The sequence below is a fragment of the Schistocerca nitens genome, chromosome 2 (genome assembly GCF_023898315.1).
Source record: "Schistocerca nitens isolate TAMUIC-IGC-003100 chromosome 2, iqSchNite1.1, whole genome shotgun sequence".
NCBI lineage: Eukaryota > Metazoa > Arthropoda > Insecta > Orthoptera > Acrididae > Schistocerca > Schistocerca nitens.
Genome location: NC_064615.1, coordinates 70,394,180 through 70,538,358, shown reverse-complemented (window position 1 = coordinate 70,538,358; position 144,179 = coordinate 70,394,180). Strand labels below are relative to the sequence as shown.

At 42.0% G+C, this 144,179-nt stretch overlaps 2 protein-coding genes and 1 non-coding gene across 4 annotated transcripts; 2 read left to right on the top strand and 1 right to left on the bottom strand.

Annotated features, from left to right (window-relative positions):
- Positions 1 to 8,515: 8,515 nt before the first annotated feature.
- Positions 8,516 to 57,632, top strand: LOC126235723 (chromatin complexes subunit BAP18). The gene is made up of 4 exons (XM_049944494.1): positions 8,516 to 8,788; positions 31,427 to 31,518; positions 43,968 to 44,066; positions 57,281 to 57,632. The coding sequence occupies exons 1-4, from the start codon at positions 8,771 to 8,773 to the stop codon at positions 57,510 to 57,512; spliced, it is 441 nt and encodes a 146-aa protein (XP_049800451.1). The 5' UTR covers positions 8,516 to 8,770; the 3' UTR covers positions 57,513 to 57,632.
- Positions 57,633 to 71,146: 13,514 nt separating this feature from the next.
- LOC126235722 (chitin deacetylase 1) lies at positions 71,147 to 115,752 on the bottom strand. Of its 2 annotated transcripts, none has more exons than XM_049944493.1 (8): positions 115,533 to 115,752; positions 105,336 to 105,474; positions 99,125 to 99,237; positions 97,991 to 98,140; positions 88,079 to 88,194; positions 85,297 to 85,533; positions 75,033 to 75,602; positions 71,147 to 72,147 (listed from the first exon to the last, which is right to left on the bottom strand). In XM_049944493.1, the coding sequence occupies exons 1-8, from the start codon at positions 115,582 to 115,584 to the stop codon at positions 71,914 to 71,916; spliced, it is 1,611 nt and encodes a 536-aa protein (XP_049800450.1). In that variant the 5' UTR covers positions 115,585 to 115,752; the 3' UTR covers positions 71,147 to 71,913. The 2 variants fall into 2 exon arrangements, with proteins under 2 accessions (XP_049800450.1, XP_049800449.1); XM_049944492.1 differs by lacking the exon at positions 99,125 to 99,237 and adding an exon at positions 100,614 to 100,744 and having other exon boundaries at positions 115,533 to 115,748.
- A 9,451-nt stretch (positions 115,753 to 125,203) lies between these two features.
- On the top strand, positions 125,204 to 125,278 carry Trnat-ugu (transfer RNA threonine (anticodon UGU)). Its single transcript has one exon. It is a non-coding gene; the product is annotated as a tRNA-Thr (tRNA).
- The last annotated feature ends 18,901 nt before the right edge of the window (positions 125,279 to 144,179 follow it).

Below are 144,179 nucleotides of genomic sequence, written 5' to 3'. Positions count from 1 at the left end.
ATATTGCTCCAGAAGTTGGATCATTACAGAATACGGGGAGTAGCTCACACCTCTTACTTTAGCAACAGGCAGCAAAAGGTCATTATTCACAATGTTAATAACAGCTGCGATGTGGGGTCTGAGTGGGGTACTGTAAAGTGGGGGGTGCCCAAGGGATCAGTGTTAGGGCGACTCCTGTTCCTTATTTATATAAATGTTATGTCCTCTAGTAATACGGGTAACTCTAAAATATTTCTGTTTGCTGATGCCACTAGCTTGGTAGTAAAGGATGTTGTGTGTAACATTTGCTCGGTTTCAAATAGTGCAGTTCATCACATAAGTTCATGGCATGTAGAAAATAAACTAAATGCTGAACCACAGTAAGACTCAGTTTTTACAGTTTCTAACACACAATTCAATAAAACCTGGCGTTTCAATTTATGATTAGTGAAACTGAACAGTTCAAATTTCTAGGTGTTTGGATAGATAGTAAGCTGTAATGGAAAGCCCACGTTCAGGATCTTGTTCAAAGACTTAATTCTGCCATTTTTACTAAGCGAATGGTATCAGAAGTGAGTGATTGTTCGATACGAAAATCAGTCTACTTCGCTTATTTTCATTTGCTTATTTCGTATGGTATTATATTTTGGGGTAACTCTTCCCATTCAAAAAGGAAACAGATGGTTCGGGCAATAAGTGGTGTGATTTCACGAACCTCTTGTCGACACCTGTTCACGAGTCTGGGTATTTTGACATTGGTCGCTCAATATATATATTACTTACTGTAATTTCTAGTTAACAATATTAGATTATTCTCAAGAATAAGCAGCTTTCACTCGGTTCATACTCGGCAGAAATCAAACCTGCATTTGGATCGGACTTCCTTAACTCTTGTGCTAAAAGGTGTGACATATACCACTGCATCCATTTTCAATAAGTTGCACCTCGAATTCAAAAATCTTAGCAGTAATCCACGCGCATTCAAATCGAAACTGAAGTGTTTCCTCATGGGTCACTCCTTCTATTCTGTCGAGAAGTTCCTTGAAAAATTAAGCTGATTCTTATCGTATTGTTGATTGCGTTTACATAAACTTATGCACTGGCTTTTTTCAGGTTCATAAAGATTTATTTTTATCTGTTATTACTCTTTTGTTGTAAATTCATGTACTGACACGTTCCCTGACCTTGGAGACTTGCTCCTCGATTTGGTCCTACAGAACTTGACGTGTAAATAAATAAAAAATAAGGAAGATGTGACTTATCTACTGTTACGCAGTCCATACATCCATTTCAGTTTTGTAACACTAATGAGGTACACCAAATAATTGGGCGATTGCAGACCATTTCTGAAGAGACCATAACTTTGTTTTCCACAGGTTACTTTTATGTCTGAAAATAAGTAGCTATTGAAAACAGCAACCAGTCACATTATCAGATAGATAGACTGCTATTATGAAAACGTCCCCTCTCACCTAGGTGGTAGCACGTATCAGTTCTTCCGCAGTCTAACATAACAGTCGCGACACTTGGCCTCGATTTTGTTGCCTTCTATGCCAGCAGCGCGCCAAGCGGCCAGTAAGTTAAACTGTTGAGTTCGGCGCGATCGTGAAAGAGAAAGCGAAAAGTAGTTGTTTATTTTGGTTTGTACTGTGTTTTTTTACAAATGGAAACGTAGCGTAGCGCAATAAATTGCAGCAACAACAAGAATAATATACCACATATGTCTTTTTTAGGTTTCCTAAGGACCCTGAAAGGGATATAACAGAATGTTGTTAAACTGTGTCGTCAGGATTCGCTTGCAAACTAGATGTATATTGATGATTAATGTTTCCTTCTATTAGCAGAAAATGGATAGTGAATAGCAGACGAGAACATATTATGAAAAAAGACCTGGTTTACCTTTATAATAATGTTAAGTTTTGGCCACTACACGTCGAGCAAAACCAGTTCATGAATGCAGACGATAATAAACTCGTGTGGAATGCAGTTAACCACATTGTTTGAGATCCCAGATAAACCACCTCAACTGGTGCCGAAGAGAAAAATGCCACAATCCGTCTAAAGCTGTAAAACACTCCTACGGCACTGAAGCAGCCAGTTTAACTCTCCATATATCAGTGCCAAATTCATCTGAATAGTCAACACAGACCTGCTTCGACGATGAAGTGGTAAAATGAAGTGCAATTATTCGTGTCTAGGAAAAGTGTGTGGAATAATAGAATGTGCAGATCGCTAGACTTCGTGGAAAACTGTTATGGGACAAGGAAAGTACCTATCATTTTATGTACAGACAGCAAAGGAAACCATCAGAAAGCTCAAGTGAAGAAGGATAAACAAATTTTGACGACTATAGGATCGTGGTATTTAAAAAAAGGTGTCCTTGACTTGTTAAGCCAGATAAGCGTGCCATCTGCAAGATGGAAAGACAAAAATATGCTGTTTGCTCTAAATTTATTATATTACAGCACCCAGACATACAGGTTTTGTCAAAATGTTTTGTTACCATCATTGCATACATTACAGAGTATGTGGAAGGTATATAAATAAAATATGGGATAAGTGACAATATGTTCCACCTTTTAACGCAGAAGGTACAACATTTCTCCGATATTGATAAACTAGTGCAAATGTCATTGGATGAAAAGTCTCTAGTGGCAAATTTAACATATAACAGCACTTCTGACAGTGTTATTGGTTTGAGGACTTAACAGTATGTTTCGCCTACTATTTGGCAGTTGCTTGTCCCACTTATAATAATAGAAAGACGAAGGTCGTACTTGTGGCAAAAGGCGTCACTGACTAAAAGACAGGAGACTTACAGAACTACAAATGCGGCGTCGATCCCTTTTGCGTGTAGAGATACAAGTCTGTGCTTCTTATGTGTGAATCTATGTGTTTATATTCCGTTGATATCAGCTTGGTAAGCTGCACTTCTATCCAACTTCAAAAGTGTTTTTTCATGAATGTGTTGTAACTTGCGCCTGTTGTCATGATTTTTATCCCTACTTGTGCTTATTTTAGAATCATTTTTAGAAACATCTAAGTCTTCTGATATTACAGAAACTCTTGGAGGCAAAAATATAATTCAAGTATTTCGTAAACCACCGAGCGAGGTGGCGCAGTGGTAGCACACTGGACTCGCATTCGGGACGACGACGGTTCAATCCCGTCTCCAGCCATCTTGATTTAGGTTTTCCGTGATTTCCCTCAATCGTTTCAGGCAAATGCCGGGATGATTCCTTTGAAAGGGCACGGCCGATTTTCTTCCCAATCGTTCCCTTAACCCGAGCTTGCGCTCCATCTCTAATGACCTCGTGGTCGACGGGACGTTAAACACTAACCTAACCTAACCTAATTTCGTAAACCACATATGAATGGGATGAAAAACAAACATTCAGCTTACGACGCACCTGAATTTCTCCTTTCTCGCTGCTTCGAGCCCTTACGTCGCTCTAGCTGTTAAACGCTAACAACTTTTACAGCAGTGAGTGTTAGATTAGATTAGATTAGATTTACTTTCATTCCAATTGATCTGTAGTGAGGAGGTCCTCCAGGAAGTAGATCATGTCAGAAAAACAATACTACATGACAAATACTTACAACTAAAACAAATAAGCTAATGTACCATTCCACAGGTCCCAAGTGGAATGATCATCATTTTTTAATTAACACTATATGAAAGAGTCATTTTACAAATACTAATGCACTGAATTCAAAATAAAAAAGTTTTTTAATTATTTATAACGTAATAAACGTGTAATACAACTACTAAAATATTTATTTACAATGAACACATTACTGCACTGAAATGGTGCAGACGTTAGATTGTACTTACACACAGACACACACACACACTCAAATCAGTTGGTTTTACTGTGAAATTCATCAACGGAGTAGAAGGAGTTGACCACCAATAAATCCTTTAGGCTTCTCTTAAACTGAATTTCATTGGTTGTTAACCTTTTTATGGCTGCTGGCAAGTTATTGAAAATGTGTGTTCCTGACTAATGCACACCTTTTTGTACAAGACTAAGTGACTTTAATTCCTTGTGAAGATTATTCTTATTTCTAGTATTGATTCCATGAATTGAGCTGTTGGTTTGAAAAAGTGATGTATATTTAATGACGAATTTCATTAAGGAATAAATATATTGGGAAGCAGTAGTTAGTATCCCTAGTTCCCTAAACAGGCTTCTGCAGGATGTTCTTGAGTTCACACAACATATAACTCTTGCTGCACGTTTTTGTGCCTGGAAAACTTTAGCTTGGCTTGATGAATTACCCCAAAAAATAATCCCATATGACATTATGGAATGAAAGTAAGCGTAGTATGCCACCTATTTCATTTTTTTATCCCCTATGTCTGACACAATTTGCATTGCAAGTAGAGATTTGTTAAGACGCTTCAGCAGTTCTGTGGTGTGCTCCTCCCAGTTGAATTTATTATCAAGCTGTAATCCCAAGAACTTAACACTGTCCACTTCTTCTATCTGCTTGTCATCGTATGTTAGGCATATACTCGTGGGACACCCCTTACAAGTTCTGAACTGCATGTAGTGTGTTTTTTCGAAGTTTAGTGACAAAGAATTGGCTAGGAACCAGTGATTAATGTCAACAAATGTTTTATTAGCTGATCTTTCTACAATTACACTTGATTTGCTATTTATTGCAATGTTTGTATCATCAGCAAACAAAACGAGCTTGGCATCTGGTAATGTTATTGATGAAAGGTCATTGATATACATAAGAAAAGGTAAGGGCCCCAAAATGGAACCTTGTGGGACCCAACATGTAATTAGTTCCCAGTTGGATGATGCCTGATAGCTTGATACATGTCTCTTTCCTAATAACACCCTTTGTTTCCTGCCAGAGATGTAAGATTTGAACCATTTTGCAGCATTTCCTGTTACACTATAATATTCTAATTTATTTAAAAGGATATTGAGATTTACACAGTCAAATGCCTTTGACAGATCACAAAAAATACCAGTTGCCTGCAATTTTTTGTCTAATGAATTAAGCACATTTTCACTGCGAGTGCAGATAGCCTTCTCAATATCAGAACCCTTTAGAAATCCAAACTGTGACTTTGACAGTATGTTATTCGAGATAAGATGGTTATAAAGCCGATTGTACATTACGTTTCCTAAAATTTTTGAGAATGCTGGCAACAGTGAAATTGGACAGAAATTTGATGCTATTTCTTTAACTCCCTTCTTAAACAGAGGCTTAACTTCAGCATATTTCAAACATTCAGGAAATATTCCACTGATAAACGACTGGTCACACAGATAGCTTAATGTTACTTAGCTCAGAATCACATTCTTTAATTAACTTAGTTGATATTTCATGATACCCATTAGGTGTTTTTGATTTTAAAGATTTTATGATGGACATTATTTCTGCTGGGGTAGTGAGGGTCAAATTCATATTATGGAAGTTACTTGAAATGTCTGGTATGAGGTATTCCATAGCAGCATCTACCGAACGTGACAACCCCATCTTTTCAGTAACGGTTATAAAATGTTTGTTAAAAAGTTCTGCAACACTATACACATCTGTCACTAATGTATCATTTACTCTTAATGCTATTTGTTCCTCTTCATGTCTGGTTCTACTGGTCTCCTCCTCCGCTATATCCCATATAGTCTTTATTTTGTTATCTGATATGACTATCTTTTCCTTGTAATATAATTGTTTTAATGTCCATATTACAGTCTTTAATATTTTGCAGTATTTCTTTTAATGTGCTATGGCATCAACATCGGAACTGTTTTGGATTGACAGATACAGTTTTCTTTTTGTTTCACAACGTACCCCTGTTCCTTGAGTAATCCATGGCTTCTTTGTGGACTTTGCTCTAACCTTGGTAACTTTTGGGGGAAAACAGTGTTCTAATAATGTAAGCACTTTATTAGCAAAAGTTTTATATTTTTCATTCATGCCATGAGCACTGTAAACATCAGTCCAGTGAATGTATCTGAGGAGTGTCCTAAAATAATCACTTTTTGGCTTATTGATTACCCTCTTGAGCTCAGATTTAACAGATTTTATATCCTGTTCAGTACTAACATTTAATGGAAGGAACTGCATGTCATAGTCTGAGAGGCCATTGACTATTGGTTTTGTAATATAATTTTGTTCATTGGACCTTTCTATAAAGATATTATCAATTGCTGTTTGTGAGCAATTGGCTACCCTAGTGGGGAACTTTACAGTGGGAACTAAGTTGAATGATAGTGTTACCAACTAAAGTAATTTCTTATTGGGAGAGTCTGTAAGGAAATCTACATTGAAATCACAAGGAACCACTACTTCTTTGTTTTTGGTTGTAAAATGGGCCAGTACAGCTTCAAGGTGGTTTACGAACAGATTAAAGTTACCTACTGGTGCTCGATATACACTTAATATTATGAAGGATTTTTTGTGAAATTCTACTTCTGTTGCACTTGCTTCCATATGCTGTTCTAGGCAAAATTTATGAATGTCTATGTTCTTAAATTTATGACAGTTCCTAATGAATGTGGCAACTTCTCCTTTCTCCATTTCTGATCTACAAAAGTGAGATGCTAACCTAAACCCTGTAACACTTAAAAGTTCAATACCAGTGGTCACATGATGTTCAGAGAGGCGGATTATGTCAGCTGGGTTTGAAGACTCTAATTCATCTATGCAGATAGTTAATTCATTAATTTTATTTCTCAGTCTTCGAATATTTTGATGCAATAAAGATAGCTGACATTTCGCTTTGACTGAGTTAAAATTGGGTAGAGTTAAAATATCTGCTGACTGTTGAAAATTCTTAACCAATAGCTGTAATAATCTAGAATTTTTTTTTTGTTTCTTTCTCAAACTGAAGGTTTGTCTCAGTTCTAACCTTTCTTAAAATTTGGTTTCTTTCTGTCCTTCATACCCTAAAAAGTGTCTTTCTGAACCCTATAACCACTGGTATTTTACCACTCATGATAGTGCCTCCCCCCTTTAATTTTCCTGCTATTTTCCCAGCCAGTTTACCCTTCCTCTTCCTGTTGAGGTGAAGGCCATGCCTAATATAATCCCACCTATTGAGAGAATCAACAGGAACCACACCAATGTGTTACCCTGCACCTGGTATAAGCAGATGTTCCAGCTCCAAATTAGCTCTCTTGACAGAAGAGTTCAAATGAGGTCGGTCATGGCGCCCAAGAATAGATACAAACTCAACACTAGTATTCTTTGATGCTGATGCAATCTTTGCCAGGTCACACTCTATACTGTACCCAGGATCTCTGTCAATACTATTACCTGCCCCACCCACTATAACTATGGTGTCTTCCTTAATGAAATCTTTGCAAAATGATCCTAAATCCTCTGTCACCTGCTGCAGACCAGTACTAGGTGTAAAAAAGTTTCTTTCTCTTTACTGATTTCCCTACATTCTTACTTTTCAATTTGCTGCTGAAAGTTTGTTGTGTCTGTCTACACCTGCATCTGCTTGCCCCTCACCAGCTTCTAACTGAAGCAACATGTCAAATCTATTTTCCACATTCACCACAGAGCTGTCAGAAAAAGTTCTAGACCTGTTCCTCCTGTTGCCTTTTGCCACTTACCACCTCTCTTTATCCTTCTCCCTTCTTAACCTGTCAAGATCTCCCCTGGCCTTGTCTAACTCAGCCTGAAGGGTGGCAATTTTCCAATCCTGTTCTAGTATCTTCCTATCTCTACTACAAATCCTACAAAACCACTGATGAGTCTCATTTACTTCCCCTATTCCCACGCCACTACAGTCACCCACATGGAAAAAACTACAACACCCATCACACCAAAGCCTCAAAGTAACAATTCTACGGCAAGTCAAGAACTTTTCACTCATGATAAACGTAATAGTTTATTAAGAATAAGTCAGTTAAATTACAGATAAACACGAAAATATGGTTCCACAAATTTTCCCTATACGCATCTATGTGTAAACAAAAACAACAGGGCAAAGTTTCTTAAACAACAACTTAAACTTTACGCTACATTCCGGAAATGGTAGTTAAATAATGAAGAGGTTAAATTGCTGGAGAGAGCAAAGAACAACTCAACGAAATTCTATAGATTTGCTGGGCAAAACGTAAACAGAAAATACGACTGTACGATCTTTTCGAGTTTTCTGCTATATTACGTAAAGAGAAATGAAACCTTTAATGGTACACTTAAGAGGCACACTAATAGACCTATTTACCACATAATCAGTACTAAACTATATGTTTTATAATCTAAAATGACTTATCTTTACGAGAACACCAAAACACGGGCTAGTCATGGGGCTGCACGGCAGTGTCGCGACTGTTAGACTGTATGCCCTAAACAGTATGTATGACGAAGAAAAAAAATGTCACCTTGTTATGTGTGTCAATACATTTATTTGTGACGACTAAAGAGTTTGTGTGCTAGAAGTCAATAAAAAAAAACAGTTACGTTAGACTGTGGCTCTACCCTATACAACCACGATAGTCATAGACGTCGTTGACGGTCGATACTGCGCATGGGCACGTCATAGTGACGTCACAGAGTGGAGGTGAATCTAGCGTCTCCTACCAGACGTCGTTTTGTTTACCAATTGCATCTTTGGCCGAAGTATATGTTGCCGATGTTGTAATTAATTACGATGTGATTTTCTCGTGTGCGATTAAATACGTGAGGGATTATATGATTTGGAACTGCATTTTAGGGAATTAAACGGGCTATTTTATGACAGCACTCAAGAATAGTAATAACTTGTGGTGTGAAGTGTAGATACTATTCTGTGTTGCCGCTCATATTTAAAATGAATTCAGCTACGAAGGTAATGTTTTCATGATTTGTGTGTAAGACAAATCTTTTATATTAACATGTTTTGGTTTAAGGGATAATATTACCCAAAGCTGTTACGGATAAAAGAAAGAAAATTAAAGTCCTTGGAGATTTTGATATTAATTTTATGGAACATTCAGATAAAAGAAATGATTTGGAATTGTTGAACGCATATCATCCGAGTTCTGTTTCTAATTTTCCCACAAGAATTGTACAGGAAAGCAATACACTGACTTTTTAATAGGTTTTCATAAAATACATAAATTTTTACCGGTAATGAATTGCCTCGCTGTCAATAGGCACAGTAAATAACATAACTGACTTCAATAAAGTGATGTCATAGAAAACATAATTTAGAATCATAATTATCTTTTTAATGCAGTTTAATTATATTTCACTGCATTGCTATTAAGTTAAACATACAAGGGCCTACCTGACTTCTTTCCACATCCCAGAATCCACTGTCTGTGGTATTCATGGAATATGGTTATTGTATTGTATATTTATTGGTCCTTTGAATCATACATTGTACAGGGGTGCATAATGTCATAAGGACAAGTTAAATAGTTGCAATGAAGTTTAACAGAAAACTGTTGTATGGTTTCCAGTATATAGCAATGTAAGTTCAACATATGGGAATAACATTACACAAATAAATTTTACACATACACATTTCTTACTTTCAGCCTTGATTATTAGATACAATATGTAATAGACCACATATAATACGCAGATAAATCTACATGTAGACCTAAACATTTCTTATTTTGACCTTAACTGTATAAACTATTTAATTTTTTTGCATATTTCATTGCAGATAAATATTCATCAACACTATAGTACCAATTCTGTAGCAAGTAGTCACTCACTGCAGTTTTGAATTTATGTATGCCACTTATTGCTTTAATTTTTTTAGGTAGTTTGTTATACAGTTTTTCTCCTGCTTGAAAGGGTCCTTTTTGTTTTAGTGTTGTATGTGGAAACTGCATATGTAAATCATGATACTCCTTGTGTTGTATAAATGAATATTTTGGTTTTTTGGAGCAATCTTGCTGTCTTCATCTAAGATTTTCCTTATACACATTATTGTTTCTGAAATATATAGGCATGGTAATGGAAGAATATGAAGCTTTTAAAATGAGGGTTTGCGTGAAGATGGAGGTGCTGTGCCTTCCATCGCTCTTATAATTCTTTTTTGCGCAATAAAACAGCTTTTGCTGGGTGATGAATTTCTCCAGCAAATTAAACCATATCTTAGTAGCGATTCTGCTTGGCCATATTACACATTTTTTATGACTAGCTTTGATGTGCATCCAGCAAGAATTTTTATACTATAACAAATGGTATTTAATTTACTAAATTACGTAAACATGACAACAAACACAAAAATAGATCGAAAAACCCTCAAAAACGTATTCCTCCAAAAGAATAATGAAACTAATGGGACAAGCGGAGGAAATTGGGGGTTTTTAGGTGGGGACAAACTAAAAATAAACACATGTCACTAAACCAAATGACAAAAACGATAAAACAAAACAACCACAACCTTCCCAAAATCAACTAAAAACAATATCCACTGGAATCGAAACTTTCCTTGACCTATATGGGTCAACAGAAACTACTGATACCAAATCATGAAACCCAAAACTACAACCATGTCCACAATCATCACTACCTCAAAAAACACAACAAACCAACAAAACTGGAGTCGGACACTTCCCTTGACCTATATATGTCAACAGAAAATACCGATACCAAATCATGAAACCCAAAACTACAACTGCCAAACCAACAAAATAGGAATCGAACACTTCCCTTGACCTATATAGGTCAACAGCAACTACTGATACCACACTATAAGTCTCAAAAGTTTCACCACAAAAAAAAAAAAAAAAAAAAAAAAAAAAAAAAAAAAAAAAAAAAAAACACCCACCTAGATAATCAATATTGGAATCGAACACTTCCCTTGACCTGTTATCCTTACGACATCTCCACATATAGCCGTCCCTGATCCGAGTCGCCGGGAACTTTAGTAAGTCTCATTTCTTCACGACACATTGGAACACTTCACGACTTCAGCCAACAGGCCGAATAGCTGAAGAAATTTTATTAGAGACAACGCACTGCCCCCATCATCACAAACAAACTAAAACTGTTGACATTGTCAGTCATATCCATACCTACCAAAGATAAACAAAGCGATTTACCAAAATTCACACACGATGAACAGAAAAAAAAAACACTACAATAACGTCGACATAACAAAACCAAAATGGTTAACTCACTGAAAAATATTCCACTGAAAGCACAGTCACCACCAATACCATACAAGTGCAATGCTACCATGCAAAAGATCCCCATCCGCTACATAATGTTCTAACCATAGGCACACCACCAGAGTGAACCACCGACCACAACAATACGCCACCTATAAACATGCCACACACGCAAACTAAACCAAAAAAAATGACCTAACACACAAGGAAGAAGGATTTTGTTTCTGTGAAGGAAAATGGTTCTGGGATTCATAAACAAAAAGAACTAGTGTTGGGAAACCTGCGTGAATCATATCAGACATTCAAAGATGAACACCCAGGGCTGGAAATAGAATTATCGAAGTTCTGCCAGTTGCGACCCAAGAACTATGTACCCATAGTATGTATGTTTGCATTATTCACCAAAATGTGAAGCTCATGTTGGAACATTCCAGATTAAAAGAGTTGACACATACTGCAAGTTGTCAACTTAGCACCTATAGACACTGTCGTACTCGGAGCATTTGTAATCCCACACTGTCAGAATGCTGTATGTCCACTAGTGAAAACTACCCATGCACACATTCTATCATGACACATGCGCAACAGTTGCTTGATGAAAATGTGATTGAAGAAATAACATATAAACTGTGGACATGTACAGGTAGAATAACTCTCCAGGCAAGTGTATCATCTATGGAAGACTTCTTGGAAAACCTTGAAGACAAATTAAAAAAACTTCTGTGTGTTCCTTCATAGCAAAAGCTTCTATTGTGTTCCTTCATAACCATCCAAAAGTTGGAATTTCTACAACATCTGAAAGAGACACTTGATGACAATGAATACATTGTAGTATGTGATTTTGCTGAAAATTGTGTGTTTGTAGCAGGATGAGGTACAGGGGTTTCATTGGAACAATGCACAGCCCATCATTCATTCATGTGTTGTTTATTATAGACATCCAGGAAACTGTGCAGTTGATCACATTTCCTTTGTTATAATATCAGAATGCCTTAAACATGACACAGCGAGTGTTCATCTTTTACATCTTCACTTGGTTAGCTTCATGAGATCCCATTTCCATAGAACACCCAAGTGCATGTACTACTTCTGGATGGTGCTGTAGCCCTGTATAAGAAGCACAAGAATTTTGCCAACATAACTTTTCATCAGGCTAATTTCAACATTTCTGCAGCATGGCATTTCTTTGCCACATCACGTGGCAAAGGACTATGTGATGGTATTGCTGGTATCAAGAGTTTTGCTGCCTGTGCCAGTCTGCAGCAGTGCATATACAAGTCTCATACAGTGACACACAGACGGTTGCTTGAATGGTGCTCAAAGAACATTGCAGTGTGTCATTTCCATTGTACAACTAACAGTGAGAACAGCAAAAGGGCTAATGTATTTCCTTTCACCAAAAGATGCAGAAAAAGTGTTATATTTTGTTTCATTGGTTCATGGGCATTGCATCGGACAGTGTTGTAGAAGCTGCACAGTGTTTCAATGACACAGTTGCTCATCACCTTCAGGTGCTCACTGATGTGCTGCTGCAATGGCTCACCAATATATATGATGAATAGCTAGAAAAGTGCATGTACCAAGAGGTGAGGCTATAAAATGATTGTAGATGAATCATTGAGCATGAGGACATCCAGTGCTCTCTGCGAGAGAAACGGACCGTAGTCTTTGCATTCACAGCATGGGAAAAGTGCGGCTGCAAATTGTGGACCTTTGCATGCATGGACACTGTATTGGCATCCAGTTTAAGTGTGCAGACTACGATTCTCTGTCTGTGTTGACTCGGATTCGTTCGTCTGTGGCTGTTGATGCCTTAGTGCTACCAACGCTGGTTCCCATGCCTTGCCGAGTTGAAATCCTGTGTCTCTGTTGATCAGGTCGTTACTCATGCATATTTCAACTGCTTCTTTAGTAATGGAGTCCCAATATGTGGAAGTGGATGAAAGGATCATTGGCTCTCTGTAGTTTGTGCTGTGTCCCATACCAAGACAGTGTTAAGCCACAGCAGACTTTTTTGGCTGACCTAATCTAATGTGACGTCTTGTGTTCAGTGCATCTATCCTTGACAGTGCAACAAGTCTGGCCAGTGTATGATTTCCCACACTGGCAAGGGACTTTATACATCCCTGGTCTCTTTAGACATATATTATCTTTAACAGAACCCAGCATAGTTTGCACTCAAGCTGAAGGGTGTGCCAATCTTAAAGGACACGCCGCCAGCATAGGGTAGAATAACAATCCTTGTGGAGTTCTCCTTTCCTTCTGGTTGTTCTTGAGCATTAGTGCTTACAGGTTGAAATGCATTATGGATCTGTGTATCGGAGTGCCTGTTTTGTACGAACATAGAGCAAAGATGACTAAGCTCTGCTGATAAGCTCCCTGCATCTGAAATAATTCTGGCCCTTTGAATAAGAGTCTGTAACACACCACTGGATAGAGGTGGGTGATGGTGGCTCGCACCTCATAGGTATTGGTCAGTGTGAGTTGGTTTACGAAGCATGCTGTGACCCAAGGAACCATCTTGTTTTGAGCAGAGCAAGACATCTAAGAGTGGGAGGTCTCTATTTTTCTCTGCTTCCATGGTGAAGCAAATCCTTTGATGGATGGAGTTAAGGTGTTCCAGAACTGCAGGAAGCATTGCCACTCTGTGTGTCTAAACTACAAAGATGTCATTCACATATCTCCAGAAACATTTAGGTTTTCAGCACCACTGCAGGACTCAGTGTATTCTAGTCTCTAGAAGGATCCTACTGATGCAGTACAATATAAGACATCTGCGCTCCTAAAATCCAGCCACTTTTGTAATTATCTTAAAAAGAGCTTAAGAGTACAAGCACCAGTTCCACCACAACTGTATAGGCTGCCTAAGATCCATGAGGAAAGGGTTCCGCTTCACCCCATCATGAGCAATGTAGGAGCCCCAACATAGTACCTAGTAAAACATCTGGCTTCTCTTCTGAGCCCTTTGGCAGGAAGATGTGAACATCACATTCGAAACTAGGCAGATTTTATACAGTGGCTGAAGACCTTACATCTCAAACCAACTGACATATTAGTGAGTTTCGATGGGGTCTCCTGGTTCAAACGAGTACCTCTGGTGGATTCATTACACCTTACAAGAACTAAGTTGGAGGAGGATATCTTACATCTATTCACACATGTGCTTAGCTTAGCTTACTTTTTATTTAATGAAAAATATTTTGAGCAACCTGACAGTGTTGCTATGGGTAGCCCTTTGTCTCCCATAGTGGCTAATCTTTTTGTGGAAGACTGAGGAAAAAGCACTTCTGTCAGTGGTGTTGAAACCTAAACATTTCTGGAGATATGTAGTTTGGCCACATAGAGCAGCAATGCTTCCTGCATTTCTGAAACACATTAACTCCATCCATCCAAGCATTTACTTCACCATGGAAGTGGAGAAACATGGAGACCTCGCATTCTAATATGTCTAGGTTTGCAGAAAAGTAGACGGTTCCTTGGGACACGGTGTCTTTCGTAAACCAACTCACACTGACCTTCATCTATGAGCTGCCATCACCCATCTCAATGCAGTGGTGTGTTATGGACTCTCATTCATAGGGCTAGAGTTATTTCAGATGCAGGGAGCTTGTCGGCAGAGCTTAGTTATTTTGTACAAAACGGGTACCCTGATAAATGGATCCATAATGCATTTCAACCTCCACGCATTAATGCTCAAGAACAGCCAGAAGAAATGGAAAACTCCATGAAGATGGTTTTTCTCCCCTGTGTTGGTTGTATGTCCATTAAGATTGGCAGGCTGTTCAAGAAACACCAAATAAAATGTGTCTTCCAGCACCAGTGCAGACTATGCTGGGTTCTGTTAAGACAACCTAAGTCTAAGGAGACCAAGGATGTGTAAAATCCCATGCCAGTGTGGGAAATCATACATTGGCCAGGCTCGTTGTCAAGGATAGATGAGCTGAACATAGGTGACACACCAGATTGGGTCAACCAGAAAATTCTGCTGTGGTTGGACACTCTTGGCATGGGACGCAGCATGAACTACAGAGAGGCAAAGATCTTTTCATCCACTTCCATGTACTAGTACTCCACATTAAAGAAACAGTCGAATACGTATAAGTAACGACCTGATCAATAGACACATGGTATTTCAACTCAGCAAGGCATGGGAACCAGCATTGGTGATACTAAGGCATCGTCGGCCACTGACGAATAGTCCCATATCAACACAGATAGGGAATTAAAGTCCTCACATGTGCAGGGCCATGATTTGCGGCCACGCTTTTTCCTGCATCACGGCTGCAAAGACTGTGGCTTGTTTCTCCAGCAGGGGGCTCTGGATGTCACCGTGCTCTACGATTCACCTACAATGACATTATAACTCCACCCCTCGGTTCTGCACTTTTCTAGTGAGTCAGCATATATATTGCTGAGCCATTGCAACAACATGACCTACAATGACATTATGACTCCACCCCTCGGCTCTGCGCTTTTCTAGTGAGTCAGCGTATATATTGCTGAGCCATTGCAACAACATGTCTGTAAGCACGTGAAGATGGCAAGCAGCTGGCTCACTGAAATATTGTGCAGCTTCTACAACATTATCTAACATGACACCCATGAACCAATGAAGCAGTTACCATGTCGGGAAAGACTCTGTTATATGTTGCTTTCCATTACTGAGGCATAGTTAGTCTAGATGATACTTTTGTCATATTTGTTTCTGTAAGTCTGAACCTGTTTACCATGCCGCCCATGCATGTGTTTGCCTGGAATGTCTGTATCATGTTTTGCGTCATTGAAGGTCATGTGATAGTTTGTGACCTGTTATGACTTGCTATAGGCCTGTTGACTGTACTAACATACTGTGCTGTTTTATAACACCACCTTTTTAACAATAAATGTGTTTTTCAGTGCTTTGTGTCATAATGTTGGAGGCTGAATACAATTTAGTTTGCATTAATGCAACACACTGCTGTACTAACATGAAGAAGCTAATACATTCTTTTCGTCCGTCGCAGATGTGACAGGGTTTGAGGTATTAAAGGTCAGAGGTCAAGGTCACTTACCTTATTTGTGTACATTATTTGAATTTGACAAAATTGCATATCGTTGAAAAGCTTGTTTCAAGACCTTTCCAAAATTATCGGGTTCACTTTTCTATCTTTATTAGAACAGAGGCTATAGCCATTTTTGTCAGCAGTATTTGTCAAATTTTCTGCACTTTTTTAGAACTCTGAGTGGCTGTTACTCTTGCCTTACTTGCATTAAAATTCTGTAATTTGGTATTTTTCATTCTCTTCTCATATGCAATGAACACACCAAATTTTATGAAAATCAAAGAGGGTAAAATTGAAAATAGTACTTTTCTGTGTTGATTTGACATGAAATGACTCAAAAAACACATTGAAATATTCTGATATTTCTGAAGGATTTAAAATGGATTTGTTGACTATCTCAATTTTGTAAATTTATGGACTGCCGGATGTTGCACCAAGTTCAGATTCCATGACTGACCATACTGCCTTTGATTTATTTGTAAGGTTCATAATGAATTTCTTGTGTGCAATTTCTTTTGCTGCCTTTACCACCCTTCTAAATATTACTTTATACCTTTTTGCATAATTTATGAAATCTAAATTCTTATTACTTTTCTATTTATTATGTAACCGTTATTTTCTGGCACTCGATACTGGAAATACGGAAGCGTCCGATCCCGCCCGTCTGCTTTGACCCATGATGTCACAAATATGGCGGAAACGACCATAAACCACGATTCCAATATGGCACATATAAAGTCGTTACGTACACATTATGAGGACGAAAATACATTGAAAAACACACACACATTCCACAAAAAGCCTAATGACACTAACGGGACAAGCGCGGGAAGTAGGGGGTTTTTGGGTTGGGACAAACTAAATATAAACAAATTTAGACACCTACCCCCATACAAAACCACGCAAAAAGACGAAAAAAACCGACATCACAAAACTCCCCAGATACCACTGAACACAATATCATCTGGAATCGGGCACTTCCCTTGACTTATATAGCTCAACAGCAGCTCCCGGTCCCATAAATTGGGATCGAACACTTCCATTGACCTATATAGCTCAAAAACATCTCCCGATACCAATACCAACATTCACAGCCACACATTGGGATCGAACACGTCCCTGGACCTGTTATCCTTACGACATCTCCACATACAGCCGTCCCTGGTCCGAGATGCTGGAACTTTAGGTAAGCCTCATTTCTTCAGACATACTGAACACTTCACGGCTTCATCAAAACATCCGAATAGTTGAAGAAATTTTATTAGAGACAACACACTATCCCCCATCACAGCCGACAACCGAAAACTGTTGACCCTGTCAGTCATATCCATACCTACCAAAGACATAAAAAAAGCAATTTACCAAAATTCACACACGACGCCACACTCGCAAACTAAACCAAAAACATCACCTAACACACCACCAGAGAGCACCACCGATCGCATCAAAACGACACCTACAAACACGCCACTCTCACAAACTAAATTCCGCGCCCTCGTGATGTCACACACCACAACAGCCTCACGTCATGGGTCAAAGCCGACGGGTGGGATCGGACGCTTCGATACTTTTATACCAGCTCTTATCCATTTCAGTTTGCTTGTCGTTTTTTTTTTGGGGGGGTGTGGGGGGATACTTTGTTAAACACATGCGACAAAAATAACTCTCAAGAAATCTTTTTTGGAACTTGTAGTACAATGACCCAATGGCCAGTCTACTTGTTTAAGCCTAAGGTTCTGAGGATTCCTTGAAGCTCTGCCTGGACATCAGGAATGGGATTACCTTGGCAAATTTTGTATGTGGTGTTGTTTGATATATATATATATATATATATATATATATATATATATATATATATATATATATATATATATATATATATTACTGTAGGGAAACATTCCACGTAGGAAAAATATATATATATAATCTCAAACAACACCACATACAAAATTTGCCAAGGTAATCCCATTCCTGATGTCCAGGCAGAGCTTCAAGGAATCCTCAGAACCTTAGGCCCCCTACAAAACCTTTCACCTGACTCCATCAACCTCCTGACCCCACCGATACCCCGCACCCCTACCTTCTACCTAAAATTCACAAACCCAATCATCCCGGCCGCCCCATTGTAGCTGGTTACCAAGCCCCCACAGAACGTATCTCCGCCTACGTAGATCAACACCTTCAACCCATTACATGCAGTCTCCCATCCTTCATCAAAGACACCAACCACTTCCTCGAACGCCTGGAATCCTTACCCAATCCGTTACCCCCAGAAACCATCCTTGTAACCATTGATGCCACTTCCTTATACACAAATATCCCGCACGTCCAGGGCCTCGCTGCGATGGAGCACTTCCTTTCACGCCGATCACCTGCCACCCTACCTAAAACCTCTTTCCTCATTACCTTAGCCAGCTTCATCCTGACCCACAACTTCTTCACTTTTGAAGGCCAGACATACCAACAATTAAAGGGAACAGCCATGGGTACCAGGATGGCCCCCTCATATGCCAACCTATTCATGGGTCGCTTAGAGGAAGCCTTCTTGGTTACCCAAGCCTGCCAACCCAAAGTTTGGTACAGATTTATTGATGACATCTTCATGATCTGGACTCACAGTGAAGAAGAACTCCAGAATTTCCTCTCCAACCTCAACTCCTTTGGTTCCATCACATTCACCTGGTCCTACTCCAAATCCCATGCCACTTTCCTTGATGTTGACCTCCACCTGTCCAATGGCCAGCTTCACACGTCCGTCCACATCAAACCCACCAACAAGAAACAACACCTCCATTACGACAGCTGCCACCCATGCCACATCAAACGGTCCCTTCCCTACAGCCTAGGTCTTCGTGGCAAACGAATCTGCTCCAGTCCGGAAGCCCTGAAGCATTACACCAACAACCTGACAACAGCTTTCGCATCCCGCAACTACCCTCCCGATCTGGTACAGAAGCAAATAACCAGAGCCACTTCCTCATCCTCTCAAACCCAGAACCTCCCACAGAAGAACCACAAAAGTGCCCCACTTGTGACAGGATACTTTCCGGGACTGGATCAGATTCTGAATGTGGCTCTCCAGCAGGGATACGACTTCCTCAAATCCTGCCCTGAAATGAGATCCATCCTTCATGAAATCCTCCCCACTCCACCAAGAGTGTCTTTCCGCCGTCCACCTAACCTTCGTAACCTCTTAGTTCATCCCTATGAAATCCCCAAACCACCTTCCCTACCCTCTGGCTCCTACCCTTGTAACCGCCCCCGGTGTAAAACCTGTCCCATGCACCCTCCCACCACCACCTACTCCAGTCCTGTAACCCGGAAGGTGTACACGATCAAAGGCAGAGCCACGTGTGAAAGCACCCACGTGATCTACCAACTAACCTGCCTACACTGTGATGCATTCTATGTGGGAATGACCAGCAACAAACTGTCCATTCGCATGAATGGGCACAGGCAGACAGTGTTTGTTGGTAATGAGGATCACCCTGTGGGTAAACATGCCTTGGTGCACGGCCAGCACATCTTGGCGCAGTGTTACACCGTCCTGGTTATCTGGATACTTCCCACTAACACCAACCTATCCGAACTCCGGAGATGGGAACTTGCTCTTCAATATATCCTCTCTTCCCGTTATCCACCAGGCCTCAATCTCCGCTAATTTCAAGTTGCCGCCACTCATTCCTCACCTGTCATTCAACAACATCTTTGCCTCTGCACTTCTGCCTCGACTGACATCTCTGCCCAAACTCTTTGTCTTTAAATATGTCTGCTTGTGTCTGTATATGTGTGGATGGGTATGTGTGTGTGTGCGAGTGTATACCCGTCCTTTTTTCCCCCTAAGGTAAGTCTTTCCGCTCCCGGGATTGGAATGACTCCTTACCCTCTCCCTTAAAACCCACATCCTTTTGTCTTTCCCTCTCCTTCCCTCTTTCCTGATGAGGCAACAGTTTGTTGCGAAAGCTTGAATTTTGTGTGTGTGTTTGTGTTTGTTTGTGTGTCTATCGACCTGCCAGCGCTTTCGTTCGGTAAGTCACATCATAGACACACACACACACACCCGTCCTTTTTCCCCCTAAGGTAAGTCTTTCCGCGCCCGGGATTGGAATGACTCCTTACCCTCTCCCTTAAAACCCACATCCTTTTGTCTTTCCCTCTCCTTCCCTCTTTCCTGATGAGGCAACAGTTTGTTGCGAAAGCTTGAATTTTGTGTGTGTGTTTGTGTTTGTTTGTGTGTCTATCGACCTGCCAGCGCTTTCGTTCGGTAAGTCACATCATAGACACACACACACACACCCGTCCTTTTTCCCCCTAAGGTAAGTCTTTCCGCGCCCGGGATTGGAATGACTCCTTACCCTCTCCCTTAAAACCCACATCCTTTTGTCTTTCCCTCTCCTTCCCTCTTTCCTGATGAGGCAACAGTTTGTTGCGAAAGCTTGAATTTTGTGTGTGTGTTTGTGTTTGTTTGTGTGTCTATCGACCTGCCAGCGCTTTCGTTCGGTAAGTCACATCATCTTTGTTATATATATATATATATATATATATATATATATATATATATATATATATATATATATATATATATATATATATATATATATATATAAACAAAGATGATGTGACTTACCAAATGAAAGTGCTGGCAGGTCGACAGACACACAAACAAACACAAACATACACACAAAATTCAAGCTTTCGCAACAAACTGTTGCCTCATCAGGAAAGAGGGAAGGAGAGGGAAAGACGAAAGGATGTGTGTTTTAAGGGAGAGGGTAAGGAGTCATTCCAATCCCGGGAGCGGAAAGACTTACCTTAGGGGGAAAAAAGGACGGGTATACACTCGCGCACACACACACATATCCATCCACACATATACAGACACAAATTAAATATGTCTGCCCGCGTCCGCACATGCACGGATGGACATGCGCATGTGCGTGAGCGCATCCCCCCCCCCTCCCAAGGCAAGTCCCTCCGCCCCCGGGACCGGAACGACTCCCCTCCCCCAAAACCCACATCCCCCCCCCTCCCCCCGACGAGGCAACAGTCCGCCGCGAAAGCCCGAAGTCCGTGTGCACGCCTGTGCCCGCCTGTGCGTCCATCGACGTGCCAGCGCTCTCGCCCGGCAAGTCACATCATCTTTGTTTTTATATCTAAAAACAAAGATGATGCGACCCACCAAACGAAAGCGCTGGCAGGTCGACAGACACACAAACAAACACAAACACACACACAAAATTCAAGCCTTCGCAACAAACCGCCGCCCCACCAGGAAAGAGGGAAGGAGAGGGAAAGACGAAAGGATGCGGGTTCCAAGGGAGAGGGCAAGGAGCCACCCCAATCCCGGGAGCGGAAAGACCCACCCTAGGGGGAAAAAAGGACGGGCACATACTCGCACACTCTCCTTACTGAAGCATTGTTTGATGGATGTTTTTCTAATGGCTGATCCATTTATTTTTGGTAGCTGCAAAAACAGTGCAGAATGATCAGAAATACCTAAATCAAGGCAGGATTTTTTTTATATCATCAAATGAATAATTTGTCACAACGTTATCTATACAGGTTGCAGACTTGACCTTATTGACAATTCCCCAATAGAGATGGGGATTAGTGTTCGTAGCAACTGTGGTTGTTAAAACTCATAAATCCACCAAGAAAACTAACAGTGTCTTTATGCTGGAAATAGCAGATAAGCAGTTGCTAGCATCCTAGCAAAGTTTATACTGATTGTGATGCTTGCTCTGGAAAAGTATGTGCTAAGTAAGTGGTTTAGGGATGGAAAAGTCCCACCCACTGTAGTTTACTAACAAAACTCAGAAAATGCAGAGGAAAGAGAGATTGTTTCAGTCTTGGTTCAAAACAGGATGCGGACATGTCAAGAGGCAAAAGCTGGCAGAAATTTACATGTCTGCAAAAAGGTAGATGTGCAAAGTGGACAACAAATTCCACAGTCACATGTTACTGAAACGTCTTATGTAAAATTATTTGTACATGTACATCTGTACTCTCCAAACCACCCTGAGTTGCATGACACAGGGTACGTCCAATTGCACCAGTTATTAGAATCTCTTCTGTTCCATTCATGTATGGAGCATGGGAAGACTGATACAAAGGTTTCAGTATGTCTTGTGAGAATAGTGCAAGTTGGGTTTCACATGGTCAGTGTTTTCGAAATCCATGCTGGTTGGCGTTGAGGTGGTCATCCTGTTCAAGATACCTCATTATGTTTGAGATCAGAATGTGTTCTAAGATTCTACAACAAATCGATGTCAAGGATATTGGACCATAGTTTTATGAATCACTTCTACTATCCTTCTTGTAGATAGGTGTGACCTGTCCCTTTTTCCAAAAACTGGGCTTTTTTTTTCTTTTTTCTGAGGGATCTACGATGGATGAAAGCTAGACGAGCGGCTAACTGAGCCACAAATTCGGTATAGAAACTGACAGGGATTGCATTGAGCCCCGGAGCTTTGTTCAATTTCAACAGTTTCAGCCGTTTCCCAACACCACTGACACTAATACGTATTTTGTTCATCTTTTCAGTGGTGCAAGGATTACACTAGGGCAATTCTCCTGGGTTTTCTTTTGTAAAGGAACATTTGAATACAGAGTTAAGCATTTCAGCTTTGGCTTTGCTACCCTAAATTTCATTTCCTGTCTTATTCACTAGGGACTGGACACTAACTTCGGTGTCACTAAAAGCCTTTACGTACAACCAGATTTTCTTTGGTTTATGTGAAAGATCACTGGACAATATTCTGCTATGATAGTCATTGAAGGCATCACATATTGCTCTCTTGACAGCCAAACGCGTTTCATTCAGCATCTCTCTAACTATAGCCCTACACTTTGTTTTACACCTATTATGCAGTAATCTCTATTTCCTTAGCAGTTTCTTTACACTGACTGTATAAGTGGGTTGAAGGCTTGTATCCAGTCATTTGTTGGCCAATATTGTGTGGCAGTAGAAGAAAGCAAAAGGAAAGATGAGTTTTAAATTTTCTGTTTAAAAAATCATTGACACAGGAGGATCATATAGATGTACTATCCGTTGATCATTGCACAGGCTGTCGTACAGAGGGTATAGAAAGAGGCATCCCTGGTAATGAGAAGCAACTGATACAGTTGAATACAGATAGGTTGCCAGTCTAGATTGAATCCCATTTAGTTTCAACAGTGGCCCCTTACTTAGCTTGCATTTATAATAAGTTCCAAGCAACTGGAAAAAGTGCAGGTAACCCCTGTACATAAGAAGGGTGAAAGAATGGACCCTCAAAATTACAGACCAATACTTTAACATCAGTTTGTTCCAAAATCATTGAGCATACTCTTAAAACAATCATGTAAATTGTCAGTATTGTGCTATATTTTTCACTGAGAAAGTGTGCTGTAATTGTTAAACTGATTCATTCTACATCATAGGAAGAAGTCACACTAATGATCCATGGAAGTTAGTTTCATAGTTTCATGTTCCATTGATCATTTTGCGTGATAAATCCTACTTCTGTGGATCCTATTTGTGTGGAAAGAAATCATTTTTCATCCACATCACAAATTAATTTGTAAATATGGCTACATGCTGATATTTAGAAGCTTTAAAAAAATATGGCTACATGCTGATATTTAGAAGGTTAAAAAAATATGCAGATGTTAGTGGGCCCCTAATTTCTACCCATCAACTTTTACACATTACAGTAGCAGAAATTCTTCTACATTACACAAGGAGATGTCAAGGAGAAACTTGTTCAGTTTGTTTTCAGATTCTACTTTGCTGTGTGTCAGACATTTTATATCACTGGGTAAGTGATCAGAAATTTTAGTTGTGGCATTGTGCACCTCTTTTTGTGCTAAAGACAATTTGAATTAATAAATGTCTCATTTTTCCTTCTGGTATTTTAATTATATGCATAATCATTCCTCTGGAACTGTAGTAAATTGTGTACAACAAAATTCATGAGGGAATGCAGTAAGCAGTAGTGAGAATGCCCAACTTCTTAAACAGATGTCCGGAAGATGATAGTGGGTGAGCACCACACATTATTCTTACAGCGCATTTTCGACCAATGAAGAGTTACCCAGATCATTACTCCACATTACATTATAGAAAGAATATATTCAAAATATGTCAATTTACTTGTTTGTTCCACCCCAAGATTTGCAATGATTCTAAGTGCAAATAACTGCCTTTCGATGTACTGCTGAAATTTCTATGGGAAATCAAACTGTACGATAAACTGAATAGTTCTGTGCTGGCCTTGAAGTGTTGGAAGATTCTGCAATTTCTCTCTAATGACCTGGTTATAAACAGTGTGTTAAGCCCTGTGAGGGCATGGTAAAGGTGTAATTTCTAACCAGCATGGTTCATTGTTTCGGTGATTTAATAGTACATCTAGCCATAGATTCTTATGAAATAAAAGGAAAGCTTTCATATGGGCGCTGTTTTTCTATTTCATTTTATTTACTGTTATGTCGTCTTACAGTGATTATTTATTTCAGTCACAGTTGCGATTTAATGTATCACCTATATATTAACTTATACACCTCTTACATATTCACTGAAATAAATAAAAAGCTATAACTTGCCAAAAGTTGCTGCATCTCTCCACAGACAGTACATGTCATTTAGTTTTGCGTCATTCATGACAATTGTAAAGCCACATGCCCCATATAGGACCAGTAAAGAAACATTTAGAGAAACATTTGTATGAATATCAACAGCTTAGATGGCAAGATAATACCAACTGAAGAAGGGATCGCTTAAAGATGAAAGGAATGTATTGAAGGCTACACAAAGGAAACATACATAAAGACAACATAATGGAAGCCAAAGATGATGCAAACAAAGATGAAATGGATGGTATGCTATTTTGAGAAGAATTTACAGAGAACTGAAAGACATAAGTTGAAACAATTCACCCTGAGTAGCTGACATTCCTCAGAATTATTGAGAACCTTGGGGGATAATTTATTAAGACTGTATGAAGGTGATAACATATGCCAGGAAAGTAAAACATCGCACATCAGTGTGTCTATCATTATGCTGAATATTGTATGTTCTTTGTACTGGTAGTATTTCACTTGTAGGTTTTAATTATTTTATATTCTCAAACATTGTATTGATTAGTGTGGTTGGTTGACAAACCATTTATACAATTTCTCTTGATTTGTAAATGAAAGCTTAGACTTCGAACAGTGATAATGTTCCATGTGAAGAGAAAAATTGAAGAATATGATTGAATACATCAGCTTTGACCACTGAAGCCATCGACTATTATGGCGACTAAAATGTCATACAGTGATGCATATTTTAAGGCAACTATGATGTCATACAATAATGCATGTTTTAACTATTTAAGCATAAAAATTCTTGGATGAGGATATTCTTACCATTAACGCCTTCAGACTTGAAAGTTTCATCCCACAACGGAATATAAAAAATGAAATCTTGAAAGTTGCGCTTAATTAGTAAAAGAGACAGTCATATACTTGTTAGCTTTGCTAAATCATAATAAAACTTCCAGGCTAATCTAGATCTATGGCTATGGTGAAGACTACTCACCACAACCACCAAAACAAGCTGGTTGTCATGATACATTTGTTGGTTTCACGGGGCAAAGTAGAATGCCAGTACTTTCAATACACATCAAGTAAAGTGTGTGTCTGGTTGTGATAACAGCATGGTGTCATTTTTTATGTCAGTGTATGAGATAGGGGAAGTGAGTTATCAGCATAAATAGAAAATGGAACTATCATATTGTAGTAACACTGTTCACGTTTACGTCGCACTTTACTTAGCGTAGACCGGAACTGTGTCCTAGGCATGCCCGATGTTAACTGACTGGGCACGGCCCGTGCTGCCTGAGTTGTTGTTGTTACGCCGGCAGAGGTCGCGTCTGAATTCTCGCGTGCCCTCTGGTGGACGGGACTCTACTTGCGGCAACTACCGTCCGTGACGCGCTGTGCCGATGTGCGCCTCCCGCGATCTTTCCGGTGGCTACTGCACTCCTCCTCCTTCAGGGGGTGAAGCCACTGTGATCCACTGCATCGGAAGGTGGAGCGTCGGGCAGGAGCGATGACCTCCACATCCATTGGAAGGCCGGAGTCGAGGGGATCTGCCAACCCTCGAGCCGGACCCTTCGAATACGGCTGGAAGTGACCCACACGAAGAGGCCCCCGTCGTCCCACCACCGGAGCCCGGCACAGAACGGGCGACAAGCTGTCGAACTCCGGATCCTGTTCCACCTCGGGAGGGGAAAGACCCAGTGGCGGGGACGATGGGGAAGGGACGACCACAGGTGAACCAGCTTCCTGAGAAACTGGGCCTGCAAGGGGGGCCGGCTCTCGCTGGGGCATCTCGAACGATGGCGATGCTGGTGCTGGAGCTACTGGAGGCTGCCAAGGCTGAGAACCATCGCAGTGCGGCAGAGTCACAGCGGGGAGAGGCGGTAACATCCCCTGGGAAACCAACACGGGTGCCGGCAATGGGCAAGTCGGTGTCTGAGAGGTTGGAGGGTGGGTGCCCAAACGTGGACGTAGCTGATTTTGGTGACGACGTACCGCCCGGTCCCCTGCCTGCATGGTATAGAGCTGGCGGCCATTTCGGCGCAGGACCACGACCACCGCCGGTATCCAACGTGGATTGCGACCAAACCCATGTGCCCAGACCGACATACCCAGTGGAAAGTAGGTACTCCGTTTTGCGAAGTCTGGCGAGGACCAGGCCGGAGGAGGTGCAGCAGAGTCCTAGGTTGGCGCCCATGGAGGAGATCTGCAGGGCTGCGGTCTCCCATTGGTGTGGTCCGGTATGCCGTCAGGAAAAACGTCAATGCCTCCTCCACAGGAAATTCGTGCACATACTTTTTCATCTGCGTCTTAAATGTGTGCACCATGTGCTCGGCTTCCCCATTCGATTGTGGATGGAAGGGGGGAGAGCAAACGTGCCGAATACCGAAGCGCCTACAAAAATCCTGGAAGGTCTGCGAAATAAACTGCAGTCCATTGTCCGAGACCAGGGTGATTGGCAGACCTTCCACAGAAAAGATTTTTGCTAGTGCCTGGATTGCAACTTTTGAAGTGGTTGAGGAGCAGCGAACCACATATGGGAATCGGGAATAAGCATCAATGACAATGAGCCAAAAGCTATTGAGAAATGGGCCCGCAAAATCGATGTGAACACGTTCCCATGCGTGGGTTGCCGGCGGCCATGAAGAGAATGCTGCCCTGGGAGATGCCTATTGGCTCGCACACTGGGAACAGGTGGCCACCAAGTGCTCAATTTCTCTGTCAATACCGGGCCAGTACACATGTCTGCGAGCCAAGGTTTTAGTACGGGAAACACCCCAGTGCCCCGCATGTAATATCGTGAGGACCTCCCTTCGTAAACTTGCAGGAACAACCACGCGAGGAGCTGTATCATCGGTAGCCAGAAGGAGAACTCCATTCAAGACCGAGAGGCGGTCTCGTAGAATGAAATAATTACGAAGAGGGTCCGAGGCCCGGCCTGGAGGGCGAGGGATGACCACCCCTGCTGAGTGAGGCGAACTACTTGCCGGAGAACCGGGTCAGCTGCCGTTTCCCTGGCGACTCGAGAACTAGTGATCGGGAAGCCATCAACCGCTTGGCGGGACGCCACATCCAAATGAAAACATAATCTCCTCTCGATTGAACGTAGGATCCGGGCCCACCGGAAGACGGGAAAGAGCGTCGGCGTTGGCATGCTGTCCGGTAGGGCGAAAATGAATGTCATAATGGTACTTAGAGAGGAACAAGGCCCAGTGCTGTAGTCTGTGGGCCGCCCTATCCGGAATCTGAGAGGCAGGGCCAAATAACGATATTAACGGCTTATGGTCAGTGATTAACTGAAACTTCGTGCCATACAAGAAAGGGTGAAACTTGGTAACAGCGTAGACAATGGCCAAAGCCTCTTTTTCCACCTGGGAGCAATGGGCCTGCGCGGGACTAAGAGTTTTCGACGCAAACGCCAGTGGTTGCTCGGAACCATCTGCGTTGCGATGGGCCAGGACCGCCCCCACCCCATACTGCGAAGCATCGATAGCCAGGACCAACGGCTTATGGGGGTCAAAAGTAGCCAAACAAGGCGCTGACGTGAGGAGGCCCTTCAATGAGGTGAACGCTCGCTCGCATGCAGACGACCAATCAAAAGGAACACCCTTGCACAGAAAGCAGTACAGTGGGCGGGCTATGGTTGAAGCCCTGGGAATGAGCCGGTGGTAATAGGCTATCTTGCCTAAAAAAGCTTGTAACTCTTTCAGCGAAGAGGGCCGAGTAAGGTCGACGATACCTTGAATCAAACTTCCTAGTGGCTGGACGCCGTGCCGAGAGATGGTGTAGCCCACATACTCAATGGACGGTTGGAAGAAGTTTGACTTATGCAGGTTGCAACGCAAGCCCACAGACCTGAATTTGAGAAAGAGGGTGTGAAGGTTGTGCAAGTCTTCCTTCGTGCTGCGGCCTGTGACAATTATGTCATCCAGGTAATTAATACAATGAGGGATTGTCGACGTGACGTGCTCAAGATAACGCTGGAATATCGCCGGGGCACTGGATATTCCGGAGGCCAACGGCTGGTATTGGTAAAGGCCAAACGGGGTGTTGACGACCGCCAGCCGATTGGAGTCCTCATCAAGTGGTATCTGATGATAAGCCTCCGAAAGATCGATTTTCGAAAAATATTGGCCTCCCGCCATGGCGGAGAACAATTCATCAGCACGAGGCAAAGGATAGGTGTCCACCACCAATTGGGAATTAATGGTGGCCTTGAAATCGCCACAAAGACGTAATTTTCCCGAGGGCTTCCTTACAATAACGAGGGGCGAAGCCCACTCACTAGAAGAAATGGGAAGAACGACCCCTAGGGCTGTCAGCCGGTCTAGCTCTTCCTTTACCTGAGGGCGGAGAGCCAAGGGGATCTGCCTCGCGCGTGGAAAACGCGGGCGAGCCGACGCCTTCAACGTTAAGTGAGCTTCAGAATCTGGAACACGCCCCAGGCCCTCCTCAAAGATATCGGGAAAGTCTGAGATCAAAGATTTCAATGATTGATAGGGAACGTCTTCGGAGACCAACTGTATGGTGCCAGCGATAGAAAAACCGAAAGCTTGAAAGGCATCCAGGGCAAAAAGGTTAGCGGAGCTCGCATCACTGACAACAATAAAAGGAATAGGCCAAGTGACTGATTTGGAAGTCATGTCGGTAGTGAATTGACCCAGTAGGGGAATGAACTGTTTACCATAACCGCATAGACGCCGGTAAACTGGCGCCAACGGGGGCGATCCAAGGTCGGAATAAGTTTGTGCAGTCAACAACGAAACTGCCGCACCCGTATCTACTTGCAGTTGTAACCGGCGTGACAGAACCAACACCTCGATAAAGAGTTTGCGTGCCGATGCGTCGGGAGCCTGGCCCGATGAAACTTCCTGAATGTCAACGTCCATGTCCTCTGTACCTGCTTCCTTCGATTCTTTTGAGGCTGAGCGGCAAACTTTAGCAATGTGACCTTTTTTATTACATTTGCGACAAACGGCCCAACGCTGGGGGCACTCTGACCGATCGTGATGTATATAGCACGACGCACAGGACGGCAACGGGGGCCGGCGGCCGGAATTCTGTTTACGCGCCGTGCGGAAGCGGCCGTAACAGCCGGATTGTACCGCTCGCACGTCGTCCACCCTGGACACAGTGGACGCAGACGCGCCGCCCTGAACCGCCGCGACGTCGCACCACGCTTCCAGCTGTTGACCCGCGGCGTGAGAGACTTCATACGATTGAGCAATGGACAGGACTTCCTCAAGGGAAGGGTCTTCTAACTGCAGGGCCCGTTGCCGGACCTCCCTATCAGGGGCCGAACGAACAATGACGTCGCATACCATAACGTGGGCATACGACTCTCGCGACTGCTCCGTGACAAAATGACACTTGCGACTAAGACCGTGCAGGGTAGCAGCCCACGCCCGGTAAGACTGATGGGGCTGTTTCTTGCATTGATAGAACTCGACCGTAGCTGCCACAACATGCGTGCGGCGGTGATAATATGAAGACAGCAATGAAAACAATGCGTCAAAAGACAAGGACGAGGGTTCCTGCAACGGCGCTAGCTGCCGCAAAACTTGATACAGCGAGGGAGATATCCAAGACAATAAGAGAGCACGACATACCTCCGCATCAGCAACATGAAACACCTGGAAATGCTGCCGAAGGCGATGTTCATATGCGTCCCAATCCTCCGCCGTCTCGTCATACGGGGGAAAGGGAGGAGGGAACAATGCTGGAGCAGACTGCGTGGAGAGCAACGTCGGCAGCACTTGTTTCATGGTGGCCATGAGCTCCGTCTGCTGCTCAACCAAAACCTGCACTAAATTCTCCATGCCGTGGAGAAGCTGCGAAACCGGATCAACGACGCAACACGCGAAAGAACGACCCTACTCGTCGCCAATTGTGTAGTAACACTGTTCACGTTTACGTCGTACTTTACTTAGCGTAGACCGGGACTGTGTCCTAGGCATGCCCGATGTTAACTGACTGGGCACGGCCCGTGCTGCCTGAGTTGTTGTTGTTGTTACGCCGGGAGAGGTCGCGTCTGAATTCTCGCTTGCCCTCTGGTGGACGGGACTCTACTTGCGGCAACTACCGTCCGTGACACGCCGTGCCGATGTGCGCCTCCCACGATCTTTCCAGTGGCTACTGCACATATTATTCTCCTTTGCAAAGATCCATTACAAATTTCTAAGAAACCAAAGTGTCTTGGGATTAATATTAAAACAATATAGAAAATAATTTATTGGCAAAGAAATGACTTTGCAAACATACCAAAAAGAGAACGGTGTCATTCTTGTGATTTTCTTACTTCTGGATGAGCATAACAAATTTTGCTGTCCATATAACTCAGCCTAATAACCATGAGCAGAATGAACCAGCCTTTTACTTCATAAAACTTGAAAGCAGGAGAGAGTTGCTGGCAGACCATTTGCGATGGTGGGTCCTGAGTCGTTTCAGGGTACCTAATTAAGTGATGGTGTTACCTAAAAAAGGCAATGATCCAGGATTGAGAACTGATGAGGCACTCAGTTTTAACCCATTAGTAAGTTAGGCAATAAGTAATTTGAAGATGCAGTGTTGTCACTGTAGACACACACTTTGTTTCCTGAAGTTATAATATCTGGCCAAACAGGTAAGCAATAATAGTTAACATTAAAAGCATCTAGTAATATAAGATGAGCATATTCATTTTGCAGAAACCAAGAATAATTTTTCTTTTGGGTTGACATTGTGTGTATTGTTATTGGTTTACTGTTGCAGGTTGGCGAGATATTTGCTGCAGCTGGTGCAGCATTCAATAAACTAGGTGAACTAACAATGCAGCTTCACCCCACAGCTGATTCTCCAGCTGGGTAAGATTATTTTACAGATGGGGAGTTCACTTCACTAATTGTTGACATGATAATTGGATACAATGGAGCTGTTGTTGTGATCTTCAGTCCAGAGACTGGTTTGATGCAGCTCTCCATCCATCTCTATCCTGTGCAAGCTTCTTTATCTCCAAGTAACTAGTGCAACCTAAATCCTTCTGAATCTGTTTAGTATATTCATGCTTTGGTCTCCCTCTACGATTTTTACCCTCCATGCTTCCCTCCAATACTAAATTGATGATCCCTTGATGCCCCGAAACGTGCCCTACCAACCGATCCCTTCTTCTAGTCAAGTTGTGCCACAAATTTCTCTTCTACCCAGTTCTTTTCAGAACCTAATCTTCAGCGTTCTTCTGTAGCACCACATTTCGAAAGCTTCTATTTTCTTCTTGTCTAAACTATTTATCATCCATGTTTCACTTCCATACATAGCTACACTCAATACAAATACTTTCAGAAACGACTTCCTGACACGTAAATCTATAATCAATGTTAACAAATTTCTCTTCTTCAGAAACGCTTTCCTTGCCATAGCCAGTCTACATTTTCTATCCTATCTCCTTCGACCTCCTTCTCCAGGTCCAGGGGTAAGAATAGGCCCGAGGTGTTCCTGCTTGTTGTAAGAGGAGACTAAAAGGAGTTTCACATGTTTCGGCCTTTATGTGATGGTCCCCTGTAGGGTTTGACCTCCGTTCTTCAAAATTTTCGTGATGTGAGAGCCAATTGTGTAAGGGCACCTTACATGGTGCATCGTGTCCATCGTGCATTGAGATCTTTAGCCCACTTTCTCGTCATCACATTTCAGTCCTGCTCAGTCTCCATCTCTTGGGCGAGGACACGTTCCTGGGTGTGTTTTCCACCATGCAGTATGCAGTGTCGCTTTCTACATCGACAATGACCATGGACTTCTTTGCACCTGATATCCAGCATGGTAGCCAGTCTGTTGTGGTGGGGCCACCATATATCCTGTTGGTTGTAGCCCCCTGACCACACAGGGATCGTTCTGCTGATGCCTGCACTGTTAACTCCCCACATATACCGAGGGATAGATGCCCATCCACCTGGGGCATCGGGACTCCCGGCAGTGGCCGTCCTACGCCCGAGGGGAGGGCCCCTGGTTGGGGCGGTTGGCATCAGGGCGGATGACACGTGATGAAAGTACGACCCCAAATCATTCCCCTCCCAGGCCACACCATGGGAGGAACGTCAGGCTAAGGATGGCAGCAGATCTTATTCGCCTCAGTACCTTGTATGTTCGAGAGCTGATGGGGAATCTTTCATGACGCTGAAGCCTCAGGTTTTTGTTGAACATTTAGAGGACAAGTTTGTGGAGGTGGAGGGATTGTCCAGAATGAGATCTGGGTCAGTCTTGATAAAAATAGCATCCTCTGCCCAGGCACGGATGTTACTCACTTGTGACAAGCTGGGGGATGTTTCTGTAACCATCACACCTCATAAGGGCTTAAATATGGTCCAGGGTATCATATTTCACAGGGACCTTCTTTTGCAGTCTGATGATAAATTGCATGCCAGTTTAGAGTGGTGAGGTGTACGTTTCGTCTGGCATGTCAACCGGGGTCCGAGGGATAATCTGGTTGCCACCGGTGCCTTCATCTTGGCCTTCGAGGGCGATACATTGCCCCAGAAGGTCAAGGTGGTGGTCTACCCCTGTGATGTAAAGCCCCATATCCCTCTCTTGATGCGGTGCTTTAAGTGCTGGAAGTTCAGCCATATGTCTTCCAACTGTACTTCCAGCATCACATGTCGAGATTGCATCTCATCCCAATACTCCATGTGCCCGCCTCACATCTGTGTCAGCTGTGGAGAGCACCGTTCGCCTTGCTCGCCAGACTGCAGGATTCTCCAGAAAGAAAGGAAAATCATGGAATACAAGACCCTGGACCGACTGACGTCCACTGAGGCAAAGAGAAAATTTGAACGCCTGCATCCTGTACGTATGACATCTTAAGCCGCCGCTACAACAGTCCTGGCACCATCAGCTCCGCTAACCCCAGTCACATCTCAGAGCCGGAAGACTACATCTGCCCTCTTGATGGTGGGGGCCATTTCCCTCCCTGTTGCTCCCGCACCACCTACTTCAGGAGGAGCACCCCCCAAACCATCAGGGACATCCGTCTCCACTTCTAAGCTGGAGAAGCATAAGTCTTCTTCGTCTTCTCTCGCTAGGAAGGGGTCCCTTGGGTCACTCCCTTCCCAGGTTTCTGCTAGTGGCAAAGATGACACCAGCCAGTGGCTGAAGAGCTCAAAAGCAGCTGGTCACAGGGCTTCATGCTTATCCTCAGTCCCAGAGACTGAGCCAGTGAATTCCTCCCAGACAGGGAAACCCAAGGAGCAGCAAGAGAAATCCAAGAAGAAGAACCCTAAGACCAAGGAAATTGCTGTGGCACCCACATCACCGCTACCTACGAGCTGTGTGTGTGAGAGTGGCGTGGAGATTCTGGTGTCTGATCAGGACCTAGATCTCACCAGATCCTCAGACACAATGGATATTGACTGTTCAGGCAGGTGGCAGCAGGCGACTCTGAGTCGTAACCGAGCGAGGTGGCGCCGTGGTTAGCACACTGGACTCGCATTCGGGAGGACGACGGTTCAATCCCGTCTGCGGCCATCCTGATTTAGGTTTTCCGTGATTTCCCTAAATCGCTTCAGGCAAATGCCGGGATGGTTCCTTTGAATGGGCATGGCCGATGTCCTTCCCCATCCTTCCCTCACTCGAGCTTGCACTCCGTCTCTAATGACCTCGTTGTCGACGGGACGTTAAACACTAATCTCTTCCTCCTTCTCTGAGGCGTAAACTGCCTCATTGAATGTTCCATTCTTTCCCAGTCTCACGATGACATCATCCTCCAGTGGAATTGTGGCGGTTTTTTCCACCGCTTGGCTGAGCTACAGCAACTGTTAAGCTTTACATCTGCTATGTGCATTGCCCTCCAGGAAACCTGGTTCCCGGCAATGCCCCCCAGCCTTTTGCACTCTCAAATAGTGGCTGGAAGGGAAAGTCCTCTCATTCACTACGCACCACAGTGAATTCGGTAACGCCCCATTTACAGAGTGGGAGCTCCTAAGTGCCCTTGCACATTGCCCCAACACAGCTCCTGGGCCTGATTGTATCCACAGCCAGATGATTAAACATCTCTCATCTGACTACAAGTGACAACCCTCGTTATCTTCAACTGGATCTGGTGCGATGGCATCTGTCCATCACAGTGGCGGGAGAGCACCATCATTCTAGTGCTCAAACCCGGTAAAAACCCTCTTGATGTGGATAACTATCGGCCCATCAGCCTCACCAACATTCTTTGTAAGCTGCTGGAACATATGGTGTGTCGGCGGTTGGGTTGGGTCCTGTAGTCGCGTGGCCTACTGTCTCCATGTCAGGGCAGCTTCCGCCAGGGTCGCTCTACTACTGACAATCTTGTGTCCCTTGAGTCTGCCATCCGAACAGCCTTTTCCAGACACCAAAACCTGGTTGCCGTCTTTTTTGACTTACGTAAAGCATACGACACTTTTGTGTTGGCAGAAGAGTCAACACCGTGTTACTCATGGAGGCCGAAATGCACGCGTTTTAGCTCACACACGCTGGCGTGAGGAGGGAAGGACTATACTGACGTGAGGTCTGGAACATGCCAAGGAATTAGAATTCAGAAAGTGGACGTAATTAGTTTGATATTTAACTTTAATCCATTAATGATGAACGTCGCTCTTGACGGTACATGATTCACAATATTATCTGTTCAGAATACATTCGTAGTAACTGAATATGGCGCCTTGCTAGGTCGTAGCAAATGACGTAGCTGAAGGCTATGCTAAACTGTCGTCTCTGCAAATGAGAGCCTATGTAGTCAGTGAACCATCACTAGCAAAGTCAGCTGTACAACTGGGGTGAGTGCTAGGGAGTCTCTCTAGACTAGACCTGACGTGTGGCGGCGCTCGGTCTGCAATCACTGATAGTGGCGACACGCGGGTCCGACGTATACTAACGGACCGCGGCCGATTTAAAGGCTACCACCTAGCAAGTGTGGTGTCTGGCGGTGACACCACAGACATGACCTGGCGACATCATATCCTTGCCACATTGTATGAGTGAGGTCCGGGGCCCGCTCCCGATTTTTATCCAAAACTTCCTGTCGCTCCGTACTTTCTGTGTCCAAGTTGGTGCCCTCCTTGGTTCCATCCATATCCAGGAGAATGGAGTCCCGCAGGGCTCTGTATTGATTGTCTCTCTATTTTTAGTGGCCATTAACAGTCTAGCAGCAGCTGTTGGGCCTTGCGTCTCACCTTCTCTGTATGCAGACGTCTTCTGCATTTCATGCAGCTGCTCCAGTACTGGTGTTGCTGAGTGTTGCCTACAGGGAGCCACCCACAAGGTGCAGTCATGGGCTCTAGCCCATGGCTTCCAGTTTTCTGCCATGAAGACAAGTGTCATGCATTTCTATGAGCGTTGTACCGTTCATCTGGAACCAGCACTTTACCTTAATGATGATCCACTCACTGTTGTGGAGACATATCGATTCTTAGGTCTGGTTTTCTACACTCGTTTGACTTGGCTTCCTCATCTTTGTCAGCTTAAACGGAAGTGTTGGCAGCACCTCAGTGCCCTCTGCTGCCTGAGCAACACCAACTGGGGTGCATATCACTCCATGCTGCTGCAGCTCTACAGAGCCCTTCTTCAATTCTGACTTGACTGTGGGAGTGTGATTTATGGTTTGGCGACACTCTCAGCATTGTGTCTGCTTGACCTATTGTGCCATTGCAGAGTTCGACTAGCGACAGGAGCTTTTAGGATGAGTCCGGTGACAAACGTACTGTAGTGGAGACATATCGATTGTTAGGTCTGGTTTTCTATGCTCGTTTGACTTGGCTTCCTCATCTTGCTGGAGTCCCTCCATTGAAGATCAGACTTGCACAACTGCTCACTAGTTACATTGCACACATTCATAGCTCTTGTGAACATCCTATTTACTGTCGTCTTTTCCCAACCACACTGGTTCATCTCCTGCATAGGTAGCCCTGTTCAGTGCTAATGGTTGTGGTTTGCGTGCGATCGCTTCTGTCTGAACTGGAATCCTTCCCTTCACCACCTCTCCTCGAGGTTCATTCACGTACACCTCCGTGGTGTAGCTGAAGGCCGAAGCTTCGCCTGGACCTTTCACGTGGCCCTGAGGACTCCATTAACCCTGCGGATCTCTGCTGTACTTCCTCTTGATTCTTGAAGTGTTTTGGGGCTCTGAAGTGGTTTACACCGACAGCTTGATGGCTGATGGTAATGTTGGCTTCACCTTTGTCTGCAGAGGCCATGTTGAACAGCATTCCTTGCCCAATTGCTGCAGTGTATTCACTGCAGAGCTGACGGCCATATCTCGTGCACTTCAGTATATCCGTTCATTCCCCGAGGAATCATTTCTTCTGTGTACTGACTCCTTGTGCAGCCTACAAGCTATCGGACAGTGCTGCCCTCACCATCCTTTGGGGGCGTCCATCCAGGAGTCCATCTATGCCCTGGACTGGTCCCTTCGTTCAGTTGTGTTTGTGTGGATCGGAGGACACGTCAGCATCCCAGACAATGAACTTGCTGACAGGCTGGCCAAACAGGCTATGCAGAAACCGATTCTGGAGATGGGGATCCCTGAACCTGACCTGCGTTCTGACTTATGCCGCAGGGTTTTTCGGCTTTGGGAGACGGAATGGCATAACAGTACGCTCAACAAACTCTCAACAAACTGTGTGTCATTAATGAGACTTCGAATGTGTGGAAGTCTTCCATGCAGGCCTCTCGCAGGGAATCAGTTGTCCTCTGCCGGCTATGCATTGGCGACCCAAGGTTACCTCTTGGGCCATGAAGACCCACCTCAGTTTTGGTGCAGCACCCGGTTGACAGTGGCCCATATGCTGGTGCACTGTCCCACTTTGACTGCCCAGCGATGAAATCTTGGATTACCGGACTTGTTGCCTTCATTTTATCTGACAGTGCCTCATTGGCTGATTTAGTTTTACGTTTTATTCATGAGGGTGGGTTTTATCATTTGATAAAAGTTTTTGCGCATCTCCTTTGTCCCTCTGTGTCCTCCACCCTAGTGCTTTTAGGATGGAGGTTTTAATGTGTTGCAGAGTGTCTGGCTTTTCCTTTTTATTCTCGTGGTCGGCCAGCCCCTGTAATCTGCTTTCTTGTTTTACTCTTTTCTGTTTCTAGCGTTGTTTTCTTGTCCTTTTTTGTTCCTTTTAGTGTTCATTGCCTTTCCTTCGTTCTTGTGGTTTTTCCTTTCTTTCCATTTTGTGTTATATGTCTCGTCTGTTTTATTCTCACACCTGTGGCATTGTTTTATTAGGAACAAGGGACCGATGACCTTGTAGTTTGGTCCCTTCCCCCCTCTTTTAAACCAACCAACCAAACTCCTTTGACCTTCATCAGTAATTTTGCTCCCCAAATAGCAAAACTCATCTACTAGTTTGTGTCTCATTTCCCAGTCTAATTCCCTCAGCATCACCTGATTTGACTACATTCAGTTATCTTCGTTTTGCTTTTGTTGATGTTCACCTTATATCCTCCTTTTAAGACACTGTCCGTTGTGTTCAGTTGCTCTTCCAGGTCCTTTGCTGTCTGACAGAATTACAATGTCATCGGAAACCTCAAAGTTTTTATTTCTTCTCCATTGATTTTAATTCCTACTCCAAATTTTTCTTTTGTTTCCTTTACTACTTGCTCAATATACAGATTGAATAACATCGGAGATGTTTCCTTTCATGTCCCTCAACTCTTATAACTGCCATCTGGTTTCTGTACAAATTGTAAATAGCCTTTCGCTCCCTATATTTGACCCCTGCCATCTCTGGAATTTGAGAGAGAGTATTCCAGTCAACATTGTCAAAAGCTTTCTCTAAGTCTGCAAATGCTAGAGATGTAGGTTGCCTTTCCTTAATCTACCTTCTAAGATAAGTCGTTGGGTCAGTATCGCCTCACGTTTTCCAACATTTCTATGGAATTCAAACTAATCTTCCTTGATGTTGGTTTCTACCAGTTTTTCCATATGTCTGTAAAGAATTCGTGTTAGTATTTTGCAGCCGTGACATATTAAACTGATAGTTCAGTAATTTTCATACCTGTCAATGCTTGCTTCCTTTGGAATTGGAATTATTATATTCTTCTTGAAGTCTGAGGGTATTTTGCCTTTCCCAAACATCTTGCTCGCCAGATAGTAGAGTTTTTGTCAGGGCTGGCTCTGCCAAGGCTATCAGTAGTTCTAATGGAATGTTGTCTACTCACAGGGCCTTGTTTCGACTTAAGTATTTCAGTGCCCTGTCAAACTTCTCATGCAGTATCATATCTCCCATTTCATTATCATCTCCGTTCTCTTCCATTTCCATAATATTGCCTTGAAGTACATCGCCCTTGCATACCTGTAGACCCTCTGTATACTCCTTCCATCTTTCTGCCTTCCCTTCTTTGCTTAGAACTGGTTTACCACCTGAGCTCTTGATATTCATACAAGTGGTTCTCTGTTCTCCAATGCTCTCTTTATTTTTCCTGTAGGCAGTATCTATCTTACCCCTAGTGACAATATGAGAGAAGGAAAGTTACTACTCACCATATAGCAGAGATGCTGAGCCGCGATAGGCACAATGAAAAGATTCAAACAATCATAGCTTTCGGCCATTAAGGCCTTTGTCAGCACTAGACACACATATACACACGCACACACACACACACTCACGCAAGTGCAACTTGCACACACATCTGCAGTCTCAGAGAGCTGAAACTATACTCATTTGTAGTGTAGTTTCAGCTCTCTGAGACTGCAGATGTGTGTGCAAGTTGCGCTTGTGTGAGTGTGTGTGTGTGAATGTGTGTATGTGTGTGTACTGCTGACAAAGGCCTTAATGGCCGAAAGCTATGATTGTGTGAATCTTTTTATTGTGCCTATTGCGGCTCAGCATCTCCGCTATGTGGTGAGTAGAAACTTTCCTTCTCTCGTATTGTTACATTCCATCCTGGATTTTCCATTGTTTGATTTTTACCCCTAGTGATATATGCCTCTACATCCCTACATTTGTCCTGTAGCCCTCCCTGCTTAGCCATTTTGCACTTCCTGTGGATCTCATGTTTGAGACGTTTGTATTTCTTTTTGCCTGTTTCATTTACAGCCTTTTTATATTTTCTCCTTTCATCAATTAAATTCAGTATCTCTTCTGTTACCCAACAATTTCTACTAGCCCTTGTCTTTTTGCCTGCTTGATCCTCTGCTGCCTTCACTATTTCATCTCTCAAAGCTACCCATTCTTCTTATACTGTGTTTCTTTCCCCCGTTCTTGCCAATCATTTTCTAATGCTCTCTCTGAAACTCTCTACAACCTGTGGTTCTTTCAGTTTATCCAGGTCCCATCTCCTTAAATTCCTGCCTTTAATCTAAGTTCATAACCAATAGATTGTGGTCAGAGTCCACATCTGCCCCTGGAAATGTCTTACAATTTAAAACCTGGTTCCTAAATCTCTGTCTTACCATTTTTTAATCTATCTGAAACTTTCCATTGTCTCCAGGCCACTTCCAAGTATACAATCTTCTTTCATGATTCTTAAACCAAGTGTTAGTTATGATTCAAGTTACGCTCTGTGCAAAATTCTACCAGGCGGCTTCCTCTTTCATTCCTTACCCCCATTCCATATTCACCTACTACTTTTTCTTCTCTTCCTTTTCCTACAATCGAATTCCAGTCTCCCATGATTATTAAATTTTCGTCTCTCTTTACTATCTTAATAATTTATTTTCTCTCATCATACATTTCTTCAGTCTCTTCGTCGTCTGTGAAGCTAGTTAGCATATGAGCTTGTACTACTGTGGTAGGTGTGGTGTGCTTCATGTCTGTCTTTGCTACAATAATGTGTTCACTATGTTGTTCGTAGTAGCTTATCTGTGCTCCTACTTTTTTTATTCATTATTAAACCTACTCTTGCATTACCGATATTTAATTTTGTATTTACAACCCTGTAATCACCTGACCAGAAGTCTTGTTCCTCCTGCCACCGAACTTCACTAATTCCCACTATATCTAGCTTTAACTTTTCCATTACCCTTTTTAAATTTTCTAACCTACCTGCCCGATTAAGGGCTCTGACATTCCATGCTCCGATCCGTAGAAATGTATGTGCAAATCGTTGATGCCTTATTAATTGACAGTAAGCCACCTGATAATGGAGGTACAGTCCTCCAGAACACACAGTAGAAAGAAAAATAAATGTGAGTGCTTACAGCAATTTGCTTTTTCAACTAGGTGCGCGTCATTTATGACGGCGGCCGAGTTTAGGTTCGTTCTGCGCATCTGACGTCACAAAACAGTCAGCCAATAAACAGAGAACGGCGTTGCCAGAGCTCGACTGCAGTGCAGAGCACGGACGAGTGTCTTCAGTTTTAGAAACGTTCAGTCATAAATAAAGTAATTGAACAAAAACAGAGTCTTGATAGCAGACTTTCTTTTATAGAAAGTTTGGAAAAAGCATTATTTATACCAATTGCTTCATATTCTACTAATTAATTAAACCAAACAAGCAATAAGCCTCCCAATTCAAGCAAGGAAAGGTATTTGTATCATTCTCACTAATCGCTTTTTCGCAATAAAGAACAGCGGTAATTGTTTATTCACTATTGTACTTCGACGAAACGCGAGTAATTCATAGTCATACCAACAGTGTTTGTCGGTATTGTGCATGATATTTTAAAGTCCTCAGGGAGACGTATTAATAGACGAGCTGCAGTAGCGTAATGGTTAAAGTGAATGACTGCTAAGCGGAAGGTTCTGAGTTCGAACCTTGTTTGGTGCTTAGTATTTTCTGTATTTAAAAACAATATCAAAGTGTATTACTTCATGAGTTTTATTCGTTTGAATGAAATTTTTTGAAATTTCTAGTGGCAACTAATATCGACCATACGGAAAGTAACGCTATGGACTCTTCAAAATTTCGTGCAATGGTTTACTACATCTAATGCTGCACAATAACTGCGTTGAACTTCAAAACAAAATTAAGTCATTTATGGGGGGAAGGTATCAGTCAAGAAGGTGTGTAAAAATAAAATTTTTGGGCCAAATTGCTTTTGTGAAATCGAATGATAAAGTGTGTCAAAGCAGTCAAAACACCATGTGCCTGCACAGGCGAGCAGTGCAATGATGACAAAATCGCGCACATCGCGGAATGCGGGGAGCACGTCTCTGTAGCAGCGAAAGGGTTAATGCGGCCGTGGTGGCTTTATTTCATAAACTGCGCGCTCCCCCCTAAACGTAAGTTTGCAAACTATATACTATGGCGCTGCTTCTCTTGGCGCATACAACTGGCAACGCAGGAATCTCCCGCGTCTGGGTGGGCATTCGCGAACCTCCAAGATAAATGAATTGAACATAATATTCATTACAGTCACAGTCAAGCCTAACCTAAAATGTATGCAACTGAGTGCTCTTGTTTTCTCCTTTCCTGTATGGTGCCACAGGTAGAGAGATATTAGTATCTGATTTTCAGTACCATGCAGTACTAATATTATTTCAGAACCCCTTATCTTATTTTCCTTTTCTGAGGCTAATGAGTTGATACATGTGCATAAAAGTCTTATTATTTTACATAGAGTTGCAGGTAGTTTCTTCTTTCATTCCACACACACACACACACACACACACACACACACACACACACACACATTATGAAATGTTGTATTTCATTATTTATTCTTTTAGTTGTTATTATTTATTTGTCAGGCCATACATTCAGTACAGTTTGTAGTGCATTTCCAACAGTTCATAATAAATTTGTAATATGTTTTCAAAAAGTTATACTCCAACATTAGTGGAATATGTTACTTTACTTCTGTTATTGTCTCTGTGTTGTTTTCCTTTACAAAAGCACATGTACCCATAGTACAAGCTAACAGCTGCAGTTATGTTATATATACTTAAATCTTCGTCTAATCCCCATTACAAAAACAGCATTGTGTTGAACGTGAGCACTACCAAGACCAACCCATCAACTAGGGAACTATTGTTGAGTTGTTGTTTCACGTGTAAGGTGTAGTATGCAGAGGCTTTATCACATCAGAAGTAAATTGCATTCTTTGTAGCCCAGGGAGTATCCTTCAGTTGTTCAATTACCGTACTCCCCTCTCCCCTCCCCCCACCCCACCCCCCCCCTCCACCCAAAAAAAGCAACAAATAACATTGTCATTCATTCCTCCAAAATAAAAGTCACAGATTACTGTCTCAAACTTGAAGATGTTGCGCATGCTGTAGGTCAAAATGTAAGAAGCTTTCTGCATGTAATGATTACCATGCATGTAATGTATGTATGCAGACTGAAGCGGCAAATGAAAGTTTGTACCAAGGCTGGTATTCAGACCCCGAGTCTCCTGCTCACTAGGCAGTTGCACTAACTATGCCACACTGCACAGTGACTTCGCACAACTGCATGGACTAACCTAGCATGCCTCCTTCCTCAATCCAAATACCTTTCCGTGCTTCAGCCCACTTGATACACCCTGTTCACCCGAACAGCATTGCACAGTTAATCAAACTGTATTGGAATAGCATCTCAGCCTTGACCGGGAACGAGGGATTGTGCCTTCATCAAATGAAATACCAAGTGCGCTGAAGAGTGAATGGAAATCAGGACTGAAGAGGGAGGTGTGCGAGTGTAATCAGTGCAGTTGTGCAAAGCCACTGTGCCAGAGTGGACTAGTGATTAGCGCATCTACCTAGTGAGCAGGAGACCCAGGTTTGAATCTCGGTCTTGGTGCACATTTACATTTGGTGCTTCAGTCTGTGTACATACAGCACAGGTGCTTGGATGTGAAAAGGTTTTGGGATCCACACAGATTCACATGTGCCATACACGTGTTGGTGAAGCACTAGATGTGCAGGAGGTGGTTGCATGCTAGTGGCAGAACTGTGATGGACGCTATTTTTAATGTGTTGTTCTTCTGCTCGTGTGTTGAACCCGTCCAGGTGCAGATGTTGATTAGGCAGTTCACTCCTTTCATGCAATGTATAATAACTGGTAAATATGTGATTATCTGGAATTTGAGAAGTTGGAAAGTGCAGTTAGCATTCTTTAACAGAATAAGATACACTGCCATTGCAGTGTCTTTTATTTGAATAGATTATCCGTTTATAATTAGCATTTTTATTGTACTCTTAATGTAATTGTAGTCAAGTATGGGTATTGGTTCTTCACAATTTTAAAATAATAGTAGTTTACATATTAAAACTATTCATTGTGTCTTTTACAAACAATTGATAGTCCTTCAATGTGAATCACTTATTTTCTTTTCGTTGTTTCTCTCTTTTTGTTTGTTCATTAGTAGTATTGCGCGTTGGCACTGTTTACTTAAATTATTTACTGGTATAACACAGTAAAAAAATTTCTTTTTTTTTTGTGGCAGTAAATGGACTGATGAAGAAATAGAAATGCTTCGGCAGGCCGTCAAACACTTTGGTGAAGAACTTACGAAAATAAGTGAGCACATTAAGGGCAGAACTGTGTAAGTTAATGCAGCATGTGGGATCTTTTTCACTGACAAGTTTGTGCTGCTCCACGCAGACCCAGTTTTCTTTATTTTATAATCATTATAATACACTTTAAGTTTGAACGTTTTTTGGTTTCCACGATGCTAGAACTAACGAAGTAGTTTTTTGTGGACCAATGTTTGTTCATTATCGAGCTAGTTACAAGGTGAAAGGTCTATTGAAAGGTCATTTAACTCCAAAACTGTGAAGAATTTAGTGACATGTCAGATTAACAATGCAAGAGTGAATGAACAGACAGTTTACATACTTAACAAGGAAGACTTTATAAGAATAAAGGTGTATTAATGTTTCAGACTAGTTTCTTTTCTTCTAAATATATTTTTGTCGTACGATTCACTATATGCTATATCCTTGTTATTTGTGGAAGATTATTGTGTAACGCTGGTGCACAAAAAGGAATACAGGTTTTAGTGGTAGCTGATGTCAGCAAAACTCACCTGATAGTAATAATAAGTAATAATAATAATAATAACAACTATTATAAATGCCGTGGGTCATTTAAACCAACTTGTACAAGAATCTCGTAAATATGGTGTTAAATGAAAGACAGAATCTGTTAATATTGAACTCCAAAGAAGGTGACGTATATAAATTTATTGAAAACATCCGGCACTCAGAATTTTAGTAGTTCAAGTGGATGTGAACTGTACAATACAGATGTACAACAAGAGCACTCTAGAAATAATGTTAACTTGATGAACTGAAGGGGGAAAGATCAATGTGGAAATGAGTGATCACAGATTAATTAGTCCCGTAATTACTTGTTGCTGCTTTGGATTTAACCCTCTATTGCATGATGTTGTTATATTTTTAACAAACTGTTAGTTTATATATAATATTAAAGAAACCACTTGTATATGCATTGTTTTGACAGGTCATCACAAATGAATTGGGTTCTGAACAATTGGTAAATGTCATGGTTATTGCACTTGAAACATGTAATAATTGAAATATATTTACAGTTAAAATGAACACTTATCTTTTGTTATACAACTTCTCCTTTGCTGTGACTGTGGGTCATGTTACACTGGTAATACAACTCGAAGCACTGTTCAGTAGAAACTCTCTTGTGTAGCACTGTTCATTCAGTAGAAACTCTTTCTTGTAACACTATTCTAAGACAAAGTTCACAAACATATGCAAGGAACTTGCATATTAACCTGGAGTGTGACTGGTTGTCTCTAACTCTGTTTTTGCTGGACACGGTACTCTTCTTGCTGCTTTCTGTGCACGTGTGTGTGTGTGTGTGTGTGTGTGTCAGTCTATTTCAAGGCAGGCCACCGATGGTGGCGTGGAGAACATCTGTGGACGTGTCTCGCTACTTGTCTCATTGCTGTAGCCAGTGATCCTCCGGTAGCAAGGAGCATCTTTGTGGTATTGATAGTAGATGCCAGCACCACACCTATCAACTACACAACATTCATAATGATGCTCTGTGGCAGTGTACACAGACTCGCCACATTGAGGTAGATTGTGATTAGCATCATTATGTGGACAGAAACAGTTCAAAATCCATAATCTTCACTGAAGGTCGCATGTACATAAACACTCTTGAAAGCAGCTGAAAGAGTGAGTTACTGCTGCCACTTATATCATCCCTAGTCAGTTTTGTAAGGTATGTAAAATGAGAGCACAGATTATGTTTCTATTCCTCTGTTATTTTATGGTTAATAATTAATCAATGTTTCTGGTTTGTTGCCATATGGCAACAAATATAAAATACTGAATAAATCAAAATTTCTGTGTTCAACCTGTTACATAGCATTTTGTGTGCTAGACCCTACCCCCAGATATTTTTTTTTTGCTGAAATTAGTTTCCTAAAAAAAAAGTCATCCAGTTGATTGACAAACAGCTAGTTGTAGTTAAATTATCACTCGGAAGTAATGGAAATAGAATCCTTGACAACAGCAAGAATATTATTCATACAATGTAAAAAAGAAATTTATAATAAATGTAAATACAAAAACAGGAAATTGTGTTGCCTGTTATGCTGCTTAAGAGACAGATGAAATATTTAACGCAGTTCAGAAATTACTCTGTGTCAAATTCTATTCAGATGTTTCTGGGTTCTGAGATGGAGCAGAACACACTAGTTACACTATATGCAACTTTTCTCCCTGTTGTCTTAACCCATTCGCCTACAGGCATTTTGGTGGTTCCATTTATTGCACTTCAGTGATGGGTACAGCTGACAAAGTGCTGCAGCAGCCTCATATTTTGTCTGGAAGTTGCTGCTTTCTGTAGTACTTCTATGACCACACCAGTAGATGACAGTAGTTGTACATTTATGAAATTGAGTCCATCAACTGAGTTTGCAAGCATTCAGTTGTTTCATGAGCTCAGTGAGTGACAGCATGCTCAACATGTACTAAGAAGTAGCTGTGAGAATTCTGTGTTTTTTGGAAGAAAGTGTTTGTAGTGATTCAGACAGTGTTGAAAACATTGATAGTGCAAAGGTATATTGCAAAGCAAAGAAAACAGTAGTGGTATTTTTTATAATGGGCAAATTGAATGTACACGACAAAGTAATATGTTAGTAGAAAATTACAGCTACAACAGTGGTTTTTGATCCAAGCAACAACACAAGTTCTTTTCCTGTAACAGTGAATGAATTGAAAGTGCACTTTTGCCTCTGCATCCTTCTGTTACAGACAATGAAACCTCCCATTCTAGATAACTGGTAAAGAAGAAAAATAATTGAGACTTCAGTTTTCGCTGAAACACTACTACTAACAAGGAGACCGCACTGCAATAGGATTTTTGTAATTTTTCATATTAATAATATGTGAAGTTCAGAAGTCAAGTATTAATTGGCCAAAGCAGTTTGATGCAACCCTCAAAAATTCTCGAGAAAATTGACTTTCAAATTTTCCGATATTTTTTTTTTATTTTTTTTTAAATTTTTTTTATCGATGGGCGGCTTGGCTGTGGTACAATGCGCACCTACCTTGTGGGAGGGGGGGCTGGGTTCGCTTCCTGGAGAGTGCAAAATTTTAAACAGAATTGCATGTCCTACAATCATTTTGGGGAAGCATAGAATACATAAAAGTGGAAAAAAAATTGATAGTGCTCGAGACTGGTAATTGTTGGTTTTGAGTCATGTTTTGGCTCCCCCTCCCCCTTTTCCATTTTCCTCCCCCTTTCGTTCAGTTCAAATACCTATGCCATTAAAATAGAAAATTCATCAAATGAAGGGGGTTTATGGCATAATGATGTAAGTCAATGCTACCCATTTTGAGAAATTGTATCATTTTGTAAAACATTGTACAGGAAAATAAGGAAAGTGTAATAGAAGTACAGTCGTAGACTTGGTCGCTGGTCAGTCACAGCAGAGACTAAGTTGTTCGCTCATGGTGGCCAATATAACAGGCTGCCATTAAGAATTCTAAGTCCAGCCATATGCATGATTTGGCAACACTGCAGGGTGTGGACATGTGTATGGAGGACATGCCATCATTATTCTTGAGCCACTAAAGAGCTGTATGTGCTTGCAATCTAGAGGTAAGTGCTGTGCAATGTAGATATGAAGTTGTGAGTTTGAGACACCTCAATGCCTTACTTTTTTAAATCGTATTTCAGGCGCCTGCTAAAGTTCTGTCTGATAGAACCTCAGATATAATTCGCTTCACAGTCTAATACACCAGTAACAGCAAAACTTGCAGAAAACATTCCACCAAACAGCTTATTTATGGCTACATGAAAATCAGAACAGTTCATGCTCGAGAGTTGCCTCATCCTACACCGGCTACTGGCTGCCACGCATATGCCACCCACCGCTTAATGCCAGGCACCATGCAACAGCTGAATGTGGTGTGGTTTTCCAGCAGAATGAGCAGTATATTACTTTACTAATTACGATATGGAGAGTAGGCAGGAAAGCAGGTACCCTTTACAGCAGTGAATATTTTCGCGCATATGCGCATATCTGTATTTAGCTGTGACTGCCAGGTGCCACAACTCCTTCCTGAATTTAGGTACTAGGCAACACAACTGTCGAAACAGTTCAGATGTCATTCTGCAAGTCATCAGGAGAGAGACTGAAAATCTAAATAACATTGTGTTCAGAAGCCCATTCAATCCAAAATTGAGTATTGCTTAAGGTAATTGAGAGTTAAGGCAATTAAACTTTGATAATACCCATATGAATATTTTGATAGCAGAATGTACCTATTAATGCACAACTATCAGGAATTAATTAAGATCAAACTGCAAGAACTCGAAAAAATAAGTAAAGGCTGTGCCCTTTACTCTGTTGTGTTAACATCTATTGTTATTTTGGATCTCAGTCATAGGCAAACAGCATGTAGAAATTCATTCATAAGGCACTTTTCGCTTTTCTTGGCATGTGTCATTAACAATTATGTTGTAACTGTTGTGAGTTGGTGATAGTAACAGCTGAATGATCAGAGTGATATGAGTGCTCAGTAAATCTGATGGTGTTATGATTTCCTCTTGGTTTGAATGACATTAGTGGTGACACGCGTACTCTAGTACTGAGTACTTAAGCAAGAAAGTGTGGGAGTGTTGGTGCTTCACCTTCCCTGATACATTGCCTTATGTTTCCCTCAAGAACAAGCAGAGAGGGGAAGCAAGAACTCCTAACGTTTTGAAGGAAACACCTGTCAATATGCTCAGTGTAGCATATGAATCACATGTATTATTAGCACCTAATAGGCGCAGAATTCATTCTTGTGCTAAATACACTAATTCTACAGGTAGTTCCTTAACAAATATTACTGTCTGCTATGCACCTGAAATGTCACTAACTACACATTTTATATTTTACAGTTAATATAATACCACTATGCCACCCAGATACAATTTTTAACGCTGTTGCGTGGACTTGGCCAATCCACATTCCCCTCTTCCATAGTGCCATCTATCCGTAGTCCCTGTCCATGTCCTCTGTACTTGCTACTTTGAGATATCAACAGGGGGTTGGACATAATTATGCATTCACACTGAATGTGCTGGAATCATTGCCCATCGAGGTGAATCAGTATTATGAACGCATAGTGTCTGTTCTTTTGAACATGTCCAAGTGGTGTAGTGGTTAATGCAGCTGCCAAGTAAGCATGAGATCCCGGGTTCGAATCCTGGTCTGGCACATATTTTAACTCGTTGCCATTGATGCCGCACAAAGTCCTGATGCAGCTGATATCAATAGTTCCTTTCATTTCCTCCTCCTTCAGAGTTACATAATATATGGATCCCACGCGGTGTGTGTCCTTTCGAATATGTACAAAAGAACACACACTATACATTCATATAATTAATTTGGTTGCTGGGCGGTGGATCCTCCACATTCAGTGTGGATGCACAGTTATGTCTGACCTCCTGCAGAAATCTCGAAGTAGCGAGCATGGAGGACATGGACAGGGATTGCGGATCGGTGGTGTTAGTGGGAATGTGGGTTGGCTGAGAGATGTGCCAAGATAGACCTCACATTTGTGATGTACACTGTGTCCAGGTGATGAAGTGTACTTGCTACGCAACTGCGTAGTAAGCAGAAGATCCCGCATTCGAATCCCAGTCCGGCACACATTTTCGCTCGTCACTGCTGATGCAGCACAAACTCCTGATGCCGCTGATATCAGTAGTCCCTTCCCCTCCCTTCCCTTTCCTTTTCTGTCTCCCCCCTCATTCAAAGTTACATAAAATTTTATATGAAATGCCATCTAGAAAATGTTTGACTACTGAGTGATAGGCAATAGACTTCCAGGACTTTAGCTGAATTATCCTACTATGTTTTCTAGACTTGTAACTTTGTCGAAATATTCTGAACAATCTGCATGTAATAAGTGACAGTAAGTTGGAAAATTGCATTTTCGACTGCAAGAAGTTTATTTTACATGTAAATGACAATGGCTAGGAAACCTGCCTCTTTCTGCCTGTGCTTCTACTACAGCAATGTGAGAATGTTCACGTTCTTGATGCCTTACTAGTTGTGACTGGTTTAATTTTAACAGCTTTTTGAGCCCACATTTTCTGCCATTGTATGTGGTTTCCAATACAGTAGCCTTTGTTGATGGGAACTTTGTTATTTGTAACTTACAAAGTCACCTTGCGGGTGTTCACACCTTGCGGTCAATGCTGTGTTGTTGTCTTTTCATTCCTCTATTTTGGGGATAGTGCCAGTGACACTTATTCCAAGAAAAATATTTTCCAAGTCTGCTATTATAGAAAAACATGTGTTGCCTACTTATAACATTGACGGTATACGCACTGGAGATGCTCCAGAAATGTGAATGTTGTCTGATGATTAGCTGTTTGGTTTTCAGTACTCTTAGGACAGAAAAATGCAAATAATTGTGGCAGTTCTGGATGTGTAATGTTTAGTTTGCAGTCGGTGCACATTAGTAACTATACTCTAGTCCCTAACCTTGTTACAGAAATAAGACTCAGTAACATATGCTTTTTGTATTCCGAGCCTCGGCAGCCACATCTTTAAGACAGAATAACTGTGCAGCCAACTCAAGCACCATAGGCTGGTTTTCTTCTTGCTAGTAATCTAACTGAATCTTGGCAACAACACTGGATATGTTTGGCAACTATGTGAATGACGAGTTACTTCCTGGCTGGCACAAAATTATCCTGCTAAATTCAATTGATCTATTCGTCCCACTTTCGTTGAATAACGTGAGTGATTTGCATATAAGGTGTGAAATAAGTTTGTCGTTGTGTGATTTTGAGTCCAGGAAAGTTGTTCCATGTGGAGATTGCAACTAATTTCATCTTTTACATTACAGTTTAGCTGTCGTAGCCACAACTGGGGCAATAAGGGAGGCAGCGAAACTATAGCTTTTCCCTAGCACTGAAGTAACATTGTCACCTATGAAGTAAAGGTCATACGTGTATCAGTTTTGTTTTTCAGAGCTACAGGCAACCAGATCTAAAGTCAACAAGGAAATCTTATTTATTTTATTTATGAACTGCCACATTTCTGTACTGCTTGAGAGTGACACAATACAGCGAGTAAACACAGACGATTTTGAAGTCCATTGTGAGTAATAGCTTGCTCATTCGTGCCGATGTAAGCTCATTGGTGTTACGGATACCTTATGTTTCATAACAATAGACTTTCGGTGTATGGTTTTCGTGGTAAGTAGCATTTCATTTCTATTAGCACAGTGTGTTATCTTACCATTATTTTATCTCGGACAGAAATTAATCATCAACATACTATTCTCTCATGTTATCTAAAAAGAGTCGGACAGTGCTCAGGTAGTTTACCAATTGCCTGTAGAATTCTACAGGATCTGGATTAAAGATGACATCAAACCAGGTTTGAATTGCAATTTTTTTTTTTTTCCAGAAAGGCTTTTTGATAAGGAGCAAGAATGATAAACAGTCAAGGACATAAGATCAGAAGAATAAATGCATTAGGGATTACCTTTGAAACAAACTCCTGGATAGCTTTGTTTGTGAAATCAGCAGAGTGCATTATCTTATAGTAGCGACATGTGATGCAGTTTCATTGGTTGTTTTTATTATGCTTCACCTGAAAGGCATGTTAGTTGTTGGCAACAAATACCAGCTGTGTGATAGGCATGCCCCAGGGGAGAGGTCCACAGTGCACAAAACCCTTTTTGAGCTACTGGAGGCAAAATATTATGTTCAGACTGATTTTGCTTGAGTACATGTTTTTTATTAGGTCTCAGCAGTTAATTTCTTAAGAAGTTAACATAGAAGCATCATAACACACCACCAGTAACAATACGGCATAGGAATTTTCAGTGAGCGAACTGATGTCCTTCAAGAAAAAATGCAGCAATGGTCATTCCTTTGACTTATGTTGCTTTGAGTTAGATCATCCAGTACTCCCCCAGACTTCTGAACCTTGCCTATTGAATACAAATGTCGCACAACGTTTAAATGGTCATGGTTCACCACAAATGTTTGTTATCAAGACTTCCTGAAGGGCAAAGCCATTCATGCCAGAACAATCTGTCTTGAAAGAAGAAAATCGTCTTCTGACGTGTTTTCCCAAAAGCACTCACTTCACACACAATACAAAGGTTTGAAGCTGTTTGTGTTGCATTCACTCTTCTATTAAACCCATAGCCTATAGTGAGTCTCAAATGTTGATAATACACTCAGTGCAGCGATCAGCTGGTCTGATGACATCTGGCATAAGGCAGTGGGTGGCGTATGGCTGTCTAACGTTTTTGATGACTAAGAGTGTGTGTAGTGTATGTGCAAACTCCCCACTTCTCTTACATGAGTTGACTTACTTGGGAATGCGCAGCTGATCTTCTTCTCTGGATAGCCGGCGTCTGGAATCTCTACAAACTACTTCTCCGAAGAAGATGCTAGTCACAGGAACCTTTAAGACTCTCTCTCTCTCTCTCTCTCTCTCTCTCTCTGTGTGTGTGTGTGTGTGTGTGTGTGTGTGTGTGTGTGTGTGTGTGTGTGAAATAATGAGGTACTCGAAGAATACTTTTTAACAACTATCGGTATATTTGAACTTCCACAAAGAACGAAATTCACACTTCTCACATAAACAATTGACTTCTTGTAAGTCACTTGTGTCGTCTCACATTAGAAACAATTAAGTTACATTTACAACAGAGTTGGCTTGATAACCATGACTATTATACAGGAATCATACACATGTCCTGCCTCTAGCAAGTTCAAGTTAAAAGTTACTTAAAAGTCTTCTCAACTAATACGTTCTTTTGCCACTAACAATAGTCACAGTTATAAAACAGCACAGAATAACACAGAAGTTACTTGGGTCTGCTGTGTGCTTTCATTACGACTTCCATGGCGCCACCGAGAAGTACTTGTCGGTGCCGTTCGACCGCCATGTCTACCGACTTATCACGATAAACTTCAGACCTGTGCATACAGACAGGTGATGTGCAGTAGATAGGGTTTCTTTCTCCCACGCACATTTAAAATGTCGTGTGTTTGAGATGGTGGAAGGCCGAGTGGTTCTAGAATTTACGCAGAAATTCTCGAAACACTACAGCTGGTGCCTGGTAGCTATTGTAGGCCAAGGAAACTCTTGAGCACGATCTGTTCTGATCTTGTCGCAGCCACAAGCTGTTTGGTGGAATTATTTCAGGAGGCTTTTTTTATTACTGGTGTATTAGTGAAGCAAATTATGTTGGAGGTTCCATGAGACAGGACTGAAGCAGACACCTGAAATTCAAATTAAATAAGGCATCAAGGGGTCTCGATCTAGCGACTGCATTTCTACATTGCACGACAATTAGCACTAGTCCACAAACACATAGAGCTCTGTAGTGTCTCGCGAAGAATGACAGCTCTTCCTCCATGCACTTCTGCATCCTGCAGTATTTCCAGATCGTGCATATTATCGGACTTGGAATTCTGAGTGGCAGCCGGTTATATTGGCCACCTTAGTTGAATGACTCCAACTTAGTCTCTGTGGAGGTCAGCTTTTATGTCTGTATATCTTGGGATATTGAGTCTGATAAGGGATAGTGTTAATACTGGAACATTAAGTGCAATAATGTTACTATTATCACAATAATTATTATAAATTCCATCAGGTAACTTTCAGTTAACAGTACCTGAGCACAATTAAGTGTAGTAATAGTATATTATCATCATAATGTTATAATACAAAACTTACCTGAAAACAGTTTTGATAATGTTAAAATAAAACAAACTTTTCTGTGAAACGATAATTATAATAAAGAAAGAAAAACTTCCCAGTGGCAGCACAAAAATCTTATTTTGTTTCATGGCATTGTGGTGCAAGTCAGGCATACTTCACTTTGCCATAACATGTATCATACAAACCATTTCATAAAAGAACTTATCCTGCCATCTACCGTATGTACTCGAATCTAAGCTGCACTCGAATCTAAGCTGCACATGAAAAATGAGACTCGAAATCAAGGAAAAAAATTTTCCCGATTCTAAGCCGCACCTGAAATTTGAGACTCGAAATTCAAGGGGAGCGAAAAGCTTTAGACCGCACCTCTAAATCGAAACAAAGTTGGTCCACTTTAATATGAGACACAATTTAGGTCGAATGAATGAAGATACAGCTACAGTAGTTTGGTTCGAGTCGTAAGCTTAGCAGTTAAGCTTTACCAGGTAGCCGTTGCTATGCGTCAGGCGCTCCATCCGTATTTATACAGGTACCCTTCCTTTTTCATGTGCTTCGTCTGGTTTGAAATGATTTCTTGCTTTTTTTTTTATCTGATAAGTGCCGTTCTCTTTGTTATAGGTGTTTACGTCACTCTAAGCTGAAAATGCATTATTGTACTGTGTCATGCATTGTTTGTTGCATTTTGACAATGAGTGTTTACGGCCTGTCTGCTCGCGGCATGGCTTGCTTTTGTGCGCGCTACCGCCACTTACAGTAAAAAAAAAGAGGACTTATCTCATTAGCAAAACAATTGCATGAGACTGCCATTTGTTGTTACTTACACTGCTGCTTTCTTTGATAATGGTCAACAAGAACCAAATAATATACTGTGTTTGACAGAAGATGTTCTGAACGAGAGTTTAGCGAAATTTTTTTTCCATTTGAAAATCTTTGCAGACGTCTCTTTAGTACATGACATTCTGCACAGAAATTAGTCATCTTAGATTTAAAAATCTAGTCAGTTGCCGTGCTTCATTTCTGACAGTAACACTATTCAGCATAAGAATAATACGAATATAAACATTACGCATTATGTATATTCTTCCGCATGTTCTGTTATCTCACTCTAGTTTCATAGTTTATTAGGCAGACAGGATTTAAATGAGATAGCAGCAAACATGAATGAATATGTGGCAAAATGTTTACATTTGTATTATTCTTATGGTGAAGAGAATACTGCATGTGATTCACAATTCATAAAAGTTCCTGTTAGCAACCATCTCTTGAAAAAATTCAGAATGTAGAGTTGGCCGTATTGACAAACATCCCGAACAGTCTTGCCAGTCAGATTTTCATAGTATATTGAAAGGCTGCTACATTCGAAGGTGAACAATATGGAATTTGTATTTACTTCATTGGATAATGTATGAAAATGCAGTGGTCGAAACTTGAGGCGGAGAAGAAAGCTCGATCGTAAGCCGCAGGTGGGTTTTTGGATTACAAAAACCGGAAAAAAAGTGCGGCTTAGATTCGAGTAAATATGGTATGATGCTATTATGCATGCAAAGACGTACCTCACTATGCTATCCAAAAGAGTGCAGTTTCTACTATATTACATAGTACTTAACTGATTTTTCTCAGAATTATAATCAGATCAATATACAAGCCTTTCAAATATATACTAGTTAAATATATCTAATTGTCATTTTTATGAAAAATTCATGTCTTTTTATTTTTTATTATATATGCACACAAAAATCCAGTTTTCATTGCAAATATAAGTTCTTAATTACTTGTCTTTTATAAAATATTGTTAATAAAGGTGTTTCAAATTAAAAATAAAAATAAAAATTATTTTTTTTCTTCTATATCCATTTTAAACTTTGTGGAAATGCTCATAGAGTATGCACCTTTGTTTGAAAATTTATGGCACCTAGGAATCAAACCCAGGCCCCACACATGGCAGGTGAGCATTCTACCACAGAGCATACGAGACATCAAAAAAGTGACTTTGATTTAGAGTATTAAAGACTCCTCGAAAACTTCAAAGTTAATTTTCTTGAGAATTTTTGAGAATTGCATTGATCTGGTTTTGGATATTGATATTTGAGTTCTGAACTAGATCCACTATAAATGCAAAAAGAAAATATGGAAGTCCAATTGTCGTGTGGTCTTCTCATGAGACAATTCACAGCAGTCCCCAGGTATTTTTGCATTGCTACTTTTTCATCAGAAATACTAAATGATAAACTGAGGAAGGTACGAAAATAATTCCTTAATTAGACATGATCATCAAATTTCAAAGAATGTTTGTTCCTCAACATTGATGAAAATGTAATTAAATTTAGGGACGGACTTTCATATGTCCAGTACAATCCATGAAAGAGACCTAAATTTGACATATAAATATATAACGTTGTCCTTCAGAAAGTAAATACTGTCACAATCTGAAGATACGCACTAGAAAGGAAAAAGAAAGTGGTAATTTCCTGCCAGTTGTATTCCAAATGTGTGCAGCAGTGTTCCACCAGTAAATGGTACTGCTCTCCCAACTGTTCATTGAATTTGCTACCCAAGTTTCTATAAAATCAGGTTATAAAAAAGTACACCATTTATCAATGCTTCATAGTACACTGGAGAATGTGGGGCTGCATAACACTGGAAGAACAGAGATTAGACCTAATTGTTTTATCAGTTACAGTGAAGAATGGGTGTAGGTGACATACACAGATTGTTGTCTGTCCTCTTGTGGAAATGTATGTTGAGGGGTATAAGAAGATAAATTTCTATCTTCTGGACATGACAAGGGTGCAAGCATAATCTACCATATACTGAACACAGCACACTACAGGATGAAGTTCACTATATTCCAGCTCACTGTAGCAGAGCAGATTTTGAAGATTGTGATTCTCCCTGACTGCCTCTTTAAGGGACAACCAGTCTAAGGAAAAAATTCCATTAACATTCAAGGCAGGAGTTGGGGATCTTACCCATTGAAAATGTTATCTGAGAAGAAAACCACTCAATCTAGAAACTTCAACATCTGTTATGCTTGTGGACAACACGGAGAATTGTGTTTTGAACTAAGCAATGTAAAGTGGCCCTTCATTTGGACAAATGCTTCATGGTGTACTGCACACAAAAGAACTGTGGAATTTGTGAATATTTGTGAGACAATAATTGCTAAGATGTCCATGATTTGTAATTGGTCATGTATATGCGAAAAAAATGTATGGTAAAAATAAATATGTGGCAAATATTATTTCAGAAAATCGTAGGCGACTGGGTTAATCTACTATGATTATGGTGTCAAGGTAAAAATTTGACTCTGTTCCACATGTGATGATCTAGTGAAACAGCTTATGTAACAAAAAGAAACTCTTGCCCTCCTACGTATTATAAGTGTTGTGACATGCAAATTTCACAAATTTATTGTACCATTGTATGTAAACTGAGTATGTGTGCTGTACACAGGAAACTTGTTAATTCATCATGTACTTGTGGCAGTTTCTTCATTTTTGTTTTTTGGTTGCTATTTTCATCAAGTAAAAATGTTCATACTAAGATAATTTTCATGTATCTATTTCCCCAATTTTCAGATCTCAAATCAAGACTACTCTTAAGAAGAAAGCATTTGAAGATGCAGGTCTCCCAGTCAGGACAATTACCAATGTGCAAACTCAGCAGGTTTCTCAGTCTGGAATGATGGGAAAATCTGCTGAAGTGACGCTGAACATGCTGAATGCCCATGAATCAGAAGTAGATGTTGAAGGGTTACCAGAAGATGTGAAATTGGAGTTTGATGGGGCTACAGAAGAAGTAACCTCATAAAACTCTACTTGTATTGTGTAAACATGTTTCACTGCAATGAACGTTTGTGATATGCAGAATAATTCATTTTCATCCTGTAGATATGTTTTGTAACTTAATGTACCTTGAGGAAGCATTTGTGCAGCCTCTAACCGTAAACTTGTTACTGGAATCTATGATGAAACTTATAAAAATAAAGTTATTTGTTCTTGTGTCTACAAGTGAAAAAAATATTTTCTGTGAATGATTCTTCTTATAATGATTAAGCCAGGAACTTGAGGGAATGATGACTAAAAGGGAAAGTCATATTTCGGAGGAGTGAAGTTAAAATTTCTGTCCAGGCTACGTCTTTAGATTCTTCATGATTTTCTGAACCCCCTATAGGCAAATGTTCGGTTGGATACTGAAATAGACAATTGTTGGTTCCTTCATCCATACACTATGTGAGACGGCTCACCGTCTTCATGTTGACATTAAATTATTAATATTCTTTTTCTAAAACTGGATAATAAGTCAAATTGGCTCAGTCTTTCACAGCCAATCTTCAACAATCTAACCTCTACAGTATCAGCCATTCTCTGCCATCTCCTGAAGATGCAGCCCAGTCAGGTATTTGACAAATCTACTGGGAAAGTAGGAGAGCATTTCTGGAACTGTGAAGCTTAGAGCCAGTCAATGATGCATGTTAAGATCGTAATTAATTGCTTGTAAAAGACAAATGTATTAATTAATGTTTCTGTTTTGCAGTTTGTTTAAAATGTATCAATGAGGTAGTAAGAGGTTGTTATTTACTATAACAGATTTTCGCAACAGTCAGACAGGTAACAGTGAAGCGATTAACTTGCTGATTCAGTGTTGGACCACAGGAATCAGTGAGTAGCCTAGTTTCTGGAACCATCTGTGCACTATTGGTTGCAGAAGCCAGCATCCCACAAGTGTACTGTGTCAAATATTTAATTTGAACATTATCCACAATATTTCTTGCTATGGTATTTCTAACAGGATTCCAGAATTTGAAGCATGAACAGCTGCTAGCATGAGTTTCTTAGAAGTAGATACCGTAGGGTTTGTGAAGCAACTCAAATCGCTTGATACGGTCAAGTCTTCAGGTCCAGATTGTATATCGATTAGGTTCCTTTCAGATTACGCTGATACAATAGCTCCCTACTTAGCAATCATATACAACCGCTTGCTCACCAACAGATCTGTGCCTACAGATTGGAAAATTGCACAGGTCGCAGCAGTGTTTAAGAAGGGTAGTAGGAGTAATCCATCGGACTACACACCTAGATCATTGACGTCGGTTTGCAGTAGGGTTTTGGAGCATATATAACATTATGAATCACCTCGAAGGGAATGATCTATTGATACGTAATCAGCATGGTTTCAGAAAATATCGTTCTTGTGCAACGCAGCTAGCTCTTTATTCGCACGAAGTAATGGCTGCTATCGACAGGGGATCTCAAGTTGATTCCGTATTTCTAGATTTCCGGAAAGCTTTTGACACCGTTCCTCACAAGCGACTTCTAATCAAGCTGCAGGCCTATGGGGTATCGTCTCAGTTGTGCGACTGGATTCGTGATTTCCTGTCAGGAAGGTCACAGTTCGTAGTAATAGACGGCAAATCATCGAGTAAAACTGATGTGATATCAGGTGTTCCCCAGGGAAGCGTCCTGGTACCTCTGCTGTTCCTGATCTATATAAATGACCTGGGTGACAATCTGAGCAGTTCTCTTAGGTTGTTCGCAGATGATGCTGTAATTTACCGTATAGTAAGGTCATCCGAAGACCAGTATCAGTTGCAAAGCGATTTAGAAAATATTGCTGTATGGTGTGGCAGGTGGCAGTTGACGCTAAATAACGAAAAGTGTGAGGTGATCCACATGAGTTCCAAAAGAAATCCCTTGGAATTTGATTACTCGATAAATAGTACAATTCTCAGGGCTGTCAATTCAACTAAGTACCTGGGTGTAAAAATTACGAACAACTTCAGTTGGAAAGACCACATAGATAATATTGTGGGGAAGGCGAGCCAAAGGTTGCGTTTCATTGGCAGGACACTTAGAAGATGCAACAAGTCCACTAAAGAGACAGCTTCTGTTAGAATGTTGCTGCGCAGTGTGGGATCCTTACCAGGTGGGATTGACGGAGGACATCGAAAGGGTGCAAAAAAGGGCAGCTAGTTTTGTATTATCACGTAATAGGGGGGAGAGTGTGGCAGATATGATACGCGAGTTGGGATGGAAGTCATTAAAGCATAGACGTTTTTCGTTGCGGCGAGATCTATTTACGAAATTTCAGTCAACAACTTTCTCTTCCAAATGTGAAAATATTTTGTTGAGCCCAACCTACATAGGTAGGAATGATCATCAAAATAAAATAAGAGAAATCAGAGCTCGAACAGAAAGGTTTAGGTGTTCGTTTTTCCCGCGCGCTGTTCGGGAGTGGAATGGTGGAGAGATAGTATGATTGTGGTTCGGTGAACCCTCTGCCAAGCACTTAAATGTGAATTGCAGAGTAGTCATGTAGATGTAGATTATATCATGAAAGGAGCTCTTTAATATGCATAGTAAGTGGTTGTGGTTATGTATAATATTTGGGTTAAAAAATGAAACTTCATGTTCAGGCCCTGAAGACTGCAATGTTGACTGCCTGCTGTGTTATCCTCTGTCATGATGACATGATGTGGATGTGATATGGAGGGCCATGGGCTCGGCACATCGCTCTCCCAGTCATTGTCAGTGTTTAGATCTTGGAACTGCTGCCTCTTGGTCAGATAGCCCTTCAGTCAGTATCACGAGGCTTAGTGCACCCCAATCCAGTCTTCCCATCAAGTAAAAGTCCTATGCAGTACCGATAATCGAGCCTGGGTCCTCTGCATGGCAGCCATCTAAACTGACCACTCAGCTGCAGGACAGATTGACATTTCAGTTGCATTAAAACAATATTGATATTAATCAGTCAACCTCATACACCTATGCCGTGCTGTGCAGCTGCTCTTTATATGGCATTTCACTATAATGACCTTTTAAAATATGGTACTTATTCGATTTATGGCCCACAGTGTTTCATTACAGGGCCAATAGCAATGCTCTATTCAGTTTGTTACATAGCCAGTAATGATGATCTCTTTAGTTTCAGCTTCTCCCTTCATATGCTCTACTATATTTTGTCTTTGTGACACTTTATTTCCTATGATATCACTTTATTTGTTTCCAGTGACTCTGTAGTTTGACATATTAGTTTCTGTTTCATTTGCTTGAATTAATTGCTGAATCATAAGTATGTTTGGTATGTGTAAATTAGAAAGACTGTGTTTTCATTATGGATGTAGTTAATTGGTTTATTCATCACATATAATCATTCCTTTTTTTAAGAAAAATGCCACCATAACATTTGAAGTTGGATATTGATTCTAAAAAAAAAAGAGAAGCTGAAATCTTTGAAGTTTTATGCGACATAGAAGCTGGTGAAAAAAAGTTTAATATTTGTAATGCAATGGGTCTGGCAAAGTCCACTGTTCAAAACCTATTGGATAGAAAAGAAGAAATCAAAATGCAGTACTATCTGCTGCTCACTCAAGTGTTTCAAAATTGACTCACCAAAGAAGCAATGTAATGGAAAAAATGAAACTCAAAAATGAAATGTGAAAGAGCTAGTGCAGATGATGATACAGCTGAATAATATCTCAACATTTCAGAAAGAAATATTGAAAGAGGTGGATACCAAACTGAACAAGTTTTTGATCTAGACGAGACAGGATTCTATTCGAAGTGAATACCTGAAATAACTTACATTTCAAATGCGAAACATCTGTGTCTGTATATAAGGTGTCAAAAGAACAATTAACTTTGCTCCTTGGTGCTAATGGTTAGGTGATTTTAAACTAAAACTACTTTTCGGATATGTTTCAGAATATCCCAGCTATTTTAAAGGCTTGAATAAGAAAGTTTCCCATAATTTGAAGGTCCAACAAGAAAGGATAGATTACTAAAATTCTCATTGAGGGCTGGTTTAAAAATTTATTTTTGTCCGAAAGTAAATAAATAAAGAAAAAAAAAGAAATTTGTAGGTCAATAATTTAAACAACAAGGCATTGCTTATTTTGTCTTATGCTCCAGGGCACCCAGTTAATTTATCTGAATTATCTGCTGATGTGGAGATTGAATCTCTTACCAAAAATACAACTGTTCTGTTCCAGCCAATAGGTAAGGGTGAAACAGCCATCTTAGAACTCTTCATAAACTTATACACGAAACCGATGGTGAATCTTCAGTAAAACATTTTTGGTAAACATATGTTATCAGAGATGCCATAGACAACATTATAGAATCAAGGAGGGAATTAAAATCAACCACATTGAACCAAATTGGGGGAAATCTTATCAGAATACATAAAAACTAATGAACCTGAAGTTGATTCTCTTTCTGAAATTTGGCAACTCATATTAAGGAAGCCATCTTGGTTCTAAAGGTTTGGAAGAAGGTAATTTGATTGACCTGAGTGCTCAACCTGCTGATCGCGATCAACTGATTGATCGCCATGGTTTTATGGGCTGACCTGTCGTAAACTTTGTCAAATCTGTGTAAATGATTTGCTTTTGTAAAATACCAGTTTGTTGACAATGAGTGTTTCGCACGGTATTTGTAGGCAGTAAATCTGATGATACCGTCTCTTTCTCTTCCATCAGCATTTCACCAGCTTTAATACTTGTGCCAGGCAACAGTATTTCCTCCTGCATGGTGTTGTGATTCAGGGTTACTATGTGAGCGGCAAGAGCACTCAGGGCTACAGGATGAGGTGTGGTACAGTGCATGCTGTTAGGGTAGGGGACTAGCTCTGCCTCCAGTAGGCAATGCAATTTTCAAGCTTCCATGAAACAACAAGTGCAAGATGAAGGTAATGTTCAAATGTCAAAGTATCTGCGTTATCGAAACACTTCCTCAAATACAGCTGGAATAGTCCGATTAAACACACCTTTGTATCAAGAAGCCAACCTGACAGCACTGAGGACAGAGCTTGAAAGCTGATATTCGGAGTTCAAGGCAATGAACCTATTCTTGCTTCTGTAGCTCAGTGTTTCCAAAAATAGGATGTGGAAGAGATTTCAAGTAAAGAGAGTATCTTTTTCTCTTTTAGTGAGACTGAACATGAAGAAGAAATAAGTTGATTTCCGAATGACATTTTGTTAAAGTAGGAATGCAATGTAGATAACTTTTGGAAAGTGGTGACTGTAAAAACATACCCTAACATTGCAAACGCTACATAGTATCTTTTATTGTCTTTTGGATCACCTTATCTATGTGGGGCAGCATTTTCAATGATAAACTTAGTGAAATCTGAGTGTAGAAATAAACTTACTGATCCTCATCTTTCATACTGTGTAAGGTTGACTCTGGCCAATTATTCACCAGATTATTAGAAACTTACCAATGACACGCAAAACCAAGTATCTCACTAAACGTTTTTCAACGTGAATGGAAATTTTTTTTTACATAAGTAATATCTTGAAAATTGAGTAGTAGGCCTACAACGTTTGATGGAGAGAAGATAACTTTTCATGCATTTTGTGTAATTAAAATGATTAATTTTGCCTACAGTGTTGTTTTGTGCTCAAACTGTTATGAATTTTTAAGTCAGTATATCTCTAAATGTACTAAACTGCATATAGTAGATCTCAAGCATACAAAGGTTGAGCACCTCTGACCTAGATGCTGACGGAGAGCTACCCATCCTCACAGCTTCACTTCTCCTAGTACCTCATCTCTTTCTTCCAAACTTCACAGAAGTTCTCCTGCAGAACTTACTGGACTGGCACTCTTGGAAGAAAGGATACTGTGGACACATGTCTTAGCCAAGGGGGAGGTGTGTTTATAGCGATAAGAAGTGCAATTGTATCGAAGGAAATTGACGGAGATCCGAAATGTGAAATAATTTGGGTGAAGGTCACGGTTAAAGCAGGCTCAGACATGGTAATTGGATGTTTCTATAGGCCCCCTGGCTCAGCAGCTGTTGTGGCTGAGCACCTGAAGGATAATTTGGAAAATATTTCAAGTAGATTTCCCCACCATGTTATAGTTCTGGGTGGAGATTTTAATTTTCCAGATATAGACTGGGGGACTCAAACGTTCATAATGGGTGGCAGGGACAAAGAATCCAGTGAAATTTTTCAAGTGCTTTATCTGAAAACTACCTTGAGCAGTTAAACAGAGAATCGACTCGTGGCGATAACATATTAGACCTTCTGGTGACAAACAGACCCGAACTATTTGAAACAGTTAATGCAGAACAGGGAATCAGCGATCATAAAGCGGTTACTGCATCAATGATTTCAGCCATAAATAGAAATATTAAAAAAGGTTGGAAGATTTTTCTGTTTAGCAAAAGTGACAAAAAGCAGATTTCAGAGTACCTGACGGCTCAACACAGAAGTTTTGTCTCAAGTACAGGTAGTGTTGAGGATCAGTGGACAAAGTTCAAAACCATCGTACAATGTGCGTTAGATGAGTATGTGCCAAGCAAGATCGTAAGAGATGGAAAAGAGCCACCGTGGTACAACAACCGAGTTAGAAAACTACTGCGGAAGCAAAGGGAACTTCACAGCAAACATAAACATAGCCAAAGCCTTGCAGACAAACAAAAATTACGCGAAGCGAAATGTAGTGTGAGGAGGGCTATGCGAGAGGCATTCAATGAATTCGAAAGTAAAGTTCTATGTACTGACTTGGCAGAAAATCCTAAGAAATTTTGGTCTTATGTCAAAGTGGTAGGTGGATCAAAACAAAATGTCCAGACACTCTGTGACCAAAATGGTACTGAAACAGAGGATGACAGACTAAAGGCCGAAATACTAAATGTCTTTTTCCAAAGCTGTTTCACAGAGGAAGACTGCACTGTAGTTACTTCTCTAGATTGTCGCACAGATGACGAAATGGAAGATATCGAAATAGACGACAGAGGGATAGAGAAACAATTAAAATCGCTCAAAAGAGAAAATGCCGCTGGACCTGATGGGATACCAGTTCGATTTTACACAGAGTACACGAAGGAACTTGCCCCCCTTCTTGCAGCAGTGTACCGTAGGTCTCTAGAAGAGCGCAGCGTTCCAAAGGATTGGAAAAGGGCACAGGTCATCCCCGTTTTCAAGAAGGGACGTCGGACAGATGTGCAGAACTATAGACCTATATCTCTAATGTCGATCAGTTGTAGAATTTTGGAACACGTATTATGTTTGAGTATAATGACTTTTCTGGAGACTAGAAATCTACTCTGTAGGAATCAGCATGGGTTTCGAAAAAGACGGTCATGTGAAACCCAGCTCGCACTATTCGTCCATGAGACTCAGAGGGCCATAGACACGAGTTCACAGGCAGATGCCGTGTTTCTTGACTTCCCCAAGGCGTTCGATACAGTTCCCCACAGTCGTTTAATGAACAAAGTAAGAGCATAAGGACTATCAGACCAATTGTGTGATTGGAATGAAGAGTTTCTTGATAACAGAACGCAGCATGTCATTCTCAATGGAGAGAAGTCTTCCGAAGTAAGAGTGATTTCAGGTGTGCCGCAGGGGAGTGTCGTAGGACCATTGCTATTCACAATATACATAAATGACCTGGTGGATGACATCGGAATTTCACGGCGGCTTTTTGCGGATGATGCTGTGGTATATCGAGAGGTTGTAACAATGGAAAATTGTACTGAAATGCTGGAGGATCTGCAGCGAATTGACGCATAGTGCAGAGAATGGCAATTGAATCTCAATGTAGACAAGTGTAACGTGCTGCGAATACATAGAAAGAAAGATCCCTTATCATTTAGCTACAATATAGGAGGTCAGCAACTGGAAGCAGTTAATTCCATAAATTATCTGGGAGTATGCATTAGGAGTGATTTAAAATGGAATGATCGTATATAAGTTGATCGTCAGTAAAGCAGATGCCAGACTGAGATTCATTGGAAGAATCCTAAGGAAATGCAATCCGAAAACAAAGGAAGTAGGTTACAGTACGCATGTTCGCCCACTGCTTGAATACTGCTCAGCAGTATAGGATCCATACCAGATAGATAGAGGTAGAGAAGATCCAACGGAGAGCAGCGCACTTCGTTACAGGATCATTTAGTAATCGCGAAAGCATTGCGGAGATGATAGATAAACTCCAGTGGAAGACTCTGCAGGAGGGACGCTCAGTAGCTTGGTACGTGCTTTTGTTGAAGTTTCGAGAACATACCTTCACTGAGGAGTCAAGCAGTATATTGCTCCCTCCTATGTATATCTCGCGAAGAGACCATGAGGATAAAATCAGAGAGATTAGAGCCCACACAGAGGCATACCGACAATCCTTCTTTCCACGAACAACACGAGACTGGAATAGAAGGGAGAACCGATAGAGGTACTCAAGGTACCCTCCGCCACACACTGTCGGGTGGCTTGCGGAGTATGGATGTAGACTGGAGTATGCACCAATATAAAACTTTCTGACAGATTAAAACTCTGTGTTGTACTGCATCTCAAGTGCTGGACCTTTGCTTTTTTCAAGCAAGTGCTCTTCCAACTGAGCAACTCAAGCATGACTCGTGACCCACCCTCACAGCTTCACTTTCATCAGTGCCTTATCTCCTAGATTCCAAAGTTGGTAGAGCATTTGCCTGCAAAAGCCGAAAGTCATGGGTTTGAGTCCTGGTCTGGCACAGAGTTTTAATCTGTCAGAGTGAAAATTCATTTTGAAAACAATCCACCAAGTTGTGGCTAAGTCACGTTTCCCCAGTATCTTTTGTTCCAGGAGTACTAGTCCTGCAAGTTTTGCAGGAGAACTTCTTTGAAGTTTGGAAGGTAAGAGATGTGGTACTGGTGCAAGTGCAGTTGTGAGGATTGGTTTGAGTTATGGTCAGGTAGCCCACTCAGTAGAGCACTTGCCTATGGAACACAAAAGTCCTGGGTTTGAGTCTTGGTCCAGCACATAGTTTTAGTCTGCCAGGAAGTTTACTCAGATTCTAGTCAACCCTTGGTCTCCCTCTACAATTTTTACTGATCTATTACTGGCTGAACTATTCCTTGATGTCTCAGGCTCTGTTCTATCAGTCGATTGCCTCTTTTGGTCAAGTCATGCTATACATCGTTTTTCTTCCCACTTTTCTCCAGGAAGACTGATTAACTAATCAGTCTTTCCATCTAAGCTTCAGTATTCTTCTATAACACTGTCTTACAAAACCTATTCTCTTCATATTTTCATAGTTTATCATCCTTGTTTCACTTCCATCTAAGATTACACTCACTTTTTCGCACTTAAATTTATATTTTGTATTCCCAAATTTTTGCTTCTCAGAAATGCCTTTCTTGCTGTTGACAGCGTGCATTTTATATCCTCTTTATTTCAGTCTTCATCAGTTATTTTGCTGCATAAATAGCAGAAACAACTACTATTATTAGTGCCAGACTTTCACAAAATCATACCCAGTTGCCTTGAGTATTCATTAATTAAAACTTTCGAGCTAAGAGGCCATGGTTGAACAGTAGAAATTCTTCCTCCTGACGTTTCGTTGCCAACTGCGGGCAACATCTTCCGAGGTGAGTCAATGACTTGGCTGCTGGGCCGTGGAGGTCTTGTTTATGTATGGCGCGTAGAGGACGACACCACTCATCAGGCTCTGTTGACAGTGAAACTATCTCTGACGAAACATCATTACTCACGCTCACAGGTAATCAGTTGTTTCATCATTGGTACAGAGTCGACCATTATGTCCTATTTAACTTCAAACCTTCTTGTCTTCTGTTAAAATTATTGTGGTGTTTATAAGTCTCTGTGGCTTGTCTGTACATACATGCATAATAATGTGATGCCTTAGCCAGCCCATTTGTCTCACTAAATCTTCTTTCATGATAACCATGTTCAAAAACATGTTCCATGACAGCCAATTTGCCGGTGTGTCCTAGACACGTGTGGTAGCTAAGACACTGCATTATTACACACATATGTACAGAGAAGCCATAGAGATTTATAAAAACCATGATAATTTTAACAGAAAACAAAAGGCTTAAAATTAAATAAGGTATGGCGGTCAACTTTGTACCCGCAATGTGGCAATCGATTATCTGTGATTGAGAGTAAAGACATTAACCATAGATAGTTTCACTGTCAACCACACATGACAAGTGGTGGTGCCCTATATGTGCTCCATATAAACATGATCTCCACGGCCCAGCAGTCATTGACTCACCTCACAAGGGAACCTCCCCATCGCACCCCCCTCAGATTTAGTTATAAGTTGACACAATGGATAGGCCTTGAAAAACTGAACACAGATCAATCGAGAAAACAGGAAGAAGTTGTGTGGAACTATGAAAAAAATAAGCAAAATATACAAACTGAGTAGTCCATGCGCAAGATAGGCGACATCAAGGACAATCTGAGGCCAGGAGCGCCGTGGTCCGGTGGTTAGCGTGAGCAGCTGCGGAACGAGAAGTCCTTGGTTCAAGTCTTCCATCGAGTGAGAACTTTTATTTTTTATTTTCAGACAATTATCAAAGTTCAGGCACTCACACATAATCAACTTCGCTCTCCAAAATTCCAGGACATGTTCAGATTTGCATGGACATATGCACGATTTGACGATCTACACACGGAAAAATTTGAAAACGTTAAAAACATATGTTTTGACAGAGCACAGGGAAAACTGTGCGACTGTGAATCTGTTGCATTCATTTGTTGCAGTTCATGTGACAAACTCTTATGTTTTCATCACTTTTTTGGGAGTGATTATCACATCCACAAGGAAACCTAAATCGGGCTCTATAGAAGAATCTTTTTACCCATTCGTCAAGTGTACAAGTTAGTTGGGTCGACAACATATTCCTGTCATGTGACGCACATGCCGTCACCAGTGTCGTATAGAATATATCAGACGTGTTTTCCTGTGGAGGAATCGGTTGACCTATGACCTTGCGATCAAATGTTTTCGGTTGCCATTGGAGAGACACATCCTTTCGCCTACTAATCGCACGGTTTTGCGGTGCGGTCGCAAAACACACACTAAACTTATTACAGTGAACAGAGCCGTCAATGAACGAACAGACGGATCATAACTTTGCGAAAATAAAAAATTAAAATTTTCATTCGAGGGAAGACTTGATCCAATGCCCTCTCGTTCCGCAGCTGCTCACGCTAACCACGGGACCACGGCGCTCCAGACCACATATTCTCCTTGATGTTGCCTATGTTGCGCATGGACTACTCAGTTTGTATATTTTGTTCATTTTTTCATAGTTCCACACAACTTCTTCCTGTTTTCTCGATTGATCTGTGTTCAGTTTTCCAAGGCCTATCCACTGTGCCAACTTATAACTAAATCTGAGGGGGGTGCGATGGGGAGGTTCCCTTGTCAGAAGGTGATGCCAGCAGTTGCCAATGAAATGTCAGGAGGAAGAGTTTCTACTGTTTGACCCCAGTCTCTTAGCCTGGAAATTTTAATTAATGAAGGCACCAGTCATGAAAGCCTACATGTTATGATAACTGAGTATTGTTTGTCAGAAAATTTCTGGAAATTCATGGAAGGGAAATCAGGAGAATGAAGTCAAGATACAGTTTTACTACATTATTCATTAGTCTGGTGCCACAGTACAAATTTCTGCTCGCTGCTGGTTTTTGCACATTAGCGAGAGATGATAAAAGACTGAGAGATACAGTATGACATTGCAGTGACTTTGTGCCATGTCCTCAATAGAGCTTAATGTGATTTTTCATTGATATTTCTCACTTAGTATTGTCTGATTAATTCCACTGCACTCCATTGCACTTATTTTATTTCTGCTGTTATTCAGCTTCATATGCATCTTATAGGTGTTCTTAATAATACTGAAGATGTGCTTCCACATTGTTGGTTAAAGTGTGATGCACTCTCATTTGTTAATGGAGTCTTGGTCAGTGAATCAATAAATGTGTTACTGACTGAGTCATTTCCATAATAACAATAAAGTAAAACCCAATTCAAAAACTGTAAAAACATTGATCAGTTATGCAAAAATCATAGCCTTCTTTCAGATTTAATAATTGCTCTTTGCTATAAATTGTGAACAAATCCACACTATTTGCACGTGGAATAATTGGTTTCTTATTTATATTGTGTTTATCCTTCTGTGTTATTCATGTGTGTCAGCTATTTACTTAGTAATCTGAAATGAATTGTGTTGGTGTCCGCATTTGAATACTTACACGATTTGAAAGTGTTTCTTTCAGTGGGAGCAAGTTCTGGTTTAACTATGCTACCAGGCAGGTAGTTGAAGTAATTAGAGAAAACAGTAACAGTGAAAACTGACCAAAGACTACTGTGGAAGTTTGCAGCTAAATGAGACTTGGTATAGACACTAAACACAGACAAACTGCCTATTGGCTTCTGTCTAGGGTTCTTCGGCTGACATTCATCTAATGATTTTACTGACATTTCGTCAGCACGAGTGGCTGTCATTGTCAAAGCTTCACCCTCCATTTCCGGTGGTGAACTGGAGCCGAACTCGCGACCGCAGACTATATGTACCTGGTGCGCCAACGTCCGAGAGCTTCTTGGCAGTCATTTCCGGTGCAGTTCTCCTTTGCGCTCCCTGCTATGGTGGCAGAGCATGCACTGAGTGAGACCGACCGCGTAATAAAATTCGCCGACATGGAAGTTATGGCTGTAGAGAAGCGCTAATACATGTGCTTGTTCAGAGAAGCTGTAGAAATACAAAAACACGCGAACAGCTTCAACAAGAAAGAGGAAAGCCTTAAGGTAAATGGATCCTAGCTTCCCGTACTGCAGCGAACGACCGCTGAGGGTAGCAAGAGGAGAACCGCACCGGAAATGACCGCGGAGAAGCCCTCTGATGTTGGCGCGCCAGGTACATATAGTGTGCGGCCGTGAGCTCGGCTCCAGTTCACCACCGGCAATGGAGGGTGAAGCTTTGACAATGCCAGCCACTTGTGCTGGCGAAACCTCAGTAAAACCACTAGAGGAAAGTCGGCCAAAGAACCTGAGACCGAAGCCAATAGGCAGTGTGTCAGCAAGTGGCCACGAAAGCCTTAACAATTTTGCACTAAACACAGAGATCATACTACCATTTTAAGATGTTATATTGACCAGTAATGAATATGTGCATTAATCTTTCATCTAAGTGGCAGAATAATCAGTGTTTAGCATAATATGTGTCAGCAGAATTCAGTGGAACCAAACTTGACAAACAATACCATCATATCAGGACAGCACAACAAACATTTACTGATTCTTTCCATTAAATTATACTCAGTAATACTGTTTTGAAATCAAGCCCGAGATGCAATATCCTTATGCATTAATACTACTGTGTCAACTTTGCATAAACGCCAGATGAGAATACACCAGTAAGTCCAACAATGATCATCGTATCTCACTTTATCTGCCGTCACTATAACGACTTGATAGTACTGAGATCTTGGAAATATTATCTTCACATTATGAAATTCGTAGTAATAATATATATAATTTTTTAATTGTGTGTCCTCTGGTCTACACTAGTTCTCAGAGTTCCCCTTCCCTTCCAAAAAGGTCTGTAATACTTGTTTCTAATTATATAGAACCTGTGAAAATTAATTTTGTTCCTGTTAATCAAGAAGTAAAAGAAACAAGGATGAAGGTGCTATATTCAAAAGTTATTGTACTGACAAAAGTTTTGACTTTATTAAAATTAATTGCAATAGAACAACATGTTCTTGTTTCAGAAACATAATGAATACTTGGTCAACAGGCAGTTCTGTCTGTTCAGTGTATAGTTATCTTCGGAGTGACATAATTTAATCAACTAAACTGATTACATATTTGATCTGTAACATCATTTAACTCACTGTAAATAAATCAATGAGAGCAGGTACTTAATAAAAAGAAAATGCACATAGCTAAGAATACAGAGATTGACCTGTAGGGATCTAAATAAAAATTTCTTTCAGTTAAATTAATTTAGAGTATGTGTAACATATATTACTGTATAATGTGTAATTTAAGTCCTGAAAAATTTTATTAAATGATTTGATTTCACAATACTCAAACAATTTTTCTATAAATATATAGTTTGAAATGAATGTCAAAGGTCTTTGACAACCACGAACTTCTAATGACTGTGGCACAGAACAATAGGAGTGCTCAGTCTTTCAGAAGACAATGTCAACATAAAATACATATACAAATCAAAGTATCTCAGTCTAACGCAGTTGCAACACAGCACACAAGGCAGAGCATAATCTTCTTCACTGTCCGAGCTCCACATTTATGGATGAGACATCATTGAAGGATGCACTTTTCCATGTTGACACAGACTAGAAGGTTCTTCTTGTGTCCACTCAGAACAATGCACGCTCTCCAGATGTATTTTGGGAATGGAATCAGCTCAAGTATCTATTTTGATGAGCTGTTGTAGTGGGGTTTACTTCTTCACAGAGAAGCCATCACCTGTGGGGTCGAGGATCCAGGGATAGTTGTTGGGGCACTCCATGCACGTGAAGAGCCGCAGTGTCTCACCAGGAAGCTCACGTGTCGTCAGTGGGCAAGCGTTGGGCAGTGAACAGTATGGTTGACCCTTCACGTCACACTTTTCCTTCCATTCCTGGAAGTCTCGAAGCCCAGTCAGCTCTGTTGGGTTTTGCATCCACTGGATCACCTGTATAGAAGATCAAGTGTGATTAGCTGTTCCATTAGTGTAATGTGCAAATGTTTGTCACTACCTTCCAATGAATTTTCAGTTTTTTCAGATATTGATACTTATTTACGAAGATATTTTAAAAAGAATTCGTAACTCTGGGTTAAAGTAGGATCCTGATTTCAGGCAGTGAGTTGATGTTGTGTATGCTGTACATAAGTCACTCGGAACACTCTTTTCTTTCAGAACAGGAAATGAACATCTAACTTCATGTTACTTTCTGATGAAAATATGTACCTTTGTGAGCAAGTCATTCATTGAATTATGTTGCTAAAACATTAAACTGACTTAGTGATACACTCAGGATCTGTACTGTCTACAACTACAATTTAATCTACATTTGTCATTTTCCTTTACTCAGTTGCTTATCAGTTTACAGTAAGTATTAGATGTAAATTGTATAAGGAGAGCTGGTGGTACCAAAAAATGGTGCAAATCACTCAAATTGAACAAAATTCCATGGCCTGATGAAATCCTTATCAGATTCTACACAGAATTTGCAGTCAATTTAGCCCATCTTTTAAATATAATCAACTGTAGATCCCTCAAACAAAAACTATGCTCAGTACTTGAAAAAAGTATAGGTCAGCCCTGTCTACAAAAAGGTACCATAAGTGATCCACAAAACTGTTGTCCAATATCCTTGACATCCATTTGTTGTAGAATCTTGGAATATATACTGAGCACAAATATAAAAAGGTATCTCAAACAGTGGTATCTCTTCCATGCCAACCATCATGGATTCCAAAAATACTGATCATGTGAAACCCAACTTCTACTTTTCTCACACAACATCCTGAAGACCATAGATCAAGACAGTCAAGTGGATGCAGTATATCTCATTTTCCAATAAGCATTTGCACTTATTACCAAAGTACCATTGCATGGGGTGTCAAGGGAAATTTGTGTCTGAACTGAGTATTTTTTTGCAGGAATGACACAGTATGTTATCATCGATGCAGTGTCATTGACAGACATAGAAGTACCTTAAGGTGTGCCCCTGGGAAGTGTTTTGGGGATCTTGTTGTTCATGTTCTATATTAATGATCTTGTGGATGATGTTAACAGTAACCTCAGACTTTTTAGAGATGATGCAGTTATCTGTAATGAAGTGCTATCTGAAAGAAGATGATCTTGATAGGATTTCAGAGTGTTGCAAAGACTGGCAACTTGCTTTAAATGTTCAGGAATGTAAAATTGTGCATGTGGCAAAATGAAAACAAGTAATGTGTTATGACAACAATAGCAATAAGTCATAGTTGGAACTGTTACTCTCATGCAAATATCTGGGTGTAACATTTTGTAGTGATATGAAATGGAATGATCACATAGACTCTGTCACAGGTAAAACTTGCGACAAACTTCAGTTTATTTGTAGAATACTAGCGAAATGCAACCACTCTACACAGGACATTGCTTATAAGTCACAAGCATGACACATCCTAGAATACTGCTCGTGTATGTGGGACCCATACGAAATAGGACTTACAGGGGATGATGAATGTATACAGAGAAGTGCAGTGTGACTGGTCACAGGTTTGTCTCACCCTTGGGAGTGTTACAGAGATGCTGAAGAAACAGAACTGGCAGACACTTGAAGATACACACAAACTATTCTGGGAAAGCCAACTCACAAAGTTTCAAGAAACTGCTTTAAATGATGACTACTACGATGCATTGCTCCCGTAGGGTCTGTGAGGACAAGGCTACATTAATTACACTGCTTATAGAGGCATTCAAACTGTCATTCTTCCCGCACTCCACACATGAATGGAACAGGAAGAAGCCCTAATAACTAGTACAATGGGAAATATCCTCTGCAACGCACTTTATTATGATTTGTGGAGAATGGATGTAGATGTGCTACTGTTATTGGGACAGATCTGTAAACTTCTTTTTAACAACTGGGCTCATTCTTGGTAAAAAGACTTTTCACTTTGTAGTAATATGAAGAGGTGGTCAGAGCAATGACTCATAATAATATATTTTCTTGATTCACATTTTTTCAGGAAACACAGTTATCTATAGGAACAAATCATTTCTTGTGTAAAAAGGAACCTGGATATTTCTCTGAAAGTTTCTTGAATGATACTTGTCATTAAAACATCCAATAACTGATGGTATCATTTGCATTGCAGTTATCTCAACATTTCATTGCTGAATTGTCATTTGTGTTGATGCTAGTATTTGAAAATGTGTTTTGATCATGTGACTGAAAAATGATATAGTGCAGAAGGAACTCATTGCTACCTTCACATTAAAATTTTTATTCTCCAGTATGATGTGGGTGTACAAGGGGTTGTAATAAAATTTTGATAATCACTTTGAAAAAATGAAGTTCTGTAATTAATTTTTGGTTTCCTTACAGGTACATGACTGCAGAACTGAATTTCACTGACATCCTCAGCTACAATATCATAGCATGTCACTACGGAGCCAAAATAAAATGGTGCATGCCATATCCAGGTACTGAGGAAGCTTCAAATGAAGTCCCTCCCACCCTCCTGCCCACCCCCAACCTCCCACTCCCAGTACATGTGCATGACCAGGAAACTTGATAGCAATTGACAAATGTGCTGGGCAAGTACACATTATTTTGATGTTATTTCCCAATAAGCTTCAAGTGAGACTATATTCTCCCCGCTGTATCAGTGGGCTCCTATTTCAGTGTGTACAAGGACTAGAGAAATGCACTTGCTAATTAACAAAAATTAATAACATACTGGTAACTTTATTTTTTGAATTTATAATTAAAACTTCATGGCTACCACGCATATTTAAATGGACGTTTGAAGTCTCACGTTTGTAATCAATAAAAATTAATTACGATTAAGGTGCACACTCACCTGAAGCATGGTGACGAAGTAGACGTCGTTCCTTTCAAGCATTTCCTGGATAAACTTGATAAGCTCATCCTTGAATTCCTTCTTGCTCTTGAGCCAGGAGGCATGGAAGTGCAGGCCGAGAGGGGCACGGTTGGAGTTGAAGTGCCTGTTGAAGTTGTGCCTGAGGAGACGGGCGAACTGTTCTCCAGTCTGGATGTTGGAGCAGGAGTCCACCATGTGACAACCGGGCAGCGACTCGTCGAACGTGGGGTCATCTCTGCGGTCCAGCTCGTTCATCACCATCTCCCAGACCGGGTGGCTACGGCTGGGGCAGTTGTGGGCGTTGCCGTTGCACTTGTGCGGCATGCGGAAGTACAGCGTGTACGGCCAGATGGGCACTCGGCCGAGCGGCGCCGTGATGGACGCGTCGTACACGAAGAACTGGTCGGCCATCATCTCGAACTGCTTGTTGCCGCCGACGCGCAAGTAGGGCGCGCGCATGCCGATGATGGAGCCGTCCGTGATGTTGGCGAAGCGCTCGACGATGAGGCGAGAGCCGGCCATCTCAGCCAGCCAGTCGTCGTACGAACCCTGAGGAAGAACAACAGACAGTGTCAGCTAACCATTCTGAACGCGCACGTAATAAACAGATTGCGCGTGGCGGAACTATTAATTTACAGTGTACCACCATTCAGGGACAAGATACCTATTACGAAAAGTTGACTCTAGCTTTTACAGAAACCAGACTGTGAGTAGAAGGAAATAAAAGAAATAATTAAAAAGTAAGTGAGAGAGTTGTAGCCTACAACTGATGTTATTCAGTCTGCAGACTGAAACAGTAATACAGGAAACCAAAGAGAAATTTGGATACGGAGAAGGAAATGAATACTTCGAGATTCGCCTATGACCTTGTAATTCTGTCAGAGTCGCCAAACGACTTGGAAGATCCATTGAACAGAATGATTAATGTATTGGAAAGAGAATACAAGATTACTGTCACGAAAACTGAGACAAAGGATAATGGAAAGTGCCAAAGTAGTAGATGAGTTTTGAATATTTGGGAAGCAAAATAACTGCCAATGGCTGAAGTAGAGAGGATTTACAATGGATGCTGGCAATAGCAATAAAAGTATTTCTCAAAAACATGAATTTGCTGACATCGAGTATAAATCAACGTGTTTGGAAAAAACCGCTTAATCTTGCGGCGCGAAACAAAGAACTCAATGTCACGTAAGTGATCAGTTTTTGCTTTGGACTTATTTTTATGTATTGTGTTTACAAAGCTTAACACAAAAATCGTGATAGCGAGCCGTATTATAACAAATGAACAATTATTTCCTGTAGTATGTATAATCGCTCAAACGGTAACAGATCCGAATGCAGCTTACGGCTAATTACACAGATTATTGCCTATTCACAACTTCCACCTCTTGCATAATACGTTATATGTTTAACTTTTGCAAGAATATCGTTATCGCCTGATGTTAGTGGCTCAAATGGTTCAAATGGCTCTGAGCACTATGGGACTCAACTGCTAAGGTCATTAGTCCCCTAGAACTTAGAACTAGTTAAACCTAACTAACCTAAGGACATCACAAACATCCATGCCCGAGGCAGGATTCGAACCTGCGACCGTAGCGGTCTTGCGGTTCCAGACTGCAGCGCCTTTAACCGCACGGCCACTTCGGCCGGCCTGATGTTAGTGTCTTGGGTTGGCAGCTACTAAAACAAAGTCACTTTTCGCTGCAGCAGGACCTTCTCATGAAATTTCAGTCACCAACTCTTTCTTCAGAGCGTGAAAATATTTTGTTGGCACCCACCTAGGGAGAAATAACCATCATCGTAAAATAAGAGGAATCAAAGCTCGCACGGGAAGATTTAAATGTTCGTTTCTCCCGCGCGCTGTTCGAGAATGGAACAGTAGGAAAGTAGTTTAACGTTTGTTCGACGAACCCTCTGCCAGGCACTTAATTGTGAATTGCAGAGTAATGATTTAGTTGCAGACGAACTAGGATTGACTGTAAAGAGAGGTGTGTACAAATCACGAAATTTTGTCGTGTTTAACGATTCGCTTTACACTTATGTAGCGCGGCCACTTTCAAGTTTAACGGCATATCAGGCGATACATTTCATGCCCTAGCAGATTTTGTATTGTTGAAATGAGGACGAACGTTAAAAATGTGTATCAAGGCATGCGTCTGGGCTATTATGTTTTTCTCCGTGACTCGTAAAAAAACTAGCGCGCCATATCAGCACCTACAACAAAATATTTCTGCACGACATCGTTACAGAGAATGAAATTATGCAAAAGCGGAAAACGCTACACTCCTACTCTGGACTGTCGTTACGTGGATTGTGATTGTGTAGTTTGTTTTATTTTGTCCATAGGTTCCATGAACGTCTTGGGACGCATACCAGTTGGATTCACCGAGCGAATCTGCGAAGTGGTAAAACAGTGGATGCGTATTTTGGAGGAAGGCGGTTCAAACCCCGTCTAGCTAGCGAGGCTTAGGTTTTCCTTACTTTCATAAAACCACTTACTGCGAAAGCGGGGATGGTGCGTTTGAAACGGTACGGCAGATTGCCTTCCCCAATCTGAGCTTGTGTTTCGTCTGTAATGACACAAATGTCGTCGGGACGCTAAGCCCTAATCTTCCTTCCTTTTCCAGTTGGCTTTGCGTCAGCTATATCTGAAAAACCTCCACCTCTTAAACACTGCATCTTTTTTTTAAAAAAAAAATCGCTTAAAATTGTCACTACGGACGAAGCTTCCTTCAGAGGTGGCTGGCAAAAAAAGTGCTCGTTCGTTGTAGGCTACAAATCTTGGGAGCAAAAAAGTGTTGCGTGACAGGGGGCGGGGCGCGTTTGCTGGAATTGCGTGCCGCTAAACGCATCGCTGGCCCGCACGCGCCGCTGGCTCTACGGTTGCCCGCCTGGGAAGTGGGACGCACGCCTTGGCGCCTCTGAGCTCGGAGGGACCGCGAGACCTGCAGCCAGACCGCTGAGCTACGTCGCGCCAAGTGCTCTACTCACACGCACTTATTTCTGTTCCTAATTAACTAACGGCTGCGGCACTTTTGTCCACGTGGGAGGACTGGTCTGTCTCCTGGTTGCTGATTAGCCCTCACATGGTACGAGCTCAGGAAAAACGTACTATATGTATGGGGTGCCTTTTGACTCCAACGTGATCCTAGCAGCTGTATGGAAGTAAGTGTGCAGGCTTTCGTGGCCGTTGTCACTAAAGTTAAAATCTGGGTTGTTAGGCCGCGTCATATTTCCTCTAAAATAGTCGACGTTTCGACCCCTCTGCTGGGATCTTCTTCAGGATCTTCCGGTGTCCACTATTACTAGAACACTGTCAGAGACTAGTGTGGCGTTAATTCTCTGCGAATTTGCTGGATTCTTTCTCGAATAAGTACTTGGCTCGCCGAGAAGATCCTGAAGAAGATCTCAGGAGAGGGGTCGAAACGCCGATTATTTTAGAGGCAATATGACGCGGCCTAACAACCCAGGAGATTTGAACTTTATATGGAAATAAAATGTAAAATATTTCCTCAAAAACAATAATGACTTATAGTGAGGCCCATGCGCACTGTTGAAATTGTTGCACGCTGTAATTAAGGCGTTTCCCTTCATTTATTAGCCTTTATTCAGCAGATTTTCCTGTATAAAGTTGTGCATTTATCAGGTAACTGGTCTCACAATGTACAGCGGTGCACACTTTTATCCTGTACTGTCCAGGTTTCGAAGGAATGTGCACCTTGAATGGACACCGCCCTCTCTAAGCTCACAGGTGCTCATGAACCGTAATATAAGGCCCGTGCATATAAGACGAAATGGATAATCAATGAAAATTTCGAGCACGGTCCATGTAGGTTCAGCTATTGATCAGAAACTGCTTTTCTTTCTCCTCTTGCAAGTTTATCATCTAACCGGACGCACAGCAGAATATAACGAAATCTTGAACAGCTCATTGTGACTCGAAAACGGGTAAGCCATACTCATCTGATCGAAATTCGCTCAAAGGTTGTAAAACAATAAAATGGTAGCCAAGATCGCAGGAATTCTTTTTATTCCATGATTACCGGTTTCGGCGAAACTAAAGCCGCCATCATCGAATCTTAGGAGACATACAGGTTACAACATCAAGCCAAACAATGGTGATAATTAATAGTTGCCTATAACACGCAGGCCTTACAAAATTGTCGTAAGTATCATGTAGGCTACTTACGACAAGTAGCACATAGGCTGCTTACGACAATTTTGTTAAGGCCTGCGTGTTATAGGCAACTATTAATATCACCATTGTTTGCCTTGATGTTGTAACCTGTATGTGTAATAAGATCCGATGATGGCGGCTTTAGTTTCGCCGAAAACGGTATTCATGGAATAAAAAGAATTCCTGCGATCTTGGCTACCAGTTTACTGTTTTACAAGCATCTAGACCGCTCCTACATGAGCACAATGTGCTCCCTACAAAATCGCTCAAAGGTTTCCAACGTACCTAGTGTAAACCAGTTATTATTAGTAGACCAAAGCATGCCTGTAGTTCTGTACGGTCACGTTCAATCCAGCGTTCAAGATATGGGTGTAGAATTTTACTTCTTTTGCACGATTATTAGTATTGCTGTTACACCCTGCATGCGATCGGTGATAAAAAGTCTGAGACAATCTGCCCTCGTCTGAATTTGTAGTCTAAGGTGACGTGTAATAAGTGTAGTTTCACGTAATATACTCCTGGAAGGCTCCTTGCACACGTCATACGTTACCTGTTCACTAATGAATATAAGAGTAGGCACACTAGTTTCCTGAATACCATTATCGTTTTTTTCACGTTCATTAACGTTCATCTCATCTCCGATCTGTAAATCTCCCTGTCTTACCTACATCAGCATCACTGTCATGCCCATTTCCAAAACTTGATTCATTGACACTATCACTTTTATGTGTATCTGTTAAAACCTGCTCGAGCTTCTAGACCCTTTCAAAGCGTATATTATGATCCATTACGAATAAAATATGGTACTACGCGTTACTTCAAAAAAACGTAGTTCCTAACCCTGAATTTATTCCAAACAGGCAGTGTATGTATTTTCTACGAATTAGTTAAAACAATGGACAAAGAAATTTTGGTTGAGAAGGTGCACTGTTGTCAAATATATATATATATATATATATATATATATATATATATATATATATATATATATATATATATATATATATATATATATATAACATTGAAAATCACATATTATACATTCGGGAGGACGACGGTTCAATCCCACGTCCGGCCATCCTGATTTAGGTTTTCCGTGATTTCCCTAAATCGCTCCAGGCAAATGCCGGGATGGTTCCTCTGAAAGGGCACGGCCGACTTCCTTCCCTAATCCGATGAGACCGATGACCTCGCTGTTTGGTCTCTTCCCCCAAAAACCAACGAACCACATATTATATACCTGGGGTATCTCCTGACCTACTGGAAAAAATTCAAATTATTGTACCGTGAACCGTGATATAACCTCTAATATGTTGCCCATTTATTATAAAAAGTCCTAAAAAGCATATCTTGAGGATAAGAACCCTATGTCCACGTTAAAACTGTTTCTTTGTAGTTAAAATAGCCTTGGGGTCGAAAAAGACCACAGACTAGCAACCAAGGATCAAGGCGTAAGTGAACAATACATTTCTCCACCGGCTGTTGATGTCGACGCTAGGAATCAGAGTCATTATTACTTCAAATAGTTCAACAACTGTTCCTACGATACTGAATGGAAATATTTACTGCTCGTGGTCACGTCGAAATCGATGTTTCTTTTACAGTTGTTAACATAATAGGAAAACGACCTGTTAGGTGCTTCAAATTTGAAGTTTCTTCTGCGCATATGGGAACATTTTAACAAATCCGACAAATGCCAAAGTCGTAGTCAAACATCAAAATGGCGTCTACGCAAGACACTCGTTACAAGCAACGTGCTGTAATTGAACTCTTGACTGCGAAAGAAGGATCCGTGATTAACATTCAAAAACGTTTTTGTGCAGTCCATGGTAATGATGTAGTTGAGAGTAGTATGTTGGGCGAAAGGTAAAGAGACTTCAATCCTCAGGAAGTACAGAAACTGATCTCCATGATGGGCCACGTTCGGGGCGTCTCATAGTAGCCAAAGCGCACAACATGGTGCATCGCGGCGATGCCATCATTCGTGCAGACCAGCGTATCACACCTTGACAATTGGTTCTACAGCTATTGGTGAGCATTGGAAGTGTGAATGCAGTAATTGAAAGGTGTGCTCCAAATGGATTAGACGAACACTCGAACGGACTACGAGATTCAAAGAAAGCGATTCTTTGAACTGAACTGGAGGAGCAGTTTGAGGCCAATGGAGAGGCCCTCCTGTTACGGAACTTTAGAAGACGACGAAACTTGGGTGCATCATTTTGAACCGGAAACAAAACATTCACTGGAGTGACACCTCCAAGAATCACCAAAGCAAAAGAAATTCAAGGCAGCTTCCTGTGCTGGCAAAGTCACGATAGTGATTGTGTCATTCTCGTAGATGTGTTGCCGAAATGGTTAATGATCATTGCTTCATCTATTTTACAGCCCAGACCTGCCGCCCGCGGACATGGCCCAAATAAGGATTCTGTACCTGGTATACGCTTTCAAAATAATGACAGCGTAATTCCTGCAGTGAAAACTTGGCTGCGGGCACAGGAAATATATGCTCTTACACAGTGCTAACGTAAGGCCATAGGACGAGGTGGAGAGGATGGATAAAATTGTACGTGTAAAGGAAATGTTGACTGATATTGGCACCACATTTCTAAATCTGAAGAATAAAAATGTTCAGCGAAAAAAGTTGGGGGTCATTATTCATTGAACGATGCTGGTAGTTTCAGTGTAATCATAAGAGTTTCTCGCGATTCAGGATACGTGTACAGAACGAAATCAGTGAGAAATCAGTGCCATGGATATCAGGGCCTACATGAAAAACATCATTTCTTTAGCGCTAAATGTAATGAATGTATCTAGCAGACCACCCTCTCCTCCTACCATAAGCAGGGCAAGGAAATACTTTAATTTCATCCACCACAAACTATTATTTTTTGGAAAGTCTTTAACTGCGTCAACAATAATTTAAATAATAAAGTTAATGCACATTTATGTTTTTATCACGCGTAACACAACACGTTTCGGGAATTTATTTGCATTTTCGAGTGCTGTGAGAGCTTGCATATGATTCGGATCTTCTACCCGCGTGTGTGGTGTTCTGCCCCCGCTTTTTGTAGTCGTCTCTTTTATATTCTTAAGATTATTGTGCCTCGCTCACGGTGCAGAAATTCGCACTCTCCAATTTCACAGCACTCAAATCTGGAAACAGATTATTGAAACGCGTTGTGCTAAACATGACAAAGAAACATATTTCTGCTGGGTACCGGGATCTGTTGGAATCCGCAGCAACGAAATGGCAGGTGCAGCAGCTAAACTGGCACGTAAGAGAAACAAGTCACCTCTTCGCTTTCAGCAGGATTACTAGGGAAAGCTGTCGTCACGGACAGGTGGGAAGGAGAATGGCGTTAAGTGGATGGGATAAAGCTCTGACTGGTTAAACCAAGCATCCGACCGTAGAGCAAGACGAAACAAGGCGAGAGGGAGAGAGTAGCTCGCCCCCTCGTTAAGGCAGTGGCTGGCCTTCAGCCAATGGAATTCTCCTTCGACAAGAAAAGCCTCCTGTGTATGGTGCCTGTCGTGTTAACGTAATGTGCTCATAGTTTTGTGGGGTAGTTTGCGTTTTGGACAGAGGACAAGGAATGATTCGACGGAAGACCTGCCCTTTCGGCTATTCACTTTTTGTAACGAAATCTCTCTCATATCTAAATTCCCTATTAGGCAAACGTGCAGTATGAGCTGATGTTAACCACTTGAGAATCGCTATTGCGTTAATATAGATACGTTTATATCTTTTACATTCCTGTTTAGTGTATTATTATATCACTTCAAGCTACGGTCGCAGGTTCGAATCCTGCCTCGGGCATGGATGTGTGTGATGTCCTTAGGTTAGTTAGATTTAAGTAGTCCTAAGTTCTAGGGGACTGATGACCTTAGCAGTTAAGTCCCATAGTGCTCAGACCCAGCCATGTCATTTCAATTTATAATTTGTAACATTTTACTTTTTGTTATAAAAATTCGGTAATTTCAGTTTCCTTCCCGAAAAGCTTTAAGTGCTATTCAAAAAAGAGTAATAACTGCGAGCGCCCGAATACCGAAAACCCATCCATCCGGAAGATATGATTTCAGAAGACGTGTTTCTGGGCTACGCTATCACGGAATCAGTTAAAGACATGTGCCATCTCTGATGATAGCGACGACGACGACAAGATGTTAAAATTCTAACCTTCCTTGTAACGACAATGAACGTGTCAACCTGACTGATCGGCGAAATCTGCTAGTGCTTCACCCTGCGTTCTTCCCGTTTTATCCTTCATTTCAAAGAGCGACAAACAGGACTCAAAAAAGGGGCATTTAGCGAGAGCATAAAATTGCTGCCTAATTCCAGTCCTGTCAACTCTCTTAGCTTTGTTCGATTGACCAATGACAGTCATTCGCAAACAGTTTTTCTGTACAAGTGACACGCTGACTGATACTCTTGTTTGTGTTTAATTTATTCAGATAGTTACAAAGTGTTTCATTAAAAAAGATTCCGCAATTAAGTGAAAATAAGTAAAATTTTTCTCCTAACTATTATTAAAAAAAGAAGCACTCCATCTGCAGGCCACAAGTGGCCCATAGGGATCATCCGACTGCCGTGTCATCCTCAGCTGAGGATGCGGATAGGAGGGGCTTGTGGTCAGCACACCGCTCTCCCGGTCGAACGATCACTAAAACACTGAGCTCGTATTTAGGAGGAGCAAGGTTTAGCTCTCCCCGTCTGATCAAACAAATTTAGGTTTTCATGGTTACCCTAAATCACTTCTAGGGAAAGGTTCTTTTGAGCAGGCCACGGCCCGTTTCCTTCGACATCCTTGTCCAGGCGAGCAAGCGCCCCATCTGTCACGACCTAGTTGTCACCAGGCGGTGAACTAGAGAGTACCGACAGTGTGAAGACGGACACGACGTATTTTGATAGGCGCAGTCCACAAACACATCATTTATGAGCTCCCTGGCTGGTATAACCTTCTGAGTTGTTATACCGCGTCATATTCCTCTTGAAACTTTCGAAAGGCCTGAAGAAAATACGCCGCCGCCCAAGAATTAGGAAGGTTCTACCGTCAGTGTCAACGACCACGAGAGCCCTCGGATTTACATATATACACGGTGTTCCTTCTAAGTACCGTCAGGCGCATATTCTCTTGTGTTCCGGCAGATATTTGCAATTTCGTTTCTGCAAGGTCCAGCTGGAGTCAGTCCAATCAAATACTGCTTTTTAAGTCTTTTACGCGATGCCCATAGTCGATTGAAACCGTAGGTTTGTTTCTGTTACAAACAAAATGCTTTCTAAAGCGGAATTTAACGTGCCCATTCGATAGAGCGATCCAAAATATTAATCTCGTGCGATATTTGTTTTATCAGTATCTATTAACAGGGACGGTAAAACAGGAAGAATAACCAGTACCCCAGCGGCTACCGCCGTGCAGCAGCGCTGGTCAGTCGCTGTGTGAGTACTGACTGTTCTCCGTGTGTGCTGTCCCTGTTAATACATGCCGATGAAACAAAACTCGCACTAAAATAATTCTGCACCGCTCTAGCGAATGCGCGCGTAAAATTCTGCTTTCCGTCGATAATGGCCTTCGCATGAAAACTTTGATGAGCAATATTTGTTAGGGATGACTCCACATAGACACTGAAAAAACGAAATTGCAAATGCCTGCCGAAACACCAGACAAAATGCGCCTGACAACTCCTAGGAGGGACAACCTGTATAATCTTTCTTGTTGTTACTAGTATAATTTGTTCCTATTTAAAAACTATTTTTTCGTAGCAGACTTGGCGCCATATTTCATGGGCAGTTATGGAGTCAGCAGCCTTTATCTCTTTCTTTATTTTTGAAATAGTAATTACCTGCAGAAATTAAGGAAGAAATTTACGTCAGCGAAATTAAGATGTATCTTATCTGTTGCCTTGACTCAAATTAGCGCATATCGGGGAGTATACTACCCTCTATCTTGTTTTTTTCGTGATCTGAACCTGTGAACCCATAGAGAAAACGTTTCTGCACGTTGCAGCAGATGGCGACAGGTTAAGGTGTCAGCTGTGGTAGGACACTAAAGACAAGAGCCCTCGTACCTGAGTCCAGTAATTGGGGTCATCCTTGTGAGTGAGCGAGAAGACGCCGATCTCGTGGCCACGGCGGTGCAAGTCCTGCACGGCCGAGTAGTTGGTGTACTTGTGCGAGACGAAGAACGTGCCACGGATCTGGCAACCGTTCGGGTTGTTGCGCTGGCCGTTGAAGACCTCCTCGTACAGGTCGATGTTGTCCACGTTGACGGCACCGTTGAACGTCAGTGTGATCATCTGTGGCACCTGCAACAAGAGAGGACGATGATATTGGACAGGACGTTATTGTCAACATTTTCAAAACACGTCTTCTAAGAGACGTTGTTTCACATGCTGGCAGAAACAGTTTATCAACTATGTATACGGAAATGAAAATGTACATGCAACTACGTTCCGGTATCCAGGTTGAAGGAGATCAGATGGCATTGTTTTTAATCTGTTTTGTTCTTAGAATCATGTAGATAGTTCAAGTTGGAAGTAGGATGTAGTGGTAAAGCATCCGCATTTAGAATTTTCAACAACTTACGGAAATTCAGCCAGGTAATATTTACAGCGACCACCCTTCAAACAACTTACAGGAATTCAGCCAGGTAATATTTACAGTTGTCGCTGTAAATATTACCTGGCTGAATTCCCATAAGTTGTTTGAAAGACGCACTGTAAATATTACCTGGTGGTTGCTGTAAATATTACCTGGCTGAATTCCTGTAAGTTGTCTGAAAATTGTATACGCCAGAAGAAACTCAGGTCTTGCATTTAGAATGCAAGCAGTTCTCAATGTAAACATATTTGTTAGAACTCTACTCAATATTCTTAAAACTGCGTTAAATTAGATCAGACTTGTCTAATCACTGAAGTTACTCTTTATTATCGAATATTGTATTCTCTGAATAGGGGGCGCAAAAAACTTCCTTCTCCATTGAAGTGTCCTATTCAATGTAATATATCCACTTTAAACTAATTAGAAATTTTTATAAGGTAACTGTTTACAGCTGTCAAATATTTGAAGAAATGCGTCTCTGAGCCATCAGCTGTACAATGATCTTTATTTTCAATAATGCTGTATTTGTACAAGTGATGGCTCAGAGACGCATTTGTTTAAACTAATTATGAAATTATTTGATAAATATAACCTTAGGTACCCTGTAAAATCCCAGAGAATTCCTAAAACACAGAGATGGTTTTTCAGCAAAATGTATATGATTTATGGTGATGGTTTAATCTCATGGTATAAAATTATTTTGTCGTGTGGTTTCAAGAGCAAACCACAGATCTTAATCATCTGCGACGAGTTAGATCCGTGTCACATCGAAGCTCGAACTCAGATAGCTGCTTTTCTAGAGGTTCATCGACTCACTCGAAGTCTCAAGTTTCCGGTATCCCTCCTCTATGCCTTTCAAATATATTCTTCGAAGAGTAAAATAATTTCAATCTCATACAGCCGTACTGTACCACGATTTTCATTGCTCCTGGATCTGTGTTCTGTAGACGCAAATTATCAAATTTACGACCAAATGAATAAGTATTTTCAAAGTCTACATTTGTAAAAAAACTGTATTGGAACAGAAGTATCCTTCTACATTGTGCAAACATTTAGTTTTTGCGCCGGGCAGCACATGAAAGCTGAGCTCTATTGAGATTTTGACTCAATTCAGTTTGCAATTGCACAGCAGTAAGCAACAACAGTTTCACAGGTTGTCTTAACGGATGGGTTTTCGTACCTCAAAACGCCATTGCGCCTTTCTCGGATGCAGAATATTCTTGGCGTCCACTGGGAAAAACCCTACGTCGTGATGCCGTTTCTACAATGTCCCGTGTATATTATGCGATCAAAAGTATGCGGACACACATCATCATCATCTTTTTCTTCGTCGTCATCATCATCATCATCATCAGTGTTGTTTCCTAGGACAGGTATTCACATGTATCTATCTCTCCGTGCTGTCCTTTCATTTCCTACCGTATTTGTTCTCCCATAATTGTGTCCTATCATACTGTCAGCCAACTGGTATCTTCTTCTTCTTCTTCTTCTTCCATTCACCGTTCCTTCCACAGCATCCTTCAGTAAACAATCTCTTCTCATCCAATGTCCAAGCACATTGTGTTTCCTCTTCCTGATTTCCTTTAAAATTTCACTCTCCTCCCTCATTTCTTCTCAACACCTGATTTCTCACCTTGTGTACCCATTTTATCCCTTCCATCCTCCTCCAAATCCACGTCTCAGATGCTTCTATTCTTCTTTCTCTCTCTTTCCTCAGTGTTCATGTCTTTCTTCCGTATAAAACCACGCTCCACATGAAGCACTTCGCCAGTCGCTTCCTCAGGTCCCTGTCAATGCATCCACATAGAAGCCTTCTCTTCTCATTAAATGCCTCCTCTGGAATTGTTATACGTGTTTTCATATTCTTATTACATCTCACTTCGGCCGTAACAATTTCCCAGATATCTGAAAGCACTAGTTTGCTCTATATCTTCCTGTCCTAACTGTGTAGTTGTTACTGTGAAACTGCAAGTCAGTTTGAGTCACAGTTTCCATACAGCTCTGGTTTCATATTTATAACAGTGCTAAAGCTGAAGTACACCAAAATTGCGCCTATGCATCAGTGCGTCCCTCTATGTTTCAATCACTGTTAAACAACAATTCAGATCTGAAACGTGTCTGCTATGGCTTGCGTGCAGAACGTATTGGATATCTTGTGCGTCGCCTTTATCGCCGACATACTCAGCTAAGGCTAGGGAATACGGGCCAGGACAGGCCACATCCCGTGGTGGCTGTAAGCTGGTGACGTACCTGGTTGGGTTCTATGCTGCCGGGGATCCTGGTGCCGTCAGCGGAGCAGAAACAGTCTGGCAGCACGCACTGCGTGGGGTCGCAGTCTGGCGCACGGTTAGGGTCCGTCTCCACGGCTGCGGGAAGAACGCAGAGGCAAACATGTCAGAACCAGAAGCGTGCCAAACTGTTTACAGCGAAGGACAGCAACCAGTAACTCATTCTTATTACTAATAATATGTCTGTAAGCTACGAGCGAAATTAATGCATCTATTCTCAGAAGCCGAGTTTGTATATAAAACGTTTATCGTTAAAATTGAACGTGGAGCTTTGTGATGTGAATTTATTAAGACAAGCAGACGGCATAGGGTCTCTGCATATTTCACGCACAGGCTGAAAAGAACACGCATCGGACAATGCTGAAGCAGCCAGATACGCTTAATAACGTGATTCGTTGTAAAGCACGTCCCATTGAGGCCTCGAGAACACAGAAACGAGCCTGTGGTCCGTCTGTTCAAATGTGTGTGACATCTTATGGAACTTAACTGCTAAGGTCATCAGTCCCTAAGCTTACACACTACTTAACCTAAATTATCCTAAGGACAAACACACAAACCCATGCCCGAGGGAGGACTCGAACCTCCGCCGGGACCAGGTCCGTCTGTTATTTATACGACGACTAAGGCAACGGACTTGGGGCTTTGCGTGTGTGCACTGAGCCGTCCGGATTCTCGCCTACAACCTACAGTCGATTACTGGCCTTGGTTCGAGTCTTGTAGTTAAGGACTCAATACGGAACATTTGTTTCTGTTGTGTCCTTAATACTAGTTATTTTTTTCTAGCGAGAAAATGATGTAATTATTTTATTTATAGAATAATTTACAGTTGGTCATGGCCTTCTTTTTGAAAATAAGGATACAGTCAGATAGTAAATTCAAGTGTTAACAGTGAAACTTTTCTCAAAATATAATTGGGAAGTGTGCAGACTGTGGATATACTACCGCATCGAAATCGTCGTTTGCTTGTAACGGTATTGTAACATGTCTGGAAGAGAAGTGATGGGGTGGGAGAAAAGTGATGAGTACCACTCATCACGAACGGCTCCGACTTGTCGTCCAAGGACAAACACTTCTAGTTGGTTCAAATGGCTCTGAGCACTATGGGACTTAACACCTGAGGTCATCAGTCCCCTAGAACTTAGAACTACTTAAACCTAACTAACCTAAGGACATCACACACATCCATGCCCGAAGCAGGATTAGAACCTGCGACCGTAGCGGTCGCGCGGTTCCAGACTGAAGCGCCTAGAACCGCTCGGCCACACCGGCTGGCAAACACTTCTAGTCATCGTTTTAAGGACCCTACACGCCTTCAATTTAACTGCGCAGTTTATCACATCGTCATGACTGAGCGATAAGCTCTAAGGGACAGCGCAGATAGCTGTGTAATTCGGACAGGCAGTACACTTGCGTGGAGGCTAGTCATTTGCGACGATAGACTGTGCAGTTCCCTCCAGTTCGCAAAGTCTTGTCGTCGTAAGTCTCCTGAACATCAACCTGTTACTGTCATTACCGTCACATCTGCATCTACATTTCGAAAGCGACTTTACGATGTCTGGTAGAGCTTACTTCTAGTTCCCCTATCCACCTCCCCCGTTATACGTTCCATTCGCCAATAAAAATCGTAGGTATACACACTTAATTTCACTGATTTTCTCGTCGTGGTCATTTTACGAGATGCAAGTGGGAGAGCAATATTTAGCTCTACTACTCCTGGGACGTACGCTGTCGGAATTTTAACAGTTAACCTCTCTGTGGTGCAAAACGCTTCAAGGGGAAAAAAAAGAAATGAAAACATATATGTACTTTTAGCTATTGGAATTTTCCTGAACTTTAATACATACACTGTGTTATATGTATGCGCTGTGTCCGTTCTAGCGAACATGTGCGAAATAACAGACACCGTGCATTCACTTAATCGTTTATCCTCGATGGGCAACGAATCCACTAGCTTCTCTGCGGATGCACAATTACGTCCACCCTCTTGCGGGAAAGGCAAAGTAGCGAGCATAGAGGACATGGTCGGCCTATAGGCAGGCTTGAACCAAGGACCTCTGGTCCCGCAGCTGCTCACGCTAACCCCGGGACCACAGCGCTCCTGAGCTCACAGTATCCTTGATGTTGCCTATCTTGCGCAGTAGTCCTACTCAGTTTGTATATTTTGCTTATTTTTTTCATAGTTCCACACAACGTCTTCCTGTTTTTCCGATTGATCTGTGTTCAGTTTTTCAAGGCCTATCCACTGTGCCAACTTATAACTAAATCTGAGGGGGGTGCGATGGGGAGGTTCCCTAGTCAGATGTTAAGTCCCATAGTGCTCAGAACCATTTGAACCTCAGTGTTTTGCACTAACGGCTTGCTTTGCTATAAGAAATTATGGTTAAATGACAGAGCCTAAGCTACGAAATCGAGGAGGAATTTTGTACGCGTGTGGCGAGAGCAGAGGGGCGTTGGCGCGCGAGCTGACATTCTGCAGGGCCGGCGCGTTGCACAACTCAGCAGCGGCAGCCCGACCGCCGTGCGCGGGCCACGCCCTGGCAGTCACGTTCCGCGGCGCCCCCCCGCCCCCCCCCCCTCAGCCCCCCAGCACGTGATCCGCGCCTGCGCGTATCCGGATACGGCCTGCCTCAAAACACCATTGCGCCTTTCTCGGGTGCAGAATATTCTTGGCGTCCACTGGGAAAAACCCTACGTCGTGATGCCGTTTCTACAATGTCCCGTGTATATTATGCGATCAAAAGTATGCGGATACACATCATCATCTTCATCATCATCATAATCATCATCAGTGTTGTTTCCTAGGACAGGTCTTCACATGTACCACCGAGCGAGGTGGCGCAGTGGTTAGCACACTGGACTCGCATTCGGGAGGACGACGGTTCAATCCTGCGTCCGGCCATCCTGATTTAGGTTTTCCGTGATTTCCCTAAATCGCTCCAGGCAAATGCCGGGATGGTTCCTTTGAAAGGGCACGGCCGACTTCCTTCCCCATCCTTACCTAATCCGATTAGACCGATGACCGCGCAGTTTGGTCTCTTCCCCCAAACAACCCAACCCCCCTCTTCACATGTATCTATCTCTCCATGCTGTCCTGTCATTTCCTACCGCATTCGTTCTCTCATAACTGTGTCCTATCATACATACTGTCAACCAACTGGTATCCTCTGCGTCCTCCTCCTCCTTCTCCTCCTCCTCTTCTTCTTCTTCCGTTCATCGTTCCTACCACAGCATCCATCAGTAAACAATCTCTTCTCATCCAATGTCCAAGCAAACTGTGTTTCCTCTTCTTGATTTCCTTTAAAATTTCCGTCTCCTCCCTCACTTCTTCTCAACACTTCCTGACTTCTAACGTTGTCTACCCATTTTATTCCTTCCAACCTCTTCCAAATCCACATCTCAGATGCTTCTATTCTTCTTTCTTTCCCTTTCCTCGGTGTTCATGTCTTTCTTCCGTATAAAACCACGCTCCACATAAAGCACTTCGCCAGTCTCTTCCTCAGGTCCCTGTCCATGCATCCACATAGAAGCCTTCTCTGCTTGTTAAATGCCTCTTCGCCGGTCGGGGTGGCCGTGCGGTTCTAGGCGCTACTGTCTGGAACCGCGCGACCGCTACCGTCGCAGGTTCGAATCCGGCCTCGGGCATGGATGTGTGTGATGTCCTTAGGTTAGTTAGGTTTAAGTAGTTCTAAATTCTAGGGTACTGATGACCTCAGAAGTTAAGTCCATTAGTGCTCAGAGTCATTTGAACCAAATGCCTCCTCTGCAATTGCTATACGTGTTTTCACATTCTTATTACATCTTACTTCGTCCGTAATAATTTCCCAGATATCTGAAAGCACTAGTTTGCTCTATATCTTCCTGTCCCAACTGTATACTTGTTCTTACTTTTCCTTCACTAATCACTATACAGATTTTCTTTTTCTTATTAATTCTCATTCCGGATTCCTCACAGGTCTTATTTAATTATTTCAATATTCCAGTCACACTTCTTTCGCTCTCTACCAATAACACCATATCATCTGTAAATCGAATACATCCTGTCCTCCTATCACCAACCCGCGCTCCTCTATTTTGTTTCACACATTTCTGAATAATATGCTTCAAATATACGCTAAACAATATTTGGGAGAGAGAGAGCAGCTTACCTCGCTCCCCTTCCAGTTGTACTTTCCTCTGTTGTCTCCTTCCCAATCTGTACTAGATTTTGTGTTGTAGGCATAGATTTTTAATCAACCTTCTACCCCTCCAGTTGACACCATCCTTCTTTCGAATGTCCATTACTTTATTCCACTGTGCTCTATCAAAGGCTTTCTCCAAATCGGTGAAAACAGTGTAAACTTCTCTTCCTCTTTCAATATGTCTCTCGGACACCTAATAGTGGACATTAATATGAGATGCGTGCACCCTTCGCATTCATGGCGGCTTGAACCCTGCTGGGGACACTTTCAATGAGCTGTCTGAATGTCTGTGAAGGAGCGGCAGCCCATTCTTCCTCAAGAGTAGATACCAGAGAAGGTGATAGTGGGCTCTGGGGTCTGGAGCGGAATATACGTTCTAACTCATCGCAAACGTGTTACATCAGGTTCATGTCGAGACTTTAGGAAGGCCAGTCCATTTCAGAAATATTATTGTCCACAAACTATTGTACCACACATGCTACTTTATGACAGGGTGCATTTTCATACTGACTCAAACAGTCTTCGCCTCCAAACGGTTCCTCTACTGCACGCAGTGCACTTTGCTGTGAAATGTGTTCAAATCCTTCAGCTTTCTTAAGCACAATAAGGGGCTCACAACCTAACCATAAAAACACCTCCTTGTTGTAACACTATCTCTTCTGTACTTGACTGTTGCCATTACACAAGATGGCAGCTAACATATTCCAGGCATAATCCAAATCTTTCCATCGGATTGCCACAGGGTATAGCGTGATTCACAACTCCAAGTCACCCGACCGCATTTCTTTTAACTCCCTTCACACAGTTGTTGTGATAAATGGACTGCTGGTAGCACTCTGGACCTCACGAGTGATGTCTTTCTCTGCAGTGCTTGACGGTTCTTGTCCATCAGTACACGAAGGCTGCCCGGTTTTGCTTTAGCGTCTCCACGAGCTCGTCACTAACAGTCGACATGGCCCGCTTTAGAAGCGTTGAAATGTCCCCGATGGATTTGCCTTTCAGGCGATATCCAGTGCCTAGGCCACGTCTCAAGTCGCTGAGCTCAGTTGGCCACCCGTGCTGCTGTTACTGCTTTTCTGCTGACAACGAAAAACTCCTCGCCTCCTTTTATACTGGCGGGCCTGCCTCTGGCGACATCTAGCGGTCAGTTGCGCGTTACACAGGGGTGTCTGGAAATTTTTGATCTCATCATTTATGTGCAAGCCAGTGTTATTCCATTATGGGTATCAAAGGTGTGATACTGCTCCTCAAAACAAAAAACTGTGAAAAAATATATACAGGGTATTTCAAAAAGAATATACCTATTACAAAGTATTATTTTGTCCAAAGTATCGATCGCTGCGCCTCCGCTCAGCTAGAGGAGAAACGAATACATAGTCTAGTTTATATTAATAGCCGCTAGATGTCAGTTGTCTTCCGTTTTGCTTGGTAAATGTCATATGTTTAAAATGGCTACTCCGCAGCACAAATCATTTTGTGTTCTCGAGTTTGCGAAGTGCAATTCTGTGATTACAGTGCAAAGACGTTTCAGGTTGAGGTACCAAATCGATCCTCCGAATGGGTGGAACATTCGCAGATGGTATCGACAGTTTCTAGACACAGGATGTGTACGTAAAGGAAAGAGTCCTGGCCGCCCCCGTGTTCCTGAAGAAAATGTTGCACGAATTCAAACTGCTTTACAACGTAGTCCTTCAAAATCAACTCTTCGTGCGAGTCGGGCCTGCCTACGACAACGATTTGGCGTGTTTTGAGACGCCGGTTGGTTATGAAGCAGCACGCGTCCTCATGACAAACGCAAACGCGTGGTATTTTGTAACGAGATTCTTGATGCTGTTGACAAAGATAACACTTTCGCGCAACGCATCGTGTTCAGTGATGAAGCGACTTTCCATGTTAGTGGTCAGTTGAACAAACACAATGTTCGAATTTGGGGCCTACATAACCCACAAGCAGCCATTGAACATGCACGAGATTCGCCCAAAGTCAGTGTGTTTTGCGCGATATCCCGATCATCTGTTTACGGCCCATTCTTTGATGGAAACACGGTTAACGGTCAGCAGTATCTCGCTATGTTACAAAGCTGGTTGTTTCAGAGGCTGCACGAAGACAACTTCATTTTTCAACAAGACGGGGCACCCCCTCACTGGATTCGCCAAGTCCATGAATATCTGAATGAAACTCTACAGAGCCGTTGGGTTGGTCGTCAAGGAGCTGGGCCCCACGGTCACCGGATTGGACACCCTCTGGCTTCTTCCTGTGGGGTTTCGTTGAAGACAACGTTTATGTACCAGCACTCCCACAGAACCTGGAAGAGTTGAAGAACCGGATCCGTACTGCCCTAACATCAGTGACGAAGGACATGCTTGCCCGAGTATGGGAGGAATTTGAGTATCGATGCGATATTGTTCGTGTCGCTGATGGAGGACATATTGAACATCTGTAATCTGAACTTGAGAGATTCGTAAATACGTGTGTAAAGTTTGATATTCGTATGTCTTAAAGTTTAATAAATATATGCATTCGAAATACGTATATTCTTTTTGAAACAACCTATATTTTATTTTACATATGTTTGTGGCTGCATCCGAAACAAATTTTCTAAATAACAACAACCTGCAGCAATGGCAGTTGTTAGGTGAATTAAAATAACCTTTCGCTTCGGATTCGCCACTCCCACACATTTTCGGATTTGTAGCCATTTTCAAGTGAGTGGAGTATAATCAGTCAAAAAGACATTTTCAGGTGACAGTCAAAATGTGCATATGGTCATCTTTGTTATACTTCGTTAACATATGGTTATTGACCGGACTTTAAAATTACCAACGTGACAACAAGACTTTCCTGAGCAGCAGTGATGTATCATATAAGAGCTGAACTCTGTCGCTTAGGAATCTTTTTGCATCAGGTTGTTAATTTTAAAGACCAGTAAGCCGCCATTAAACAAAATTTTTACAAAGTTTGACCATACTCACGTTCTGACTGTACCGCAAAAATATTCGTTTGACTGGTCGAACTATTCTCACTTGAAAATGGCGACACATCTTAAATTGTGCAGTAGCGACGAATCCAAAATGAAATAATATTTTAATCCAACTAACAACTACCAGGGTGGCAGATTGCTGTTACTTAGAAAATTTATTTTGGCTGAGGCTACAGTTGCAACAAAAAAAGTATATTTTTATATGGTTATCAAGCAAACGTGCGTTCATCAGAACAGTTTCACCGCCTTTCGATTCCCATCCCAAGATAACATTGGTGGACAGATGTGCGCCTATGTTAGATAGCATTTACAGTGAGCTGTTAACTGTTGCCATTACCGAAATGTTCCACACTCTTATCTTTTCTCATATTCCCAGAGAGTACTACGAAGTCGCTTGAAAATACGAGTACACGCCGTCCCAGTATGGCATTTGTAAGGCGCTAAGCTTGATTTTGAAATGTGGCAGTAATTAATGTAATTTTTATGCTGGAGAAGACTTTAAATGACGTATTAAAACGCTGTAATCGCACTGAGTGCAGTATTTTTGTGAGTCTGATTCCTGTCCCGAACGAGCAAGTATGATTAGAAGCAGACGAAAACGTTGTCGTTGATGAAATGGAGATTGTTCGACATTTCCTGAATACAGAAAATAGCTGGATCTTATCAGTGCTCAAAAAATTCAGAGTTACTACATTTTTCATTGCCCTCTACGTCAGTCCTGGTTACGCAAAAACGAGAATATTTTTAGTAATAACATCGCCGCAGTACAATATGTATCATCTACAGTCTAGAACTTCTTTCAGTTAGTCTGCATTCCGGAATTCGTCAAATAAGGGTTCGACTGTACGAAGATCAGTGAAAACTGAATGCGTCCGCGAATCATCCTTTATTTTGCAGAATAAAAATGATCCCTTCACTTTTGTATTATATTTTGTCTCCAACCAGCTACATTTAATTGTTTTTGACTAATCGTTTCTGTTTTGATATAGAGGCCAATTATTGAAAAACAGTTTGCAGTTTACTACTTCATGTATCTGTCATTTGGGAAGATAAGGGGCTTTCTCGTTACAAAAAGTAACCCTTCAGCTGGTTTATGTATGCTACGAATCAAGGAGCTTTGGAAAATCGTTGGCTTTCTGATGCACAGGATTCAGAAAGACACGCAATTGTGTGGGAAACTGGGGCCTCGCCGGTCTAAAGAACGTGGGTTAGGTAAGAGGTCTTGGAGCTATAGTCGCAGCGTCCATTTATCGGATACATTACTTTTGTCGAACGCGACTTGATTTTTCAGAGTTATTCCATAATACAAGCCCAGATTCACTGGGTGATTGTCAGCTGTACAAAATTTTCTGGTGGTTGCCTTTGCTACTTAACATGGCGGAACCCTTATAAAGATGCAAGGCTCGTCCGCTAAGAGTTTAGTTCAATACTCACAACAGGTTATTTGTTGTTCCATTTCTTGATTGTACACTGTTCCCTTTCACGATTGCACACTGTTCCCTTTCAATATGGTATAGCGGCGTCCATGTAAATGTTTCTTACCACTGTACAATGAGATATCGAAACACTGCTGCGCAAGTTGGCGTTCCGTTTTTCTGCAAGTATGACTGTCGCCTCAGGTCAAGTTTTCTTTCTCAGCGGAAGACTGCGCGGGATTAGCCGAGCGATCTAAGGCACTGCAGTCATGCACTGTGCGGCTGGTCCCGGCGGAGTTTCGACTCCTCCCTCGGGCATGGGTGTGTGTGTTTGTCCTTAGGATAATTTAGGTTAAGTAGTGTGTAAGCTTAGGGACTGACGACCTTAGCAGTTAAGTCCCATAAGATTTCACACATTTTTCAACGGAAGACCGTTGAAGGTCGTTGGACAGCACGAGGGGTACTCAAATGAAAACCTTAAAAGTGTAATTCAGAATCAACATTGGTCTGTAAGTCGGCAGGTCTTTTACCAATGATGTAAGGAATGTCCTACAGGCTGCAGCATACTGCCACTCCAGCAACCGCCGATGACCTGCACTTTGATACTCTGCCACAGCTGTCATACTCACCAGACTTCATGCCGAGTGAGTACCACATGTCTGGATCACTCAAAGAGGCGGAAAGAAATTTCGTTCCGATGAAGAGTGAAGAGGTGCAATAGGAGGCGCACGAGTGGCTGCAGACGCGACCAACAGGAATTTTTTTGTTTTAATCCGTGCGTACTTCCTAATGTTGGATGACGTTTGTTGAGTAACAGGGAGAATATGTAGAAAAATGAAACACTTGTGTTTCTCTGCCTCGTGATGACTGGGTGTTGTGTGATGTCCTTAGGTTAGTTAGGTTTAAGTAGTTCTAAGTTCTAGGGGACTGATGACCATAGATGTTAAGTCCCATAGTGCTCAGAGCCATTTGAACCATTTTTTTGTTCCACTGATGTCCAATAAAAATTTTTCAAAAATATTTCAGGTTTTCATTTGACACCCCTCGTACATTTTGGAGATCGTGATAAGTGTCTGCTCAATACTGCTTTTATAGCTCAATCACACTTATACTTTAAATGAGAAACAAAGACAGGAAGACAAGCTAAAAAAAAGTGTTTAATGCGTTATGAATCTCAGACTGACGTATTTTAAGTACGAAGATTCTATTTCTGCTGCAAATGGCTATTGGAGCCTTTGATTCACTTCACTGTATGTTCTGTGATTTTAGTGCGACAAATGTGAAGACGCTGAAGTACTTACTGCAGGCGTTCTCGTCGGACTCATCCTTGCAGTCCGGCTTGTCGTTACAGAAGAGTTCCTTCTCGATGCACTCGCCGTTGCCACAGGACAGCTTGCCTTCGGGGCACACTGGCTCGTCCGTCTTGAGGATGGGCAGAACCTTACGCGGCTCTGCAGATACAGGGAACACCGTTTGTAGAGGGGCGTCGTGGTCCACGGGCAGTTTTGGAGAGTAAGTTGTCCGGGAATTGTGGGGTACAGGGAGCGGAAAGTCGAGTTATCGGCGGTTAGAGACACGCAACAGGCAACAGAAGAGGGGAAGGGCAGACACAAACACAGAAACAGACACAGTCAAGAGAGACACACATTTCAGAGCGAGGCTGGCTCGCCGCGAAGGCCACGTATTATCAAGCATTGAAATTTGAGAAAAAATCACTGTAGCAACAGTCAAGAAAATAAACAGTGAAAAATGCGCCAACAGAGTGATGGCGAAAAAGAAATTTTAATATTTAAAACAAAGATTGAGGCTGTGTGAACAGTATAAAGAAAATAAGTTCTATCTAATACGAAGTGATAATTCTACTTAGAAAACACAAAAAAATTGTTATATTTTCGTTGTTACGTGTTAGTCGTTAGTTCAGTATTCCCATTTCCTATTCATACTACTAAAGATATTAAAAAACGCTAACAACCAGTTTCAAAGTACGTATTTACCAAAGAGCTATTCTTACATAAGCAGTCTAAGATAGTACAGACTACACCCAAAGATTAACTGCTGAGTTCATTCACTACTCAACACAGCAAGTAATGGCGTCGAGAGGTAGTGTTGTTATTGTAGACGTGCAGAAGACAAGGCGAGTGAGGGGAAAATGAGATAAGGTGTAGAGTTGAAAAGAGCATGCAAAGGGGTGAGGAGCCAAAGGATCCAAACTACAGGGAAATAGTTCAAAATCAAGATAACCTAAGTAAGAAAAATACTACATCACAGTGGGTTCCATGCACAAAACTGAATCCGTTTACATTTTTTTCATTTTCTACAATCCAAACCAAATACTTTTACTAGCTTTTCTCAGTCGGTCAATAGAAAGCGACCTTATTGGTGCACCTCTGCCGGACCGTCACCCCAACGGATGTTGGCATTTCCCAGAAACTTACTCTCGAGCTGGTTACAGTTCTGCACTTTACCCTTCCAATCGCAAGTTTGCTTTTCAACGTCGAAAGCCAATCCGGAGGGGCAACTGATTTGCTTTATACCAGACTTTGTGCACCTGATAAACAAAATAACAAAAAAGACCTTATTATTAAGTTAAAATGCGACGGCGCAAAATGCCACTGGATACGTCACCTATTTCTGGCAGGGCCTACATATACGTTTTCGCTTTCATCGCATTAAATGTCACCTACTCACGTTTGATAATATCAGTCGTAATTGGGGACAAAGTTTCTCAGGTGAGAGGTCAAAATTTTTTGTCCTTGTCCTATGATTAATTAAATGATCCATTAAGAGAAACACGACTTAACTTGTGGAGAGTAACATTATTATCAGCGTGAACTTCAGCAAATGATTACTAAAGTATGCAGGGTATTTGGAAATTCCCGTTACAAACATTTAGAACTTTTAGAGGGCAGTGAGTACATAATATTTTGAATAGGAGCCCATGTTCGGAAACGTACCGTTTCCGTGCTACAGCCGTTTGAAAACATGTTTGCTAGGCTGGTATGCAACGGGGTAGTCATGGTTTGGGTTGGTTGTGTCGGATCGGCTGCTGTCATTTGACATTATCCCCTCTGGCCTGGTTCGAGCCTCATTGCGTGTCTATGAGTGTTAGAGCAACACGGTTGAGTATCTTTTTGCAGTAGTACTCCGATATGATCCTTCTGAATGGCAAAGCTCACGGTAACGGAGGAGCTGCTCGGCCGCCTTTGTCAAGATCATTCTCCACAAAGTCGGACTCCGTCGCATACCCTTTTTGCCGCAATTACACAACGGCTTCGAGAAAGGGTACCCTCAGCGTTAACAGGCGTTACTGTGGTGTTCTGAGACACCGCACACCCGAACTGGAAGAGGTCACGGAGCATCACATTGAAGATAACCCGTCAACGAATAGACGATCACTTGTTTTGGAATTGCAAAACAAGTGATGTACTGTAATCAGTTACTTGCAAAAGTAGTCTCGTTGCCAACATGTTTTCAAATGGTTGTGGCACGGAAACGTCACATTTCCGGAAATGGGATCCAACTCAAAATATCATCTACTCACTCCCCTCTACAAGCCCTACAAGTTTGTACCTGGAATGTCTTAATGACACGTTCCTGTGGTTGTACGTTTATATAACCATAGTCTTGAAACTACAGCTCTAGCTGTTTTCTTTGTAAATTGTTGCATTTCCTTCATAAGTTCATTACATAACAGTGTGCAAACGACTGGCACGCCTTTTACTCGAAGGTCTTGTTGCATAAACGGCTCTACGACAGTTACGGTGTTTCATTATATACACACGCCGAGTACCGTTTATTAAATCAAAAAACCAGAATATCAACATCGCCCTTTAGAAGGCAGACGCCATATTCCTCAGAGTTGTAATTGGTGAGTATCTGTAGCATTTTGCGTCTCTGATTGACATACAGGTAAATCATACTTACTTTCTACCCTATCACAGTTTTTAACATTGGTTCTCCAATCACATGTTTGTCGCTCAATATCAAAAGCTAATCCGTTAGGGCACCTGACGGACGCCAGGCGCGTAATGCCGTTCTCTCCCGCTTGGTCGCACCTGGGAGCAGAACACAAGTTTCACTCACTTAGCGGGCGCTGCTCCTCGCCTCGCGACTTGCGCCTCGGCCACAACGGGACACCTGCGGTCAGTCAAGTTTCCTCCGCCACGCGCTCCACATACATGCGCGGTACACTTTGTGTGGCGGGGAACTTTCTTCCGTCACAAGACAAGAATCCCTTAGTTGGAATAACTCTTCGACTTTGAGAGTTACTTTTATATATATATAAAACTGACATGGTACACGCAAGAGCGCTAGTAACACTTTTTTGGGAGTTCCTAGCCGCCGCATGTTGTCCCGTTGTGAACTGCGCTCGCCAACGGAAGCTTTGAGGATCGCTTTTGCCACGGAGTCACCACAAATTTCTCGGAGAATCAGGGTTACTTCGTGTCTATGGTGTTACCGACTCATTGATTCATGAAATCAGGTATTCAATAGAATACTGTTAAAATGTAATAAATATGGGAGCATTCATTATAGTGGAGTTTTTGTATCTGAAAGGGACATGAGACTGTAAATTCACTTGCTGTCCGAGTGTCAGACCAGACTAACTTGAAATGAGGACCTTTCAGTTCTGGAGGGGAGGTCCAATCTGTCTTTAGTAAAATCCTATCAATTTAGCATTTTGCCATACGGCAACAGCCCATGGCATATTGTGCCTCTCCCTTCAGATCCCTGACACAAGATGGTATACCCCGAATGCCTACCGTATCTGTGTGTCTTCCTCTTTCGGTAACCGTTACCAGGTCGTAATACAGGGTGACCCAAAAGTCCGTTAACATTTGAAAATTCAGTACTTCGCGGAATAATGCAGGAGAGAGGTAAAATCGACGCACGTGCTTGAGACGACATGGCTTTTTATTGAAACCAAAAAAAGTCCACAAAATGGTCAACAGGTGGCGCTTCATATGATATAAAATCAATAATTATCATAACAATTGACTTTTAGCAAAGAGGACGTTCTTTATGACGAATGCCCAACATGTCGGCCGTCATTCATCAACGGTACCTGCAGTCGAAGGCAGTGTTGTAAACAGCACTGAAAAGCATGTCAGCAGGTATGGTGAGAAATTGCCGTCGGATGTTGTCTTTTGTCATCCCTAATGATGTCGGGCGATCGCTGTAGACGTGCGACTTCAGGTAACCCCACAACAAATACACAGATTGAGGTCTGGGGACCTGGGAGGCCAAACATGGCGGACGTGGAGGCTCAGCACGCGAACCTCAGCAGACATTTTGCACAGATCTTTCACACGTGTAGCACTAAGAGGTGGAGCACCATCCTTCGTAAAAATCGTTCCTTTCAGCAGGTGTTTGTCAGCCAGCGTAGGGATGATCTGACTGTCTCTCTCACTACAACTCATTTTATACACGATTCTCATGGGGTGTCACTGATGTGTTGTTGACCAGCGCCATCGGTTGACCAGTTTTTGCAGTCGTTTTTGGTTTCAATAAAATCCCCAGTGTCCTTCTTGCAAGCGTGTTAATTTTTACCACTCTACCTATATTATTCCGTGAATTTGTGCGTTTTCAAATGTTAACGGACTTTCGGGTCACCCTCTACTTCTCTGTCTGGTTCTCTTTCTGGTACATTTATTCTAGCTGTTCGATTTTCTCACGGTACTTTCTAGTTTCGTAAGTCCTATCACTTAGCCCCAAACCGCGGCATGCTGTTGTGCCTTCCCATTCACATACCCGTATCTGTGTATCTTAATGACCTATCGATTGTCAGTGATTCCTGCTCAGAGACTGCTGACAGTGCAGGTAATGCGTCACTCGGACCGTCGGGAACAGATTACTGGATGCTGGATTGAGATCTCGAGTTGCCTCGCGTCGTTCAGCGCTGTCACCACAAGACAGACTAAAGAGCCTTGTATGGTGAAGAGGCAGAGTCAGCTGGGACATTGAATAGATCCTGTGGTGTTCAAAGAACAGTGTCGCTTATGTTTGTGGTCACGTGTCAGCAGACGACCTGGTCAAAGGTCACAGGAAGCAGCAGCTCTCGAGAGCTCCAACTCTACAAACTCATGTAAGCACGTTGTGGGGAGCTGTCGCATACGACAACAGGACCGATACAGTAATTATTGACATGAGGCTGAATGATCACCAGCATGTGACGAGAATGGTAAACCCTATAGTCATATCTGTAGCGACCAGGATACCAAACGGAATATTCCAACAAGACAATGCAAGACTCAGCACTGCAGTTCTCAGTACAGAAGCTCTGAGAGTTGTTCGGATCTTTGACTCGCATTCCTAGCTCCTAGTCTATCCCCCATAGAGCGTGTCTGGGACGCGATGGGAAGACTATACTTTCGTAGTAGCCTCCAGGCAGGGGGGAGGGGGGGGGTTCATGAACTGACACAATATGGCAAAAATTTCGTCAAGATTCCTGTTACGACATGGATATCTCAACAAATTTTGATAGTTATTGAACTGGTGATTCATAGTGTAACATTTACCATTCACGTCAATGTTTGCAGCTTCCCTCACTCTTTGGAAGAACTAGGAGTAAAGAGAAAAACTAGCCCTGCCAGGCACATGCAATGCACTTGTCATCGTACGTTTTCTACACTTCTGAAATCGATTACAGGAGCAAATTTTCAATCGTAGCTTGGAATATGATTCTTGACAAAGCTGTAAACATTGCAGTGGCTGGACTTTCTACAAGTAATGCCCCACTTTATGTAGGAGCAAGACGACCAGAGTTTTTATCTGCAGTTTTGTGGAGCAGACTTCACCCTTTGTTTCTTTTGCTACCGGGGAAGGGAAAGTCGCATTCTTTGTTAACGTTTCCCTGTTGCGCAACTTAATGCCGCTACGTGCATTCCACACAGGCTGCAGCCTGCTATAACCCCCGACATTTCGTTTGAGGTTTGTCCGGAGCGACCGCTGTCAAGATTTCGCCATATTTTACACTGTAATTAGTTATATTGGCGTTGTAACTAAATACGACTATTGGGGCTGTATAAAGCGCTACTTTTTTCATACCAAGATCGATGTGGAAGCCATCGCGATCTCAGCTTTACTGGCAATAAGGCTTCCTTGATTGTATTCTTGTTTGACGTGTGTATGGCAACCGAAAGAAAATCAAGTCAGTCTGATGAAGGACACTGAAAACTAAATTCACATATTTTATCTACTGTAAGACTATCTTGTGGTTGCGATAATAATGCGATTATGCACTGTATTACGAATGTCATTCGATAAATAATGCCACATTTTTACAGGCGTTAATGAATATTAGAACATCTCCTTTTAGGAGCTTCAAATCTCTGGTTCATTTTGTACATCTGCGTAGTTTTCAACAATTTCGAAAACTGGCAGAGCAAAGTGATGTCAACGTGAGGCACTCATTGCTGTAATTGAATTCTTGTTTACGAAAAAAGAAGCCGTGGTGAACAAACATAAACGTTTGTGTGCAGTGTGTGCCTGAGGCACAATTGACAGGAATACTGTTGGTCGGTGGGTAAAGAGAGTTAAAGTGCCAGGAATTGTAGACACTGAGCTCCATGATCGGCCACATTCTGGACGTCCACCACGGCTTCTGCCCCCGAAGTGTTGAATCGCTGGATGCCGTTATTAGTGCAGACAACTGACTCTATAACTATCGGTGAGCATTGGAAGTGCGTATGCAATGACTGGATACTCAAAGGTGTGTTCAAGGTGGGTGTCACGAATGCTCACGACCCATCACAAGATTCAAAGAGAAGCTATTTCATCTTTACTGTTGGAGCAGTTCATAGCCAATGAAGATGCCCTTCTGTCACGGATCGACACAGGTGACGAAACCTGGGTGCATCACTTTAAGCTTTTACCAACGGGGAATAAGTGCTCTTATTGAACGCTAGCGTAAAACCATTGAATGTAGAACCTATGTAGAAAAACAGTGCATGTAAAAGGAATATTGACTGATATTTCCTTTAATTCTAATTCTTACGAACAAATATGTTCCGAGAAAATTGTGAGGCATTATTTACTGAACGATTTTTGTATGTAGTGCTAAGATGGAACATTTTCATGTTTTGTACGTACTAACAGGTCGAGAAATTTGTGGTAACCGCCATAACACAAATATTTTTGGGAAAAGCAAGAGACATCTTCATAGACAAACAAACGAAGAAGTATCGCAGATGTGGCACTCCGTTTGGATTTTGTACCAATGTGAGAGAAAGAGAAAAACAGATTTACACTTTTTACACACTTTAAAAGAAACATACTGAAGTTAACACATTTGCTGTAATTTTTAGCAGGATGGTATATGATAACGAGATATTTTATAATACTACATGCTCTATAAACAGACAGAATTAACTGTTTTTTTCATTAATTGTCTTTTCGTACTAGGTACCACATTACTAGTAAATTACACAGATGAAGCTCCGAAGATACTAATACGTAATCGAAACTATTCTACCTATTTGAGCTGTTTATGTGATGACTTTTTTCTTGTAAATAATAAAGCTCTCGTTTACTCGATTTTTATGTGCAAATTGCTTAAAAATTGAAACGTGCAGCAGCGCTATGCTTTCCACGGCCAGAATCATTCATCGTACAGGTAGTAAGTAATAGCTTAGCCGCCGCCTCTACCTGACGACGTCTCTGCAGTCTCCGTCAGTGCTAAGACGGAAGTACTCGTCGGGTGGCCTCTGGTCGCACAGCTCGTCGATGGACTGATCGTCGGCTTCAGCGCCGTCATCCTGTCGACGTACTCTCGTCAGTGCAGTAGCTGTAACACAGAGAGGAACACACAGTCAGGGAAAGCTGTATAGTTAGAGACACGAGCGTTTTCTTGCAGTCATTGATACCTTTGGTCAACGAAGTCTCTAACATTTTCTTTACGTGGGGTACCACAGCTACACAGTTTCAAAACTACATTCCATCTCGGCTGTTTTCAACATAAGTACATTTTATTACATCTTGCACGATTGGAAGCTTTCGGTCTTATAGGCCGTTTTTGAGCGCAGCAAGTGTCGATGTGATGCACAGTGACCCTGTTATTAATGGGCGATATAGTTGATCAGAAAGTGAGCAAATAACGTACAAACGTCAGAATTGAAACTGAATGCATTGTGCGTGCAGCAGTAGTCATCTTCACAGCTAATTCCACACTATAGGATACTAAATCTGCTCGCTTTCGTTGTCGTACACCACCACTAACAACCACCATGAAATTTGGAACCACAATGTATGTGGCCAGCAGGAGTACTGTGAAAGGAGGAACACATTCTTATGTCTTCATTTCCAGTCTATGATCGCAATTGCATCCTCACACTTAATTTTATTTCTGACGGTATCTGTCTGGAGAGCGGCCTTGTACGGAAGTGAAAGGTGGACGATAAACAGTTCAGAGAAGAATAGAGTTGAAGCATTTGAAATGTGGTACTATAAAAGAATGCTGAAGATTAGATGAGTAGATTGAATAATTTATGATGAGGTACTGAAACGAATTGGAGAAAAAAGAAATTTATGGTACAACTTGACTAAAAGAACGGATTGGTGGATAGCACACTTCCTGATGAATCATTGAATTATCTGCTCGGTAACGAAGGGAAGTGTGGGGTAAAAATTGTAATGGGAGACAGGCGTTCAGGCGAATTCAGGTTGAAAAGACTTGCTCAGAATCGACTAGCCTGGAGAGCTTCATCGATCCAGTCTTTGAAGATCGTAACAACAATCCTTTTAATAGTCTTTTTGGCTCTGTCCGAGGACAATATTTTGTGACTATAGTCTGGAAGTAAAGAAAGAAATTCCTGTATTTCCTGAACTACTATGTCCACAAATGTGATTAAGAATACATTTTACTACTTATCATCATCGGAGCGTTTGTGGGGAGTCAGAGAGAGATGTCTGTATTGTATGGAGCGGCTAAACCGATGGATGATGGTTTGTGACATCATAGTGAACGTTCTGTGTCCTTACAATGATAAGTGTAATGACGATCAGGTGCGGCGTGCATGCGAGTATGTGCATCATGTATTCCTGATCACAGTGTGCATAATGATTCCATCATGGGAACCTGTTCCTAAGGAGTATTCAAATTCAAATTGGCGGGTCTCTGGTGAATGTGTCCATAGAGAATAATTCCATGGTTTTCAGTTGTAGCACAGTTTTTGGAAGGAAAAACCCTTTGCTTCAATCACAGTATGTGAAGAGCGATACGGACTGTTTATTCAGTGTCGATAAAAGAGAGGTGTGTGACAGCGTTTAACGACTTGTCGACATCGAGGTTGACAGAGCAGCTGTTCATTTGGAGAAAGACTCTGATGAGAAAGGAAGAGTAGCAGTAGTCCCGTACTCGTCTCAAATGATTTAGGGGAACCACGAAAAAAAAAAGTCAGTTTGACTCGACTGGCATTTGTTTACGAGTTCTGTGTGAGTGCTTGAATCTTTATAACGGAATGGTCATTTTCATTTCTGATGTTATTTCTCTGGGATGAGGCTAGATCTGCTTTAGTGAGTAATATCAGTTCGGCTTTTGGTGTTGGCGTCAATATCAAGTAGCGCTTTTCTAGAGTCACAGGATCATGATTTACCAAAATCGCGATAACAGCCTGAATCAAAATCAACATGTGAAGTAAAACTGTTTTCTACTTAGCTGCACTCCCCAGAAATCGAGTGTAAATATAAGTAAACAACATCTTTCCAGTAATTCTCGTTTCTAATCTGGGGTGTATTTTAGAATATGGCTTGAGGCTTACTGCCTTTGAGTCGACGGGATGTATTGTAAATCAAATGGAAAAATAATCTTCCTCGTTCTAGATTCAGACTACTGATGTATGAAAGTGCCTACCCAAAAGTCTGCTATCCTAATTATAACGAGTAAGTTAAAAGAGAATTTATCACAAATTTGACGAGGAAAGAATGAGTCAAGAAGATAACAACAGCAAATTTAACTAAGAACGAAAAATCGCAATTTCTATTCGGAACGCTTTCGCTCTTTCTCTTTAGTTTATTCTGAGTTTAGAGTTCCATATCAATCAAGATAGTTATACTCCTTCACTGAGCCGTTTCTACCTTATCCTTGAGGGAAGGTGATTAATGTGCGACATAGGTTTGCAGAAATGGAAATAATGTTAACTGAGTGCTTCTGGATGGAGTTAATGGGAGAGGCGAAACGTGGAGCCACTCCAGAAACCACTTTTATGTGGTCATCAGTCATCTGACTGTTTTGATGCGGACTGTCACTTGTTCCTCTCCTGTGTCAAACTCTTCATCTCAGGTAAGCACTTACATACAGTGCCTTGAATTATTTATCGGATATATTTCAGTCTCTGTCTTCTCCTACAGTTTACCTGCTACAGCTCCCTCTAGCACCGTGGAAGTTATTCCTTGGTGTCTTAACACATAACCTATCATCCTGTCCCTTTTTCTTGTCAGTGTTTTCCACGTGTTCCCATCTTCGCCGATTCTGCAGAGAATTTTTTATCTTATCACCCGTCTGACTGCTAAAACATCTTAAGGCTCCTGCGATGGTGCTCAGCGATATTCAGTGCAAATTTTCAGGAACAGTTCCGACCCTAACACCTTACCGGCTGCTGTATTCAGTTGTGGTCGCATTCATACTGGCTCGAGAATGTCATAGCTCCACCCTAAGCAATGGTGATTAACGGTTTCAAATTTTCATTAAAATCTTCAGAAAAGAAAATCCTGCAAATCCTAATCAATGGATCTACTAACTGCATTACAACAATACACATCTTATTTTCCAGATACAGAACTTCATCAATTTCTTTCACTGCAAGACACTGCAAAACAAAATTTATACATATGTGTTTCAAAATAGACATAACTTTATTCTGTTATGCAACGGAAACCAGGCTGCAACTTCTGTGTTGTCTTCAGAGTATACCTCAGGTGCTCCTTATTTGTCACAATCATTGAGAGCCGCAACGCAAGGTTCTTTCCTTGCAACAAGATTGCAGAACGATTATCTATTGTGATAAGTAGGGCAGTTTTCATTATTCATCCTCTACTAGCTTGGTCGTTGGACGACCAGAGCCTTAACTACACGCGAATTACTATCAGAAATGGATGTTCATCACTAGTTCTTAATAAGTTGTTGCGGATCTTAAAGGCATTTCGCAACATGCCATGTATAATACCGAGATAATGTCTGCGAGGGCAGCGTTTACCGCAATTGCGATTGCATTGTTCCACAGTGGTAAAGAGCACGAAGTGTATTAAAATTTAGTTACCATGCCGGATTGGAGAAATCTTTAATTAGTCCGCTGTGAAGACTTTTAAGCTGGAATTAGTTTGGCAAAACTGTTTTAAATGGATTGTGAAAAGTTTCTGTGAGGTAGATTTGGAAAACTTAGTTGACTGATAGTAAACAGTCCAAATAATTCATTATTAACTGAAAGGGATCAGAGTTTAAACGTGATTCATGGACAGAAATTACGATTTCTCCCATGACTCTCCAGTGTAGTAAAATGGTTCAAATGGCTCTGAGCACTATGCGACTTAACTTCTGATGTCATCATTCGCCTAGAACTTAGAACTAATTAAACCTAACCAACCTAAGGACATCACACACATCCATGCCCGAGGCAGGATTCGAACCTGCGACCGTAGCGGTCGCTCGGTTCCAGACTGCAGCGCCTAGAACCGCACGGCCACTCTGGCTGGCTCCAGTGTAGTAAAAGTAATCAGTATGTAATAACAATAATTTACACTAACACACAGGTTAACGAATAAAAGGTAAAATAACATGGAATTAGAGGTAAAATCGTTTGGAATTATTGGCGGGAAGCTCGAACAAGTAACTGCAAAGGTTTTATTGTTTCTCTGATGTTGTAACATTTACTTTGTGAAGTGAGGAAGTCGTTTCTTAAGTGTAGGTATTCAGTGTAGAGGATTGTGAAGAGTGTAGTGATTGGTGTCTGTTGCTTTAATGGGAAAAGGGAATTGTGAAATCAGGAGCCAGCACATGAACACTTCTCTCGAAATGTATCCGGCGTCCCCATCTGACGAACAGTCGCCATCAGCAGTGTCAAAGGTCATCAATACAACTTACATTTAGGACAATGTGGCGGGGTCTGGATTCCTCTCACTTCATTATCCCACAGCCCAATAACCAGGAGCTACACATCGCCTTGTTTCTTCCCATTTCCAATTCAATTCCGATGCTGTATTCTTTTTATGTGTTCAGTTGGCTACCTTTGGCGCGATAATTGCGAATCAAAGGCATCGGTGCCGAAACAGTCTGCAGTGAACGAAACAAATAGCCTACGTGTAATGATTAGTTGAGTTCCTCCTCGTAATGAAGAATATGTGGTCTATGTTTTAGACAGGATAGTAATCACTGGTTATAAGTTTGGATTTACAACCAGTACCAGCCACTCATATTTTCCGACCCTCGGAAATGGCAGAGACTATGCCTTGAGTTAGCATACTGAAGCGAAGTAAGACATTGCTTTTAAGACACTGGACTCATATTCGAAACGGAAGAGGTTCACCAACTCGTCTCCCTGCGTGTTTACATAAGTTATTTCAGGCAGGTGCTGGATGCTTACTGTGTTGTCACCGCCAGACACCACACTTGCTAGGTGGTAGCCTTTAAAACGGCCGCGGTCCGTTAAGTATACGTCGGACCCGCGTGTCGCTACTATCAGTGATTGCAGACCGAGCGCCGCCACACGGCAGGTCTAGAGAGACTTCCTAGCACTCGCCCCAGTTGTACAACCGACTTTGCTAGCGATGGTTCACTGACAAAATACGCTCTCATTTGCCGAGACGATAGTTTAACATAGCGTTCAGCTACGTCATTTGCTACGACCTAGCAAGGCGCCATTATCAGTTACTATTGATATTGTGAATAATGTACCGTCCAGACCGACGTTCACCATTAACGGATTAAAGTTAAGTATTCCACCAGCTACGTCCGTTTTTCTAAATTCTAATTTCCTGGTCCTGTTTCAGACCTCACGCCAGCCTGCGTGAGCTAAAACGCGTGCCTTTCGGTCTCCTCTAGTAACACCGTGTTGGCTCTCCTGCCAACCAAAACACTTACTACAGTAAAACTCAGCCAGTCCCTTTCCACATTGTAATCAATTGAGCTAGTCCTCTGTCTCTGATCTCCTATGATGTTACGGGACGTCACACTCTTGTTTCCCATTCTTATCTTTCGGGAAACAACATGTTAAGGACGTGTATGTCTCACGATGTTTAAGATGAGTGACAAGTCGCGAAATAATAATACTCTCTCAAGTGAATTTACTTCAGTAGGGAGTAAAAGTCCTGCAAAGATGTGAAGCCATTTCACATGATTTCACGAGCTGTTGCACGTAAGTGTAAACATGTGACACAAATAATATACTTTAAATATTTATCAGTCAGTTGGTTGGTTGGTAGGTTGGTTGGTTGGTTGGTTAGGGGGTGGGGGAGACCGAACAGGAAGGTCATCGTGCCCATCGGATAAGGGAAGGATGGGTAAGGAAGTCGGTCGTGCCCTTTCAAAGGAACCATCCCGGCATTTGCCTGAAGCGATTTAGGGAAATCACGGGAAACGTAATCAGGCCAGCTGGACGCGGGTTTAAACCATCGTCCTCCCGAATACGAGTCCAGCATGCTAACCACTGCGCTACCTCGCTCGGTATCAATGAGTTCTTTTTATGACAGCGAGAAGACTGAGCTACTGCCTCGGACAAAAATTTCTTGAGCGTAAGGTGACTGAGCCCGTGGAGACTTTAACGCAGGAACAGAAGACGAACTTTTATTTAGAGGGCTGGGAACATGTAGTTCCAATTCGATTCATCAGGATTGATAATTTTATGATTGCTGCTAGTAAATATTACGATGATTTGATGTTAGCTCCTTTTCCATATGTCGGGCAGTAGCTCTTTTAGAGTCCTAGTCCATTAAGTGGTGCCCGCTACGCAGAAGCCTGTTCGGCAGCAAAAAAAAACGACTAAAGTGATGTCCGCCATGTGACTGCCGGCACAGAAATCGAGGACAAGAGGACTAGAAAGCCAGAAACGAGACCTTGTAAATGTAGCCTGTCCTCGAAAGACCGGAAGCTCGTCTACTGGTTAAAGCCGTTAGCGGCGGCACCAAAAAAACTCTCTATGAACTGATAACGTAAGAGATGGGGCAAATTTGGCGTTAGTATTATGTAGATAATTGATAAAGAAATTCTGAAGTGAGAATACTGGTGTAGAGTTCGACTTGAAAACACATTAAACAATGAAAGAAACTTTATGCCTAGAGGAAAAGATGCCTTTTATTTACTGATGAACTGCAGTTTCCTCCTGGAAATTGTGATTTGAATATACACTAAAAATCAGAACTGGCCAGTTGAATTGAAATTCGTTCTGGTTTACGTAATTTCATCCGGAGAAGGTGTTTTGAATAATGTTAGGAATGATTCTTTCGTGCTTCTTTGTCAAATCCGACCAAGCGCTACTTAGTTGTGGACAGAAGAAAACGAGTGCTTTAACGTCTCGTCGAAGTTATAAAAGGTGGACCGAGAAGTTGGTCAGAGAAGAACGGATAGAAGGAAACAGTTTCGTTCTTCTACAGGGAACATACCAGCATTCGCTATAAGTCGTTTACCGAATCAATAGGAAATTATTGAGTTTTTCCTGATGGGAATTTGAAGCTAGAGTCTAATGTCTTCATCCCCGCTCCAAGCAACTGTCTGGCCGTGAACGGAACATACTACTAAATAAAATATGGACAAGGCGTCGGATTCATTCGGCTGGGATGCACTAAATGCTATACATTGACGCACCCTTCTTGTATTAAGAGAATGACTGGATTACAGGGATGCAAGACAGATGGAATATGGAAGTTAGAATTTTGGAAGACCTCGAACTATTTATGCTACCGAAATTTTATTTCCGCTGTCTGTAGTCCTGTCCAACTTTGGCTGATCGTTCGCAGTTTGTTCATGTTTAACAAACGGGTATTCCAGAATGCGAACTATTAGTGTGCCGCTTTGTGAGGAAGGTGTCAGCGGAGCCGTGAACTTGGTCTCTCATCATCGACGAGACATTAAACTTTAATCTTCCTTCCTTTTTCATTGTCAAGAACTGTGCCGTTTCCAAAAGGCACACTCGACCTGTTTAAATGGGAACAAACAACTGGTGTACCGCATGCGCCGTCACTTTCGCTAGTACCTCACGAGGCTTCCACGCTTTAACTGCCCGGCACCCCTTTCTCTTTCATCTTAGAAATCGTGCTGACTGCATAATGGAAACGCCTACCAGCTGGAAGAAGGGGGATAGGGGGAGGGGGGGCGCATACGCTCTTGGTGGGGGTGACCTCGATAGCGGAGCTAGCAGCCAAATTTCTCTGCTGTTGTTTTTCTCCTCCTTTGAGTTTCCTTTCCTGCACACACACACACACACACACACACACTGAGTCAAACGGAGGTACACGGGAGGAATGGAGTCTGCTCAAGGTAAACCGCTGGAAGAGATGTGTAAAAAGGAATGAGAGAACGGAACCGCCGGTGGAGCCTTGCGTCGGTCAAGAAGGACGACTAACGGAATACTCTGCAGCAGTCTCGCCTCCTGTCGCAACATTTCGCTGCGGGATCACCCCTGCCACCATCTCGCACTTCTCCTCTCGCGCCTTTCTAGTTGCGCTACGGATGGATGCTCCTTGTGGTGTAGCCTAAATTGACGGTTGTCTTTAGGTTTTGCTTCCCATCCGCAACTGCCGAGAAAGTGGTTGTCACGGTCAGGGGGGACCCTACACAAAACACAGCTGTTCCGAGCTTAATTCTCATGTTGCTTCTCTAAATCACGTCAGGTGAATGTTATCTTCAGGACAACGGTCGATTTGCTCCCAAACCCTCAACAACTACGTTAATACACCGCCTATAACGACTTTGATTTGGATCAGATGTTATGCTTATAACTTCTCTGAGGCTCTTTCTTCCGTGTTTACTCAATAACTAATCGACGTGTTTAAACAGATAACAGTTCTTACTCAAAACTGGTAGAATGTCGCAACTTTTCATCCCTTGCTAATAATTGTGATCTATGGTCAAAATTTATTCCTTATGTGTTCGGAAAATGGCAGCTCTAGAAAAGAATGAATTCCAGTATTTGCAGTGGTAGTTCTCGTTTGCCGCAAAGGAAACAGAAGTCTTAGTACTATGCATGTTCTGAAAGAGTATGCCAAATATATATCGTTTGTCTGTTTGCATTCCAAACATCGAGTACCTCTAAGTGCATCCCTTGCAGCAACTCATGAAAATGTCTCGAAGGCTTCACTTCGTAGTCACTTAACGATGGTCCTGCATAGCAGTCGTTGGAAAACATCCAAAGACGTCAACAGCAAACGGAAATCACATACACGTCCTTGATTCGAATCCGTGAGGCTTCTGTCGCCTTTTTATTAGCCTAGCTAGTGCTGCTAGCTACATTAGACTGTGAGTGGGTTCTCTTTTGGTCATATGCACCCATTTTGCTTGTTCTCCCACTCTCACATTACTTATAGAGAACTTCTCAAACTTGACATTCTTCACTGTTGTTGTGAACACGAACAGAATTTTAGAAGATAACTACAAAAGATAAATTTTACCCACTGAAAACGTCTGTCAATTGTTATTTCGAAATCAGAAGCTAAACTGTAGATAAGTGGGATGTGCAAGACGGGAAGTTAAAATACCAAACTTTACCGCAACCAGTCAAGGAGACGAGAACCTTTATGTTTTTATTGTGGATCTTTGCTCGAGCTTTTTTCCTAGTTTAGAACGCTGGGTGCAGTTGTTAAGCAGCGCTGCAGCTGTGCAACGTGGCAAATGACGCCAGCAGGGATACGCAGGCAGTCGTTTCTCTCCAGAGAAATCTGTGCTCCGCCAGGAAGGAAACTTAACGTTTCTCGTCTGGCACTTGCCGCAGCTAGAACAAGGTCCAGCGGTGTGTGTTCCCTTTAAAGTAGACTTGTTGCGGATTCGTAGCTGCGAAAATGGCTTTTGAAATATGGTGCACATGCGTTTACATGATTTAATTTTATCCAATGAAGTTGGTAGCAGAGCCACAAGTGTGTTACTTGCGTGTAGTACTAATGAAAAGTCCGCTTTCACTCACATCTCGTGAATTTACTGAAGGTGCACGGTGCAGCCTGAATCGAGGGAGTTCATCTTCAGGTGGTTCACATATTTACGAACGTTTATACGAGCTGGTATTTCGTTGTCAACATCACGACAGGTCTATTCACATCCATAAACAAAAATCATTGCATCCTGATCAGTCTTCGTAGCATTTTTACGGAAATAAATAATGATGATTAATCGTTTTTCTATTATTAGGAGTCAGAGCTACGTAGAGTTGTCTAAATGATAAAACCAGCAAGTGTTGCTTTATTTCCTTCTGGCCGCTGCTGCCATTTTGGCTCTGTAACCGTTCGTTTTCAAGTGGTTTATTATTATCCTTTGGAAGTTTGCATATGTTAATTTTATCCAGTGGAGTCGGAACCAGAACCGCAATCTCGAAAGGATAATAATGGATCACTTGAAATTGGTTTCAGAGCTGAAATTGTAGTAGTGTGCAAAAGGAAATGAAACAACAGTAAGATGGTACAAGCGTTAGTATTTAGACAAATAATGATGATGACGTTTTCACTGTAACACATTAGTCCTGTGCTTGTAACTGCCTATGAATTACTATCTTTTTTTTTTTTTAAAAAAAAAAAAGAACTTCATTTAAATTTTAAGAAACCGCTAGTTAATAATTTTCGCACCATCTTGGATATTGTTTCGCGACGTATTTGGGAACGCCTGTGTTGTTAAGCTAGAGCGGCAGCGCTGGCGCCCTGCGCAAGCCAACTCACCTGCGCCGACGAGGAGCAGCAGAGCCAGCCACGAAGTCGTAGTCCTGGCCATCCTCGGTCGCACTGAGACGGACTCTCTGCGCGAAGGAGCTTGCGGGCGTCCCTTTTTATTTTATATAGCGGTGGCGGCGGCGCGCATGCGCACTGGACCGCTTCACTTTCACCGGCGCTGGCGTCTGGCGTCTGGGGGGAGCGGCGTGCTCCGGCTGCTGGCGCGGTCTGTCGGCTGGCGGTCTCCACTGGCGGCGGGCACTCACTGTGGGCGCCGCGCCGCTTCCGCCGGCCCTTATATTGACCGCCGCTCTGACGTCACAACCAGGGGTGCCACACCCCTGTCGAGGGCCTTGCACTCTCACGAATATGACTCGTTTCCCGCCTACGTACGCCGGCCTGTCCTTCTAATTTTATTTTTCCCATTGTTTTTTTTGTTCTTAACCTCGTTTACGAACACGATATGCAGACTGCAACTGTTTTTTTTCCGAAACGTGTTCATTTCACTTTTGCAGATCCATAATTTCCTTCTCCTTTCAATTTTGCACAGCTCTTGCTTACTATTTAAGGACCACTGCCTTCAACCTGAACTTTAAACTTTTTTCCAAAATTTTGTGGTGTCTGAACGGTTGTTGTTCTTCGCATGCACAGAGTACGCGAAGGAACTTGGCCCCCTTCTTGCAGCGGTGTACCGTAGGTCTCTAGAAGAGCGTAGCGTTCCAAAGGATTGGAAAAGGGCACAGGTCATCCCCGTCTTCAAGAAGGGACGTCGAACAGATATGCAGAACTATATACCTATATCTCTAACGTCTATCAGTTGTAGAATTTTGGAACACGTATTATGTTCGACTATAATGACTTTTCTGGAGACTAGAAATCTGCTCTGTAGGAATCAGCATGGGTTTCGAAAAAGACGATCGTGTGAAACCCAGCTCGCGCTATTCGTCCACGAGACTCAGAGGGCAATAGACACGGGTTCCCAGGTAGATGCCGTGTTTCTTGACTTAAGCAAGGCGTTCGATACAGTTCCCCACAGTAGTTTAATGAACAAAGTAAGAGCATATGGACTATCAGACCAATTGTGTGATTGCATTGAAGAGTTCCTAGATAACAGAACGCAGCATGTCATTCTGAATGAAGAGAAGTTTTCCGAAGTAAGAGTGATTTAAGGTGTGCCGCAGGGGAGTGTCGTAGGACCGTTGCTATTCACAATATACATAAATGACCTTGTGGATGACATCGGAAGTTCACTGAGGCTTTTTGCGGATGATGCTGTGGTATATCGAGAGGTTGTAACAATGGAAAATTGTACTGAAATGCAGGAGGATCTGCAGCGAATTGACGCATGGTGCAGGGAATGGCAATTGAATCTCAATGTAGACAAGTGTAATGTGCTGCGAATACATAGAAAGAAAGATCCCTTATCATTTAGCTACAATATAGCAGGTCAGCAACTCGAAGCAGTTAATTCCATAAATTATATGGGGGTACGCATTAGGAGTGATTTAAAATGGAATGATCATATAAAGTTGATCGTCGATAAAGCAGATGCTAGACTGAGATTCATTGGAAGAATGCTAAGGAAATGCAATCCGAAAACAAAGGAAGTAGGTTACAGTACGCTTGTTCGCCCACTGCATGAATACTGCTCAGCAGTATGGGATCCGTACCAGATAGGGTTGATAGAAGAGATAGAGCAGATCCAACGGAGAGCAGCGCACTTCGTTACAGGATCATTTAGTAATCGCGAAAGCGTTACGGAGATGATAGATAAACTGCAGTGGAAGACTCTGCAGGAGAGACGCTCAGTAGCTCGGTACGGGCTTTTGTTGAAGTTTCGAAAACATACATTCACCGAGGAGTCAAGCAGTATATTGCTCCCTCCTACGTATATTTCGCGAAGAGACCATGAGGATAAAATCAGAGAGATTGGAGCCCACACAGAGGCATACCGACAATCCTTTCCACGAACAATACGAGACTGGAATAGAAGGGAGAACCGATAGAGGTACTCAAGGTACCCTCCGTCACACACCGTCAGGTGGCTTGCGGAGTATGGATGTAGATGTAGATGTAGATATGTCGTTGTTCAATAGCCTTGCAATTCTAACTCTGGCATCCCTGTTGATATATTCCTCACGGAATTTGTGGTTAACAATAAGGGTTCATTCAAAAGGCACAACCACATTCACATGCCGAACACTAAACTAAACGATTTGCACTTCAATTACGCTTTTTAACCATTATACAGAGAGATTAGCTAAGATAAACTCTTTGCCAAGATCGTTAATAATAAATTCTCGATAACTGTTTTCGGTATTCAATGATACCATCTTCATATTTCGACGAACAGGTTATTGCATATTTGTTAAAATAGCAGTAAAAGTGTTCTTTCTCGTGAATTGGCCGGCACGTAACAGACTAGAAGATTGGTGTATCGGCATGTCAAACTTAAACCAACTATATACTATTTGTCAGCACTACTTTTCATTATGGTCTATGTATTTTTCTTAAGTGGTATACGGTTTGCGAGTATATTTATGTTTTTCCCAGTTTTGCTGCAGATCTGATGATGGTCATTAAAGACCGAAACCGGTAATCTGTTAACAAAAAGTTTGTGACCATAGACGTAAATTAAAGGAAACTTATTACATTACGGGTCGCTGTTTTTTCGCGACCATGTCGCAGCTTGTGAAACTATATACATGTTTTTCACCACATACATCTGTCTTTGTGTCACTCACAACAAACCGCATTATTACAGCCAGATCACCGCTAAAGTCTGTTGTGGCATAAGACGAAAATATGTGGTAAAAAAAAAAAACTTGCATACAGTTGTTTTAATTTTGACATGCCGATGCATCAGTTTTGTAGTCTGTTACGTGCCTGCTAATTCACGAGAAAAGAACGCTTTTGCTGCTATGTTAACATATATGCAATACTCTGTCCGTCGATATATGAAGATGGTTGCATTGATTACCGAAAACGATTATCTAGAATAAAGGTTATTATTAGTGATCTTGGCAAAGAAGTTTATCCTATCTAATGCATTATCACAGATCACCCACTGTGGCTCAAAAAGAGTAAACTAAATTCTATAGAGAGGTGTGCATTACTCCGCAGGTTTAGTTTTTAATAAGATTCTAGTTATACTAAAAAAAAAATAAAGTGACAGACCACAGATTTTCTAACCAAAGTTGAAAGACTTCCTTGTGGCACAGTCCTTGTATTGCGTCCATGATTTTCTCGCAGTGGTTTTTTGTATTTAGCATTGCAAATCTTTTTCTGTTTATAGTATTCTTTTTGGATATTTACATTTTCTTAGCAACTTTCGACTCGTTTCATAACCGAATAGAGGTGACGTGCATGGTCCCATGGAACGTGATTAATTATATTCAATTAGGTTTAGAAATTGTTTCAACATTAACGAATTATTCCTTAGGGTGTAATGCGGAAGATAATAAAACTTTTCATTTCGGTTGCCAGTTCACTGGCTTAGTTCTGTAAAGAGTGTAACAGTAACTGCTTGTGGTGGAGTAATTTAAGAATAGGAATTTCATCATTTTTATGACACAATGCCACAAAGTGACTAATACAACATAACAGTGACTATTTCCCAATTATCTCCATTTTCAACCGGTTATGATTTTAATCTCTTCCATTTAGAGTATGAGACGTCTGTTAGAAGGGAAAATTTCGTACAAAAGTATTCGGAGCTCTCTTTTAAAGCTTGAGTGCATCCACTCGGAAATGCGACTGCGTGATACCGCTACAGGATATTCACCTTTGCGCAGTACCTTTTTGTGTTTCAAGTTTCGAGTTATTAGTATTAAATTGTAAGTGTTTAGGGATTTGTGGATTTGTATGAGTGTGTGTGCAGATTTGAGACTAGTGCTGCGAAACTGATTCAGGTATTCGTCATTATAGTAAAGTTAAAAAGTCAACTATTATAGATTTGTACTCGTATATTATGGTACAGTCACCTATAATACGCACCAATATGTATGTTTATAAGAAAACTTTCCATTCCTCTTCTTTTTTCGGTACCGCCTAATTATTATACATAGTTGTTACGGTTCCTTAGATGTTTGAGTAACAGTGATTCACACCTCAAGTCCATACTTCTGTTTCATATGCCCTGGGACTGATATAATACAGCGAAAGTGGAGAATGCTACTTTGAACACGTAAAAGTACGGCAAATTACTTCAGAGCTGTGACTTAGCTGATGAGAAGAAATTGCGACAGACAGAGCCAATCTTTTGGTTTCCCTCTCTAGCTCTCATCTTCTCCGCCACGGCATGTTTAATTCACAATTATCAGTCACAAATGATGTAATAATACAATTACTTCGACGACCACCTTAAATCAAATCAAAGTAGAAGCAAAAAACACGCGTTCTTCTTCCATTCCCCATCTTCCCTTTCTATCTTTTTGTGCACTTCTCATGGCAACTGAAAACTTTATGAAACAAATGTCTCTACGAAAAAAAGCCGTGAACTGTTAGCAAAAGTTTAATCTGAGTTTTCGTGCTAGCTGTGTGCTTATAAACAGGTAGAAGTTTGGTTTCGCCAGTGGAGCTGGGTACGTCGTTGTAGCACTACCACGTGCAGATTTAATTTCTACATTAACATCCTCATACATACTCCGGAAGCCACCGGAGGGTGCGTGTGTAACGCCGGAAATGCATATCCTCGTATTTCCATCTATTGTACTATAATTTTTTTTCCTTGGTTTGTTACCTCAAGATATGACGTTACTGTCTCTTTATATATCGTAATTGTTTTACTGTTTGTATATACAGGGTGTTTCAAAAATGACCGGTATATTTGAAACGGCAATACAAACCAAACGAGCAGCGATAGAAATACACCGTTTGTTGCAATATGCTTGGGACAACAGTACATTTTCAGGCAGACAAACTTTCGAAATTACAGTAGTTACAATTGTCAACAACAGATGACGCTGCGGTCTGGGAAACTCTATAGTACGATATTTTCCACATATCCACCATGCGTAGCAATAATATGGCGTAGTCTCTGAATGAAATTACCCGAAACCTTTGACAACGTGTCTGGCGGAATGGCTTCACATGCAGATGAGATGTACTGCTTCAGCTGTTCAATTGTTTCTGGATTCTGGCGGTACACCTGGTCTTTCAAGTGTCCCCACAGAAAGAAGTCACAGGGGTTCATGTCTGGCGAATAGGGAGGCCAATCCACGCCGCCTCCTGTATGTTTCGGATAGCCCGAAGCAATCACACGATCATCGAAATATTCATTCAGGAAATTAAAGACGTCGGCCGTGCGATGTGGCCGGGCACCATCTTGCATAAACCACGAGGTGTTCGCAGTGTCGTCTAAGGCAGTTTGTACCGCCACAAATTCACGAAGAATGTCCAGATAGCGTGATGCAGTAATCGTTTCGGATCTGAAAATGGGCCAATGATTCCTTTGGAAGAAATGGCGGCCCAGACCAGTACTTTTTGAGGATGCAGGGACGATGGGACTGCAACATGGGGCTTTTCGGTTCTCCATATGCGCCAGTTCTGTTTATTGACGAAGCCGTCCAGGTAAAAATAAGCGTCGTCAGTAAACCAAATGCTGCCCACATGCATATCGCCGTCATCAATCCTGTGCACTATATCGTTAGCGAATGTCTCTCGTGCAGCAATGGTAGCGGCGCTGAGGGGTTGCCGCGTTTGAATTTTGTATGGATAGAGGTGTAAACTCTGGCGCATGAGACGATACGTGGACATTGGCGTCATTTGGACCACAGCTGCAACACGGCGAACGGAAACCCGAGGCCGCTGTTGGATCACCTGCTGCACTAGCTGCGCGTTGCCCTCTGTGGTTGCCGTACGCGGTCGCCCTACCTTTCCAGCATTTTCATCCGTCACGTTCCCAGTCCGTTGAAATTTTTCAAACAGATCCTTTATTGTATCGCTTTTCGGTCCTTTGGTTACATTAAACCTCCGTTGAAAACTTTGTCTTGTTGCAACAACACTGTGTTCTAGGCGGTGGAATTCTAACACCAGAAAAACCCTCTGTTCTAAGGAATAAACCATGTTGTCCACAGCACACTTGCACGTTGTGAACAGCACGCGCTTACAGCAGAAAGGCGACGTACAGAATGGCGCACCCACAGACTGCGTTGTCGTCTGTATCTTTCACATCACTTGCAGCGCCATCTGTTGTTGAAAATTGTAACTACTGTAATTTCGAAAGTTTGTCCGCCTGAAAATGTACTGTTGTCCCAAGCATATTGCAACAAACGGTGTATTTCTATCGCTGCTCGTTTAGTTTTTATTACCGTTTCAAATATACCGGTCATTTTTGAAACACCCTGTATATATTTATGCATTTATGTTGGTTTGTTTTGTGAATATTATTTGTATTTATACGCTGGGTCTGGCCTAGGGAAAACTATGCTATCGAACGAATACATCGATAGGTCGTGTGGAGAACCAAAGTGTTTAGGATCTTTGGTAGTGTTAACTCTGCCGCGTGGAGCGCGGGCAGAGCATAGGGGGGTCTGGCTGGAGTAGCGAGTGGAGCAGGTGTGTGGTGTGAAGCTCCCGCGAGTTGCCGCCCTTTCGGGGTTTGGCAGCATGTAATTGCGCTCGACTTGCGATGATAGTTTCTGACATGGTGTCGCGGACGGGAAGCATTAGCTGGCGCACATCAAGAGCCGGTTTCGTCTGGTGACCGTGTCGAGAAGAAGGCGTGCCGACATCCAGTTTCTGCAACAGCGACGGCCGACAATGAGTGACTGTCGCCACATCCTCGATCGACGGCTTCAAACCTTCAATCAACCAACAAGGAAGACTGGAAGCACGTAAAGTTTTAGAACTGTATGGCAGACCTCAGCTTTCCAAACTTTTAAAATTGTTGCATCACAAAATTACAGCTACTTAGCATGAACCTTTGTTGCTCATTGTCCCAATTGCATTACCAAGCAGGATCCCTTCCTTTTCCGAAATGAACCCGAGTGTCGTTGAAATTCAAACGCCAGCATAATTCCATTTCACTGCTTTAATTTCAAAGTTCAGTTAAAGTATTCATAGCTGGCTACAATACTTAGATTACACAAGCACAAATTAAGAGTGCTAGTTTTGTTACCATATTTTAGCTTACCTGTGACTGCAGCTCAGCTTGCTACGTACTAAATTTTACTATTGGTAATTGTTCAGAATCGTTTAATTCAAGTTCAAAGTTAAATCTCTTATTTCTAAATTGCGTAGATTCAAGTAGCTTTTGAAATGATTGTTGAGGTAGTCCAAGACTAACCGTATTTTACTGAATTTCGATGTGCTTCAGAAAGAAAGCTCACTATTAACTTCAGTCACTAAATTAACTTTCAATTTTCTGGTTTTATTAATTCTTTTGCTAAATTAAGTGTAGCGAAATTTATTACTTCTGACAAACTTTCAGTTTTCACACTACACTTGTCAACCTTCAGTTGCCACGCTTCTAGTGCTAATTATATGTGTAATAATATTTCTTTTTCAGTTACTATAGTAATTGTCCTTAGGACTGGCGACCGTAATTTCCCCCAAATCTCAAATATCTAATTACCGCTAGTTGATTGTTAACGTAACGGCCGCACATTTACTTTCTTTATTAACTTTACCCCTATTTCAAAATTAATTTCCACCAGTTTCATTAGCATTTTTCCTTTCATTTAGATGTAACCCTTTCCTCCCTCTTTACCGACAAATTAACCTCGGTGACGATTGCTTTTCCCAAATTTCCATTAGGTACACGCGGTTTAATTGTTCACTGTCATTAAGGTTGATAAGTGAGGGGGAGTTTACATGTGGTGGAGGGTACCCTTGTAAGAGGTCCATGATTAAGGAATTCGTTGCTAGTGCACTCGAGCAGATGTAATTTCGATGGAATGCTAACGCGCTGCCTGCGATATGTAAGCTATAAGAGAATCTCAGACCAGAGAGCAGTGTTGGCAGCAGTAGGAACTGTGTGTCAGTAGTAGTAGTAGTAGCTAGGACTCTGGTGTATGGAGTTGGCTGGGCCGGTCGTGGGGAGCGATGGCGGAGCCTGAGCGATATAATGTAAGGTAAAAGCGGCCTCGCGCATATGTAGTATTGTTGTATCAAGTCCCATGTAAATGTTTAAAAAAATCTCTTAATAATAATCTTTTTTATAAAAATTAACTTTTGACAATCATTCATCTCAATTTAAAGAGTTTACTAATTTCTCCAATCCATGGTCATCCCGATTATTGTAAAGAAAAATCAGTTGTTTCCTTTTATACATGACAAATCTATCGGCCAGCATTGCACTGGGCTGTGCCAGAAAAATTTATTATAAGAGCAGATATATATGCGCTATCCGGCGACTTCATTGAGGTAACAATTTTCAATTTATTCAGTATGATCTTTCAGGGCCATGACGCAGCACTGCTGACGTCCAAAATGTACCAGTTTAAATTCACAGTCAATTATTGAAAGGTTATCTATGAGTCACATTTTTTTTATTAGGAGATTAGTCACATTTTATTGTTCCAAGGTTACGGAATTTATCTGTGGGAGGTTACGCTGAATGTGAATTACATACTTATATTTTTTACGGTTGGGAGGTTATTATACATATTATTTATCTGTTGGGAGGTTACACCCTGTATCGCTACTAGTCATTTCCTTCTCTGACCCACTTCCCACTTGCGGTAGGGCGAGGGGAAACCGACTGTCTATATGCCTGCATATGAGCCGAAGTTTCTCCAGATCCTTACGCGAAATGTATGTTGTTGGCTGTAGAATCATTCTGCACCCAGATTCAAATCCTGGTTCTCTAAATTTTCTGAATAGTATTCCTCGGAAAGAGCGTCACCTTCCCTGCAGGGCTTCCCATTTGAGTTTCCGAAGTATCTCCGCAACACTTGCGTGTTGTTCGAACCTACTGGTTAAAAATGTAGCAGCCCTCCTCTGAACTGCTTCGATGTCTTCGTTTAATCTAACGTGGTGCGAATACCAAATACTTGGACAGTACTCAAGAATAGAAATGATAATTAAATAGCCTATCTGCAAACAGGCGTTCATATACTTCACTGGGGACATGCTGAAAATGTGTGCCCCGACCGGGACTCGAACCCGGGATCTCCTGCTTACATGGGAGACGCTCTATCCATCTGAGCCACCGAGGGCACAGAGGATAGCGCGTCTGCAGGGACTTATCCCTTGCACGCTCCCCGTGAGATCCACATTCCCAACATGTCCACACCACTACATTCGTATTGAGCCTAATAGATGTTTGCCCATCATACTCATTACTCGTGGCAGATTACTCTACCAAGTCCCGTACGAGTTCGGGCATAGCGTGTGCGTTCACACAAGAAAGTCAATGGCCGGGAAGCCATATTTTAACTATATATGACGGTAGTATCTGTTCCCGAAAGAACACATACCGTGGATGACCATGCAGCTTTGCTAGAAATGAAATGATAATTAAATAGACACCCTAGCTGCAAACAGGCGTTGATATACTTCACTGGGGACATGCTGAAAATGTGTGCCCCGACCGGGACTCGAACCCGGGATCTCCTGCTTACATGGGCAAACATCTATTAGGCGCACTACGAGTGTAGTGGTGTGGACATGTTGGGAATGTGGATCTCACGGGGAGCGTGCAAGGGATAAGTCCCTGCAGACGCACTATCCTCTGTGCCCTCGGTGGCTCAGACGGATAGAGCGTCTGCCATGTAAGCAGGAGATCCCGGGTTCGAGTCCCGGTCGGGGCACACATTTTCAGCATGTCCCCAGTGAAGTATATCAACGCCTGTTTGCAGCTAGGGTGTCTATTTAATTATCATTTCATTTCTAGCAAAGCTGCATGGTCATCCACGGTATGTGTTCTTTCGGGAAAAGATACTACCGTCATATACGAGGTGTGGCTAGAAAAAAACCGGACTATTACTGGTGAAACAATATAACGAATGCAATAAGGCTGAAAGTCGCGTGGCCTGTCACGTGACTCTCGCTCCGCCTACTGCTCGAGTTTCATCTGCCTCCTACACTCAGTATGGCCGTGGCGTCTGTTTTAAGTAGTTGTTTTGTCTGTGCGTCGGAAAATGTTGAGTGTACAGAAAGAACAGCGTGTTAACATCAAATTTTGTTTCACACTAGGAAAATCTGCAAGTGAAACGTTTGTAATGTTACAACAAGTGTACGGCGATGATTGTTTATCGCGAACACAAGTGTTTGAGTGGTTTAAACGATTTAAAGATGGCCGCGAAGACACCAGTGATGACACTCGCACTGGCAGACCATTGTCAGCAAAAACTGATGCAAACATTGAAAAAATCGGTAAACTTGTTCGACAAGATCGCCGTTTAACAATCAGAGCAGTGTCTGAGTTAACAGGAGTTGACAAGGAAAGTGTCGAACAAGTTTACCGATTTTTTCAATGTTTGCATCAGTTTTTGCTGACAATGGTCTGCCAGTGCGAGTGTCATCACTGGTGTCTTCGCGGCCATCTTTAAATCGTTTAAACCACTCAAACACTTGTGTTCGCGATAAACAATCATCGCCGTACACTTGTTGTAACATTACAAACGTTTCACTTGCAGATTTTCCTAGTGTGAAACAAAATTTGATGTTAACACGCTGTTCTTTCTGTACACTCAACATTTTCCGACGCACAGACAAAACGTAAACTACTTAAAACAGACGCCACGGGCAGACTGAGTGCAGGAGGCAGATGAAACAGCCTTATTGCATTCGTTATATTGTTTCACCAGTACTAGTCCGGTTTTTTTCTAGCCACACCTCGTATACTCAAGAATAGGTCGAACCTGCGTCCTATATGCGGTCTCCTTTAGAGATGAACCACAATTCCCCGAAATTTTTTTCAGTAAGTGAAAGGCGACCATTCACCTTCCCTACCACAATCCTCACATGCCCGTTCCGTTCCATATCGCTTTGCAACATTACGTCCAGATACTTCAAAGGTGTAATTGTGCCAAGCAGGACACCACTAATGATGTATCCGAACATTACGTGTTTGTTTTTCCTACTTATCCTCTTTAAACTACAAATGGTTCAAATGGCTCCGAGCACTACGGGACTTAACTTCTGAGGTCATCAGTCCCCTAGAACTTAGAACTAGTTAAACCTAACTAACCTAAGGACATCACACACATCAATGCCCGAGGCAGGATCCGAACCTGCTACCGTAGCGGTCGCGCGGCTCCAGACTGAAGCGCCTAGAACCGCTCGGCCACCCCGGCCGGCGCATTAAACTACATTTTGCACATTTAGAGCCACCTGCCATTCATCACACAAACTGGAAATTTTGTCTAACTCGTCTTGTATCTTTCTAGAGTCACTCAACTTCGACATCTTACCGTACACCAGGGCATCATCAGCAAACAACTGCAGATTGCTGCCCACTCTGTCCGCCAAATCATTGATGTACGTAGAGAAAAACAACGGTCTTATCATGCTTCCCTGAGTCACTCCTGACGATACCCCTGTCTCTGATGAACACTCGCCGTCGAGGACAGTACACTGGGTTCCATTATTTAAGAAGTCTTCGAGGCACTTATGTATCTTTGAACCTATTCCACATGCTCCTACCTTCGTTAAATGTCTGCAGTTGGCCACCGTGTCAAATGCTTTTCACAATTCTAGGAATGGGGAATCTGCCTGTTGCCTTTCATCTATAGTTTGCAGTACATCATGTGAGAAAAGGGTAAGCCGAGTTTCGCGCGAACGATAGTTTCAAAAACCGTGCTGATTCGTGGAAATAAGCTTCTCGGTCTCAAGAAAGTTTGTTATATTCGAACTCCGAATACGTTCAAGAATTCTGCAACAAATCGATGTTAAGGATATTGGTCGGTAATTTAGCGGGTCCTACTGTTCTTGTATATAGGAATCACCTGCGCTTTTTTCCAGTCGCTTGGGGCTTTGCACTGGGCGAGAGATTCGCGATAAATGCCAGCTAAGTAAGGAGCCAGTGCTGTAGAGTGTTCTGTGTAAACCCGAACTGAGATTTGTAAGGGATCCGTGATCTCACGAACATAGATATTAGTATCCGACGCCCAGGTCGATAGCAGAGGAGTCGACTGTCGATCGCTGCAGGAGGCTGTGAGACTAGTGTCGAGTGAGCAGCGGTACTGGGAAGACGGGCAAGCATGGTGGTCGAGCTGAGTACGGTGTCATTGGCGGATGTGCCGAGTGAGAAGTAAATAGTAAATTCATTGGAGTGTGACAAATGAGCGCGTCCCCCGAATCGTCGTGGGATTGACCCTCATCGATACCGATTCGCGAGTAATATAAAACCAAAAGTGACAAGTGCCGAATTACGTGTTTCGCGTCAACCGCGCCGGCCAGCAACAACCATGGATTGCAGTGAGGATGGTTGTGAAAGTTAACCATCATCATTGCGTGTGACAAAGTACTTAAAATCAGCAACCAATACAAGATATAACAGTAATTAAACGTGTAAGGCGAAGGTAGCAACTGCCTCAGAATTTGTGTGTTAGTAGAAAATACATATCAGTTTGTACATCGCAACCTTTATGGTCTTTAATAATAGACAAACTTCCAATAATTAACTATTTCGTCTCAGAACAGCCGCACTCGGTTAAATACCCCGAAACCACAGCAGAAAATACCGATAGCCTTTCATCCATTAAGCACTCGGTCACATAGTCATAATAATTAACTGTTTGGCGGCTTCGGGAAATCACACAAAACCCAATAAAGGACAAAACGGGGGTGTTTCAGATTCCAACAGGAAGTGGCGACTTATTTGTCTTAAACTCTTTCAGTTGTTTCTCCGCGCCAGGGATACTTATTACTATGTCGTCCATATCGGAGTCTGGTCAAAAGGCTGTACGATTCTCCTCCATGAACGATTTCTTAAATCTGAAATCTAAAACTTCGGCTTTCGTTTTGCTATCATCAACTGCCACACAAAAATGGTCGAGTGACAGGACGGAAACCTTAGAGCCGCTTAGCGATTTTACATAGGACCAGAATTTTCTCGGGTTGTTGGCCAGATCTTTTGCTAAAGTACGTTTCACGCCTAGATCTTTTCACGGACGCACAGATTTCTAATAACCTTTGCCTGTCGTTATTTGTGTGTTTTACACGGAAGGGGAAAGAGAACCCAAACATGACAGCAGACTTCTATCAAAACTGCATTGATAACACAACGATCAGTTATGTCAGTTTTCACAATCGATCTCCTCGTTTGGCAAGGAGACCAGACAAAATATTAGCCCTTACAAGAACTCACTAGTCGAGTTTGAATGCTATAAATATTCTAAAAATAGTACCTCGCGATCGCGTGACGATCCACCGCTCATTTGAGTGACGGCGGCGCAGTGGTATTTATATGCTTCTATAGACTGAGATATAACTGGGTACTAGGATGTATATATATATATATATATATATATATATATATATATATATATATATAGATGGAAATAAAAGATATGCTGACAGCTGAAAGTTTTAACAAACAGCTGTTTTTGCTGATGGAGTACGCCAGACTTACGTTGTTTAGTTTCATTCTCAGACTTAAAGCTCATCATTCCTAACCACTCTTCAAATTTTACTTTTTTCTGTCTTCCCTAATCCAAAAAAGGTTCCATCCTGACACCTTTGACCACTGGTATTTTACCACAGATATCAGTGGCTCCCACCTTATGTTTTCTGCTATTAGACCTTTTCTTTTCCGTTGAGGTGTGAAGGTCACGTCTATATAACCTGATCTACTGACGGAATAAACAGGCCCCACACCTCCATTTGGCCCTGCACTCGGTATAAGCGGCCATTCCGAATTAACTTCCTGAGAAAAAGCTCAAATGAGGTAGGTCATAGCATCTCAGAAAAGATAGAAACTCAGCATTGCTATTCTCGATGCTGATGCAATCCATGCCAGGTCGCACTCTATATTGTACCCAATCTCTCTGTCAGTAACATTGTAGAGCCCACTTACTGTAACCACGCTGTCTTCCTTGGTGAAATCTTTACAAAGCGACTGCAGATTTTGTATGGCTCAAATGGCTCTGAGCACTATGGGACTCAACTGCTGAGGTCATTAGTCCCCTAGAACTTAGAACTAGTTAAACCTAACTAACCTAAGGACATCACAAACATCCATGCCCGAGGCAGGATTCGAACCTGCGACCGTAGCGGTCTCGCGGTTCCAGACTGCAGCGCCTTTAACCGCACGGCCACTTCGGCCGGCGCAGATTTTGTATCTATTGACCTAGACAGCACTAGGCTTAAAAACTTTAGCGACCTGGTATTCTCATCCTAGATCATTCTCAAAAAGTTGGCCAACACTTCTACACTACTGGCCATTAAAATTGCTACACCAAGAAGAAATGCAGATGAATAACGGGTATTCATTGGACAAATAGATTACACTAGAACTGACATGTGATTACATTTTCAGGCAATTTGGGTGCATAGATCCTGAGAAATGAGTACCCAGAACAACCACCTCTGGCCGTAATAGCGGCCTTGATACGCCTGGGCATTGAGTCAAACAGAGCTTGGATGGCGTGTACAGGTACAGCTGCCCATGCAGCTTGAACTCGATACCACAGTTCATCAAGAGTAGTGACTGGCGTATTGTGACGAGCCAGTTGCTCGGGCACCATTGACCAGACGCTTTGAGTTGGTGAGATCTGGAGAATGTGCTGGCCAGGGCAGTAGTCGAACATTTTCTGTATCCAGAAACGCCCGTACAGGACCTGCAACATGCGGACGTGCATTATCCTGCTAAAATGTAGGGTTTCGCAGGGATCGAATGAAGGGTAGAGCCACGGGTCGTAACACGTCTGAAATGTAACGTCCACTGTTCAAAGTGCCGTCAATGCGAGCAAGAGGTGACAAGGACGTGTACGCAATGGCACCCCATACCATCCCGCCGGGTGATACGCCAGTATGGCGATGACGAATACACGCTTCCAATGTGCGTTTACCGCGATGTCGCCAAATACGGATGCGGCCATCATGATGCTGTAAACAGAACCTGGATTCATCCGAAAAAATGACGTTTTGCCATTCGTGCATCCAGGTTCGTCGTTGAGTACACCATCGCAGGCGCTCCTGTCTGTGATGCAGCGTCAAGGGTAACCGCAGCCATGATCTCCGAGTTGATAGTCCATGCTGCTCCAAACGTCGTCGAACTGTTCGTGCAGATGGTTGTTGTCTTGCAAACGTCCCCATCTGTTGACTCAGAGATCGAGACGTGGCTGCACGATCCGTTACAGCCATGCGGATAAGATGCCTGTCATCTCGACTGCTAGTGATACGAGTCCGTTGGGATCCAGCACGGCGTTCCGTATCACCCTCCTGAACCCAACGACTCCATATTCTGAAAACAGTCATTGGATCTCGACCAACGCGAGCAGCAATGTCGCGATACGATAAACCGCAATCGCGATATCGCGATAGGCTACCATCCTACCTTTATCAAAGTCGTAAACGTGATGGTACGCATTTGTCCTCCTTACACGAGGCATCACAACAACGTTTCACCAGGCAACGCCGGTCAACTGCTGTTTGTATACAAGAAATCGCTTGGAAACTTTCCTCATGTCAGCACGTTGTAGGTGTCGCCACCGGCGTCAACCTTGTGTGAGTGCTCTGAAAAGCTAATCATTTGCATATCACAGCATCTTCTTCCTGTCGATTAAATTTCGCGTCTGTAGCACGTCATCTTCGTAATGTAGCGATTTTAATGGCCAGTAATGTATAATGAGAGCTACGTAACAACAATACTTTCTGTCTATTTAATGACTTCCCTACATTCCTTCTTTTAAATTTATTGCCGAAAGATTGTTGTGTGCTCTCCACACCTACATATCTCTGCTGCTCATGAGTTTCCAACTGAAGCAACAGGCCAAATGCTGAACGTCCAACAATGAGTGGTGTACCACTCGCTAGCATATAACACACCACAAGAGCAGTGATCGTAAACAGATCATCATCGACAGACACTTGTTAATGACAACTAATTTCATACCTGGCAGGAATTATGTATGTAGTGTCTGGTCTTTCGGACAACTCCAAAAGAACAGACACCATTTTTATCTCGCAGCCACCATGAATCGAGACATAAAGGAATTAAAGATATTAGTAGCCTGTGGGGAGTGTTTTATATCAATGCGGCAAGTTGAAAAATTTGTGCCAGACTGGGTTTCCAATCCACGTCTCTCGCTTACTATGCTTTGCGCTGACCACTACACCATCCAGACATAGTGGTCACCACAATCACGGACTATCTATTACGCTTCCCATTAGACACAAATTCTCAACTGATATCACAAACTACTGATGCAGTGCCCCTGCTGATTAGCTTCATTAATAGCGGCATCTCGCCGATTCTCGTAAGAGTTCAAGCTTGGTGTGCACCTGCGCTGAAGGAATCATTGGCCTCCTTGAGTTATTTATATACTCCCATGGTCAGAAAAGTTGCAAGACAGGTTTTTTTATTTCTGAGTTTGCAGTAGTAAAAAGGAGCAAACGTTGTTTTTATGTTACCTGGTGCGTGTGCAACCTCGAAATGACCTTGACCATATTTCGGCACAAATTCACTAGGTGGCAGAACTGTGCTTAGCAACACACTGTTTGGGTTCTTCGCGCATTAGTTACGGTGACACAATGGATGCTGATTGTGAGCAAAGAGTGAACTTTAAGTTCGCCATTAAGCTCAGGAAATCCCCTAGTGGAACGTGGACAATGATTAAGGAAGCATATGCAGGCGAGGCACTTTCAAGAAGTCGTGTTTTTGAGTGGCACAAAACGTGCTGCCTTTTGTAAAGGCAGAGATTCAGTGCAAGACGGTCTCTAGGTGAGCTGGTCGCCCGTCTACAGCAAATACCGATGCAAACGTGGAGCGTGTAAGGCAAGAAGAACGTCATGTAACCGTGCATGCGATATCAGAAGAACTTATTTTGAATAGTGAGGTGTGTCACAAGATTTTATGCAAAGATTTAGGGAAACGGAAGCTTAACGCAAAACTCGTCCCTCTCACAGAAACAGACAAACAGAAAGAGTAAAGTCGAAGAATTTCTGCTGAACTGCTGAATAGAGCCAGACGTGTTCCCACATTTCTGGCAAAGATTATTGCTGTGGATGAAAGTTGGTGCTACCAGTACGACTGACACGAAGCGTCAAAGTACTGAATGGCGGGGTCCTGAATCCCCAGCTTCGAAAAAAGTCAAACGACAACCTTGGAGAACAAAGACAATATTGATCGCATTCTTTGATAGCAAAGAATTAATCCACCATGAGTCCGCTCCTCCAGGTCAAACAGTGCACGAAACTCTTTACATCGAAATCCTGAAATGCTTGCGACAAGCAATTTGACGCCACCGCCCTGATTTGTGGCATTTTTAAGAATGGTTCTTACTGCATAACAATGCAAGACCCCATATTGCTTTATCCGTTACCAAGTTTCAGGCCAGACATTCTGTTATTGCCATCCCACATCCGCCATATTCGCCCGAGCTCTCGCCTTGCGATTTTTTCTTGTTTCCGAGAGTGAAAAGGCGACTGAAAGGAAAGCCTCATCAAGATATTGCAGACATCCAACGGGCTGTGACAAAAGAGACTACTAGCATCGTAGTTGAAAATTTCCCTGTTTGCTTCCAAGACCTCCAGAAACGTTGGCAGCTGTGTATAGGCAGCCAAGAGGCTACCTCGATAGGAGCTGGGATCGTTATCTGGTAAGTGTAATTTTATATTAAAAAAAAAAAAAAAAACTGTCCTGGAACTTCTCTGACAAACGGAGTATGTTTTGCCTGTTCTTTCGGAGGTCTGCTAGGTTAGCCTGTGTGGTCGTGGTGACCAATGTGTCCAGATGGCGTAGTGGTCAGGGCATCTGCCTGGTAAGCAGCAGACCTGGATTCGAATCCCAGTCGAGTACAAATTTTCATCTTGCCCCATCGACATAAATCAGTGCTCAATGGCAGCTAATGTGTTTAATTCCTTTGCGTCTTGCCGGCAGGACTTGATGCTGTCAGTGAATGCAGGCCCACATCAACTAGTTCCTGATCAAACACTGCAAAGGGTACTACATGTAGTCGGGCACCTCGTAAAAGACAGTTGCTCACAGAAGAAGAAAAAAGCTGCCCGATTTCAGTAGGGCCAAAGAAACAGAAATTCGACAGTCGCCGAATGCGGGCGCACAATGTGTTCCAACAAGACGTGGTATTGTCTCTTTACATATGATGTAAGGCATCGAGTGCACCGACGACCTAATGAGAGTCTTAGCCCGCAATGTGTGGAGCGTGTAGTGCAGGCGGGAGGTGTTTCAGTGGCCTTTTGGGGGTGTTTTTTGTACTGTGACTGGTCCTCACTCAACCGGGTTACTGTGAACATTAATCAGACGCGCTTTCTTTTACATCTTCACACTGAAACTACTGTGGACACTCCCGTTTTACAATACGAGAACAGCCGTGTACACAGGGCTGCACAGATGCATTCCTGGTTTGATGGACACTGAAGCACCCTGTGGCTCCACGAATGGTCCACTAACTCGCCCGATCTTAACGCCATACTAAATGTCTGGAACTAATCGGAACAATGGGTGAAATGTAGCAATCAACAGCCCCGCAACTAGGTAGCTCGACCAGATCTAATCATCAATGAGTGACTTCATCTAGACACGGCGTACAGGAAGGAACCTGTGGACGCTCTTCCTCACCGAATTGAGGCCATTATCAAGATCAGACGTAGGTTACACGGTACAGGCGTGGTGTCCCCAAATATTTTTGTCCGATGTCCTTAACATCATCACATAACTGAAAAGATTTTTCTTCTATAGTGGAGCCACGGAAGGTTAAATTTATTTTTAAATATTTATATTTTGGATAACTTCCGATTTCACTGGATTAGCTGTTGACAAGCAGTTGGTGCTCGTTTGCTGCTTTCTGTCATACAGCAGTTACAGCTCTCGTTCATTGAAATTACCAGAGCTGTAATTCCTTCTCCATAATTTTATTTACGTACACAAACAGGACACGAATTCATTTCACAATTAGCAGTAACAATGTACGAGTAAAAAAAAAAAATCAGCAGCCACAAGAGGAATCCATCTTCTGTTTCAGTGACTTAGCGTGGCTGTTTTTTATTTTATCCTTTATTTGTTTATTTATTTATTGAGAATGAGATTTCCACTCTGCAGCGGAGTGTGCGCTGATATGAAACCTCCTGGCAGATTAAAACTGCGTGCCCGACCGAGACTCGAACTCGGGACCTTTGCCTTTCGCGGGCAAGTGCTCTACCATCTGAGCTACCGAAGCACGACTCACGCCCGCTTCTCACAGCTTCACTTCTGCCAGTATTTTTTATTTATTTATTTCTTATTGATGCCCTTTCTTCAGCGCTTCAGCTGTCTCATGAAAGCTATTTGCACAACTGTTCCAGGACCCGATACACAAATAAAATCACTTTGAATTTTTCATACACTGAGCCAGAGAGTCGTAAGATCACGGCTTAACGTCCCGTTGACCGAAGAAAGTAATCCCTTGTTCACTAATTTTTCTTATACTTCTTCTCTTTCATTATTCAAATTCTAAGTGCACGGGGAAAAGCAGTTTTATGCAAGTCAGTTTCTTTTCTTTAGCGAAGATAAAAAAAATCACTTAATCAGATAATGTGTTGTAGTCACTCGGCAGTGATTTGCTTCTATCATTCGAATGAAAACAAATTTTCTCGTCACATAATAAGTGACTGAACGGAATTAGGAAACGCCAATCTTGCTCGCTTCAGTTGTTAATAAGAAGGAAGAAAGCTAACAATACGGAATATCGCAGGAAAATCACTGAAAGTTTGAGACAGATAACTCCGCTCGTGGACTGGGTGTTGTGGTGTCCTCATCATCGGTTCATCCTTGTCACCGGCGCGCAAGCTGCCCAATGTGGGGTCCACTGAAATAAGATTTGCACTTGGCGGCCGAACATTCCCGGTGGGGGCTCCTCGCTAACGATGCCATACGCTCATTTCTAATAACTAATGAAGCAGGGTTGATGAAAGACGCTTTAGTGTTTTCTCCGATTCAGTTCAGAGCTTTGCAACCAAGAGTTATCGCAGAATGATTAGAACAGTGGATTTCGCTGTTTCCCTAAACCTTGCAAAAGCGACTCCAGAAAACAAAAATGACTACAAGACCCTAAGAACAGAAGTGGAGTGAAATGATCGTATGGCATGGATGGCTGGGAGTCCCACCTGGGAAAGTTCGGCTGCCGAGTTGCAAGTCTCTTAAGCTGACGCCACATGGGGCGACTTGCGTGTCGATAGTGATGAAATGATGATGAGGGCAACACGATACCCAGTCCCCAAGTGGAGAAAATCTTTGAAGCGGCCGGGAGTCGAAACCGGGAACACTGCATGGCAGTCAAACGCGCTGCCCTCTCAGCTAAGAGGGCGGACAGAAGTGAAGTAAATCTGTACCACAGTGAAACTTTAGAACTAGGGCAAGCAAAATGGAACTGAGAAGAACAAGATGTAACATCCGAATACGAGGATAAAACTACAGTAGACAGAATACTCGTAGAAATGACAGAATTAGAAGAGTCTCTGGAAAAAAAATCAGGAATACGCCAGCAAGTGACAACATAAACATCAGCTGATCAGATGTGCATCTTATGAAGTCGAGCTAACTTCCTTTCTCAACTAACGCTGGACATAGAAAGAAATTCGAAACGACTGGAAACTGACCACAATAACACATATGTTTAAGAAAGATTATATGAAGGATTGTGAGAATTATATGAGTATAAAATCCTTTCGAAGACAGAAACACAAGCCGGCCGCTGTGACCGAGCGGTTCGAGGCGCTTCAGTCTGGAACGGCGCTGCTACTACGATCGCAGGTTCGAATCCTGCCTCGGGCGTGGATGTGTGTGATGTCCTTAGGTTATTGATTGGCGACTCCATGGAGTGTTCTGTGCACCACGAGCAAATAGTGGATAGAATTTGAAGGAGAATCAGCATTGGTCGTATTTTTTATTTGTTTTATTATCCGCAAAATCGATTTTCGGTCACTTAGTGGCCATCCTCAGTGCTGTAATATACAATTAAAATTGTTAGGCACTGGTATCAACAAGCTTAGTGCGATCACATAAACTGAGCATTAACTGAGCATTTTATGTGATCGCTCTAAGCTTGTTGATGCCAGTGCCTACCAATTTTAATTGTATATTACAGCACTGAGGATGGCCACTAAGTGACCGAAAATCGATTTTGCGGATAAGAAAACAAATAAAAAATACGACCAATGCTGATTCTCATCCAATTCTAGTCCTTAGGTTAGTTAGGTTTAAGTAGTTCTAAGTCTAGGGGATTGATGACCTCAGATTTTAAGTCCCATAGTGCTTAGAGCCATTTGAACCATTTTTGAGCAGAAACACAAATACTCGCAATAATTTCAGAAAATATCCTTTTATAGGAGCAAGCCGGATCCGGGAAGGATAAACCAAGTTCAGAAGACACACTTGTTATAAGACAAATAACTGAGAAGCATATAGAGTTCAACAAAGAACTGTTTATTGTTCCTGGAATGCTATTCCCATAGTAAACAGGCCGATGTAATTGGGAATATCTGATTTAATAAAATTAATCCAACAACTGTACAAAGACTTAAAAATGCCACTGCTGAAAACGAGAATGTTAAGGTACGAACAAATCTAGTTTCACGTCAAGGATGCCGTTAGCCTCCGATACTTTTAAATCGATGGTGACGATGTAATGAGATTTTGGCTAAAAAAAAAAAAACAGTTTTACGTACACCAGAGTAGTGAGACAGGAATTAGGGCTTCCATCAATACCATTTAAATTAATTTTGGAAAAAATAATCTCGGAATGGAGAACAGAATGCAAGAAAGAAGGCATAATAACACTGGTATACGTGGGCGACACTCAGCCTTCGACGGTGATATGGTTCAAATGGCTCTGAGCACTATGGGACTCAACATCTGAGGTCATCAGTCCCCTATAACGTAGAACTACTTAAACCTAACTAACCTAAGGACATCACACACATCCACGCCCGAGGCAGGATTCGAACCTGCGACCGTAGCGGACACGCGGTTCCAAACTGAAGCGCCTAGAACCGCACGGCCACACCGGCCGGCGATGGTGATATAGTCATCCCAAGTGAAACAACACGCAAACCAATACGCACCAGAATCAGGAAGGTAGATTAATTCAAATATTTGTGAGAGTGGTGTGGTATATCTGATAATAGTCTTCTCTTATTTAATCACATATCAAGCTCATATTGAGTATCACATTTCTCCCTTATGCCCGGAATAGACATGGACCTCGTAGAATGAGTGCAGGTTGCACTCGTACCTATTGTTATTTGTAGGAATATATAACGTAAGAGACACAAAAGTGCCTAGTAAAAGGCGTTCAATAATAGCTACGATAAAAAGACTTAGACGTCGAAATTTCCCTTAACATTTTTAATCAAAAAATTGTTCTTCCATACTGTAAATGTTAAGTGTTATACTGAAGCTGCCATCCATGGCCGACTTTCCAATACAATACTAATCGTAGAGGGAGACCAAGAGATGAATGCAGTAAGCAGATTCAGAAGGATGTAGGTTGCAGTAAGTACTGGGAGATGAAGAAGCTTGCACAGGATAGAGTAGCATGGAGAGCTGCATCAAACCAGTCTTCGAACTGAAGACCACAACAACAACTATCAAAAGACCATTTACTACGTATAACCATGGACGACCATGTAGGCTCGTCTCTACTCTATCGCAGCTAAAACTGGAGAGAGAGAGAGAGAGAGAGAGAGAGAGAGAGATTACGTGAGCTGACTGTGTGCTGCCGAGAGAAAAGGTTAAGTATAAAAACTGAGTCTGTATCTTTCTGTTTGCAGCCTATTACTTATTGCCTGTGGCCGCTACCAGATATCATTTATTTGTATCAGTGTTCCAGGAGGAGCGTATACTGCACTTTCTACCGTCAAATGGATAACAAAGAAAAGAATAACAGTAAGGTTAAGAAAATGGAATAGTTCACAAGTTCGAACAACGTATTTATAGCAAGAACTAATCGCAACTGCAGCAGTGCAGCACAATGATACTGTCAGAAATATACGGATATCAAAACGAGGGATGAGAAAGATAGGGATATAGTAACGTAGATGTTAGGACTCGGAAAGGGAGGTGACACTTGAAAGAAAAGGGAAAATTTGGAGGTATATATATATATATATATATATATATATATATATATATATATATATATATATAGGCCAATGAAATGATAGGCAAAATTAGGTTGAAATGGCTGAAGTTTGGCGCACTGCACACGCTATAGGGTAATAGACTAGAGCAGATCGGCAACTGGAGCTGTTTCGAGATGAATACTTCTTAGAAATACAGTCATTGTTACTAATTGGCCCATCTAAAGATCTTATCTGTTCGTCTATTTAGGCACTTCGTGTTAAATTTGAATTTGCTGAGAGCTTTAGACCAAGATTTTATCTCCTGCAATATTTTCTTACTCATGGCAACAACATTTTAACTAATTTCCTTCTTGCACATAACATAGTCGTTGGCCAGGAGTTCCTGAAAGTTACTTTTATTATCTACTTGCATTAAGTTATTTATGTACATCGCGTCTAGTAAGAACTGTTCTGTATTATGATAAGTATTCTAGGCGTTACATTAACTTCTGACTATTCCTTCTCATTGACAACGACATTCTGAGTTTTGTGCTGTAGGGAATCGTCAATTTCAATCACATATTAATATCATGAACATGGATTTCATTCCATTAGCAACAGTATGGGACTGTATCAAAGCTCTCAAGAGGACAAGATATCTCATAACAGCGTAAGTCCAACGAGTTCAGTGAGCTGCTTGCAAAATTTGCGTTGCTCACTAGAGAGGAGTTGTTGGGCCTTTAGACAGGAAGGCAAAATATTTACTTCAACAACAATTTTAAAAAATCAATTTTGTTTTGAGTTTATTATTTTTATTATCATTATCTTCTTCTGCCATGCACCGATTGGGAATTACGTTACTGTCATCCCACGCATCCTCCTACAACAGGTTGTCGTTAGATTTGTACGACTGTTGTCCTATACCGGCCTGCATTCCTAGTTAAAAAGTAACATGAATCACGCTCTAGCGTTTCACACGGAATGATGCAGTACGTCGGCGTCCTCCTATAAACTGCTGCTAGAAGAGGAGCTAGTTCCATTGCGTATTCCGCACAGATTCTAACAGACTAGGTCAAGAGGTCTTGCCTATACGGAGTGACTCCTCGACAACTTTCTCTTTTATAGTTGCCATTTCTGGTTCTTACGACTACCGGTATATGGAGTGGAGATGCTATGTTGTCCATGAAACAACAATGGAAAGCAGTGGTCGACATTTTAAGTTTCGTATCATCTTTCTTTCCGGTACCAGTACTTCCAGTAATCGAGAGAACAGGTGAAATGCATAAGTTAAGTGACTGTAGGTAACAACAAAGGTTGCTGAACTGATGCATACGACTTTTAAGGCCTCTCTAATAACTTTTCTAACCCTCGATTGATTTTCGGATAGCTTTTGTTTTCTACAGGGTATGATTTGCTCTAAATAATCGATACAGTTTTCTTCACTTCCATAATAAATTTGCCAGCGTTGTTAGACTTCACGATTGACTTCGTCAGTTTCATAACAGAAGGAAAAAGGACATTCACACACTTGTGTTGGACCAAATAGTGAAATAACTTTAGCGGTTGTCTGTGCAGTAGAGTTGCTGTTGGGTTAACATTTTCTTTGATCTTTTGGATAGGGTGGGTAGCAATGTGCTGCTGTTTGCTGATGATGCTGTGGTGTACGGGAAGGTTGAGTGACTTGTAGGAGGATACAAGATGACTTGGACAGGATTTGTGATTGGTGTAAAGAATGGCAGCTTACTCTAAATATAGATAAATGTAAATTAATTCAGATGAATAGGAAAAAGAATCCCGTAATTTTTGAATACTCCATTAGTAGTGTAGCGCTTGACACAGTCACGTCGATTAAATATTTGGGCGTAACATTGCAGAGCGATAAGAAGTGGGACAAGCATGTAATGGCAGTTGTGGGGAAGGCGGATAGTCGTCTTCGGTTCATTGGTAGAATTTTGGGAACATGTGGTTCATCTGAAAGGAGGCCGCTTATAAAACACTAATACGACCTATTCTTGAGTACTGCTCGAGCGTTTGGGATCCCTATCAGGTCGGATTGAGGGAAGACATAGAAGCAATTCAGAGACGGGCTGCTAGATTTGTTACTGGTAGGTTTGATCATCACGCGAGCGTTACGGAAATGCTTCAGGAACTCGGGTGGGAGTCTCTGGAGGAAAGGAGGCGTTCTTTTCGTGAATCGCTACTGAGGAAATTTAGAGAACTAGCATTTGAGTCTGACTGCAGTACAATTTTACTGCCGCCAACTTATATTTCGCGGAAAGACCACAAAGATAAGATAAGAGAGATTAGGGCTCGTACAGAGGCATATAGGCAGTCATTTTTCCCTCGTTCTGTTTGGGAGTGGAACAGGGAGAGAAGATGCTAGTTGTGGTACGAGGTACCCTCCACCACGCACCGTATGCTGGATTGCGGAGTATGTATGTAGATGTAGATGTTATAAAAGTCCTGTAAGTCCCTGAATTGGACATACAAGTCGTTGTGCTGGGTACATCTACCAGCTCAAGTTGGAAGTAATGAGGTACATCAGCGACCAAAAGCGAGAACTGTCTGACAGATAAATCGAAGTCTGTGCGATGTCTTGGAATCCGTTAGAGAACTCACGATGAAATGTTTCGATTACTAAAACGTAGTGAGTCATGTCTGGTCCACAAATGACTGCCTTGAGTTACGGGAAATGTTACATGTCATGAACTTGAAGCTGACTTTTTAAATAGGATTACTTTTTGTTTGATAGCATCAATCTTGTCCACCATTACTGCTACCAAATGAGTCTCTTCTTGCATTAAGACACTTAATAAATTCAAAATAATTGGTGATGTCCACCATAAAAGACTTTATCACCACTCTACTTACTCTTAACTCAGTTTTTTCACTAATGACACCCTCCAGTTCAGGCAGCATTCACTGTCGTTCGTCAGAAGGTAAGTCCATGGTACTATCTTTGTGGTTGATATTGTAATGACGTTCCAATGAATGTTTTTACAGCTCATTATAGTGTGATGGGTCATTAAGCACTTTGCATGATCTTTAAACGCTCAGAAAAATTAGGTATTGAGCGATGTGTGTCCTCTACTTTTTCCTTTTGTGACAAGGGTGTAGGCGCCACAGTATTCCTAATGCACAACGAAAATCTAATTTAACGCAAGCAGTACTGTCAGCGAACTGCTTGACGTCTGACAAGGCGATTACTTTGCTCTGTTGGCATCCAGCTGCAGCCTTCATTTTCCTCTGCCCCTTCGTCCCTTAACTTCACTCACCGCTGTGCTCGGCGTGCTAGGCAGGAATGCGGCCAGAGCACGCGCGTTCGCGGAGTGCTATTTGGCCGACATGCCAAATCCATGAGCCTCAGTTATGCTCTGACGCCACAGGGGGAGTGTAATATTTCTGGCTTAGTCAGCCATCATATTAGGCTCCAAGAAGCTGTTGCCAGAGCAGTGGAGATGCAAGAAGTATATAGATGACGAAATATGGTGTGAGGTACCTGTGACAGATGTTAAGATTCTGTACCATCCCCGTGAGAAAGACCGCCTGCATAATGCTACTGCTCTGTGTTTGGCTCCTGTGTTCAGAGCAAGGGCGCCAAAACGTTGTTGTATAGTTATTATTATTAGTTAAACTACTCATTGGACTGATTCACTTTTTAATATAAATATCTCTTAACAGTTGACTATCAATCATTCATTTTAGAATTATTAAAAACAATTTAAATAAAAAACAAAAGACTGACGAAATTGCAGACGAAGCACTTCGGAAGCGTTCGGGTCACGTCTTTTCTGGTATGGCGCGCGAAGTGTTTCGGGCTGTTCGTCACTCTGGATTAGGCAGTCGAGAGGAACAGACATGTTGTCTGTCGTAGGACGTATTTCCAATTTTTATTTAAGTACCTGTTCGTCACTCTGGATTAGGCAGTCGAGATGTACAGTCATGTTGTCTGTGGCAGGATGTGTTCGCCAGTATTCAGTATTAAAAGATTCACTCCGGTAGTCATGAGGCACAGACACGTGCCACAAATAATGTAAAGATACATTTTTTTTTAAACATTGTGTTTGATCATGTACTTTGCTGTATCAGAAGGTGTTGTATTAAGATCATTAGTCTTCTAGTGTGGCTATATTAAAATACGCGAGTGGCATCCCAAAGAAGTGATACATTATTTCAGAACAGAACTTCGCTAAAAGTCAGTTTCAGCCCCAAGATACAGAACCTACGACCCGCGTGCTGTTTTCTGCGCTGGAGACATCAACTCGAAGGCAGCAGATTAGTGAACTATAACAGAACCTTCGTATTCCACACAGTGCAGCGGAAACAACTAGGCGCCTCACGTGTACTGCATGCACAGAACAAATGTGCTCAGTGACGTCATCTGCAGTAATGCAGAGGTGGTAAAGGAGGATGATCGTTACTAACACCAACAATCAATTCATTCTTCCTTTCTTGCCGTAGGCGCTGTTACGGCATGTAACGTTATTTGTATGTAGATGAGCTATTTGGCCCCTCCAGTATTGGTAAGAGGTGAATTTGATGTACGGCTAAACGCTTGCAGGTCCTAGGGCTCAGGGCATGCTGCGCCAGTCCGGCTACGCAGCCGCTCCAGGTGAGCCAGGTGCAGAGAGGAGCAAAGGACCTGGTGTGGAAAAAATTCCAGTACGGGCTCTCATCTCTAAAAGCTATGTATTTGCATTTGTTTTATTTATTGATTTACTGCGTCTGTTATATCTGTTTTGCTATGCAAATCTTTCAAAATGGTTCAAATGGCTCTGAGCACTATGGGACTTAACATCAGAGGTCATCAGTCCCGTAGAACTTAGAACTACTTAAACCTAACTAATCTAAGGACAACACACACATCCATGCCCGAGGCAGGATTCGAACCTGCGACCGTAGCGGTCGCGCGGTTCAAGACTGAAGCGCTTAGAACCGCTCGGCCACTCCGGCCGGCCTGCAAATCTTTGTCACAACCTTGTATCCGCCACAACTACACAGTAAATGAACATGGAATCAGTACCTCATGTAGTCACTATGTGGTTATTTAGTGAACAGTTTACTATTTTGCCAATAAGTTTATTTAAATGTTGATTGTAAGTGCTATTAAAAAACCATGCTAATACATAAGTGGCCAAGCGTGTATGTTAGTGGTCACCACGCTTGAAAAGAGAATGAAAAGGCACTTCTGTCAAGAAGGCATAAATAACTGTTTAAATAATACTTAAGAACAATCTGTTGTTATTTATCATGAGGACACTTGTGGAAGAATATTGGCTTATTTATTTAAATATTTATTGTGAATGATCTGAGTGTAACCGAATGGGCCGGCCGCTGTGACCGAGCGGTTCTAGGCGCTTCAGTCCGGAACCGCGCTGCTGCTACGGTCGCAGGTTCGAATCCTGCCTCGGGCGGTGATGTGTGTGCTGTCCTTAGGTTAGTTAGGTTTAAGTAGTTATAAGTCTAGGGGACTGATGGCCTCAGATG

Coding starts and splice junctions, on each gene's coding strand:
- LOC126235723 (XM_049944494.1), top strand. Junction 31,519..43,967: donor ACAGCTGATTCTCCAGCTGG/GTAAGATTATTT, acceptor TTTTTGTGGCAG/TAAATGGACTGATGAAGAAA. Junction 44,067..57,280: donor CACATTAAGGGCAGAACTGT/GTAAGTTAATGC, acceptor CCCAATTTTCAG/ATCTCAAATCAAGACTACTC.
- LOC126235722 (XM_049944492.1), bottom strand. CDS start 115,584: ATGGCCAGGACTACGACTTCGTGGCTGGCTCTGCTGCTCCTCGTCGGC. Junction 85,534..88,078: donor GCAGCATAGAACCCAACCAG/GTACGTCACCAG, acceptor CTCTTGTTGCAG/GTGCCACAGATGATCACACT. Junction 75,603..85,296: donor ACCCCAATTACTGGACTCAG/GTACGAGGGCTC, acceptor GTTCTTCCTCAG/GGTTCGTACGACGACTGGCT.